We start from the raw sequence: 144179 nt of genomic DNA on the forward strand, positions 1-144179 counted from the left end.
AGAATCAGGGGTGCCCCCCTTGGGACCCAGGGGAGGGGGGTGGGGAAGGGTTCTAATGGGGCCTAAATTGTACATTTTCATCTTCTTCTTGAGAACTCCATGACCCATTTTCACCAAACTTGGCAGGTAGCATCCCTAGGGGGTTAGGAACTCCATTTGTTAAAATGGGCACCATGACCCACCCAGGGGGCCCCCAGGGGGCCCAAACCCCCCAAAATTAAGGAATCCGCAAAAATCTTCTTCTCTAGAACCAGAAGTGATAGAGCTAGGTTAATACTATGAGTTAGCACATTGATGACTGTAGTTTCAAGTTTGTTCATGGCAGAATCAGGGGTGCCCCCCTTGGGACCCAGGGGGGGGGGGGGGGGTGAGGAGGGGTCCTAATGGGGCCTAAATTGTACATTTTTATCTTCTTCTTGAGAACCCCATGACCCATTTTCACCAAACTTGGCAGGTAGCATCCCTAGGGGGTTAGGATCTCAATTTGTTAAAATGGGCACCATGCCCCACCCAGGGGGCCCCCAGGGGGGGCCCAAACCCCCCAAAATTAAGGAATCTGTAAAAATCTTCTTCTCTAGAACCAGAAGTGATAGAGCTAAGTTAATACTATGAGTTAGTACATTGATGACTGTAGTTTCAAGTTTGTTCATGGCAGAATCAGGGGTGCCCCCCTTGGGACCCAGGGGAGGGGGGTGGGGAAGGGTTCTAATGGGGCCTAAATTGTACATTTTCATCTTCTTGAGAACTCCATGACCCATTTTCATCAAACTTGGCAGGTAGCATCCCTAGGGGGTTAGGAACTCAATTTGTTAAAATGGGCACCATGCCCCACCCAGGGGGCCCCCAGGGGGGCCCAAACCCCCCAAAATTAAAGAATCTGTAAAAATCTTCTTCTCTAGAACCAGAAGTGATAGAGCTAAGTTAATACTATGAGTTAGTACATTGATGACTGTAGTTTCAAGTTTGTTCATGGCAGAATCAGGGGTGCCCCCCTTGGGACCCAGGGGAGGGGGGTGGGGAAGGGTTCTAATGGGGCCTAAATTGTACATTTTCATCTTCTTCTTGAGAACTCCATGACCCATTTTCACCAAACTTGGCAGGTAGCATCCCTAGGGGGTTAGGAACTCCATTTGTTAAAATGGGCACCATGACCCACCCAGGGGGCCCCCAGGGGGCCCAAACCCCCCAAAATTAAGGAATCCGCAAAAATCTTCTTCTCTAGAACCAGAAGTGATAGAGCTAGGTTAATACTATGAGTTAGCACATTGATGACTGTAGTTTCAAGTTTGTTCATGGCAGAATCAGGGGTGCCCCCCTTGGGACCCAGGGGGGGGGGGGGGGGGGGGGGGGTGAGGAGGGGTCCTAATGGGGCCTAAATTGTACATTTTTATCTTCTTCTTGAGAACCCCATGACCCATTTTCACCAAACTTGGCAGGTAGCATCCCTAGGGGGTTAGGATCTCAATTTGTTAAAATGGGCACCATGCCCCACCCAGGGGGCCCCCAGGGGGCCCAAACCCCCCAAATGAAGGAATCTTTAAGAATCTTCTCTAGAATCAGAAGTTATAGAGCTGAGATAATACTATGAGTGAGTACATTAATGACTGTAGTTTCAAGTTTGTTCATAGGAGATCCAGGGGTGCCCCTCTTGGGGGTAGGGGGGGGGGGGGGTGGTTGGAAGGGTCCAAATGGGGGCCTGAATTGTACATTTTCATCTTCTTCCTGAAAACCTCATGATGGATTTTTGTCAAACTTGGCAGGTAGCATCCCTAGGTGGTCAGGATCTCAATTTATCAAACTGGGCACCATGCCCCACCCAGAGGGCCCCAGGGGGCCCCAATTCCCCCAAATTAAGGAATCTTGAAAAAATTGGGCCCTTATTGTACATTTTCATCTTCCACTTGAGAATGCCTCGTCAAATTTTGGTAGAGCTGTGAATAATTTAGATTAGTGACTGCGTAAAAGGTGAACTTGCGATACTCAGGTGAGCGCTAGACCCGCGGGTCTCTTGTTTCATTAGTGGTTTCATGGAATCCCGTAGAGTTAAAAGCTCAGTTCTTATCTCCACCAATACTATACTATCCCTTTAACTTGGCAGTGAACGGCAACTGCTATAAGACGTAGCTTCAGGAGCTCCCAAAATAAGCAAGAATGTTTCTAGAAATATAAATGCTCGTTACAAGTTGGAATAATCCATTGTATATTAATAAATATGGGTTATTCATTTGAATACAGGCGAACCCTGTTATAATGAGATACTCTTTCTATTAAAGAAGATGCACCCTGGTACATTGTATTGAATCCTTGAAGTGTGCATTTTATAAAGTCAATTTTTCTCCATTCTTTCAATTTTGTTTAATATCCAGAGCAAGTAAGAGAATAATGGCAGTTTTACCTGTAAAATCCTCTTATATGTACTAATGAAATCTTGTGTTTCTGAAATTAGCTCTCTACTATACAGAGTGATTGTGCCATAGACATGCATGTTAAAAAAATCCTTACGGGCAGAATATTTTCGCAATAATGAAATCTTGTATCCGTGTCCTTGGTATAAATGGGTTCGCCTGTAGTGGTGCAGTCAAGTGCACAAGGTCCCTGTTGTCTCTCGATCCCTACATTGTAGAATGTTGATTCCTACATACATGTAGCATACTTGATGACGAAAATAATTTCCCTGAAAGAGCTCTTGTACATGTAGTTAGTGAAAATGACCACATCTCAAACCTTCCACACTCGGTTTTGCTATTGTAAACCAATACATAAAATGAACACTTATTCACGCTTTGTCAACGTTGCATAATCATTTATATTCAATATACTCCAATATATTATGAAACTTTTACTTCACATCAATTTATACATGCACTTGTATGTGTATGAAGTACTGTATTGACACAAGCCATGATGGCATAAAAGAAAGGAGAGATTCAGGTTTTCACACAATATATGTAAATAAAAACAACAACGCTAATATGATCACAGTTGTCCAATGCCCATTAAAATATTGAAGAGTATCTGTGCATTTACAGGTCAAATCCTGAACATGGCACACAATGCTACAATCAACCTCTTGCATGCTGGCTTCACTGGGACAAAGTACCAAAATGTGAGCAATCTTTGTCAAGATTGCTTGTATTAAAGAAAAGGCTTTGCTCTTCACTCAACTCGGTTTAAAGAGGAATTTACCCCAAATATACAAGTACATGTGGTGGATTGAGTGAATGCAGCAATATTAGTAGAACACATCAGTGAAAGTTGGAGGAAAATCAGACAATCCATTCAAAAGTTTTGAATTTTCTAGGTTTTGGTGATGAGACTGCTGGATCAGAAGATTTTACTACATATCGTCTGTTGAGAATGAGAAAGGCGTTAAGTTGTCTCGAACACTGAGTTTATAGTGGCAACTTAACGCCCTTATGATTCTCAACCAACGATATAATGACATCATACATGAACTACGATATAGAGAAAATAAAATGAAAATTCAACATATTTTCACTTTTCTAGCATAATGAAAGAGCACAAGGCTTACCTCTTTCAGAAAAAAAGAGGGAATAGTACATGTATTACCCTTGACAATGTCAGTAACAAGTCCAGGGAATGTGTACTTTCATAATTATGAAGTATTTTGTGGAATTTTCCTTACATTTTCTTTAAATAGTAGTTCATATGTGATGTTTTGGTTTAGTGGTGTGTATCACTCAGGAGTGAGTATTTACGCCAAAATGATGTCATTATCTGCAGTATTCTTCTCATCCAGCGGTCTCATCACCGAAATTTCAAAAATTCGTAACTTTTGAATGGATTGTCCAATTTTCCTCAAATTTTCACAGATGTGTTTTACTAATATTGCTGCATTCCCTCAATCCATATGCATATTTGGGGGAAAATTCCCCTTTAACTTTTGAATAAAATAATTATATTTTGTACATGAATTACAATGCAGGTTATAATGAATGTCTTGACTCTTCAGTTTCTCGTACACTTGGTATGTTGTACAATGTATAAGTTTAAGCGATTCCTCTAAGGGAAATTTCGCATCATACTTGGCAAATAAAGATGTACACGTACACAATGTTGGACTTCATACACTGAACTATTACAGAATAGATACGGTGGACTCTTACAACTATACTCCCATAGACAAAGATACACTTTAATGTCCTTTGGAAATTCTGTCGTATCACTCTGCAAAACAACAATACAAAGAGACTTGGAACTATCACACATGAAAAAGAAATAACTTTGTTGTAGCTAAGATTTTGACATGACAGTCTTCAAAATATGAGCACCACTGTATACAAAAACTAAAAAGTCACCCACACAGGGGACTATCCAACATTATGAGTACAGTACTAGGTTGTTTTATGTTAAGATGGTCTCAATCTACATCTGCCTTTCACAGTAAAGCCTTTTGAATGATTCTAAATACTTTACAGGCCTACAAATATGCACACTGCATGTAATAGTCCAACATTGTTGAAGTCCTTTTTAAAGTCCTTTTTGATGTTTAATATCCTTTTAACACTTTAAAGACAAGTCCCTAGAATACTCCGACAGATATCTATGGGTTAACAATTCTCTTCTGTTACACACCTGCAATGACATGTCTGTATGCTGTATACAATCGTAATTGTAGGAATACCAAAAAGGATGACCTGTCCAATGTTGTACAGGACATGTTAGGGAGGCACAAGATTTGGGTAAAAATAAACATTTCTACATACAAGTTACATGTACAATATTGTAATGAACAAATGCCAAAGACACACTACGTGTACCTGGTAAAACATCTGCCCTCAATCACACACACAAAGCAATTGTCACATCACTTTTACACTTACAGCTGCTACTGATTGTTCCAGAAGTCTTGATACATTATACAACTGTGATATACATGTATTTTACCCCGATACCACATAAATCGCATCACTACACTTTCTCATACTTCTGCAATTCCCCCATACTTTGTACAAAAAAAAGCATTAATACTGCATTTCTACATCGTCATCATAAAGATATCTATACAAAGTTTGTATATAAAACATTGTCAAACGTCTATGCTCACTTCGCATGCCCCCACTGATGGTCAAACATTTCACGCTAATTGCACTTCAGGCATATTTTATACGTTGCAGTCAACAAGCAGGCTTATCCAAGACCAGTACGGACCTTTCCAACTCATCTGCATGACCTCATTTTAGGAGAATATAGAAAATAGCAACATGTGCTGTCATGGTTAAAAAAAACCAACAAACTCAAAATCCAAACCAAAAAAATTGTAAAGTGCCATTGCTTGACTGACCTTGGCAATCAATGTGAGAAACTGCTATTGATAATAAAAGGGGATGGCACATCATTCAGTCAAAGTTTGACAAGGAAATAAGTTCTTTAACTACCAGGTACCTTTAATATCTAAAATTCATATTCTTGAATGAAATCTATAGACTGCAAGTAAACACATCAATGACTCATATCCCTCGTTTTAAAAAAAGACAAAGTAGCTTTTGACTGCATTTTGTCTAATAAATATTTTACACTTGACAACGAGCTCTTTTGCCACGGATTTGGCAAGATGTTTGAAAATAAGAGAACAGTCCATCTCAAGTACAGGGCAAGAGGTACAAGGTATCTCCAATTACTTATCATCTTTGAAAATTACTTGAAAATACAGTAGTTATTTTCATGAGTTATCAGGCAATATTATCAGAATGTAAACATCTCAAAAATCCACACCTGGGGGGCGTTTCATCAACGAGTTCGTCGGAGTTTTCACCGACGAATTTGCTATCAGCCAATCAGACGCAAGGATTTATACTGACAACTGTCAAAAGCTAATGAAATCCTTGGTCTGATTGGCTGATAGCAAATTTGTCGGTGAAAACTCCGACGAACTCGTTGATGAAACGCCCCCCTGGAGACTTCAGTATTCCACTCTTGAAGAATACAACCACCACTGGATTAAAACCTCTGAATATCTACATTGTATTCACTCCTGACGGCAGTGCTTAACAATGTAAACGTGATGTAAGCATAATTACCATTTCATGAATGGATGCCAACAACAAATGGCTGTCCCAACTGATTAAGTATAACCATCAAAAGTGATGCTTCTGAATTTGTATTTATCATACTTGCGTATTATATGTAGTGGACTGATACAAAGTGCAGTCACCTTGAACAGTATAAGGGCGAGCATCTTACATTTGGCTTGTGCGTATTTTCATAATTTTGTTGTGGCAGTATTTTGAGATTGTGAAAGTGACATCCTGCTTGGAAGATATTTTGTGATGAAAATGAAACATTTTAATGGAGAGAGAGATGTCATAAATATGTGGTCTTATACAGTACTATGCAGAGAACTTCAGATGATATTGCCTTCCTAGTCTGAGATACATCAGGGGGGTGTTTCATCAACGTTTGTCAGCGCTGACAACTTGAATCACCATAGTAACAGTCAGTGACCAGAGCATCTCAGCCAATCAAAACCAAGGATTTTGCTGAAATTGTCAGCGCTGACAGTTGTCAGCACTGACAAACGTTGATAAAACACCCCCCTGAAATTAAGTTATCAGAGAGTAATGCCACTAAAAGTGTCGAGGTAATTCAAAATTACTTAATCCCCAGGAACCCCTGATTGACCACCACTGACATTAAATGAGGTAATATAGACCATCAAAACGGCATTACGCACATTTTACTACATGCAAACTATCATTTACTATACCAGGAGGGCCTACTTTACGACTGTCACAGCAAAACAAAATAACATGGATGATTGTCCAGGCATGTACAATGCACATATGGATATTTGTCATTTAGGCATGAAATGAACTGTTCTTGTTGACACATACACACTTTTTTATGCGGTGTTGCATCCAAAAAGTGATTAGTGACCAAATGGTGATTAAATCTGAAACAGATGACCAGTACTCAGGATGATGAATACGCACTCCATCTACATGTATCTACCAGGAACTCTAACTTCTGCAAATTTATGACAGGCCCACTCTTTTATGATACCTGCATTTTGAAGAACAAACATTTCCCAAAGGTCAGTTTGACGCTGAACATTCGACCCTTGACCACCATAAACACATCATATGTAATTACTATGTGCATCATTCAGCAACTCAGAGAGAGAGAGTGTGTGTGTGTACACATGCCCAGTGTGACAGACACTGAGACAAGATAGCAGTAGTTGCAGTAGTATTAGGAATATACAGACAGACTGTAAGCAGTCTCAGAGAGCACAGTAAAGATATATAATGCCCTTACTAAGGTTTGAACATTTACATGCTTCACAGTTGTGACACCTGTTACACACTGTAATGCATGGAAGACTATCACGATTACTACCTTTATCAAAATCTTAGGTACCAATGGTATGTTTGCTGGCAACAATTTATAATTCTATACGTATATAATCAAGTATGTCATACTCATAACATTTCAATGTGTCTGTAATAGACACATATATTAAAATATCTTTTCCATTTCAGTATTGTTAATGCTCAAAATATGTCAGTACCATATCACATCAACTTTAGTAACTCTATGATCACATCAACAATACAAGGATCTACACACCAAGTACACTGTATTATGTATTGTGCTCCTGTCACACACAAGCATCTTACTAATCTACACAGGTGGGATAGTGAAGGACTGAAGGTATAGTACAATGTATGATTAAACTTCTGACACTCCATTCAAAGTGGATGGCACATCAATACACAGTAGTCCGAGTAGACAACATGTAAGCCATGGCATGCACAGTACACTTACGGAAGCTGAAGGAATGAATCTGAAGGAATACATGTACACTAAATGATGAGTAAGCAAAAGAACTTTTCACTGTATTTGATGACCATGAACCAGGAGAACTTGGCAGTCAACTATGGCCAACATTGAGAAATGAATGTTCACCAAGCCACTAGAGTACTTCTTTGGTAGTCATTTAGAAATCACTGGGCATACTACACCTCGGGATATTATGACATTCACCAACTGGAAAGTTTTGGAAAAGCATGTGCAATGTTCAGTCAAGCAGATTTATCAATACCTCACAGCATTACCAACTACAAATCAATGACCTCATAGGTATTAAGGTCATTCTCGTCTGTCAAATAAAACCAGTACCATATATAGGAGATTATAGAAACAAATTAAGAGTAAGTTCTGAGCTTAAACTTTAGTTTCTCTTGAAAATACTGCTTAATACTTCTGATTTTTTACTATTTTTTTAGAGAGTTGAATATATACTAGTGTTCATGCCTGTGTGGAATAGCCCACTTTATCCATGTCTACCTAACAATGAAAGAAGCACAGAATGCTACAGCTCTCAAGACTTGCATCAAATGTAGCATCTTTTAAACATCAACATTTGCATCATTAGAGAAACCAGTTGTTCCATTGCTAATATGACTACATGTATCACTTTCCAAGCATCTTTCATAAGCTGTTACAAAATTCCACAAACACAGTTTATAATTACCTTTGGTCTCCATTGAACAATCATTGAATGTCTCATTTTAAATTCAGTCTACACGCTCCTACACTTTTGGATAGGCCCTACCTAGAAAAACTCAGGCTGGTAAAGTGTTGAGATGTCACCATCCAGATAGGAGGTGACAACAGTCTGTAGACTTGGTAATCTGTCACGGAGTTTGTCTACCGCTGCCATGGGGACGCTGCACTGAGACAGGTCAAGGAACTTGAGGTGCCGGCAGTGCTCTCCCATGATCTCCAGGCTCTTCACCGTGATTGGACACTGAGGAATGGAGAGAGATGACAGCCGTGACGATCCGCATGCCACTGTGCACACCCCAACATCAGTGACCTGATGACACTTGCTGACATTGAGAGTCCGGAGGTAGGGGTTCTTATTTGCAATGCTGACAAGGCTCCTGTCAGTGATATTGCTGCACATGCTAAGGTTCAGCACCTGGAGACGTGGGAACGATATACTCTCTTGGATGCAACGATCTGTGAGATGGTCACAGGCACTGAGATTAAGTTCCTCCAGCGTCTTGATAGCATCAATGCCAACTCTTGTGGTGGATCTGAGGAACTCCTGCATATCCTCTTCAGAGATAGTCAAGATGACCTCCTCAAAGTTGGGAGGCTTGAAGAAACCCATGTTGCTATGGGTGCGTGTGTAGCGGTCACTGCTGTGCTTTGAAGCTTCATCAGGCGCGCTGATGGCTGGGCAATCTTTCTCCAGTCCCAGGATGCCAAAGTCAGAGATACGCTTGCACCAGCTGAGATCAAGGCGTCTGAGGTGGTGGAGCTGAGCAGAGATGCGCTGGATGCTGAGATCAGTAATGGCAAGTGATGAGCTCAGGTTGAGCACCTCGAGATCAGGTGCAGCATCACAGATGCACGTAATGACATCATCATCCACCTGAGGGCATCCTTGGAGGTTGAGGGATCTTAGGTGAGAGAAGGTTGCCCCTTGTAGACCCTTAAGCATCTGTGAACCCTTCAAATTGAGATTGTTAGCCAGACTTAGATGCTTCAGTTTGTTGAGGTTTGTTGTCATTAGCTCAAAGGTGTCCTGGGGTATTGACTCCAGCTTGTTGAGGACAAGTTTTTCCAAGGATACCAGTTTACTTGTGACTGCCTTGATTGCTGGAATTCCTATTGACCGACAAGATACCACTGTAAGCTCCTTCATGGTGGGTTGCATTCTAGCTATACTAATTATACCCTCATCTGTCAAGTTAGTACAACGTCGTAAGACTAGGTGCTCCAGGCACAGGTCTTTAACATTTGCAAGTGAGGTCAGAGCTTCACTTGTTATAGAAGTGAGACTAAAGTCCAGGACTCTGAGGTTTGCAGCATGCCTTGAAATAAATGCAAGCACATTGGAGAAAGTGAGGACTGTAACAGAGTCCTCACCCCTTCCCCCTTTCCGAAATGGATCCGTTTCAAATGCAATATTGCAGCCAGCAAGAGACAAATCTTGCAGACGTGGTGTTGTTGCAACAAACTTGTTGAATAATGCGTCTGAGAGGAACCTGATGGATCCTAACTTCAGCTTCTTCAACTTTTGGAATGCTGACCTGGCTACCTCTTGCTCCGCCTCCTTTTGCAGTAACGTCCCCGACATGAAGAGACTGTTGCAGCAACTGATGTCCAGTGATGAAAGATTGTGGCAGTGGGCGATCATACCCAAGAACATTTTTGGTGTGATGTCACATCCTTTCAGGCAGAGAGATCGAAGATGAGGACCGAGATGTCTGCCAACTTCCTTCAGCAGGAAGTCTGCATTGCTGCCCTCCACGTACGTGATGACGAGGTTTGGACTCTTCCGCTGACCCAGGTCTGGGAGATGCTTCCCTGCAGAGGCTGATGCCCGTAGTGTGATCACAGTGTGTTTGTGCAGCGCTGGGTCGAGGGATGCTCGGAACCAGTCCTTGCAGACCACAGCTGCTTCCTCCCGGTCCTCATGGCACAAAAACCGGAAGATGTGGGCGATCAACTAAACAAATATGCAAAGAAAAGAAGAGATAAACACCACTATCAAGAAAAATGAAAATCAATAAACAGAGAATACAATGTACCTAATGCCCCCAACTCTTATTGTGTCACTATGGCCTTTGGGTTGGACTGAGCCACATTGCTGCACCTGATTGGGCTTTCTACCTGTACAACAAGGTCAAGTTGGTATGGATGGCTGAATGCTGATCACAATGTTTGGCAAGTTAACTTAGGGCCTAAGCACACGAAGGGTTAAACGATAAAGAATTTCAGTACTACATTACAAATAATGCTGAAATAGCTGTGTTTTCTCTCCTCTCCCAGCAACCCCCCCCCCCAAAAAAAAAAAAAAAAATGAATGAATTTGATAAATAAATAAAAATCCTGCACATAAATCAATGGATGTAGGAAAATAATCATAAAATCCTAAGAACATTATAATTTCTCAGTGACATATTGTTTGCTCATTCTTAGAGAATTTCCTCAACATCCTGGCATGACATTATATTATGTGAAAATATACTCCTTTTTTAAGGAAAAAAAAAAAGGTGTGCAAATCCATTCAACAACTGGATGACCAACTATGACTAAAATATCTAAACAGCTTCCTCTAAACAAACATGATGCATCATTTGTTTGGGTTTCTATCATCAGACCAGACAGCAGTTAAGCTATACAGCAGAAACACTATTTATGACTCAGAGTTGAAGACTGAATGGGGTTTACTGACTGTGTAGTAGTACAAGTAGGTAGGTTAGTCTCAGCCTCAGACCTGGTTATCTTACTAAATACTTCTACTTTGCATTGCATATTAGTTGATACATCAAACAATATTGGCAATTTTATCCCCCCCTCCAAATATAAGGGCTGATGAAGGTTTACTTCTTGCCCATTTCCTTAAGAAAGACAAGGGTGAAAGATTCAATTGCACTTGCATTGAACATGCATATATATGCCTGCCTATACCACATTGCATATAATGACCAGCACAATTTGTATCCTCACTGCCTGAGTAATACCACAACTTTATCAGACAGTAGTGGTTTACAGTTTACAGGAATGACTCCTGACTAAAGTTAGAAACCACTTTGACACAGTCGGATGAGTTAGAAACGATAGAAAGTTAAGTAAGTACATCATGTAACTGATACATGCATATACCATCATAATCTGAATGACACACACCGACTGTGGAAGTGTCTAGTATCAAGAGAAGGCTGCTGACGCTCAATGACTCTCATCAAGAGAGCTACTTGCACAAAACTTCTGTCATTAGAATGAAAGAAATAGTCTTGCTGCATTGTCAAAATATCATGTACAAATACAGTACAATATAGTTGTGTATTTCATTTGATATATCAAATGAAATACACAAATTGATTTTGCTGTACAATAGGACAATTTGCCTCATTAGAAGTGAGCTTTGATTACTACACCAAATTAATTTTACATTAATACATATCAGAGAAGTTGGTCCAATTACAGCATGTGGTCCAATTACAGCATGTGCTAATAATGATATGAATGATTATTGAACAACAGTAATATGATATCTATCAACTTTGTTTCCATTTTGTTAATACACAAACTTGAGATTTCTATACATGTAACATGTGTCCATGTGTCCATGGCAAAATTGATGATCCAATCTCTTGATACATACATCTTGTGATCCACCTGACTTATAAATAAATACACTCTATCTGTTACGGTACTGAGTTCCTAAGGCTTTCATGTATCAGCTTCATGACTTTTTTTTTCCATTTGCTCCTTGTTTTGTCACAAATGTACACACTAGTAGTTATGTACACGTACATGTATGATGTACTGTATGCCTGGCTGTTTTAATGTGTATGTACACAGGTGGACCAGATTAATGGAGAACATTCTATGTGGTATAGATATAGTACATACAGGCTGACCAGATCAGTGGAGAATTTTCTAGGTGGTATACAATGTAACTACACAAGTACATGCATGTAAGAGGAAATACATTATAACTCACTCAATCTAGAATGATTTCACCCTTTCCAGAATTTTCTGGGAAGTGCTTACATATTTGGCTGAGTGAGGCACTGTCCCTGTAGCCCAATGTGATTGGTAGTTATTCTTGGCAATGATGTTTTGTACATAGATAGGCAGTGAGTCATCCAGGATTCCTGGAACTTGGACTGGCTAGTAGGTTGGAGAGAGTTATAGAATGTGCTAGAAAGGGGTGAACAGATAGTATATAAGCTAGAGAAATTCTGCAGTAGGCAGAGTACCCAACACCTCTGCTCTGAGAGTTACGTCACTTCTGGCTCTGAAGCGACTTGTTATAGTCAGTCCTGTGTTACCTGCTGACCTGTTATGTTTGTGGAGATAAGGCCTGGGAGACATTTTGCCTGCAGATAATTAATTTGCCTACATTGGAGATAGACTCCATATTTTTCTGTCAGTGGACATTGCTACGGAAAAGCTGTGACGGGCTGGATTCCTAGCTGGACAATATAAAGTGAATCATTATTCAACGCATCGACTGGACGTGGTCGTTGAATTCTGCATATTTCGCTGGGAATATTACACTGTGGATCTACTGTGGACATCTATGTACCCTGGAATTATAACGCGGACTATTGTAACCTGTGCCTCTGGATTTTAAATACGTCGCAGGAATCATTCATCGGTGCATCGCGGATCATTCATTTGTGCATCGAACATCGTATCTGGACACTATCAGGGAACTGTAGCGACTTTGTGATAGTTTGGATGCATGTAAGTGATTCCATTACCGATTTGTAATTGTTTCTATTGATCATTGTTGTACTGATATGACGCCGATTACCAGTCTGTACCCACAATATTACTGTTAATAAACCACCTGAACATCAGTTGATTGTTTCTTTTGTGCGATCATTCTCGGAGTGATTTTGGTCGTAACAAAATTGGGGGCTTGTCCGGGAAGTGAATTTAAAACCAAAAGTTAGAATTTGGAACGTTCCGGAATCCAGAATATTGGTACAGACAAAATACCAGTTGAGTTGATTGTTCAATTGTATACATGTATTGTGTGTAATACATTGTGACAATGTCAATCAGTACAATGGATGTTCAGGCATTTGTTCAGAGGACAGATTTGTCCCTCAAAGATTTGCAAAGGTTACGCAAATGTGATTTGACCGCTGTTGCACAGCATTTAAATGTTGATGTTCCACAAGGTGCTAGAAAGGCAGAGATTCTTGACTTAGTAGCTGGTCACATGGAGCTCAAAGAAGAAATTGAAACTTCAGATCAAGCTCACATTTCAGATCAAACACGGCTTGAGCTAGCTAGATTGGAAATAGAGAAAGAGAAGATGAGATCGGAAAGAGAGCAAAAGGCTAGGGAAATGGAAATGCTGGAAAGGGAAAAACAAAGAGAAATGGAAATGAAGAAATTCGAAATGGAGCAGCAAATGAAATTGCGTGAGATGGAATTGACTCATGCACACGCTGTTGGAAATCGTGAAAGGGCTCCTTCTGATTTTGATTTGGCAAAGAACATTCGATTGGTGCCCAAGTTTGAAGAAAACAGAGTTGATGCATATTTTGTGTCATTTGAGAAGGTGGCTAACAGTTTGAACTGGCCACAGGAATTTTGGCCCTTGCTCCTTCAAAGTGTGTTTGTCGGCAAAGCAGCCGATGTGTACTCATCTCTCTCTGAAGAGCAATCACGTGACTATGCTACAGTCAAGAAAGCAGTGTTGAATGCTTATGAGTTGGTGCCAGAGGCATATAGACACAAGTTCAGAAATTCGTACCGCAGACCAGGCCAAACACATGTTGAGTTTGCTCGTGAAAAAGAAATGACGTTTGATAGGTGGTACAGATCCCTGAAAGTGGATCAGGACTTTGATAACCTACGTGAGGTTGTTCTCTTGGAAGAATTCAAAAAGAGTGTTGCTTTCAGTGTGAGGTCACATTTGGATGATCACAAAGTGACAAGTTTGCATAAAGCAGCCTTGATGGCTGATGAGTATGAGCTGACCCACAGAAATGACAACAGACCACCTTTCAGGAATTTCTCTGGAAATAAGAGAGACAAAAATCAGTCGAGCAATCCAAAGAATGCTGGTCCTGAAAAAGGCCCGAGTTCTGAAACTTCATCGACACCAAAGCCTCAATCTGACAAAGGGTCCGGTACAAGTGCAAATGTCATTAAATGTTTTCACTGTAACAAGACAGGGCATGTAAAGTCACAGTGTTGGAAGTTGCAAAACAAAACAAAGAAGGACTTGGGATTTGTTATGTCAAAAAGTGTCCTACCCGAAAACAGTGTCCCGTTCAGTGAAACACAGGCCATTGAAAGTCAATCTCCCAAATTCAAAGATAGGATGAAGCGGGTGGATGAGAGCTATCGTAGCTTTTTGTTTGATGGTGAGGTAACCCCATGTACTTCTGGTGAGGCAGGTAAACCAGTAGTCATCCTGCGGGATACGGGGGCCTCTCAGTCGTTGATGGTGGATGGTGGTATGACTTTTCCACCAGATAGTGCAGTGAATGCAAAAGTCTTGATTCAGACTGTTGATGGCAGTTATATGTCAGTACCACTGTATAGAGTGGATTTGAAGTGTGACCTAGTTTCTGGTCCTGTTACTGTTGGAGTTGTTCCTGAGTTGCCCATGGCAGGCATTGACTTCTTGTTGGGGAATGACTTGGCTGGGGACAAGGTGGTTGCGTCTCCAGTTGTTTCAGATAAGCCAGTGGTGGTTGCTGAAACTGAGCAGTTGCAGGAGGAGTTTCCTGGGATTTTCCCAGATTGTGTTGTGACTAGGTCTCAGGCTCGTAGAGCTGTTCAAGATGATGCGGATTCTGTTGATGTGGAGGAGAATTCCGGTGTTTGGTTGGCAGAAACCTTTTTCAAGGATTTGAATGATGGGGTTGCTGTATTAGGCTCCGAGGCTAACAGTGATGGGCTGTTTAGCAAGTCTTCCTTGGTTGAAGCACAGCAGGCAGACTCTGAGTTGAAAGGCTTGTCTCAGACGGCGTGTTCTGAGGCTGAGGCTGAAAAGGTCCCTGAGTGCTATTATGTCAAAGATGGCATTTTGATGAGGAAGTGGAGACCTCCCCATAGGCCAGCTGATGAGGATTGGACGGTGGTCCGTCAAGTTGTTGTCCCTCCTAGTTACCGCGGTGAGATCTTGAGGATTGCTCACGAGTTACCTGTTGGCGGCCATTTAGGCGTCAGAAAGACAAAGGATCGGATCATGAGGCATTTTTATTGGCCAGGGTTGAATGTGGATGTGGCTGAGTTTTGCAAGACTTGTCACACATGTCAGGTGGCTGGTAAACCACAGCATTCAGTGAAGCCGGCACCATTGATTCCGATACCTGCGTTTGAAGAACCATTCAGTCGGGTTCTAGTTGACTGTGTTGGACCTTTGCCTAGGACTAGGTCGGGTCACAAGTACCTCTTGACAATCATGGATATGTCTACACGGTTTCCAGAGGCTATCCCATTGAGAAATATCACTGCTAAGACTGTGGTAGATGCTCTAGTGCAGTTTTTCACTAGGTATGGGTTGCCCAAGGAAGTGCAGTCTGACCAAGGGTCAAATTTCATGTCAGGCATATTTCAAGAGGTGATGTATCGTTTGGGTGTGAAGCAGCTGAAGTCGTCAGCTTATCATCTCCAATCCCAAGGTGCGTTGGAGCGCTACCACCAGACCCTAAAGACAATGATTAGGGCATTTTGTGAGGAGTATCCCGAGGATTGGGATAAGGGCATCCCTTTCCTGCTGTTTGCAACGAGGGACTCCCCAAACGAGTCGACGGGTTTCAGCCCATTTGAGTTGGTGTACGGTCATGAAGTCAGGGGCCCACTGAAGCTCATCAAAGAGAAATTCATGACGGAGGATGATGAGGTCCACCTACTTGACTACGTGTCAAAGTTTCGTGAAAGGCTTTCAAAGGCTTGTGAGGTAGCTAGGGAACACTTGAAAGTGTCACAAGACTCTATGAAGAGAAAGGCAGACAAAAATGCCAAAGCCCGAACTTTCAACCCAGGTGACAAAGTTCTTGTACTGCTGCCCATACAAGGTGAACCACTGAAAGCCAAGTTCAGTGGCCCATACAGTGTCAAAAAGAAACTCAATGATGTGAACTATGTGATCAGTACGCCAGACAGACGAAAAGATCAGAGGGTGTGTCACATAAACATGCTGAAAGAGTACTATGAGAGAAAGGCTAGTCAGCCGGTAGGCGTAGCTCAGGTGGTAGTAGAAGAAGTAGATGAAGAGGGAGAAGCTCAAGATGAGAATGGAAGTGAGCCCTCTAGTGCCAGGTTGTCTAACTCAGAGATGTTAGGGAAAGTAGATGAGGCACTGAACTACCTACCTGAAAATCAGAGGAAAGATGTGACTAGTCTGTTACATGAGTACAAAGAACTGTGTAAAGACAAACCAGGCTGCACCCCTCTGGCTGTACATGATGTTGATGTAGGAGATGCTGACCCTATCAAGCAAAACCCTTACAGACTAAACCCAAGCAAATTGCAAAAAGTAAGGGAAGAGGTTCAATACATGCTAGACAATTACATAATAGAACCGAGTAAAAGCAGTTGGAGCTCCCCAATCGTCATGGTGCCCAAACCGGATGGGTCTCAAAGATTCTGTATAGATTACCGAAAGGTAAATGCCGTGACGAAAACAGATTCTTTCCCCATTCCCAGACTAGAAGACTGCATTGACAGAGTCGGAAATTCTGCCTATGTCAGCAAAATAGACCTTCTGAAGGGATACTGGCAAGTGCCCTTGACCGACAAAGCCAGAGAGATTTCTGCCTTTGCTACACCAGATGGCTTGTTCCAATGCAAAGTAATGCCATTCGGCATGAAAAATGCTCCAGCCACCTTCCAACGGCTGACAAACAAAATCATTGCCGGACTTGACAACTGTGTAGTATACATTGATGACATCCTAGTGTACAGTGACACGTGGGAGGAGCACATTACACACTTGCGGCAACTTTTTGATCGACTCAAGGAGGCCGGATTGGTGATTAATCTGGCAAAGAGTGAATTTGCAAAGGCCAAAGTGGTGTATCTCGGGCATGTAGTCGGTCAGGGACAAGTATTGCCAAGAGAAGCCAAGGTAGAGGCTATACTAGGCTTTCCCATCCCCCAATCCAAGAAGGAGTTGCTCAGATTTCTGGGCATGGCTGGTTTCTACAGGAAATTTGTAGCGAATTTCAGCACTGTAGTCACCCCCCTAACAAACCTGCTGAAGGGCAAGGCGAAGTACACGTGGACTGATGAGTGTCAAAGAGCCTTCGAGAAACTAAAGGCAGTCCTTGCTAATGAGCCTGTTTTGGCAGCTCCTGACTTCGCAAAGCCATTCAAGGTGGCAATAGATGCTAGCGATGTAGGAGTGGGAGCGGTTTTGCTCCAAGAAGATGAAGAAGGCACTGAACGACCAGTTAGCTACTTCTCCAAAAAATTGAACACATACCAGAAGAAGTACTCCACAATTGAGAAGGAGGCTCTCAGTCTCATCCTTGCCCTCCAGCAATACGAAGTGTACTTGACAAATAGCAAAGGGGAGATCACGGTCTATACTGACCACAACCCCTTGGTCTTTTTAGACCGGTTCAAAATGAAGAACAACAGGTTGTTCAGATGGAGCATGATGACGCAGCCATATGCACTCAAAATCAAACATGTGGCAGGCAAAAACAATGTAATTGCCGACGCTCTGTCAAGAGTGTAACATGAAGAGAGTATCAAAGGTGAAAAGTTTTCACCGCATATTATTTCCAGTGTATGTGTTTAGCATATTCATTAATGTGTGCAAAACAGTTTGATATGATTATATAAGCTCCGAGAATCCAAGCAATATCATTGTAAATAGTATCCATGAAAAGAGAACATGGAATTAATACAGCTATCCAAAAGGCATGTGATAGTATGTGATTATTGTTGCTTGACTTGGACTTTACCTCACATTCGTTGCAAATAACAATGAGAAATTGTGAAGGTAAAAGAAACCCTTGCTACAGCAAGGCTTTCTTTTTCCCATGGGGGATGGTGTCACAAATGTACACACTAGTAGTTATGTACACGTACATGTATGATGTACTGTATGCCTGGCTGTTTTAATGTGTATGTACACAGGTGGACCAGATTAATGGAGAACATTCTATGTGGTATAGATATAGTACATACAGGCTGACCAGATCAGTGGAGAATTTTCTAGGTGGTATACAATGTAACTACACAAGTACATGCATGTAAGAGGAAATACATTATAACTCACTCAATCTAGAATGATTTCACCCTTTCCAGAATTTTCTGGGAAGTGCTTACATATTTGGCTGAGTGAGGCACTGTCCCTGTAGCCCAATGTGATTGGTAGTTATTCTTGGCAATGATGTTTTGTACATAGATAGGCAGTGAGTCATCCAGGATTCCTGGAACTTGGACTGGCTAGTAGGTTGGAGAGAGTTATAGAATGTGCTAGAAAGGGGTGAACAGATAGTATATAAGCTAGAGAAATTCTGCAGTAGGCAGAGTACCCAACACCTCTGCTCTGAGAGTTACGTCACTTCTGGCTCTGAAGCGACTTGTTATAGTCAGTCCTGTGTTACCTGCTGACCTGTTATGTTTGTGGAGATAAGGCCTGGGAGACATTTTGCCTGCAGATAATTAATTTGCCTACATTGGAGATAGACTCCATATTTTTCTGTCAGTGGACATTGCTACGGAAAAGCTGTGACGGGCTGGATTCCTAGCTGGACAATATAAAGTGAATCATTATTCAACGCATCGACTGGACGTGGTCGTTGAATTCTGCATATTTCGCTGGGAATATTATACTGTGGATCTACTGTGGACATCTATGTACCCTGGAATTATAACGCGGACTATTGTAACCTGTGCCTCTGGATTTTAAATACGTCGCAGGAATCATTCATCGGTGCATCGCGGATCATTCATTTGTGCATCGAACATCGTATCTGGACACTATCAGGGAACTGTAGCGACTTTGTGATAGTTTGGATGCATGTAAGTGATTCCATTACCGATTTGTAATTGTTTCTATTGATCATTGTTGTACTGATATGACGCCGATTACCAGTCTGTACCCACAATATTACTGTTAATAAACCACCTGAACATCAGTTGATTGTTTCTTTTGTGCGATCATTCTCGGAGTGATTTTGGTCGTAACAGTTTCAATTCAGAACACCCAGTTATTACTGCTAAAGTGCTAGAAAGTTTGCACTCTAGCTCTACACAGTTCTTGCATCATTGCCTAAATTATAAAAGGTTATCTTTCTTTGATGAAACAAACTATTAGGCAGAAAGCTGCACTACTGTGCTTGCATTGGGACAGATGAAAGGGGAAGAAAGCAAGAACAGAAACATCAAATTCAGAGTTTTCAAAATGACCAGTGCAGTCCAAGTTAGTAATCACTCTGATCAATACCATCCGTGAACCATAAACTGAGATGTAGATGCATGCAGGGAGCAATCCTTGTTCCATGGACAGGACCCATAGAACTAGACTTCTAACATTGTTATTTAATGTTAGTAATTCTACAAGCCTAGTGTATTTGTAGTTGTACTACGTTTTATTCATCAATAATAATAGTTAGGAACGTTGAACGTTCCATGCAGTGCAGTGGAATTAACCACCCACATACAGATAGCTAGCTTTATATTCCACATACTAAACGAAGGCCCTATACGCACAGATCTGCAGTTTTTAGTGTTTCTGCCTTTGGACTTGGAGTCTAGTGTAAAGTTCTAGAGTCTATCTAGCTGTGTTGTTCGCCCCCTTCCCGTCTTGTTTCCGACAGTTAAAGGGTGTGTACAGTTCTAGTTGAGGTGAGGATTTAGCTTTTAACGTTTTGTGAGATATATATTTAGAAACCACTCTATGAGATGTCAAGGAGCATGCAATTCTAAGACTAAGGGGTATCAAAAGTTTTTTTGATGAAAATCGGTTTTGAAATGGCTGAGATATCCAAAAACAAGGTGAAACAAAGAGATCCTAATAAAAGGCGTGGCCTGTGGCCTTTTATTATTATCACTTTTTTGGATATCTCAGCCATTCGAAAACGAATTTTCATCAAATAAATGTTGAATCCTTCTTAAAATTACATGCTCTTTCATATTTCATATTAGAGCAGAGCTACCAAGTCTCAACATTCTGAGTGAGACTCAAGCATTTAGGGGTTGTTTCACGATCTCACGCATGGCACCCATTTTTCTCACGCATCGGGCAAAGTCTGCAATTTGGGCCCATAACAAGGAGCATAGCTCAAAGGATTAAAGTGATAGTTACAATTGAAGGTATATTTTCCTTTAGTCTTTCAATATAAGTAAAAAATAGTAACTTCAGTATGCACCTGACCGCACCATTATAAGAGCTAAAAATTGGAAAAGCTCCCTACCATGGGAGGCCACGGGGGGGGGGGGGGGGGGGGGGGGGGACCCCTCCCACATCCTCTTGCGCGCACATACGCTCGCCGAGATGCCGAGTCATGAAAATCTCACTCATGAAAATTTTTTGAACTATGTATGGCATCCCTGTGAGGTTTTTCATTATCTCACTTTTAATACTGACTTAAGAATGTTCAAAACATGAGTCCCCACCTCAACTAGTATAATCACGATTATATCTTAAAATCAAAATAACTTGAGATGTGGAATTAAACGGGAATATAGATGTGGAATGTTAAGAAAATAATCAACTTTTGGTTTCAGGCAATGAGACAAACTCACTTCCTCAGCGATCTGAATGCGTACGCTATCGATCTTTCCTCAGCTGCGCTTCGGAAAGATAGCTGGTCTACATCCAGATCGCCTCGTAAGTGATCATTTACAGTGATAGCTTGTCCCATCACCTTCACCATCGTTGATTACTTGCTATGTCCAAGTACATGCGGGTACTGGTATTCGGATTCTAGCAAGATGAAGCACTAGATCATACATTACTACGCTACGGACGCGACGCCGGTACGACGCCGGAGCTCCTGGCCAACTGACACATGCATTCTATGGTTCTAGCACTAGCAGAGCAAAGGCTCCTTCACCGCAGAAATGATGGAACTATTTCCTCAATCGCACGCCATGCTAGTAGAATTTTCTTACAACATACTTACCTCGTCAGGTAAATGGTGGGCCATACTAGAAGTAGTATGCAATCACTGTCATGTCATTATGAAATAAAACGAGAAGGCGGGCAGGATGATGTTTATCGGATATAGATACGAGTGATGCCAAATTCCCCAAAGTGCCTCGTATGTTCTGCATGCTATATACGTACAAGTACCGCGACTGACTACTGAATGAGGTCAGCGTATACCGAACGTTGAGTAAACATTGCATAAATTTTGTCACGCGCACGATTGCTCAGCGCATGCCTGCACGAGGATTATAAACTTCTCGGGCGAAATAAGAACTCTATTTCCGTGGCCAAGTTTACAAGGGAGGTTACCTCTCTGACCAGTACAATGTATCAATATGTGATAGAGAAAATCGTTGAGATTTTTCTTTATAACTTTATTTACTAGTAGTTTAGATATATTTTCCTCTGTGTGCAAACGATAGATTTCAGTTGTACTGTGATATTACGTATGGAGTTTCTTTTAAACAACAGCTAGACAAAACACACACAGCGTCATCTCGATTGGGAGGAATGTATACTTTAATAGTATTCAATCATTGAGTACTATACTTACAAGTATTCATTTTGTTCTATTGCATATGATTGACTATAATAATCTTATGTATTTGATATGGATAGCAGGAGGAAGAATGCAATATATCATTAAAAAAAAAAAACCCAAAAAAGTATACTCCTCCCTGAGAGTGTGATGGGGTATTGGGCAAGATGATTTCACATCTTTCTTTGTTTTCGACATTTTGTTCGAAAAAAAGAAAGAGAGTATAATCATGTCGGCCAATGTGAGATTCTTTTTTTTTTTGTATATAAATTGCATGAAATGATTGATGAAGAGAGAGTTTTCTTGGATTTTGTTTAGATATATGATGTAATCTTATTTCATGTACAATGTATTGTGAATGTATGGCAGGAGGAGTAAAACACGGTATATTGCTCAGGTTAGTGATATATATTGCTCAGGTTAGTGATATATTTTTACGGGCCTGAATATACTAATATAAACAAAGAAGTATTTTGGTGTGGAATATCCGGAAACCTTTCTTATAATAGTGACCATAGTCGTGCCGCAAATAAAGATAACTTGATTGATATATATATACTGCCCGAGCCTGGCGGAAACACACGACCTAATGAATATATTACAAAAATGTATATGAAGAGTTTGTTTGCAAAAACCGATAAGTCCATATTTGCCAAATGGAGATATTAGCGATTGAAGGTCAAGAAAAATAAAGAGAATAACAAGAAAATTTTTGCTTCTTTCAAAAATGTACCTTCATATGTAGTGACCAATATATTATTTAAAAGGGGTTTTTTTTTGGTACTTTATGACAGAGACCGTATACTTCAAAATCTTCAAAAATGGACTTATTAGTTTTTGCGAACAAACTCTTCATTGTATGCTGCAGGGTCTATATCAATGTTAACAGTTATGAGACCTGATGCGCTCTGTTACGGTTTCTCTCTCTCTCTCTCTCTCTCTCTCTTTGCATGAACTTAGCCTTGCATGGTTTCCTTGCCTCCCAAGAAAAAAAAAAAGGAAAAAAAGAAACCGTTCCCATATCGAACATGCGTATATATGGTGTTACAGACAAATTCAATCACTACATTTAATGTATACCTTATATAGTGTAGCATAATATTTATACCAATATATTGTGTAATATTTGGCCTATATTACTTAAGTAAGCCTTCTACTTTGTTCTTCATTACGCATGGATTGTGCTGTGAATTGTTTGAATTGCTTTTGCTTAATACCAAAATCATTTTCCTTCTCTGAATTCAATTTCAAATCCAATTTCAAATCAAATAATAGATCGGACGTTTGTTTCCTTCAATAACATACCATAAAATCAATGACAAGTTGTAAGCCTATACATTGATGGGGGCGCGTCAACAAAAAGCACAGCGAGCAAAGCAGACACACGGGCAATAAAAGCAATAAAAGTATACGTGTAGTGCAGATAAACAACAACGCAATTACAAAAGCAAACACACTGCAAAAAACAAACTGTGCAGGATTAACTATATTGGGAAACACAATTTTGGGCCATACCAATTATAAAAACCGGATTTTCATCGTATTACAGTTAGGTGCCCATCAAGTATCAGTTGAGTGAACCACCTGTTGTTAAAGACCTCTACTATGTAAAAGATTTTATAATCATTGACATATATATATATATATATATATATATATATATATATATACAGGGCTCGACACTAACGGTGGCCCGGTGGCCCGGGGCCACCAAAAATGAAAGTCGGGCCACCAAATTTCAAAAAAGGGCAAATTTGGTGGCCCGCCTCGGGCCACCAAATTTTTTTGAAAAGTATGTCAATAAATTCGTAACTTTTTGCGCCAGAAATTAGCAGTTAAATTTGTTCAAAGGATGGATGAAAAGGACTGAATGAATGCCTGAGAGTGAGTGTTGCAAGTTTGTTGAAGTTTATTTATAAGTACTCTTTAAAAAAAAAATCGAGTGAAAATATTCACTCTTAAAAGAGTGAATACAAAAAAGAGTGAATTTCGAGTGAAATTGGAGTGAATTTTGAGTGAAAATGTTCATTTTCACTCATTTTGGAGTGACGTCAGGGATCACTCCAAAATCTTCGAGTGATCCCTGACGTCACTCCAAAATGAGTGAAAATGTGCATTTTCACTCAAAATTCACTCCAATTTCACTCGAAATTCACTCTTTTTTGTATTCACTCTTTTTAGAGTGAAAATTTTCACTCGATTTTTTTTAGAGAGTAGATATGTCCAACTTCTAATTCCTACTATCATAAATCTTAAATATTTGACTCATTAAAAAAAAAGGACTTTTAATGTTTTTTTTTTTTTTCGGGACACCAAGTTTTTCTCTCGGGCCACCAAAAATTTGAAATTTAGGATTTTGGTGGCCCCATCGGGCCACCAAACAAAAAAGTTAGTGTCGAGCCATGATATATATATATATATATATATATATATATATATATATATATATATATATATTGTGTGTGTGTATAATATGAAGAGTTTGTTTGCAAAAACCGAGAAGTCCGTATTTGCCAAATGGAGATATTTGCGATTAAAGGTCAAGAAAAATAAAAAGTAAATTTTTGCTTCTTTTGACCATAACTTCAAAAATGTACCTTTATATGTGGTGACCAATATATCATTTAAAAGGTATTGTTTTGTACTTTATGACAGAGACTGTACTTCAAAATCTTCAAAAATGGACTAATCGGTTTTTGCGAACAAACATTTCATATTATGTGTGTATGACTATCTATTAATTTATTCAACAGTTTGGGGTTGGGGGTATTGACAATATTATGTAGGCCTGTACATGTAATTTGCTATGACAATTGTTTTTTTCATGTCTAGAAGTAATTGTTTCATTCTTTTTCAGATGCCTGATAACCTGTAGACTAGACCTGCATGCATTATGTTGTCCGATTCATTTGTCTCTGAAACAAAGTGTTTTGCGGTTTGTTTAGTTGTGTGCTTGACTAATTTGTTTGTTTTGTGCAATTACGCAGTTCTTTACTGGTAAAGTAGCCATTATTTTTGTAAAAAGTAAAGTGCGCCAGCTGTCGGTTAGCGCGTTAAACAAAAATCCCTCAAGAGTCGTAGTCTATCACATCGAATCACATGCGAGTTGGCGAGGTATAAAGAAGCTACGCTAAAACCTGTAACCCCGAACGTGGATATAGATGCGACTGACGCGTTGTCTCCTACAAATCAAGCCAGGCCCAACATTAACAAGCAAGCAAGATGTCAAGTTACGTTGGTGCAAGAATTAAGTTAAAAACAAAGGAGGGAATTTATGAAGGGACCTTGCATTCTATGGATGCAGTTTCAAAGAAACTTTCCCTCGAGAAAGGTAAGTGTGAGTCTATTTGAGCATGATGAGCTATGAGTATGTTGCTAGCTAGCACACAGCCCTGTCGCTGAACACAAGTGTCGTGCTGGCGCACGAGCACGGGGACTGGTCGGGCTAGTTGCTAGCATGTAAAGTAGTGGGTACAGTACCTATAATCGATAATGGTTTCACCCCGTTTTAGCTTTTCACCTCGGTCCCAAATCATTGTTAATTATGTTGTGCAATACGTTGTAAGCTACGTGACAATATGAAGTGAAAAATTCATATAAACATAGAGGTCTATTATTGAAAAACTCTCTGATTGTGGTCAGTACTTGAGTAGGTTTCCGGCTTTATTTCGTTTCTCATTTGCTTAACCAGAGTGTACTGTAGTGTAGTCTGTAGTGTAAAACCAGAAATAGACGGAGTGGACATTCCGATTCGATATGTTCTATTAGCACATGATTTTTTTATTTTTGCGAATTGGAGCTGAGGGCCTTTTTTCCCCCCGCAAATTGTTACTGGCATTCGATACAGACATAACATACCTTGCCTTTAAGTGTAGGCCTAGCCCTAGATAAGAACTTTTGTGTACATTTTAGTTTCACGAATCTTGGCTCCTTATTATGAAACTCATGAAAATTTCAGATTTTTTAGTATTAGTAGAAACCCTAGGTATTATTTAATTTTACTTTCTTTCACTGACTTCAGACTCTACAGACTGCACTTTACTGGCTTGCTTATTAATGGTTGGGACTGTAATTACAATGCTAACCCTACTGTAGTGCTGGTTTGCAATGTCAAGCAGTATGGGATAATTGATGGGACTATAATCGACTACTTGACAAATGTAGCCCACTTTGGCAAAAACAAGTGTTAATAGAAAGCGAACTGTTTTCATCATTAGACATGATAAGCAGGAAAGTCTATTATTATGCTCAATTTCTAATTTCTGTAATCATGGATATTGTATGGACGTACATGTACTACAAATTTTGACAGCGTTGGCAGGCTTCTTTTCAAATTGCTCTTAAATTACATGTACATTGTATATTGTATGTCATGCTTTCTTTAAAGGTCCTGTTTACCTTTGGGAGCAGTGATTTAAAAAATGTTTTAGATATCACATTTGATGCATATGTGTAGGTCTGTTATATATCACAAAACATCCTACCATGTAAAATTTTTGCAATAAAGCCTGAAATTTAAGGAGATATAGCAGTATCTTTCTCAATAAAACCGTAACTGTAGACGGATTAGTCTGGAAACATTTTTATCATAACTATTGTTCACAATTTGTGTATTTAACAATAAAAGCATCAATTATATACAGATTTAAATTTTTACAGTGGTTGTTGCTATCCCTAACTCACATTTTAGGACTAATTTAATGCTCTAATGCTGGGTTTTTTGTTTCATCTGCAAATGGTAAATTATGCCTATGATATGATATTTTGGAGGTTCCTCTACAAACAGTTGTATCTATTCTGATATACATTTATTAATACACTTCAATTGCTGTTTATGATATGATCTTTCTTTACTTCAGCGAGAGCACTGCCGTCTGGTCAAAGATTTCTTGGATTGCTAAATTTCTATGGCCAAGAGATAGAAGATTGTGAGTATCAAAACAATTCTGCAATGATTACTTGCTAAAAAATGATCACTCAGACTGCAAGCTACTCTCATGCTAACCTGATGGGATGAAAGGGAAAGGGTGTTTATTGTGTGCCATTTCAGATTAAAGAAAAGAAATAACAAGTGGAATATGCTAATAGAATAGATGCAGCTGTACACAGCAAAGCAAGAAGATGACATTTTATTTTTGCTCTCTCTGCATGTCTGTCTGTTCTTCCATCTCTTCTTTTTCTTACTCTTGCAACTAAACTATGGCATTTAAATGACAAGGTCAGGGATTTTCACTATCAGTTTGCATGTGGCAAATTCAAAATGTGTTCTTTCAAAACATCTGTTAAACAGAGAAGAGAACCAATAAGAACACAGAAATAAATAAAGAAAAAAATCTTGATGTGTACAGTGGTATTTAGTCTGCTATGTAATGGCCATTAAGGCTTGCTATTATATCGTAGGAAGTTTATTGTCCAGTATCACATTCAGTGAAGAAACTCATACAGTTGAACCTCTCGTATCCGGACAAGTCGGACCGGGGCTCATCCGGATAAGGGATTTGGCCGGATATGGGAGACTCAATGCTTTATACATGTACATATACATACACATGTACTGATGTAGCCCATTGTAGTACCACATGTAGTAATGGGTATACTGCAACCTTTTCATTGTTACACTCAGTAACAGACCCCAAAATAGAGGTTCGTGTTTGCAAGAATGAAATCATTTTCTTTTATAAATTCTTGGGATGATTTACTTAAATAATTATTAAGAAATGTATCAAGTATATGTAATTCATGTGTGTTTGTGTAGGAGTTCTCAAGGAGTTGGGAGTCCCCCTTTCCTACCGTAATTATTTAAAAAAAAATCACGGCGAGATTGCATCCGTATAATAGAGAGATCCGGATAAAGGGAGGCCGGATAAGGGAGGTCCAACTGTACTTGTATCTATCACAGGAAATATGTTTTTACTGTTGTTTATGTTTGTTTGTGTGGATATGTTGTCTTGTCTTGAGTTCCTGTACAAACCATGACACTTTTATTTTGTTTTCCTTCTCCCTTAAAATTTTCAGTGGAGGTGATAGAAGAAAGTCTGACAGCTTCAGAACCTCCAGTTGAGGCAGCTCCCAGACAACCAGAATTTGAAATTGATGGCCAACATTCACCAGAAATATTTGATGATTATGCTACTCAGGTAAAGCAAAGAAAGTCTGCATGTAGTTCATGCGTTGCATTGTAAACAATTTAGATTTATGTACAGGCATTTCTATAAACATAAATAATGAAAATATCCTTAGACTTGTAATGACAACTTAAGCAACTTTTGTATGTGCAATGTATCACTGAAACTGTCATCCTGACAGTGTGTTCAATATTGATGTAGTATAATAGCATTTAGTCAGCTTGGATGAAGGTACACAAAGAAGTTATACATCTTCTGTTTCATTTTCTTTTCCAGAATGATGTCTGTGACAAATTTCCCATTAAAAGATGAGATTCTGTAGAAGGAGGCTGAGTGCAGATCAGCTTTAGTAAAAGCATTGAGTAGAAGAAAGCACTCTGTTATGATGCTTCTGGGCTGCTGATGATGATAAGTCAGGGCCAGAAAGTTTATGTTGCATGCTAAAAGTGGAAACTACAAGCTTTCCATGGATCTTAAGTACTTCTCTTGTACTTAACATGGACGTCTGTTATTTCTATTTTAAAAAGTTTTCATCAAATTTCAGTTTGACAGCAAAGACAGAAAATGTTTGGATGCCAATGATAGTGTGATTATGAAAAGCCACATGTAACTCAATTAGCATACAAGAGACACAAAAGAAGAAACAGTACATGTACCAGTGGCGGATCCAGGGGGACCTGCGCCCCCTTTATATTTTGTTAAAACAAAAGAATTTAAAAAAAAAATGGGTGGGGGGGGGGGGGGAGTGTGTGCGCCCCCTTTAATTTTGTAAAGGCACCCCCTCTTTATGGAATTCCTGGATCCACCCCTGTGTACATTAGCATGGTGTCAGTGCTTATTGCTCAATGGGTATTGTGCATTGCAGGCTGAGCCACCAAGGAATGAATGGGATGTTGACCTGCAGCCAATGTACAGCCAAGAAGTGACCGTCCCTTTTGCTGGTGGTCCATCAGTAAGGTAAAGCTCTGCTCTTTGCATTACAACCGCTTGGGTTCTTGTATTTCAAGGATGTCTTTACCTGCAGGTAATAAGTACCTAGATGTCATACCAGGAATAGTGCTCTAATACCATCAACTTACACCCAATACTTCACCATTCTAAAGTAATAGACATACATCATTACATCAACAGAAGTCAAAGTTACTCATATGCAATCTGTTTTCCTGTGTCCTTGTAGATATGTGTGTTAAATGTGTTACTTACCCAATGCTGATTTTATGTGTGTGCAATATGAATCAGCAACAATACATGAAAATTATGATTGGTATGACAATAATCCATAGATGGCAGTGATTTTACATTGTATTGTCTGATAACATGACAAATTAAGAATTGATATTAGTGTCCATATATTAAATTGATTGTACTATAATCTGCTTTAAAATACCAGTGCAGTGTGTATAAAGCCATCTACATTCATTCAGGATCATGGTGATTACATCACAGCCATATAATAAATCCTTTGTTTGTTTGTTTGTTTTTTTCAGTCAACAGGTCAATGCCACAGCTGATATTCCTGAAGGGATTTGCAATGGGGTTGAAAATGTGGAACTTGGTGAAAAATATGCCACCCTGGAGACAAAATCTGGTAATCAAACATTGAGATCACCACCAATTAAATCCCAAGGTATGAAGCTTGTAGTAAGGGGGTGTTTGTATTGATTTTTTTTTCTCTTACCAATGAACTCTTTCCTAATTTATAATTCAGTTGCTTAGACTCTGAAACTGCTTCATGCATGTGTGCACTGTAACATTAATGTGAATATATCATATTCATTTGAAGATTGGATGCAAAATTCAGTCAAGCAAAAACAGTGCAGAAAGTCAAAAGGGAGTGCCCATTCTTAACTAAGTATATAATATTTGTCTGGAAAAAAAAGTGTTGTTGTTTGTGAGTACAGTCAAACACAACTTTATAACTTCTTGGATCAACTAGGATCAATATCAACATGTGTTCCTCTCTGAGCTGTATTGCATACTTCAAATGTTGCATTTGTTTATCTTAAATGTAATATGTACTCTATGAACTCGGTTTCTCTTAGTTGAATTGTGTACACATATTCCACCATGGTTCTCCCTTCTTTCATCTTTCTTGTAAGAATGTGCATTGATCTTAATCATTTCCTTATGTCTTGTCATCTTTGAAGTTGTCACTGTTTAAATAACCAGTTATTGATGCTCTTAATTTGTATTTCTCAAAGTATCTTGCAAACATATGCTATCATCATCAATGATTCATCATCTCTTTAACAATTTATCATAGTTTCATAAAGAATTCAGTGTTAATGCGAAATCTTGCATGGATGTAGAGTATCAATTTATGAATTTCTGTGTATGTTTATATTTGTTAATTCATTTATTCATCCATTCGTTCATTCGTTCGTTCGTTCGTTCGTTCATTCATTCATTCATTCATTCATTCATTCATTCACATTTCTATTATCTGTGTATTTGCAGATCTCCAAAGAGGAAAAGGCCAGTCGTTCACTCTAATTAATAAGATTGACAACCTGTATGCCCTTGCAGTAAGTGTAATTTGCTTGATCTACTAGCATTATTTGTGTTGACTTTTGTGAATTAAATGATGCTTCACATATAGCTTCTTCCCCTCCATATCTACTTTATTATATCTACTATATTATTTTCAAATTAGTCTTCATCAATGAAGATATTATAGTATTTTTGACACGCGTATCATTTAAGCACCCATTAATTAACTTTCCAATCCATTTTATCAAGGGTTTCTAATTGTGCCAGAAGAGCCTTTTCTTTTTTAATTCTCTATTTTCAGAGTATGCAGGTCATTTGTAGAAATGGAGTTCTTGGGAAGATAGATTATGACAGTGAATTGATTTATAGAAACACACTCTTCTCGAGTCCTTGTCAAGTTTACATGCATCCATTCAAGTATCAACTTCTCTATTTTATGGACAAAATTATATTTTTCGTACAATTCTGTCTGAAAATGACATATTTGAAACACTGTCTGATCATAATCACCCTTGTGTCTTGACAATGATATCGTAATATTGCCAGACCCTCTTGTGGAGCAGGCTACCTTTGCAACAACAAAAAACAGAAAGATAGCATACATGAGATTTCATTCATAAGTATTGTTGTGTTATTTTATTCTATCTAGGTAGGAGACATGGACCGACAGGCAGCCATTGGGCTGGCTTTGAAAGGAGTCCAAATTGGGCGGAGAGGGAAGCTCTCTCTGATTCTGGTAACAAACTCCATTTATTTCCTCTAAACCACAGAATTTCTATTTTGTTTGTGTTTGTGTGTGTGTGTGGGGGGGGGGGGGGGATGGGGAGTAATGGAGGATCAACAATGACTGATACAAGTTATTCCTTAAAGACATGAATTTCATCATCACAGATCTAATTCATAACTATGACTTACTTTCAAATAACAAGAATTTGAATTTGTATTTCCATCCTATTTGTCTACCTTCTATGTCTTTAGAATTGTTTCATCTTAGTGAACAAACTTCTGTCATTTGTGTTTTACTTTTTTATACCCCCGCCAAACGAAGTTTGAAGGGGTATATAGGAATCAGCGGACGGTCGGGCGGTCGGGCGGTTGGGCGGTCGGTTGGGCGGTTGGGCGGTCGGGCGGTCGGTCGGGCGGTCGGGCGGTCGGGCGGTCGGTCCGTTGCAAATCTTGCGTCGCGAACTACTTCCTCAGTTTTCAACCGATTCCCATAAAACTTGGCACAGATGTGTGCCTTGGGTTGTAGATGTGCAAGACGTATTTTTTGACAGTACCCAAAAGTACGTTGCCATGTTAACGGCTATTATGGGCAAAAATGAGTACAAATCTTGCGTCGCGAACTCCTCCCACAGTTTTAGATCAATTTTTATGAAATTAGGTACAGATGTTCATCTGAATATGTTAATGTGCAAGACACATATTTCCGCAGTGGCAAAAAGTGCGTTGCCATGGTAATGGCATGTTATTGGTAAAATATAGGGCAAAATGCTTCATGGCAAAACTGCTTCATCAGTGTTCTTCCAATCCTTATGGAATTCATATTGAATGTTTGTCTTAGGATATAGGTCAGCATGACACATTTCTTGACAGTGACAAAAAGTATGTTGCCATGGTAACAGCTCACATATTATGAGCCAAAATGATGGAAAATTTTGTGTTGCAAACTACTTCCTCAGTTTTTGCCCAATTTCCATGAAACTTGGTACAGATGTGTGCCTTTGGTTGTAGATGTGCAAGACGCATTTTTCGACAGTACCCGAAAGTACGTTGCCATGGTAACGGCATATTAATGGCAGAAGATCAAGGAAAGATCTTGCGGATTTAACTACTTCCTCAGTTTTTTGACCAAAGCTTATGAAATGTTGTTTTGACCAAAGCTTATGAAATGTTGTTTTGACCAAAGCTTATGAAATGTTGTTTGGCGGGGGTATAACCAGTCGCTGTAGCGACATTTCTAGTTTTTAATGGTGTGGACATCCATATGTAAGTGTAGAAACCCTGTTAATAAAAGCCATACTTAATCAAATGTCTCCAATCAACAATACATTTTTCAGCACACAAATGTTATTGATAATTATGGATATGAAGAAATTTTGGTGTAGCAATGCAGACATTCATAGGCCAGCTATAATGTTGTTATGTCATAATTCACCATGATGATTTTGGCATCAACATTCCGGTTACTTTTTATTACATCACTTTTGCTCTTGTTAGTCTTTTATTTAGATATCTAATATTTGTTTATATATATATATATATGTATTTGTAAACCACGAATAAGATGTACATTTTCCATATTTTACATATTACAATGTTACTGTATGTCCCTCCTTTTTGTTATTGTTCTTGGAGTAATTGCCAATTTCTGTTAACTCCTAGGTCCAGTGCGGGGAGACAGTCTATATGTTTGATGCCCTTGCTCTTGGCCCCGCTCTCTTCACCCAAAGCTTCATAGACATCCTGGAAGCAACACATATCACAAAAGTAAGATTTTATTAAATTTTTGTGGCCCTACCTGTGGCAAATTGGGGACACTACTCAACATTATGGTGACTGTCAAAGAACTATAAGGATATTGGCAGTGGAGCTTCAACTTAACACTCCTTGTTGCATCATATTGTATTGATGAATATGTGGGTAAACATCAAAATTAAGGGCTAGAATTTTAGAAAAAAAATAAAGACAATATTTCATGGCATGACATTGTAAAGCAAATTCAAGACCTTAGAAATAGCCCTGAACAACTAAAAAGAAGAAAAGTAAAAAAGCAATCAAGCAAACAAACAAATAAACAACAAAAATCACTCTTGTACACTTAGCTCTAAATCAAGCATCAGGAAAATCTGGCATGAGTGAAATTCAAGGCAATTTTGGTTTCTACTTCATTTCAAAGAGTGTGCTTACATATCTTATGAAATGTGACAGAATTGCATGTGAACCCCAGGTATTTGAAGTGCTAGCATGCATAACCTAATTCACAAAAGCTCACAAAAGCTTGCAAAAGAACCACCCCAGCAGAAAAAAAAAGTACAATAGCTCAGGGAATGCATCAAATTTCTCTTTATTCCAGGGTAACATGTTACAAAGCAGTCACCAGGGTGTAGCTTAACCCATTCCTTACGGGAACCTGGTATACCAGGTTCTGGTGGGGGCAACTGATATACAGGAACCTGGTATACAAGGTTCCCAAGATGAAGACAAGAGTGCCTGCATTTGTGACCTAAAGTCATGTTTATTTGTGTTATACTGCCAAGAAAATGGGTTTGATAAAAAGATCAGAGTTTATTCTACCAGCACCTGTTCTCTTTCTGTGGGAAAACTGCGTAAATCACAGTATTATTTACCTTTTTCCAATTTAGTTTGCACAATTGTTCTGCTATAAAACTCTTATGAACATACACAGCAATCAAGGCTGATCTGAGTAGATTTTTGCGTTCGCTGACCTCATTCAGGTGCCTGGTATTGTGTAGAACAAAAGAGATTGTGAGCCCATCAGGGCACACTCTATTCATCCCTGGCCCTGCACCAGATCGATACTCTCATTGTTCGATGGTCCATGTACATTGTACTTGACCATGGAAAGGGGATACATATACCGCTTGACTGCTTTTGCACAGGTGGATTATCAACCTGTCCCTTCCCTGTTGAAGGGCAAAAGAGTCTCGTTTGGGGGCATTAACAGCCTTGGAGAATTGCAGGAGGCACTGGTTAAGAACTCAGAGATTTTCTCACAAACCAAGCTACACTGACCATTCAAGACAGGATAGGTGTTTTGTTCCATTGTCAAGTGTACAAACATAAACTTCCTGCCCTGTTTTTGAATGAGTAGGGAAGGGTAAGGATTACTGCCAACAAAGGCCTAAGAAATGCTCCGGCCTTTTCAATGAATAGGGAAGGGTGAGAATGTATACAATGTTCTTGAAGTAGAGTAGACCTACAACGGGAAATAAGGTGAACTGCACATGTGGTACAGGCGTGGAGGGAAAATACAGGAATGACAAATGTACAGTATAGTGCTACATGACATGTAAGTGTGGATAATAAATACTATACTGAAGGGGGAAGTCCACCCTGAAAATTACTGTGTTTGAATAGAAATAGAAGAATTAGAGGAACAAAACTTATATTTTGAGCAAAGTCTGGTCAACACTGATCAAAAGTTCTGATTTTTTGAAGTTTTGATCCATCAAATACAAATTTGCAATTTCGTGATGTCATACACGAGCTCACCCCCTATTTTCTCTGTACTGTAAATGATGAAGTTTTCATTTTTCCAGTCAACTTAATTTCCAGTTGTAGATGCACCCCATATACAACCATTGTAAATTTTATTTTATGCAACCTCTGCATGAAAAAATAAATTCCTTCATTAATAATGAAAAGAGAAGAGATTTTATGGAATTTGATGCACAAGGCAAATGGATGGTGGGATTGCCTGCTACATCAAAGTGTCATCAATTTCTCTTTGATTGGCCACACCTTCAGAATTTCATAACTTTCTTGAAATTCAGAATTATCAGAATTTGGTCAAACTTTCACTATCCCCTTTTGTTTCTGGTTCTTTCCAATCAAACTTATTTTTCTGGGGAGGACTTTTCCTGTAATTACTATCCATGACACATGAAATAGGATGAATATGATTTACATAATGAATTCATCACAACTAATGTGTAGCATTCCTGCAGATGTAAATTCAAAACAGATTGAAGCAATGTCCAAGTGTGTTTTCTTTGTGTCTACATCTTAAATGAACTCTGGAAGCTGAATGAAAGTGTTTTGTACTGTAGACTGATGTACAATAATCACATGTGTCTATGTGTGACCTATGTGTCTTTTCTCACAGGTCATCCACGATAGCAGGTTTGTCTCCGACTTCCTGTATCACCAGTACGGCATTCTGCTCAACTCTGTTTTTGACACACAGGTAAAATGCAACGTTTTTTTATTTCTTTCATATTTGCTGTGTCAGGTCATATGAAAGACTTCCATCCTACCATTCCGTATTTACAGATATACATCAGTTGGGATACTCATATTGTTTGATATTTTATCCACATATCCTCTTGTCTCATCAGCATATCGTTAACTTAGTACTGTCACATGGGGGAAAATACACTTGCAGATTCATCAACGTAGTGTTTGGCATGCAGTGCAGTCTTGCACATAGACATGAATATGTGGGAGTTCCATACACATGTAAGTTTGATTATGTTATCTGTGTTAATTTGTGTGTAAGCACATAATGACAAGCCCCATAGAGATTATTTTTCTTTCAATATCATTCCTTGCAACCTAGAGCCAGTGGAGAGACAAAAACAATATTACTTAGGTAATATCCTCTCCTCCCCCCCCCCAAAAAAAAAAAAGATGCCTAGAGAAAATGTGTCTGTCTTCATTATTGCCATCTTCTTTTCTTCTACCCCTTGTCTCTCCCCTGCCCCTCCACCTCCAACACTGTCTTTGATAACATCCATAGCCATCCATAAACGAATTATAGTCGTAGTACTGTTTGAATGTTTGTGAATCATGCATGTAATTATCCAAAACTTTAAGTGTATAAGTGGGTAAAATAAATAAGTCAGCTATTATCCAGTCAATCAATTACCGTATACACCACATATTGAGCAAGTCTATTTTTTTCATAAATCGGGACTTCCAGACAATTTCATGAGTGGTTAAATTTGCAGTTGTGGAGTACAGTGATGAATGGAGAAATGTTTGCATGCATATCACATTCATGTTGGAATCAGAGTTGATATCTGTGTGTGTTGTTGAATCCGTTTCAGAAGCACCTGATTCGTGAAATTTTCCAAAAATAAAAACCCTGCAAAATATATGGTGTTTTCAGTAATCATTCAATCAAGCACATCAATTAACGTGGCCCCACTGCTTCGTCTTGTCTGAATTTGCACAGGTTGGAGACATCCTGATACAGAGAAGGCAGAACATGGGACATTTCCCGACGAGGGTTAGGGGAACGACGCAGTGTATTCTGGAATACCTCGACGTGTCAATACAAGACATAGCCCTGCATTGCGAGGGCACTAGCCATATCTCAGTAAGTCTATTCTAATTGTCAGTATATTTATCTGTCTTACCAACCGAGATTCCAAACTACAGTCCTACATGTATGTGTGCAATAGAGTTTCTGTATATGAAACTCAATGGCATAATATTTACAGACAGGTATATGCCTCAACTCACTGTATGTATGTACCAGGTATTTTGCAAGTATGATATTTGTGTGAACCGGAAGTCGTAAAATAATCTCAAGTTTGAGTTAAATTATTTGTTGATAACCATGGCAAGAGGATAACAGATTAGTGGACTCACCAAATGAGCAGAAAAAATCCATGTCAAAGTGTATGGTGTGTACAGCAATTACATGGTGGGATGGGGGTAATATTGACATTCTTATGTGTTTGGTTAAAAATGATCATGTGATGTAGATTGGTGGTTGTGCATTTTTACTTGGGGCTCCTCGTAATGCGGCGGACCTGTAAACTCCTCTGTTTTCTGCAGGAAAACGAGGCGTCCTGGATGCAGCGCCCTCTACCATCCATTAATTGTCGGTGCGCTGTGCTGGATGTCGTTCACCTGCTCCCTCTGCACGCAGCCATCACGGAGGAGCTGATGGCAGAGTTCACCTGTGCCATTGACATCTACCTCTCTGTGGAGCGAGACCGGCTAGAGATGGATGCCAGACAGGTAGGTGGAAGCAGGGATGTTTTATAGATAGAGGGAGTAGAAACTAATTGCTCTCCTGTGATGTTGTGCTTGACACCACTGAGATGCACTCGACTGCAAGTGGTACCCTGGTGCTTTGACTAAGGAGCTCGTCAGTAATCAAGGACTAGCACTCTCACAGCAGAAAAGACCTTATCTGCTGCAGTTCGCTGTCTCTTTCAATGTGCTGGCAACATTGAATGTGTGTGCTTTGACTTTGGTACAGTGAACCAAATGCATTGTGTCAAAAAAGGAACTGATTTTCATTTCATACCTATGGCGCATTCTGAGAAGAACAGAAAAAGATCTGTATTGTTTCCTAAATTGTTCTTAAATTTCAGAATGTCATTCATTTTTTTCTTTCTTTTTTTTTGGGTGAAAATACAGTTTGTAATTTTATGAAATGTGAAACTTTTTCTTCCTTTCCAAATTTTGTCTTGGAGATAGAGCGATGCCAAGCATGGGATGAAAGTGTAGAGAAATGTTAAACATCCCATAATTGCAATGCTTCTGAACCCAATCATGTTTGTATTACTCTTTCTGTAATCACCTCTCTAGTCAGGTGTATTTTAAAATTCATGATCATTTTGGAATATGATATCTATGAACTTTCAAAGGTTCCTAGCTTTCAACTATTGGCTGTAGTCTAGCTATTTATTTGGGATTGTTATCAGTAAGCTTACATTGCTTCACTCACCTTGGTGTTGATCTTCACTTTCTAGTTATAGTATTACTGTAAAAGTGGATATTTTCACACAACAAATTGTTCGCGCTCGGCCGGGTGAGAAGAGTTTCGCTTGTTTTTAATTCCGCGGAATCAAGACATCAACTACTGGAACACATGACCAGCACAAATAATCGCATGCTTTTATTTTTGCATTAGTTTCTGGTTGCGCGAAATGCACGAAAATTTCAACACCGCAAAAATTTCCACTTTTACAGTAGGCCTATCTATGTGTGAGATGTTCACACATAGATATTACCACAGCCAGAAAATGAAGATCACCACCAATGTTAATGAAGCAAAGGACGTGCCATTTTCAAGCGTGTAGTTGATGGATTGTTGTGATCAATATTGATTGAAAAGAGCATATCAGTACAATTGCCCCCAGTTAAATTGTGGTTTGTTAATAGTTATAGGGTTAGAGTAAAGATTAGAGTAAAAGTAATAGGGTTAGGGTTAGAATTTTGGTTAGGGTCAGGATAAGGTTCACAGTTAGGATTAGGGTTAGGGTTACGGTCAGAGGAAGGGTCTGGGGTAATTGTCCAGGGGGTAATTTTCCTAGAACTGGAAAGAGATTCACATATTTAAACCAATTAATGATGAGCTGATTCTGCTATAACACACGTTTCCCATGGACTCCTGCCTTAGTATGCTCTGGACTAGTCTTCAATGGGTTAACTCTCCTTATTTCAGGTGCCAAAGAGGGCTGCACATGTGCCAAGAGAGCTCATTAATGGCCTCCATCAGAAGGTTTCTCAGCGGACTCCATCTAGTGTCAAAACCCCACCAGTAGGCTTGGCTCCACCTCCTCCTCGGTGGCCACAGGGAGGAGATGCTACCAGCGCAGGACCACCTCTCCAGAGTGCCCAGCAAGACGGGTTGCCTAGGAGCAGATCAAAGCCAAAGGAGCCCTCGTCAGCCCCCCAGCCCCGCCAAGGGGAAAATGCCGGTGGTCGGGGCCTGCCCAGGCAGTACGCTGCATCAAGGGACAAAGGTGCAGTACCAGTCCAGATGATTAGCCAAGGAATGATTGGTGAGTGGTCATTGCAATCCAATTCATTCTTCTTCTTTGTTTTTCTTTGATTTTAACAAAATCATACAAAAAGTTAATGTACAACAGGGATAAACATACATCGTTTGTCGGCAGTTCGAGCTGTTAAACATTTAAAAGAAAAAAAATAAAAACAAGTGCCCAACTTCGCTTCAAAGTGTTCTGTTATGGATTTTAAACAAATACAAGAAATAAGCTGATCAAAGGAATGTTCTACATTTTAAAATTTGCATCCATAGGTAAGTTGCTGCACTGTAGGTCTGTTTGTTTGATTGTTTGTTTGTTTCATTTATACATGGGTTAAAATACTTGCACTCAGCCTTTAGGCTGTTTTCAGGCAAGTCCATATGATACAAAGAAAAACATACAGTGGTACAATCAACGTATAAGATAATACAGTGGAAACTCGATATAACGAGATGGTTGTGACCGAGTCATTTTCCTCGTTATAGCCGATATCTCGTTATATCAGTAGGCATAAAAGAAGGCATAACATAAAGACATTAATTTGCCCATGTGGGACTACCCATCATATTTCAATAAATACTGATAACTTGATAGTGTGTGAGGGAATTACTCACCTTTATGGGTAAGAAGATGTTTTTCGCCAAGGAAATCCAATCAAGAATGTGTTTCTTATTAATTGTCGATGTTTGAATTTGTAAATTTATATAGCTTGCGGTTGTATCAAGATCGTCTGTGGATTGGTATGTGGTTATCGTATGGGTGTGTGTTGTGTGGACTGTGGAAAGCTTGAATATGGTCTGCACAATGCTGTGTGTGTATGTGACATATTCTGTATGTACATTATGACTGTGTGTGTGTGAAGATGGGGAATTCCCTACGTAGAAGGCCAATCACAGCATCAGATTGCTTCACACCTGCTTAACGTCATGATGGTGTCATGTATAGGCCTACATATGGCCGTCCCACCGCATTTTCTGTATGTATCAGTGTGCGCGCACACACACACTTACACGTACAACATGCAGTGCTAGCTGGAGTGCACTGAAGAAAATCAGGGGATGTGTGTACAAGACAGTTTTTGGCGCATCAAGCTTTACAATCTCGGAAGATGATAGCACAGGCGAAGTAAAGCTTTACCGAAGGCATTTTGCTTTACCTCGCTATAGCAGGTTTGATTGACTATGTTTTTCTTTGTTTGGAAGTTACAAAATTTATCTCGTTATAGCAGTTATTTCGTTATAGCCGATCTCGCTATAAGAGTAGCATTTTACATAGACTTGTGTGGAAAGAAATTTGGGACCGGGAAAATTTCCTCATTATAACCGGTATCTCGTTATAGCAGTGTTCGTTATACCGAGTTTCCCCTGTACTGTACATGCACAATCATTACAATAAAACAAAAAGATGAGAGAAAAAATAGAAAGATATATACACGACACTCTTTGGCAGAATCTAATACAAAAAACAGTAAATTGCAGAGAGAAAATATCTGGGGAAAGAAGGGAAATCAAAACAGAAATTATACTCCCAAAAAAAATCATAAATCAAGTAAGAAACGGAATTGATATCCTTCAGAAATTGTGCTAACCTGATACATGTTCTCTTGGCTTCCGATAATTGGTTGAATGATTGAGCTGCTATGTATGAATAGCGCAACTTTTACAGGAAATTGGTTTTTGGCTTTGGTAACAATACTTTAAATGCCGAGTTCCTGAGATTGTAATTAGATACTTTAATGTTAAGTTGATAGGTCAAAAAATCAGCTAGGAGGTTATTTAAGACTTTGTGTATCAATTCACATTTCATCAGCAGCAGTGTTGGACAAATATAAAAAGGGTTTGCTGTGAATTCTGAATCCTATATTGCACTCTGTACTCACTGGTACTCAGCATCTGATTTTTCTTCTGTTTGGGGTAGGTAGTGTAAGATATCTTTTGCCGGTGTACCATTTTTTTTCGCCCTGTCATGCTTTATGCACACATTTTTCAAGGTCTAAACAAGCCCAATATTGATGAGAAATATCTGACTTTTCAATATTGTTTTACAGTCGTTGTAGGCACAGGAGAAGCATTCTTGGTAGTTTCACCTGGCATTCTCTGCATCACATCAAAGCACACAAAAATAAAGATACAAAGCCTAAAGGGAATATCATGTGGTTACCATCACCAATTATATTTCGTGCCATATGCAGTGATGGTACCATTCAATGTGTAATGTGTGAGTTCCAATCATACAGAATTATTGTTTATTGACTTCTTGCCACACAGCAAAGCCAGTGAGGACCTTGCCACCACAACCACCATTGATGCAAACAGGAGACTCCTGTCTGACAGGAAATGATGGGGAAGGGGAGGAGGATGAGGAGGTGCTGAGCGACAGCTCGGAGGGATCCGACGACAACGTCTTTGACACCACTGATCAGCACATGTGGCAACACAGGTATGCTCTGGCTCCTGCAGCAAGGACAATCTGTGATGCCTCACCCAAATCCAGGAGTCCCTTACCCCATCAGACTGTTCACTCCTCTCAGGAGTCCTCTACAAGTGATGTCTCAAAGGAGACTCGTAGTCCCTTCAGAAGCAGTCCAAAACCATCCAAAGTCCAGGGTGTCATGCATGGACCAAGGGGCAATATAAAGACCAGGATTTCTCCTTCACAATCTGCTGAGGCAGCGTCTACTAGTAAACCTCGAGGGCACAACAGCTCCAGAGAACAAGGTCCGGAAGGGGTTGCCTACAGTTCTGATGATTTGCATGGAACTGGGAGTAACTCTGTGAATTTGCGCAATGACACTGGGTCTCAGCTCGCTTCATGTGGGAACAAGGCAAACACTGCAGAGAGTGGGACCAAGGAGCAGTCAAAGCTGAAACAACAGGATTGTAGCGATAAAAACCTTGGACATGCAGCACAGGAGGTGAGTTCGTCTCGCAGCTCCTATGCTGACATCGCCTCAGGAAGGAAGAAATCGGTGGAGGAGGAAAAACTTGACACGAAAAGAACACTCAGGGCCATTGGGAAGGCCTTGGCATCAGGGAGGAAGTTTGCATGGGAGACAAACAGCAATGACAGGGAGGAAGAGGATGACTTCGACACTGATGATAGCACAACCACTGGAAGTGGGGGGCTGGGCAGTCCCATGCAAGGAACAGGAGGCAAAGGTATGGTCTTTGCCTATTGCAGTACTGACTTGTGACACACTAATTAATGCTTTACATGTCACGGTTACCGCAGCTGGTAATATTACTCCAGACTGATGTAGGATGTGCATTCGTTCACACCACTTTAGCCAATATGAACAAACCTTCGGGTCTAGCTTTGGTCAGAGAAAATCTGAGATGATCATGTTTTCCTGCCTTTGAAGAAAAGATAGAACCAGAATAGCAGCAAACTGATTGATCTTTTTTTTTTTTTTTGGCTAATTTTGGAAGCATATGTTGCACAATTGATACTATGATGTTGGTAATTATTCTATCTTTCATGCTAACACAACACTTATATTGACAACTATTTCACAGTAAAACTATCATTCATGCTGGTGAACGAGTATATTTGTGAGGCGTATGGTAATATAGAAGCAATTAAGATTATGTTGGCACTATATGCTTAATATATGGTGCACAAAATAGTCATTGTATGGCATCATGATTACAGTGATGAATCAGGAGTAATGCAAACAATGAACAGCCACATTCCATTATTAATCCAAAATGTTGTACATGCTGTCATGAATTATAACAAAAACTTCTGTTTGAGAAGGATATTTGGTATCATCCTGTGGTACTTCCGTACTTTGCATTTCGACAGCTGGGGACAGGAAAAGTGACAGAAGCACTCCAGCAAGGGGTTTAGACAACTTATCTCCCAGCCCCTCCAGAACAATGGGGCGTGGACGAGCATCCATCATCAGTGACTACTCACCCACCGTAATGGCCAGACCCTCGCAGGTGAGCCGGCAATTCATCTGCGCTACTCTATTCTGTACAATGTGCTGCTACATAAAGCTGCAAAATTATCAGTGCAGGAGAATCCTGTTATCTAATGAGGACGTACACACCACAACTTTGATGATATCGACTTTCTCGCTACATGTATCGACTTTCTCGCTACATCAGGGTATAAAAGTAAAGAAGTATAAAGACTGGGACCTGTGAAATTACCTTGTTGTATTAAGGATTCACTGTGCTATAACATTCTGCTGATTCTCCTGCTACTGTATCTTTTGTTTGCTAATGACAGAGGATCCTAATAATGGGGACCTATAAACCTTAAAAAACTATGACAACTACCTTGTGATGTCAGGTGTATCTCTAAATCAGTGTACAAAGTCAAAGAAATCTGAAGAGCTGGGACAAGAAATCACATTGTCTCCAGAGGGTTTTGTTATATCTGAACTCTTTACATGGAGGTTCCACTGTACTTCATAATGCTCTATACTTCATAGTGTTAGAGGCTTTGTGCTTTGGAGTCTTCTAGGCATACATGTATGAGTAGTTTCTTATTGCTGTGATATGTATAAGGATTTATTGATGGCATAAGGATTTTATATAAGGAGAAATGATAACATTGGTGTAATTCTGATATTTTTCACAGCTCCAACAAAGAGCCAACGGATTCACTGGATACGGGCGAGGCCACACGGTGCGGATAGATTTCCCCAGCGCTGAGGAGATGGAATCTGCTCCGGATCGTGTTCCTATTCCGGCTGGCAGCACCTTCCTTTCACAGAGGGCCATTTGATCCATCAAGTCATTCCCCTCACAAACCATGTGTATGTTTTTTTTTAAGCCCATTGCAGACGAGTCCCCGAGTATACTCGGGCAGGTGTCTATGGGAAATGGGTGTTGTAGCAAAATCAGCCCATCCTCAACGGGTTAACTGATACCTCAACTGAAATACCCAGCATATCTGAACAAGATCTAACCACCAATTGATTTGTTTTGTGTTAAGTTTTTTTTTGTTGTTGTAAAAACAAACAAACACACTTCTGTTCCTGTTTATGACCAATTTAAGTTTTGTTTCATGTACATGAAGGGGCCCTTGTGCACTTGTTTCCATTGGCCTTGGGTGCCTAAAGACGCCTGTTGAGAAGAGAACACGCCACATCAACTTACCTCCTAGGTCCAATGTGAATGGATTAGAATGAAGTAGAAGTATTCACTGGATATCCTTGTATGTACCATCATTGCTCCAATTGTCTTCCAGTACTACTGTATATGGCAAATATTTCGCGGGTTTTTTTTTATTTTCTTGAATTTCGCGAGTTGGGTGCTTTCCACGAATTTAAAAAGGTGAGAAAATGTAAACTCTGATCCTGACATGAATGTGACGTGCACACATGCATTTCTGCATTCAGTACTGTACTCCACAATTGTTAATCACACCACTCGCGAAATTGTCGAAAAGTCCCGATCCGCGAAAAATTAAGCTTGCTAGATATACATGTATGCCCTGTTCCTGACATCAGATATGATACATTGTTCACTGATTGGCCATTTCTTAGCTAAGATCTGACAATAGGATTCCAATAAGCCAGCAAGTGTCTTTTTGACCTCTTTTATAATGGTCAATCTTTAACAGGATTGAAATTCTCTCACAAAGACAGTTTGTATTCTTAATGATCATCCACAGCATATTTGATGATATCAGGAGAATGTGAAGAAAATGTGAACTCACTGCGAAAGTTTGTCCGAGTGTCAGTACAGTACTCTCCGCATAATCGGGTAGGCTCCGGCAGAGCGTTTCATACCCGATTAAGCGGAGTACCCGATTAACAGAAGAACACGTCTCATTCACAATTGACACACACAATTTTTATGTACACGTATATGCATTGTACACTGCACCATACACCTACACTGTATGCTTAACACGCATGCTTGCACGGCACATTATACATACCTTACGCTTGCTCAGTCACGAGCAATAATTTACACTCTTTTTATGAACAATACATAGGGCCTATGTCTTCAGAAAACTTTGTCGTTTGACTCAGGCGTTTTCCATAATGAACACGTCTCTTTGCGTGCACTACAATAACGTAGAACGTCGGGTTACTTTTCGAGAAGTGACTGAGGAAAAGCAAAATTATGAAGCTGGTGCATGGCCTGATTTTCGTGGTAAACTTCTCGTATTGTGAATGTTGTTGTGGAGCAAGGGTGGAGCGCAAGTGTTTCAACTCTTGTCTGTCTATGCAGTTGTGAGTGCCAGCCACATGTATAGTGTTCATTTACATGTGTCAAGTCAGTACTGGTACATGTTTTTTCATGTTTAATCACTCCCCAAATGATCAGTCTTCTTTGCAAATTAAGAAGAGAATGCGATTAGCCGTGGAAAATGTGACATTCATGATTTCTTAAAGTGTAAAATCTGCGATAAAATGTGGATAGAAATTACATAAGAAGAAAATTATTTACCCATTTATGCGGAGAGGCAACCCGATTATTAGGTAATTTTAATGTGCATTGGAAATGATTTTGACATTGCTACCCAATTAAACGGAGTACCCGTTTAAGCAATAGGCGATTACGCGGAGAGTACTGTAGTAAAAATGAAAGTGAAATTTGTGAGACGCGCAATAAAATGTAATGACTGTTTCAGTGTTAGAACATCGGACAAAAATCATCAGGCTGACACCTTGAAAAAAGTCATCACAGTAATTATGTGGTGAGGATACTTCTACTTTTGTGCTCACATGCAAAGGAAAAAAGAGGTTTTGTTTGTGTGTAGATTCCACCTTGACTTGCTTTTAATCATTGTTGCTTGCGTCAGGAAACTAGAACCTAGCAAGTATTTTGTCACTGCCTTTGATGTATTTGTTGTAAAGACGGCAGAGCTCTTCTCTGCTCTGTGCACTCCCATTGATATTTTTTTTTTTCTGCAGTTTCACCACTGCATAATATTCAATCTCGGCTTAAAAAGTGATTTGATACCTACTGCAGTATCATGTTGTACTATTATAGTGGGGTTTTTTTCTTCTTTCTCTGAAAATTTTGAAATTTTGTATGTTTCATAGAAACATCATGAAATTCACACAAATTTCCAGGTCGTAGATTCGTGGATATCTGAGGATATGATAGTTGGTCTTTGGGACTTCGTCATGTAGCAATTGGTGATGTTGTATGAGCCTATGGCATGCTTTCGTTGGTTGCCTTAAACTAGGGAATAGCATCAGGGTAGATAGAAGAAATGGCCTTCAGTGTCAGGGAGTCTGTGCTCCGTGTGCAACTTGATTTAAGATACAGATACTAGTAGAGTTAAAGACCAAGAGCATACAGTACATACTTTTTATGTCAAGTCACTTATTGACAGTTTGTGATTTTGGCTAGTATTCCTAACATAAATGTACTTAGGTACTTTGCGGACGTCCCAAATGAAACGGTAGCATGCCGCTGGGGGCCGTAGATTGAAGACGCTCTTGAGGCATCTGTAGACCCATGGGTGATTTGAGATAATGGGTGATTTCAAGTTCAGTGCTAGTGCTAGTGCTAGTGCTAGCCCCCGAATAAGAGCCTTAAATCAAGCTCCAACACCGACGGTCAGATTAATGAGGTGATACCGATCAAAATTATCAATCACCAGCGCTAGGTGTTGAAATCACAGCACCGCGAGCTCCGCGGGAATTGTGTGACGAAAAAAGTGACGGCGTGTAATTACAGTCAAATATTAAAAGATACAGCCAAAACTGCTTATTTTTAGACACATAGTGAGGAAGACGGATTAAAATGCCACAATTTCATCTATTCCCCAAAATACAACTATCTTAATTTTGCTCCTGGGCTCAGATTTATATAGCCATGTCTGGAGTGTTCGTCTTCTTTACTTGGGCGACCACTGCATTAGCATAGACTTTGCACATTAAACGTGCATCTATTACGGAAGTGATTACAGGTCTCGCACGGCAACGCTGACACCAGCACCGAACTTGAAATGATGAAAATGATAATCCCTAGGGGCTAGTGTTAGTCAATGGCGAAAAAGCACGTAAATCGCCAATACAAACGGCGGAGCTCAGTTCAGCAGACGACATTCAACACCAAGCCCAGCACCAGCAACCGGATATACGTCATAATTTTGAGGTCAACTCCCAACACTGACGTGATTTCAAGTTCGGTTTTATCGCCAGTGCTAGTGCTGAGATAGCACTAGCACTAGCACCGAACTTGAAATCACCCAATGTGTCTGTCATTGTCTGATAAAACCTCAATGATAGAGCACTCCAAGCTATGTTGACTGCATTATATGATGCTCCTGCTCTAAACATTGGACTAAAGAACACATACGCTCTTATTCAAATTTATGAATTTCTTTCATCAAGATGTTTTTAATGCAGCTGATTGACGAATTGCCCCACATGGACGTAAATAAGCACTGAGTTGATCAGTGTTTTAGTAGTAGTCATGATAAAAGAAATCATGGGCCTAAGTTCTCGGGCAGGATTCAAACCAACAACCTCCTGATCTCGGGACAGGTGTCATCTCCACTAGACCACCGAGCTTCTGCCTGACAGCAAGTACTGGTTCTAATCCTTATGCAGTGGGTACTGTGTAATTGTCAAATTCGTGAAATTCTTCCATCGAGATGTTTTTAATGCAACTGATTGACAAAATCAGTTGATCAGTTGCACATACAAACTTCTCAATTTCATGCAGGTCCAAAAGTAGTGTAACATGGGACATGGAACCAACTTGACATTGCACAGGAGCAGGCTCTCAAGTGATACCTTTAGGTCACATGACTAGACATGTGACTTCTTGATACTTCAAGAAGAATATTCTAAATTTTCAATTTAGAATATAAAGAAAATTCCCCAAGAAAGTACACATTCCTTGCCCTTGTTACTGACATACGTTGTTTATCATTTATCATATCTTCTGAAAGAGGTACAAAGCCAAATACTGTCTCATTCATCATGCTGGAAAAAGAAAAGACAGTATGTTGAATTCTCTATTCATATATTTTTTATATCCTTGTACTACAGTGACATCACAAATTGTTGTAGTTTGTAATCCAGTGACGGCGATACCGAAACTTTATCTAGTCATAACTTTTGGACAGATTGTCCAATTTTCATCAAACTTTGCTGGTGTGTTCTATTGATACTTTTGCATTCACTCAATTCACATCTAAATTTGTGGCTCATTTTCTTTGTCATTTGACTGATATAAAAAAACAGTTGTAAAGATTTTCAGGATTCAGTTGTTTTCATATCACAGACACCTCAGTTGCAGTCACTTGTGTAAATCAGTTGAGGCACTTATTCTCAACTTATTCCAGTGTCTTCTTGTACGTGAAAGGAATCAGAAAGGGAACATTGAAGGAAATGGCATCACAGGATACACTAAACTTTCATGTGCAGTACAGTATTTTATTTACTGTCCTTGTTTTAGGGTCGTATTGATAGTTTTGAAGTAACACAGCCCAGTGTTTATTACTGCACTTTGGATCATGAAATGTAGAAGCAGAAAGTCTTCAGATTTTGAGTACTAAATCTACAGCAGGAAAAAAAAAAGTGAATTTCATCATTAAGAAACAGAGTCAGAACAGTACTTTGTGTATGAAATGGATGAGTTTAGCTGGGTATATGCTTTGGAAACAGATATGAACATTCAGTGCAACTGGACTTTTGTAGTTTGCCGTTCCTAGTCAGTCCTGTTTTTCAGCGATTCACTTCTGCAGGAGGATTCCTTCATGTTTTCTTTTTCAGAAATTGTAAACACTTGTAAGCGAGTATTCTGCTGTGTCTTTTTGACTAGGCACTTTTCAACCTCAATAACCAAGTACTGTGTATTTATCATTTCGATAAACGACTGTGTTTTGGTTTAAGTATACGTGTACTGATATCTTGCTATATCCCAACTAGTTGTTATGAGGTGCCACTATATTCCATCTCCATAATACAGATAACCCTTGTTATAACAAGCTGTTTGGGCCCACTTAAATTGTTTTCCTCACATCAGGCATCTTTTCATCTCAGTGCCATGAGCATCATTTTGATGGACTTCAGACAAGAGGCCAGTATTATTTTATCATATTAGTGATAAAAACAAAACCTGCAAAATTACCTCATTGTATCAGGTACTATCTCGCTATATCCAACCTCGTCATAACAAGGATCCACTGTACGTATACAGAATATTGATCCCACATTTTAAGTTTGCTCATATAAAGTTCCAGTGGGCATTTTTTTTTTTATTTCTATATTTCTACATTTATTTTGTACGTATGTATTTATTTATTAATTAATTAATTTATTTATTATTGAATATTATTGTTATTATTATTACTATTTTTTTTTTTTTTTGGGGGGGGGGGGGTATTTCATCCGTCCATCATCAGTTCTGCGTAACCCAAAGTGTTGTATATTACTGTAACTTCAGAAATGCATAAAGAGACCAGTGAGATGTTATGTACCTGTACTATTTTCAAGGTAATTAACTACATGTATTGTTTGAATTTCATACAGGTCAGGAGTGAATTATGACTGGTCAAGGCATAGTGGAGGCTGAAACTGTGTGCTTTGTTTGGAAAGCATTGAAGTGTTACATGTTGTGTTATACAGTGTACAGTCTTTGTACATGTAAGAGCAATAAACTGCACATTGAAGTATTTATAAAATTTGATTTCATGCTGTCTGTGTTTGCCGTTTATGGTTGATGTGGGATTCTTTTTGTTTTTGATTGAATAAAGACCTTGTGTATGTGTGTGTGGGTTTATGGACCACAATTTGGTACTTAATGGTTTGTTTTTTTATTCTGACATAAAGGATGCATTGGCAGGAATTAGAAATGTAGTTTAAATCTGTAGTTCTTTCTGTTTTTGATTGAATAAAGACATTGTGTGTGTGGGTTTGTGGACCACAGTTTGGTACTTAATGGTTTGTTTTTTTTATTCTGCCATAAAGGATGGATTGGCAGGAATTTAGAAATGTAGTTTGAATCTGTAGTGCCTGAAATGTTCAAACTTCAACTGCAGAAGTGTGCACAGATGCCAATACATGTATATCTCCAGTGAAGAAAGCATGCTACCCGTGTATGTGCTCTACATACAATGTACCCCTATTTTTGTATACGTCCATTGGATATATTCAAACCATTGAGTTACCTTTGTGAATTCAAACTGCAATGTCTTGCTGTTCTCTGTCCATCCCATAGCATGTTAACCGAAAATTGCTAAATGATTGATATATTCAAGTATATACATTGTATTGTATATACAAAGTATAAATAGGCAAATATATATATATATATATATATATATATGTCTATATGTCTATATATATATATATATATATATATATATATATATATATATATATATATATACACATATATATATATAGACACATTTGGCCCAGGTATGAAAGCAACATGAGGTTTACATACTGTAACATGCACTGATTGGCTTTTGGGAAAAATCCCCAAAGGTCAACTGTTAAATGTAACTGAACTCAAGTTTTCCTAAAACTTTTTGAGCCATTCAGATGTACAGTCAACCTGCTTATCAATGTCAACCTCTCATAGTCAAATAATTGCCTAAGTCGAAGGTCTTTTCAAGTCCTCTTCTCTTTATGTTCTATTGATTTTAATACCTCATAAGATGCACTTTCTCTAAGTTGAAGATATTTCTTCAGTCATAATAGATTTGACTTGAATAGGCAAGGTTGACTGTACATTTGTAAATGTGTGTTAGCTGTTAATGTCCAATACACTGTACTGCCCAATCCTTTAAACTGAACTTGCATGTACATGTATGTACTCATGCCACATGCATCACCCTAATCCCTGAAAAAACTAGACCCGTTTCAGACTGGTACTACATTCTATGTACAGCTGTACTGGTAAACTACTGGTTCTTGTGAGGGAGCTGCTGCTAATTATATTATAAGTACCAAACTAATGAAGACATCCACTTTTTGGGTACGGTTATAACTGCTGACATGTTTTCACAGAATTGTCTACACAAGGAGATATTTGCACTCACACATACACAGTGGCGTATCTAGGGAAAACGGCGCCCGGGGCAAGCGCGAAAATTGCGCCCCTAATTTCTGAAAAAGTGTTCAACCCCAACCTCATCCCGGTATCGTAGGGACTTTAAACAAAGTCCACATGATATGCTTTTTCAAGCACTTGAAAGGAGTATTTTGAGGGTGATATAAATGTAATGAATTTTGATAAATTTTGGCGAGCGAGCGCAGCGAGCGAGCCGAAAATTTTTATGTTTCAGCTTACAAAACATGGAATTCTCGTAATTTTTTGCGAGATCAAATCTTACAATTCTAATCAAGATATAGTGACGGCCTTATAGATAACGATTTATACCAACAAACTGAGGACTTATAATACTCTAAACTAGTACGAGCGAGTGAGCCGAAATTTGCATATTTCCGCATCATCATTACGTTTCGTTCTTATCTTTTTTGATTTGTTTTTTTTTAATGCGCCCCCCCCCCCCCCCCCCCCCCCCCCGTCCACGTATGTTCAAATCCGTTGGCGTCCTCTTTTGATCCAATCGGCGATCGCTTTAGAACGAATGAAATTGCAGCCACTGCTCCGTGTAACAATTTTCCTGCTGAATGTAGAATGACATGTGTGAACACAATAGACATTGTCATTTTGTCCGCGTCATCGTCACATTTTGTTCTTACCTTCTTCTCTTTCTTTTTTTTTTTTTTTTGGATAAATTTTGGCGAGTGTTTGGCGAGCGAGCGCAGCGAGCGAGCCGAAAATGTTTGTACTTCATCTTACAAAACATGTAATTCTTGTCATTTTTTTTTGCGTAGTGATATAGATATAGTGACGGCCTTATAGATAACAATTTATACAACAAACTGTAGACTTAAAAAAATACTCTAAATTGTACGAGCGAGTGAGCCAATATTTGCATATTTCCGCGTCATCATTACGTTTTGTTCTTATCTTGCTTGATTTTTTTTCTGCCCCCCCCCCCCGTATGTTCGAAACCGTTGGCGCCTTCTTTTGATCCAATTGACGAGAGCTTCAAAATGAAAGAAATTGCAGCCGCTGCTCCGTGAAACATATTGCCTGCAAGATATAAAATGACATGTGTGAACACAATAGACATTGTCATTTTTACCGCGTCATCATCACGTTTTGTTCGTACCTTCTTTGTGTATATAAAGTTTGGTGAGCGAGCGCAGCGAGCGAGCCGAAAATTTTTGTATTTCAGCTGACAGAACATGGAATTCTTGTGTGAACAGTAAACATTGTCATTATGTCCGTGTCGTCATGTTTTGTTTTTATCTTCTTTGATTTGGTTTTCTGCCCCCCCCCCCCACCATTCTCCCTCCCCCCCCCCCCCCCGTGAGTTTTTTTCCTTCTTTTTCTTCTTTTCTTTCTTTCTTCTTCTTCGTTTTTTTTTTCTTTTTTTCTTCTTCTTCTTCGTTTTTTTTTTTTTTTTTTTTGCGCCCCCAAGGAGTGGCGCCCGGGGCACGTGCCCCCCTTGCCCCCCCCCACCCTAGATACGCCACTGCACATACACACACATCCAGTAGCTCATCTGACATTTTTGAAGTATAAATTACACACACTCTACTATGTGTAATATAAAAGAGGCACTAAAATCATTTAGATACTGTACAAGTAAATTTTATTCATCATGATGTAAAAGATACACATAAAAAAAATTTCCCTCGTACATGAAAATTACTAGCAGGGGAACCTCATTCACACGAGGACTCAAAATCATGACAATTTCAATATACATGTACCATGTTTCTCACTATATCAGTGAACAAAATTAAAGAAACTGAAAGAATTAGAACTACAAATAGAAAATGGTTTCATTATATATGGCCTCTTTATAATGAGATTCACCAGAAACTGGTTGTGGGCAAACTTGAAAAAAAAAAACAACAAACAAACCCAACCAACAACAACAAAAATCTTGACATAACGGAGACAAAAAAAAACCAAAAAAAAAAAAAAACAAGTACATGTATGCACTTCTGGTACCAACAAATACCATGCACCATATAGGTGAACTCTGTTATTAATATAATGAACACAGATGCAACAATATCTTGTTATTTTCTTTATCTACTTTGTCCATTTTAAAAAGATTTCATAACATCAATGTCCTTGCAGTCCAAACAAGTTGTATATCTTGCTATATCGAGAGTTTGCCTGCACATGTACCAGTTTTTCACAAGTACATTCCTATGCCGCAATTCATGGACAGGTAATGTACACATGTATAATGTATGTACATACAACAATTGTTTTGAGAAGAATAGAAACCAAAGCCAGAAATATTCTATCATTTTGGAGACATATATAACAACAACATGGCATCATATAATTGGAAGCCACATCTAGGGAAGTAGCTCTCTTCTGCCTACCTCCTTTGATAGTGACTTTTGAAGTGAAATCTATGCGAGCTGAGCTTAGGTAATGCATAGAGTACCACATCAATTAAAACAAATGAGTAGTGTGACTCAAATATGGAATTTTTAAGATCCACAATTTTATGAATCATTGATATTGTCCTGGCCACTATTGTATATGAAATTTACAGAAAAAGTGGTGTATGTGTGGTTTTTTTTTAATACATGTAGTTGTGTTTACTGCATATCTTGGACTTCCTTTTCACATCATTCATAAACATCCATCATGTTCTTAGTCCAATTTTACTGTTGTTTAAAAGTTACCGGTAAACTTAAAGGGACTGTACAGTACTGGTTGAGGTGGGGATTAATGCTTTGCACATTCCTAAGTGAGATAATGGGAAACCTCTTATGAAATATGAAAGAGCATGTAATTTTAAGAAGGGTTCAACGTTTATTTGATGAAAATTGGTTTTCAAATGGCTGAGATATCCAAAAAAAAGTGTTAATAATAAAAGGCGACATGCCATAACTTTATTAGGATCTCTTTGTCTCACTTTGTTTTTGGATATCTCAGCCATTTCAAAACCGATTTTCATCAAATAACCTTTTGATACCCCGTGGAATTGCACGCTTTAACATGGAATGACATTTCACGTTTACTTGGATTGAGGGTTGCAGCTGTCAATATCCAGCAAGCAGAAAATGCCCCTAGCACAAACTATTTTTTTCCCCTGCTGGTATACTTGGAGCATCGTCCAGTCACCAAAGGAAAAACAAAAAACAAAAAAACCCTCAATTTACATGTGTATGTCACACTACAGGGACATGTCGCAAAAGATTGTTGGTCACATTTACCCAGTTAACCCAATTCAGCTTTTTGCAAAAAGGGTCTCTTGAAAGAACCCAATGAGAATTTGAAAATAACTGCTCTTCCTATGAAGCAAAGGGCAACAAAGACTGAAGAGTGTCTTAAACTGAAGTATCACAGCTTGCTTTACCAATGACACAACAGAACTTCTTGGTCACTTGCATGCATTGTAAACTACACGTGTACTGTAACATTCTTAGTTTTTCTTACTCCAGGTAATGAAAAAAAAAAAAAGACACAGTACAAACTATATCTCGGATTTAGTACGTCTGAATTACCATCTTCATTACTACCGTTATCACCATAAGAAAAAAAAGCTTGATTACTGACAATGGACATTACAAAATAGATTACAAAGAAGAAACATGTTGCATCTATCAAAATGTCACCTACTATTGGAACCATTAGCTTAATACAGCATGTACATGTAGGTAACCCCTTCAAGCTACACTGTACACATGTAGTTATTCCTCCAAACTTCATTATACGTTATCTGGAGACAGCGCTTGGTAAAAAAAAAATATAATACCATCAATCTTGCATAAGTCAAAGTAACATTAAACATTGAATATGTTACATGATGTATATTTGACAATTGATGTATATAAAATCAAAATACAGTCAATTCCTGTTATGATAAAGCCCTCGAGACCTGCAGTTTTCTTTCATTATATCGAAATACCGTTATAAAACAAACGTAAACAAAAAAATATATACTGTAAAACGAGGAATTTTCGCGTGCACTTTAATTTCGCGAATTTCGCGAGCGCCAAAATTTGCGAAATTAAAATGCACGCGAAAGCTTTTGTCTACACTACATGCATTGAATGCCAGTAGCAATTCGCGAAAATTTCATGCCACGAAAAAGGCTGTCAGCTCCAATTCGCGAAAATTTCATGTCGCGAATATATCATGTTTTACAGTGTATAGAGCTGATGAAGTTGGGGCCTAAATTTTCACTTTGTTGTAAGCAGAATTTTAACGGGAGTGCACTGTATACTAAATCTGTGTTCTCAGATCAGGGCAAATCAAGTAGTGAGCTGAGCCTAGAGTCAGTCACTAAATTTTTGCCTACCTGTATTCAACAAATTAGCTTGATCTACGATATCCTTTGCAGGAGATGCAATTATTCCTTGAACTTCAACACAATTTCTTTAGATGATGAAGGCATTTCTGAACTGACAACCAAAGTGTTGTGATATGTTCACTGCATAAGAGGTCAAACTACATTGTCATTTTCAGTTCACCATCCAAAACTTTCCTTGCCAGTGGGGGCTGTTACCATTACCACCTTAGTATGCAACTCAGCTGAATTTCAGAAGACAACTTCATCAAAATTGGCAAACACTCCCCCCCACCCCCCCCCCCCCCCCCCCCACCATGAATATGTGAGACATAAGGAAAACAGTGCACTGATGCTTGTTCTGTTCAAAACCAATGTCTCAGCCATTTCTGCGGGTAAATAGAAATTAAGTTTTCGGTTTTAGGGAAAAGGAGTGCAAATGTTGAGAAAATGTCATGCATTGTATGATATACAATGTAACATTGACAGCAACAAAGCTGCAATAATGGCATTCAACTTAGATAGCAGGTACAAATGAGCCCCCAAGTGAGGGTTGAAGGAGTTCATAATTCCCTATTCTACCCCCTTTCTCTGCCAAAGCTTGAACCAATCTGTGTACGTCCCACTTTCGACTAACTGTCATATATCTGTCATCACCCTTTCCCCTAGACTTTGTCTTCAACCCCAGCTTGAGAGCCATGCCATGGACAACTTTTCTTTCATTTATACTGAAATCTTTGCTGAAAACCAAATCCTCATCGTTTGTTGAGCTGGCATAGGCTTGAAGGAACTGCCACGTTTTCCCGTTATCAAGCTGCTTTGTGTCTGGGTCCTTCAGCTGTGCTAGGTCAAAGCCAAGTCCTGCTTTGGATGACGAATCGTTGCCTGTTGCCTTGACAGGGACGGCGATTCCCTCCCCCGTCTTGCCTAGCCCCCCTTCACCTTTCCAGCCCATCATCTTCAGCAGCTTGTGGCCAACATTGGACTCTGCTATTGAGGTCTCCTGGTTAGAATCATCTGTCAACTGACTGCGGCCCACAGCCTCCCCATCAGTGGCCGAAGTTTTTCGAAGGGTAACATGCGTCATTTCTAAGGCCCGTAGGGCATTGTGGGCAGCAAGATGCTTGGCCTCCCGCGCATTGAGTGCCAAACCAGCTCCAACACGGCGGGAGGAGATGTACACTGTGCACAGAACTGCTGTGGAATTTTTAGGCCTGGGATACTCTTCTGTCTGGAAGTCAGCGTGTAATTTAGAAACACTTACTGAGTTCATGATCTTACAAATTGGGTTTTCAATGGGAGGTTGGTTGGATTCTTCTTCTATTGTTTCATAGAGAAAAAAACCTGGTATTCTTGGAGCAGGAGCAATAACACGATTGAGATCATTTGTTCGAACATCATAGGGCAACTGTTCCAAGATCGATGAAGCGGAAATGATGTTAGACTCTGTTTGAAGAGTTTCAGACTGAGGTTCTGTTGTTGAAGCCTCACATGCCTTGACTCCCTCAGGGAACTGATTTGAGTAGGAAGGGTTATACCAAATTTTACTGCTGCATCCTAGCACGGGGTCAAGTGGCAAACCTTCTTGAATCACAATGGTGTGGTTCTCTATCAAAGAATGCGCGAAAGAGTTCAGCAAATTTTGCTTTGCTGCCTTCTTTGAGCTACTATGACACACACCACAAAGAACACTGCAGATAACGAGTTTGGCCTGCCATTGCCCACTTGTGTCCTCTGTCAGCATGTAGTCAAATGCGTACTTTGTGCCTGATGAATAGAGCAGATTGAGAAGCAATTGCCTAAGCTGGTCATCGCTAGTCTGTAGGCCTTTGCACTTAGCCTTAAATGCACCACAGAAGCTGCCAAGCTTGTCATACTCCTCCTTAGTCACAATTGCTGACTTGCTCCTGGGAGGATAAATTGTGAAGAGGGGAGTTCCTCCATCTATGCACTCAATGCTTCCGGTTATGTCCTTTGCTGTTAGCCTGCCAGGTGTCTGGTTTTGGGTGCTGCCTTGCTGCAAGCGGGACTCCTCACTTTGGGAAGCACTTACAGAGGATGTGGTTGTATCCCCAGCCAGGTGCTGTCTTTTGCTTCTAGGCTCGGTAGATTCTCCTTTAATTCTCTTCGACCCTTGGTTCCCAACTCTGTCCTTTTCCTGGCAACTTGAGCCTCTTGCCGGACCAATAGTTGAGGAGGTGTCCCCCACTCCAGCAGCCATGTCCCGCACACGGTCCATAAGTTCTGGGCAATATCTTTGGAGAAATGAGACACAGCATCTTGGATTCAGTCTCAATTTTCCTGTATCAATGTAACAGGTTCATGAATTCACAAATTCAGGTCTTTGTGAAATGCAGCCATTTGATCTGCCATGAACACCTCCCCTTTCTATCTATTGTGCTCTACAAGTTCTACTTTTAAGCAGATCCAAATGAACATGCCTGACAGGAAATCCATGTAATTTGTGAGAATTGGCTTTTTGCTGGAGAGGCCTATCATGCACAGTTGCTAATAGACATCTTTGAGACAGTGGGCTACTGGAATGAATGATCTGTAAGCTCTGGATTAGTGTTTGACCTGGATGCCTGCAGCCAGTTCTCTTACCCTGTCCATCAAATCGGGATGATATCTGTACAAAAATCAAATGTATGAAAACAAGAGTTGCATTGGGAGCTGAATGATGACATATAATCTGTAAAATCTTGGTAATTATACTGATAATAATATTCATCACAGGAATCTGTATCTGTTGAGGAATACCCTTTTAAACTAATATAGCACTGGACATGAATTGACATACATTGTAGACTATCTTGCAAAGTTCTGTGTGCTACTGGTACAATCAATGAAACCTAAAATTGTGCCTGTGAATGTTTATGTAAAAACTTATGAATCAATTATCTTCCTAGCTGTGACAAGTGCGAGGCAGATCCAGTTCGGCACATAACCATTTGACTTCACATATTTTTGACCGATGGCATCAAATATGGCCTATGGGTTCAAACTCAAAAAGGGAACACAACAATTGTGACTCCAACTGGCTGCAATCTACGATCTACATTTGTATTGAACTTCCCTGATTATACACAGCATAAGGACAGTTTTATTTTATATTTTACTAGTGTATGATTCAGACATCAGTGCAGTGCAAGGACAACCTGACATAGCACATAGGCCTGCCTGATTATGCTAATGAAATCAAGATGTTGATTGTACTTGTAGTTGTAGACTGGTCTTTATTGTATTAAATTGGGCATAGATTTGTCTACTCATGAAATAGGCCCCAACACTACACTGCCTGCCTGTACAGTACCGCAGCTTTTCTGTTATACACTGTACTCGTGAATTCAGCCCCTATGTAAGTAGCTAGCCCAACCAGATCGCAGATGCCATGCGAAGCATGTTGTATACTAAATGATTGCACAACGACAACAAGGCTGTGTATAGAGCCATCTATCTACTCTACATGTAGTTTACTGTTTGGCAGTGCAGTGGTGGGGCTTTCTTCCACATTATAGACCCTCATACTGTAAAACGAGGAATGTTCGCGTGCATTTTAATTTCGCAAATTTTGCGAGCGCAAAGATTCGCGAAATTAAAATGCACGCAAAAATTCTTGTCTACACAGTACACTATATGTATTGAATACTAGTGGCATTTCGCGAAAATTTCATGCCGCAAAAAAAGCCGTCGGCTCCAATTCGCGAAAAATTCATGCCGCGAATATATCATGTTTTACAGTACTTGAATGTGACCCCACCAAATTACATATACATTTATGCGTGGTTGATACAGCGGCGCAGCGCGGCAGAGTCAGAGAGGGCCAATTTCTGCTGGACATCCTTTTCTTTTTCTTTCTCCCTTTGGCCTTTCATTCTCGAAAAGGCTTCCAAAATGTCCCTTGGCTAATTTAATCATAGATAGATTCTACAACCCTAAGAAACGCGAAACGACCAAACGGGGTGCTGTGTGTATTCGTACGGGTGTTAGGGTCGCCGTGCATTGCAGTTACGGTAATGGGGCTGTACCCCGTACGGCGTACCCGTGGGCGCGGGCGTCGCGGGGGAACTACCTGTTGCATGCAGTTACGGTGGGGCTTATCTATTTCACGATTTTGCCTTAAAGGACAAGTTCACCTTCATATACATGTGGATTGAGTGAAGGCAACAATGTTAGCAGAACACATCAGTGAAAGTTTGGGGAAAATCTGACAATCCGTTCAAAAGTTATGAATTTTTAAAATATCTGTGCAATCACTGCTGGAGGAGAAGACTACTACAGTGTATGATGTCACATGCGTACAACGATACATTATAAGGAAAATAAAAAGAGAATTTCACAAAACTTGACTTTTTGAATAAGGTGCACATTTCCTCGACTTGTTACTGACTTATGTTAGGGGTAATATTATTCCCCTTGACTTCTGAAAGAGAGAAGTCCAGTGTTCTTTTATTATGTGAGAAAAGTGAGAATATCTTGAATTTTCTTTATACTTTCTTTATATAGAAGGTTTCTAGTTGTTTGTACTCATATGACATCACAAGCTATAGATTCTAGTAGTCTTCTCATCTAGCCGTGACTGAGCATAAACTTCAAACATTCTGCCAAACATTCATAACTTTTGAACGGATTGTCCGATTTTCCTCAAACCCTCATTGATGTGTTCTAGTTCTTCTACTAATATTGCTGCATTCACTCAACCCACATGTCTATGAAGGTGAACTTGTCCTTTAAGTTAGAGGGGCATTCATCTGTAATTCCCACTGACTTAAAAAAAAAACCAAAACATGTCTATACTTACTTGCAGCCATCAAATGTCATGTTAGCCCAAACCATGGAGAGTGAAATTAACTGCATCTCCTCAGGGTAGTCATCCCAGTTCCTCATTATGAAAGTCTTGCGTGCTTTCCAGTGGTTATCAGGCTCATTGATGAGTCGAAATGTTTCGACATATTTGTCGTCTGCCATTGTGGTTTTTAGCGAGTAGTGAGTACAAGTGAATATGATTTGAAACTTTACGCTCTGTTGAAAAATAGAGCACTGTAGTAACTAGTAAGGTTCAAGTCAAGTACAGGAGCAATTCAACTAGAAATACAGAGAATTATAGATTGCTCGAGTGTAAATATGACAAAGAGTTCTCAAACGCCACCAGGGTCAAACACGCTATCCCGTGTCGCCGATACGTAGTGAATGCGCACATATGCATGGGGAACCGTAATAGTGAATGTAGTTGTTTCCTACATACGGCTCTATAAACACATGCACATACATACATAGGCCTATATTTGTTGTGCATATAAATATTAATATCAAAATTATATATATATTTTAATATATGAATGAAAGATGATACATTGTATAAAATTTGAAATAATAAATAACAGTGTGGTATCAACCAAAGAGCTTAAACCGGCAACGCACAATAAGTATCAGGTGAGCCATTATCTCACATGGTTGTCTGATCTATCGATGGGCTCGCGCTCATCATGGCAAGCCGATCTAATTCTTAAAAAGATTTTTTGATATCACGAATTCCATTTCGTGATATTAAAAATTCGAATTTCTGATATCACAAATTCAAATTTTGATATCACAAATTCAAATTTTGATATCACAAATACCCATTGGTTTATCACGTAAAACCAATTTTTGACATCACGAAATCGAAATAGTGATATATCACAAATGCAATTTGAGATATCACAAATTCACATTCTTGATACTTGTATTATGAAGAAATACATTAAATTTTTTGTGATATCACTACAACAAATTCCAAATTGTGATATCATTAATTTACATGGAATATCAGCCCTTATCTTTCGTAAAAAAATCATTTGATTTCGAGCATTAGTTAGAAAACCACCCTGAATTCGAGCGTTAGTTGAGCGCAGCTTGCGCTGATATTCAACAGTGAATTCGAACGTTAGTTGAGCGCAGAAATACTAGGAGAGTTCGAGCGTTAGTTTTGTGCTGAAAAACAACTGTGATTTCGAGCGTTAGTTGAGCTCAGAAATACACAGGGAATTCGAGCTTTAAGTTCAGCACAGAAAACTAATGGGAATTCGATCGGTAGTTGAGCGCAGAAATAAAGAGGGAATTTGAACGTTAGTTTTGCGCGAGAATTCAACTGTGAATTAGGCCTAAAGTGATAGTTTAGCGAAGAAATACAAAGGGAATTCGAGCGTTAGTTTTGCGCTGAAATTCATCTGTGAATTCGAGTGTTAGTTGAGCACAGACATAGGGCCTATAAACACAGGGAATTCCAGCTTTAGTTTTGCGCTGAAATGTAACGGTGAATTCGAGCGTTAGTTGAGCGCAGAAATAGGGGCCTACACAGGGAATTCGAGCGTATAGTTTTGCGCTGAAATTCAACTTTGAATTCGAGCGTTACAGTTAAGCGCAGAAATAGGCCTACACTGTGAATTCGTTAGTTTAGCGCAGAAATTCCGATAGAATTCAGATGTTGTCTTTACATAGAATATTTAGCAAAAAAAAAAAAAAAAGAAACTGAATGAAAAATTTTGGCATCCCGTCTTTCATTTAAAGTGATTGGAAGTAGTTTTAGAAGAATCGATAAAAATAAATCGTTTAAATTCCATTGTTGATAATGTTGTCAATATACTTCAAAGTCACATATATAGGCCTATTGTCATTTCTTTTTCTCAGCATTTCTCGCCACTGATTTGGCAGAGACTGGTTGACTTAGGCCCTACAACTTTTGTTTGCGTTTCTCTCAACTCTGTGACTGACATACTCTCTCCCGGCCTTTCCCGTCTGTAACTCCTCCAAGTTAATAAGAGAAATTTTTCATTGCGCAGATTAAGAAAATTGAAGTCCTTTGTAGGCCTACTCTCTAAAAAAAATCGAGTGAAAATATTCACTCTCAAAAGAGTGATCCAAAAAAGAGTGAATTTAGAGTGAAATTGGAGTGAATTTTGAGTGAAAATATTTAGGCCCTATTTTCATTCATTTTAGAGTGACCTCAGGATCACTTGAAGATTTTGGAGTGATCCCTGACGTCACTCTAAAAAGAGTGAAAATGAACATTTTCACTCGAAATTCACTCAATGCAATTTCACTCTAAATTCACTCTTTTTTTGTATTCACTCTTTTAAGAGGGGGAGCTAGAAAAAAATCCAAGTATTGCACCAAAAGTTTGCAGCAGATCGCTGAATTTCAGGTCTGAAAATGTAAAATCACCTTCGTGTAAGAGGAGAAAATATCCCTTTTGTATATACACCCCCGTGAGCCTGCCTTTTCTGTTTGATTGCTTAACAGACAACATTCATGAAATCAATTGTAACAATAAATTTATACAAGAAGTTTATTCATATGCTACCACTTTATAGGCAAATTATTCAATAATAATCCACACCAAAATATCCTGCTATCCCTTAAACAAGTGGGGCCGTTGCAAGTCGATAAAAGACGGAAAACATGCATCAAATTGCACCATTCACAACATAAAAATGCAAAAAGTTCTCACCGTGGGAGGGGTAACACCCCGTTCCCTAAGCTCTCTCGGACTCGGTCGCTTCGCTCCCTGGCATAGTAACCACCGCCCTCCCAACATGCCCAATGTCACAAGGTCATTATCCAGGCTACGCCGGTACGTGTAAGCGGGGGGTTCAAGACTTTATAGGCAAATTGTTCAATAATAATCCACATCAAAATATCCTGCTACCTTAAAAAAGTGGGGCCGTTTTCAAGGCGATAAAAGACGGAAAACATGCATCAAATTGCACCATTTACAACATAAAAATGCAAAAAGTTCTCCTCCCCCCCCCCTTCCCTCCGCTCGCTCGGGCTCGGTCGCTTGGCTCCCTCGCATAAAGTAGGCCTAACCGCCGCCCTCCCAAAATCTATGAGATCATTATCCAGGCTACGCCGGTGCGTCTAAGCGGGGGGGGGGGGGGGGGGGGGGGGGGGGGGGGGGGGGGGGGGGGGTATCAAGGTCAACCCCCCCCCCCCCCGGGTTGCGCAGCCCCCCCCAAACTGAAAAACGTTCCGCGGTCCCTGTGATGGCCCGTTTTTTTTTAAGACGGCACAGAATGGGGCATGGCGCGTGTTAAACCTATGGGAAAAACGTTGGGTTAGGGTTTTTGGTTATGGTTATGGTTAGGGTTAGGGTTAGGGTTGGGGTTAGGGTTAGGGTTAGGGTTAGGGTTTGATGGTTAGGGTTAGGATTAGGATTAGGGTTAGGTTTAGGGATAGGGTCCCCGATAGATTTTTAGTTTCCCCAATCTGTGCCGTCTAAAAAAAAACACGCGGCCCGTTCAGGCATATCGCAGTTCATGACCCTTGCATGCAAGTTGCTGTGTACGAGGGATCGGATGTGATATCCTATCCCTGCTGAGCTGATAGGCTAGGCGGGTAACCTCCCTGGTACGGTAGACGCCGACATTGCTGTACGGATATTGATTGTGGGACTCTTCAGGACTTTTGAGGGTAGAGCTGCCTGAGGGGGACAATACTGCAATGGCTTCATCGACAGGGAGATCTGGTATGTTCAGCATGTTCAAACTCTGACACCTGTCATGTCGACTGAGCCGAATATTTTCACCAAGAGGGTTGTGTGGTCGCAATAGATTTAGAGGACATGACCGCCTTTGCTTAGTGTATATAGTGTGCATGCTTCGAAGAACCATGCTTTTGTCGAACCTAATTTTACGCCATTGATTGGCGGCAATGTTCGGATTCAGTCAGCTTCGTTTCTGGCATGTGTCTCCATGGTTCAAACGTGCGTGAGTGAAGTATCATTTCTAACAGTGTACAGTGGCGGATCCAGGAATTCTGTAAAGGGGAGGCGCCTTTGCAAAATTAAAGGGGGCGCATTTTTCTTTTTATTTCTTTTGTTTTAAACAAAAATAAAGAGGGGGCGCGCGACCGGTGCGCCCCCTCTGGATCCGCCACTGGTGTATACTACTTTGTAGTCCGGGTAGCGAGTCCGGGTACACATAGTATATTAATGTAGTGCACATGGTGGCTTGGGGGGAGGGGGGAGGAGGAGGAGGGTGAAGTGCAGAATAGGTTTGATTGGTCAGGACTCAAAGTTCGCCTGGTAACATCTACTATCATGACACCAATGTGTACGTGAGCGAGTATAGCGAGCCAAAAGTACACCCTGACCGTCGGCCTGTTACAGGGGCGGATCAAGGAATTCCGTATTAAGGGAGGTCAGGTCAGGTCACACCCGTAGCAGTTCTGCCGTTGGGGCACCGAGATGTCCTTACTCCTTGCTTCCTTATCCTCCGCCATTCTCACACAGATTTCCACCGGTTTCTCCGCCCATCTCCTCACATCATCCACCCAATTCCTTCTTGGTCTTCCTTGAGCTCGTCGCCCATCCACCCGACCATGCATTACCATATGCGCTAGTGTGCCTGGCCGTCGAGTGACATGTCCGAACCATTGCATCTTCCTTCTCTTCATTGTGTCCAGCAGTGGTTCATAATCCCCAACTTTCCCCCTGATCTCTTCCAGCACTGATGCATTGGTGCGGTGATCGTGCCAACGTATTCCGAGTAATCGACGGAAACATCTCATCTCGAAAGCGGCTATTTTCTTCTCTAGATTTTGCTTAGCGTCCATTACTCGCATCCATTATAATATAGGGCTATCGAGGTCACCAGTGCCTTCATCAGCTCAATCTTTGTTTTCTCTCTCACCTCTCTGCTTCTCCGGACATGGTTCAACTTGGCCAACTGAGCAGTCGCCATGGCCATTCGTGTCTTTATTTCTGTTGTTGAAGTGGCCTCCTCATTCATCATGGCGCCCAAGTATTTGAATTGGTGGACTTCCTCTAGCGCATGCCCGTCCCCCCATATCTCCTAGCTGTGCTTCGTCATCTTGTTTATTCTGTTTGAAGTCGTCATTATCTTACTTTTCTTGTGACTAATTTCCATGCCGTATCGGCGGGCAGCAGTGTCTAGCCGCGTAGTCAGCTCTGCTAGCTCTTCCCTATTTCCAGCAACAAGGTCAATGTCATCAGCGAATCTCAGATTGCTGATTGGCCTTCCCGCGATTGCGACTGTGCCCTCAAAATCTTCGAGTGCTTCCATCATGATCTGTTCCAGAAAGAGGTTGAAGAGGGTTGGCGAGAGAATGCATCCCTGCCTGACACCAACGTTGGTTTGGAGCCATTCCAGAGTCCTACTGTCATACATTACTGCATTAGTGGCATTTTCATACAGCGACTAACAAAGTTGGATCAGTTTTGGACTAATGTTATATTTCCGCATTGTGTACCATAGTGCCTTCCTCCATACCCTGTCGAAGGCTTTCTTGAAGTCGACAAAGTTATGGTGTATTTCTTGCTGATGGTCTCTGAACTTTTCGCACAGAAGGCTTCTTTTTGCAACATACGATAGCAATAAGTAAGAAATCCTTTCCAACGGGAGACATTGAGCCTGGGCGGGAGGAATTAAATCTCAAACGGGAGAACGGGAGATTTGGCAAAAATGGGTTTTCGGCGGGAGATCTCCCGTCGAAAACGGGAGAGTTGGAGTCTCTGCCATTGTGCACTAACCCCCTCTGGATCCGCCATTGTGTTTTTATCATTTTTATGTGCATCCTGCCGGGGCACATTGGCTATGATATTTAGTCGTCTTAATAAGAGCAGCGTATAGAGAAACTGAAACATGTTAGCATGCCTATTACTTACTAGTAATTGGTAGGGCCTACTTAGATATTCTGTAATCTGAAATATCAAAAGTGTCGTTTTGAGGACTGAATAACTCGCCCCCCCCCCACACGCACACTTTACAGCATGTATACCCAAAAACAAAAACAAAACAACAACAAACACACAAACTAACAAACACACACACACACACACACACACACACTTGCAACAAACATACAAGCAAAGCAAAACAGTAAGGGGATGTGTTCGACTTTTCACTTGGATATTTCTTTTGAAATATGTGTTTGTGTGTTTTTTCTCCATAGGGCCTAACATTTCTCCCTCTGTCTTTAGGCTCCTGATGTTTGAAAAGGGGCTATGAAAATGATATTTTGAAAGTCATAGAAGAGTTGAAAATTGTGCTGGTGAACAGGACGTGGCGTTCACAAACATTATCATGAGATTTCTTTTATTTTTATTTTATTTTTTTGTGGAGGGGGTGCGGCCTTTAAACGGGTTTTTAGATCCCATCTGCATGCCCATGCACAAAGATATTCAGATAGCGTATAGGCCTATAGGGGAAAGAATGGTCAAACACATCACCGAACTGAGCGGGCTCGTTATGTTTCTGTGTTAAACTACAACAAAATGCCCCGAGATGATTTTTCCCCCCTGGTTACAGCATAGGGTTTGGTTGGAACTATAAAGGCCCTTGGTAACTTTCTTCAGAATCCCCCCAGTTTTCTTGAAATTTAATGGTAATCCAAATATTTTGGAGCGTAGGTCCGTTAGACATTACCCCGTGGGTCGGGTAAAACGGACTTCGGTGTATTCGATTGGCCTCGGTTTCTGTCATAGAGGGTTTTCAGTTTTCTTCAAGGTCCTTATAGAGTTTGTAATGAAACAGCCGTGGACAATATTGTATTTCGATGTTTAAAAAAGGAATTCATTAAAAGATATTCGCAACTGGAAAATGTCGATTTTATTGTGGGGTACAATCTTTATATTTTTGCAGAAACAAAATGAAAGTAGACAACCATAGTAAAGAGGACGTCATTATTGCTATGAAACGACTTTAAAATTTAATCCTTCACACCATGAAGCTACAAACCACTGTAGCTTCATGATCTCACTCTAAAAATGAAAACGTGCACGTAGACATGACAGGGCCGGCGCACTGTTTTCAAAAGTGTGGGGGCCGACTTCCGGGTTTCATGAGCTACCAAGCAAAAAAAAAAAAACAAAAAAAAAAAAACAAAAAACAAAACAAAACAAAAAACAAAAAACACAAAAAAAAGGTCCTCAGCTCATTCCCTCCCCTCCCATTTTAGTGCCACTTACGTACTTCCGGGTTTAAAAAAGACCGTGGGGACCCAAAGTGATGAGACCTTATGTATTCCTTTGTATGGTGCACAAAAAGTGTGGGGGTCCGAGCCCCCACGGCCCCCACGGCTGCGCCGCCCCTGCATGAATGGTTCGGTGTAAAAATGGCAGAGGTAAAAATGGCAGGGGTAAAAATGGCAGAGGTAAAAATGGCAGAGGTAAAAATGGCAGGATAAAAAATGGCAGGGGTAAAAATGGCAGGGGTAAAAATGGCAGAGGTAAAAATGGCAGGGGTAAAAATGGCAGAGGTAAAAATGTCAGGGGTAAAAATGGCAGAGGTAAAAATGGCAGAGGTAGAAATGGCAGAGGTAAAAATGGCAGAGGTAAAAATGGCAGGGGTAAAAATGGCAGGGGTAAAAATGGCAGAGGTAAAAATAGCAGAGGTAAAAATGGCAGAGGTAAAAATGGCAGGGGTACAAATGGCAGAGGTAAAAATGGCAGGGGTAAAAATGGCAGAGGTAGAAACGGAAGAGGTAAAAATGGCAGAGGTAATAATGGCAGAGGTAAAAATGGCAGAAGTACAATGTCAGAAGTATAATGAGAGCGATTTCGTGAGATATAAACGTATGAAGAGGTTTTGAATGATAACCTAGCCAGAGCAAACTGTATTTATCGAATTTTCAAATCCAAATTGCAGGTTTGAAGAATATTGAATGAATTATGTTTTAAAGAGATTAGAGCACTCTCAGCATTCTGGGTTTGATTCAAGTGCAGTGGCGTGATCTGTCTGTGTGCAGAGAAATAATAAAACCGCTAAGAGCCTAGTAGTCCTATGGGAAATTATTTTATTATTCAGTATTGTTATTATTATCATTATTATCATTATTATTATTATTATTATTACTGTTATTATTACCTATCATTATAAGGGGGTTCCAACAATGCTGCAAAGCCCTTAAACAGTTTAATCCTACGTTGTTTCGCCCAATGAAGTTATCACACACACACACACACACACACACACACACACACACACAAACCCATTTTTGGTATAAACATATACGCAGATATACATACTCTCACATACACACTCTTACACAAACGAATTCCGCTCACGTCCAGGCTAGTATATTGTCATTATTTTTCATTTCTTGAACTGTTTAGTGTAAAGGAGTGAAGGAGACATAGTCGAAGCAAACCGCTAATTTTTCACCTGTTCAATATTATTTTCTCACATTTAGGTTTCGTAGGAGCCTATTTATCTCACAAGGCCTGATCACGGCATAATGTAGAAATAAAAATACAAAACGCAAAAAACAAACTACAGCAGATGTATCGGCAGACATAAGTAAGCTCTTGCAAAATATCTTATTACATTGTTCAAGTATTATACGGCGCAAAAACAAATAAGCTTTTGCAAAATATTTTATTACATTGTTCAAGTATCACATGGCGCAAAAACAAATAAGCTTTTGCAAAATATTTTATTACATTGTTCAAGTATCACATGGCGCAAAAACAAAAATCTCGAAATTTCTCCCAGTGGTAACGGAAACCAAATGGAAACAGTAAAAGATCCGTGCCAAAAATATCATTTTTCATACCTGCATGTCTGTTATCAAGCAATTTTATTTTCAGTAGTTTGCACGCTTTTAAAAATACTTATTAAGATAGTATAGGACCTACGAGATCTAAAGTGAGTTTGATATTTTACTGACAAGATACCTGTAGAGCTGTATAGTGGTTGATATGTCCATTTTCAGGTGTACCGAGGCTCATCTTTTTACTGATATAATTGGATTGTTGACTGGCCGAGCGTTTTTCAAGTTACATGAGTGTCCCATATTTCTCCCCGTGTCCCATTTCTCCCCGGTCTCCCCGTGCTTTATTTCAGGAGAAGAAGGCACGAAAAGCGCGTATTGCGAGAAAGGTGTCAGAAACATGAAGGAAAAAAATCTCTGTCACTTTTACCTCGTCCTCTCACATTTTTTTCAACGACTAAATTTTTATCAGTGGCATTTTTACCTCTAGCATTTTGACCACTGACATTTCGACCACTGACAACTTTACCTCTGACATTTTTACCACATAATTATTTACCTCTGCCATTTTTACCGCTGCCATTTTTACCTCTGCCGTTTTTACCTCTGCCATTTTTACCCCTACCATTTTTACCTCTGCCATTTTTACCTCTGCCATTTTTACCCCTGCCATTTTTACCTCTGCCATATTTACCTCTGCCATTTTTACCTGTTCCATTTTTACCTCTTCCATTTTTACCCCTGCCATTTTTACCTCTGCCATTTTTATCTCTGCCATTTTTACCTCTGCCATTTTTACCTCTGCCATTTTTACCCCTGCCATTTTTACCACTGCCATTTTTACCTCTGCCATTTTTATCTCTGCCATTTTTACCTCTACCATTTTTACCCCTGCCATTTTTACCCCTGCCATTTTTACCCCTGCCATTTTTACCTCTGCCATTTTTACCCCTGCCATTTTTACCCAGCTGCCATTTTTACCACTGCCATTTTTACCTCTGCCATTTCTATCTCTGCCATTTTTACCTCTGCCATTTTTACCTCTGCCATTTTTACCCCTGCCATTTTTACCCCTGCCATTTTTACCCCTGCCATTTTTACCACTGCCATTTTTACCTCTGCCATTTCTACCTCTGCCATTTTTACCCCTGCCATTTTTACCTCTGCCATTTTTACCCCTGCCATTTTTACCTCTGCCATTTTTACCACTGCCATTTTTACCTCTGCCATTTTACCTCTGCCATTTTTACCTCTGCCATTTTTACCCTTGCCATTTTTACCTCTGCCATTTTTACCTCTGCCACTTTTACCCCTGCCATTTTTACCTCTGCCATTTTTACCTCTGCCATTTTTACCTGGCACCGCATGGATACAACATTTATAGTGTGGCATTTAAAGGTTGGAAGAGTGACAATATTTGAAATGTTAGATTTACCATTTCATTTTGAGAGCTGTCACGGATGTAAATGCGTGGTGAAATAGGGTTGGCACATTATTTCACGTTGATCATATAAATGTCTACAAGAGTGAGTTTTGTACTTCCATTCTGGCCCAGCATTCGGGCGAAGTTCCGTCTTGCACGACAACGACCTTCGGGAAATACTGCAGTGACAGAGCTGAAACAGATTAAAAAACTAGAAATGTCGCTCCTAAGCATGATTCTCGTAATAGATCTATAGTACATGGTGGACAATGTGTGATAAATTTTCACAAAATTGGCAAAATATCAAAATGACATGTTTGTCACAAATGTATTGAATGTTCACCTTCCTTGACCTATGTTTAATTGGATGAATAGGAGAGCATGTATTTGGTGATTTGAGAACTTTAACTTGACTTTGACCCTTTCATAAGTTTAGGCACTGAGTAATTTTCAAGGTATGGAGAAAAAGTGCAAATTTCTGTATTAAACAGTAAATTGTTATCAATTTCATCTAGCCTTTGATTTATAAGAGAATCACTGTTAGGCAGAACATAAGTTTCAAGATAACTTGAGCCAGAACTTGAGCCACTTCCGAGGTATGGAGAAAGAAGTAAGTTCAGCACTTTTACTTGATCTTTGACCTTCTTGGTAAAAAAAAAAAAAATCCCTGAGAATCTCTATTGGGTTCTACATGCATACATCAAGTTAAAAAAAAGTAATCCTGCTGGCATTGCATAAATATAAGGAAAATAGTAAAATTTGGAAGTATTGCCCTTGACCTTTGACCCCTGATCTTTGACCCCATGAACCCCAAATTCCCTAGATAACAACTGCCAGTCAGTACATGCATATAGTGTTCCATGAAGATACCTTGAACAATTTCCAAGATACAGAGAAAAAAGTGAAATTTTTAACATTTTACTTGACCTTTGACCTTTGACCTTTTGACCTCATGACCCCAAACTTTCACCGGAGAATCTTAATTGGGTAATACATGTATACACTAAGTTTCAAGAAAATATCTTCAAGCATTTCATAGATATGGGGGAAATAATGAAATTGTATAAATAAGCATTTGACCTTGACCTTTTGACCTTTGACCTTGAGCATGTGCACCCAAAAGTTGATAGGCACAACTTCACCCCCTAATACGCCAAGTTTCATCAGGATACCTCAAAATGTTTTTTAGTTACGCTGTCCACAAAATTCATTACGGACGGACGGAAGAACGGACGGACGGACAACCCGAAAACATATGCCTCCGGCACCACTTCATGGCGGAGGCATAAAAACAACAACAAACGAATTCATATTGTATGTATAGGCTATAGCACTTAACGCATACATGCGTAATGAGAAAATGAATAATTAAAAAATGATGCTGAAAATCGTAAGAGTCAGAACGGTGAATCATTTAAAAAATAGTGTACAGAGACCATGAATGGGTGCGCTCATGAGTCCAACACACACGAGTCATACTGCCCATACGAATATCAGCCCACGAGTCACGATCATACAGCGCACGAGTCAATACATCCCACGAGCTCGACACTTTGTAGGCATATACTGTAAGATCCATAAGTCCAATTCCAGGAAGACTCACGAGTTTGACACTAAAGCAAAAAAACAAACAAACAAACAAACAAACAACAAAAACAACAACAAAACAACAAAAACAAAACAAACAAAAACAAACAAAAACACGAGACCACATTACATTGGTGACGGAGCTTTTTTTGATACACAGTGTTGAACTCGTAGGCCTCGTTTGCGGGGGGGGGGGGGGGGCGTTGTTTCATCAACGTTTGTCAGCGCTGATAATTTCAGCAAAATCCTTGGTTTTGATTGGCTGAGATGCTCTGGTCACTGACTGTTACTATGGTGATTCAAGTTGCCAGCGCTGACAAACGTTGATGAAACATGCCCCAGGTGTGCTGACTCATCTGCCTTTTTTGTCTACACTAAAATGTAGTGTCGGACTCGTGGACCTTATTTGCCTTGTGTCGAGCTCACGGGCTGTATGACTCATGGATCTTTTTTACTGTGGAACTCGTGGGTTGTATGACTCTTCGATGTCGGGCTCGTAAAAACAGATGACCCCCAAAATAACATCGAGTTTTATTATGTAAAAACCTTTCATGCCCTTTATTGCATTTTAAGTCTGTTGTATGTAGAAAAGACAATGCAATCTCAGCCACATAACATGCATGCACAGTGGCGGATCTAGGGGGTGGAGGGGTTTCGGTGGTTTAACCCCCCCCCCCCCCCCCCCCTCCCTTGGGCTGCCTTAAATTCATTATGTCCAGACTCACTCCATATAGTTAATAACCAAAGAAAAATGAAGAAAGTTTTTTGCGAGATACCAAGAAAACACTTATGAAATAGTACAGAGCATACCATTTTAAGAGGAATTCAAAGTTTATTTGATGAAAATTGGGTTTGGAATGACTGAAACATCAAAAAAAAAAAAAGTCGCTGGGTACCTACTGAGTCAGACCATGGAGCTACAGTAACTCCATGGTCAGACCAGGGAGGTGGCCACCTCCCTGGTCAGACCGTGCTGGTTTGGCCATCCGCACAAAGTGACCTCTCGCATAAAAGCAGACTATGACCGATCGAGTTGTATTGTTGAGCCCTTTCCCTCTCCCCGTCCATGCGTATCGTCATTGGCAATGGATCACGAGCTGTACATGTGCAAACACTGAGATCTGTGGGTGTTCCGCTCAACTTCAAGTTAAGAACCCACTGCTGAATATAGAGGGACCTTACATAATGTAACGGTCACCACTCGCATTGGTCATCAGTAGAACACTATACGCGCAAGATTTGTCGGATTGTGCATCTTTATAGGATACTTAGTACCGTCTTTAATAGCGAAACGAGGATACCACGCCTTGGCTCACGCCTTACTTTGGCAGAATACGATGCTATCTTCTGCAGCAAGTGAGTAGAGCCAAAGAGCTCCTTGATATAGTATGGCTTCAGAGTAAGTACACTAGTAGTAAAAATGGTGCGTGCTACTATCTTCAGAAGAGCACCAGAATATAAAGTTTGGCGTTATAAAACTGGTTAGACGCCGCGCCGTTAGCTAATACGTTTTGTCACCGATACATTGATTAAAGCAAACTTGCTAATGATCCAAACACGTGTTTGGGATGCATTTTCACTTGCTATAAGAAGGTGCGTCATTGGCTAGATTTTCATCTCATTTCCTCTGCAGGTATGAATGATTTCGCCCACTTGTAAAGACAATATCGTTACTATTCTGGCGAGCCTTGGGGTGGAATTATCATATATTAGGGTTGTGTAAACGTTCTCAAGACATGGACATGAATATGATACATAAAATGACTGAAAAACCTATAGTAGCGCTCCTCAGATCCAGAGCTACTTCTTTAAAAGTAAATTGTATTGATGTTTTCTTGTGTAATCACTGATCCTATTATAGAGCAAGCTTCCCAAATAGTTTCAACAATGTAGCTCGCAATTTCATGCTAAGATTGCGCCTTTTTAGGTGCGATTTATGCTACTGAGCTTATGAGCCCAATATATTAGTTGAAAACAAGTGTCGTTACGGCAGCCCTGTCTGATATACAAGTGCTCGCACAGTATACGCATGCGTTCGTGCGAGTGTACAAGCAGACGACAGGTGCACCTGTGTGCACAACACTAACTGATACAGCTGTATTAATTATCTATCTCGACAAGTTCACCTTCATAGACAACGTGGATTGAGTGAATGCAGCAGTGAGTAGAACACAGGTTTGAGGAAAATAATATTGGACAATCCGTTCAGAAGTTATGAATTTTTCAAGTTTCTGCTCAGTCACTGCTAGATGAGAAGACTGCTACAGCTTGCAATGTCACAGTATATAGCACGATAGAAGAAAGTACGAAGAAAATTCGACATATTTTCACTTTTCTTGCATAGTAGAAGAACACCTGACTTGCCTCTTTCAGAAGGCAGGGGGAATTATATTACCCTGAACATACGTCAGTTACAAGTTGAGGAAATGTGCGCTTTTTTCATTAAAACAATCTTTATGTTTTTCTAATATCGTTCTACGCATGGGGGTGACATCATACACTACATGTAGTAGTCTTCTCATCCAGCAGTGATTGTACAGATACTTTAAGAATTCGTAACTTTTGAACGGATCGTCCGATTTTAATCGAACTTTCACTGATGTGTTCCACTAATACTGCTGCATTCACTCAATCCACATGACTGTATATGAAGTTGGACTTTTCCTTTAATCCATTCTTGCCATTTATTTCAATCAGACAAGGAAAGCGATCGAATCGGGTCTTCTTTGATCGAATAGTCATTAAAGGACCTTTTAGTTTTTTAAGGGCTTTTTTTTTCTCATGCTGGGTGTATTGTTGATTTTTCAACAATTATAAGTAGGCCTACATCCATCTCATTTCACGGCAGATGCGCTCAAGGGCAAGGTTGTCGTAATAACGGGAGCCTCAAGTGGGATCGGTGTTGGTATCGCAAAGGAGGTAGCGCGAGCCGGAGCATCGGTCTGCCTGGCTGCCAGGCGGGAGGACAAACTGGCAGAAGTGAAGGAGAGCCTTGACCAGGATGGAGGCCACAAGACCATCATTGTTAAGACTGATGTCACCGTCAGGCAACAGGTGTGACGTCATTAACGACTTTCAGAGTGATCTAATCTGTCTTCTCTCTTCCTCCTACTCCTTCTTCGTGTTCTTCTATCGCTTTGTCTGTGGTATTTCTCTCTTCTTCTCTGTCATCTATGTACATGTAGTTTCTGTTGATTCTTTATTTCCGTTTCCCACCATCTTTTCTAGGTTCCAATTTGTAGCTTTTCTTTTTCTCTCCTATGAGTTTCCTCGCTACTTGTTTATTCACCCACCATATTTTTTTTTTTGACTTGACAGCTGAATACTGGTGAAGTATGAGTTGGCATACAGTGTGCTAGACAAAGATGACAATGAAAATACCCTGTTCGAAAAGGGAGGGAAAATCCAATATGGCATGTTGTGGTGCACTAAAAAATATCCAAACAATCACGACATTATTCAGCTGTAGACATACGAAGCAGCTCTTCTGTCATCCATTGTATTCACCATTGTAATCTGACCCAAATTACGGGCATTCATCCTCGAGTTCAGTTACGTTCAGACGGTGACCCTTTAACCTAGAGGATAAGCTATCTTTGAAGATAAGTTCTGGCCCCTTATACGACGCGCTTTCACACGACGAAGCTTGCCCTTGGGGGGTAACTTGTCTTAGAGGATAAGCCCCTGCCCACGCAAGTAAGAGGATAAGCCCCAGTCCCACTCGATGATAAAATTTCCTATAGTATGGAAGAAAGTTCGCTATGACCCCAGTATGAGAGGCACTGTCCATGATTTCTTATTCGGGAGGTTGACCTGGAAGCTAAAGAGTTCGCGCTTATCTACACGTTCGTTGATCATTGTGTCTACACGATGGTTACTATGAGTGAGGGTCCTCGTGGATATCTCATGGCTCTTATCTTCAAGTTAACTTCAAGTAAGCTTAATATCGAGTGCGTCTACACGAGCTTATCCTCAAAGACAAATCTTCGAGGTTACGAATCACCGTCTGAACGCAACTACTGTTTCAACAAGAAAGAGACTGAATATTATAGGACATCATTACCTGTCTTGCCCCGCTGTTTTCCCGTCATCTTGAGAAGAAAAAAAAATGAAGCAGTATTTCACACGTCAATGTCTGTTTTCTGTACGAGATGCAATATTTTTTTTTTATCGGTAAAGTCCAAGCTTTGGCTGCTTTTTTCTGGACAATACATATATGGTATACCTCAATTCATAGGAGAGTGTTAAGAAGTTATATCTCTCTATTTGAACATATTGTAATATATGAAGATCCATTTTACCTGTAGCAATGCCGCGTTTTAAATTTGACAGAAAAATAAATTTTGCTTTGGAATGGGTGAAAACTATCGATAGCATGCCCTTCGGGGCAGGGTGAATGGTATGGTGCAGATCAACATATTCATCATAATGCTGGTCCAACGCCATATCAAAATAGTTGCAAACATCCAAATACATTGCAGTACAGGTATATAATATCGTTGTATCACAAAAATGCTATGGCTCGGTTTATACAAGAGGTTTAATCTTTCTCATGCTCTAATGTATTGCTTTGTTCTATTCAAGCACTTTTCTTGTTCGTTTATGGCGACTTTCCTCTGTTTTTGTCGACATCACTCCCGGTTAATAGAGCCACATTAAAAAGAGAGCAATCATGTTGTGGTCTACAGGTGAAGGATCTCATAAAGACAGCGGAAGAACAGCTGGGACCAGTTGATGTACTTGTCAACAATGCCGGGATAGGCTACATGGAACTCATGAAGAACCTGCACGAAGATAACTGGGAACGGACTGTAGACATCAACTGCAAGGTGTGTAAACTGATTAAATACATACTTACCTTTTGCGCGTTTCACTCTTATTTGTTATTGTTTTGTTTTTCTTAGAACGATGAGGACAATGACTCCCTCAAAAGGGGAGCTCTGGTGCATTTCTGATTCAGACCAAAGTCTTCCCTTCCATCTATGAATCCACCATAGCCTAAATCCGAGGCGTCAGTATAAACAGAATATATAGTTGTATGACGTCGACTCTGAAAGACGAAAGCTATTCAAACGTTCTACGCTAAAAATGTCACTTTCTCGCGAGCCTTTTGCGTAATCTTGATAGGAGCCTTCCAATTGGCTGGTGTTGACACATTTAAAACACTCTCTGGATCGTAATTGTATCAACGGTCCCATGACGGAGTGCATGGAACCGGTACTATGGTCTTTGCATTTCTTGTCAAATTCAGTAATAGAGAAATATCGGATTTGAATTCCTCTTTTCCCGCGCTCTCGACTCCGCTCTCGTGATTCGCTTTTCGTCGTCGGAATCCTCGGCCAGGAGAATTCTTCGTGTTCTTGTGTACGGTCAGCCGTCCAGACTCAAAGCTGTCAGCCATCTTGATCAAGTTCTGTCTCTGGTCAATAAATCTGAATACCTTCGTTTATCCGCTGATTTGCTTCTGCTCTTGCCGTCTCTCCTTCTCCTTCTAGGATGATGTCGGCCTCTTTTAGCTTTCTGGCCAGCATTACGTTGACTTTGTATTGTTCTTCGCGTTTCCACGCTCCCGAAATCTGTATTCGTCTTTGCTCATCTCCTCTATCTTAGCTATAATTTGTACGTCGCTAAGCTCTCGCTGATTGTAATATATCTTCTGCTGAAATGAGCCCATCTTGGATGTTATCGTGGCGTCCAGTTGATAGAGTGAACTCCCCTGGCTCTCCCGAATCCTTTTGTCTATGATTTGGTTGGCGTCGGCCGGATCCATGTCTGTACGTGTTGAAGGCGGTTATTTTTTTTCTACAACAAAAACAAAAACTCATGGGCATACATACTCAAGCAGGATTCGGACCTATGACCTCCTGATCACCGGACATTCATCTTATCCGCTAGACCATGGAGCTTCCGCCCGACTTCTTCTTTTGTCATGCCTTCGGTTTGAATATATTTGCATTATCGTGCATAACAATACCCAATAATGCTATAGAAAAATAATTCTTCTTACAAAATGTTCATCAGTGGTATAGAGCGCTACACGGAAAAAAAAGACAGATATAAGTAACTTTACATTAGAGATTTCATGACAAGAACACGATGTAACACACCGAGACAAAGTAAAATCGGCCATTGAATTCGCAATTTGAGAATGGACAATGTGTATACTGTACTAGATCTTGAATGATACGCCCCCTCAAAAATGAATACAATAAAATTATAAGAAATAACGAGAAGAAAGCCCGGTAAGGTAATTATTTTGTTTAGTACTTTGTTCTACTCAGCTACTACTGTATAAGAGCAGTTACGCGGGTGAGCATTGTTCTTTCATACCATTTGAATTCATATTTCCTCCCCACTAGATTTTATAATCAGGAGAGGGTGCAATAATGAGAAATTGTTGTGGTGATTATTTCTCTGATGCCTTGAAATAAACTTGTCTGATTCATGAACAACCAGTTTTATCATTATATCTAATTGGATGCAAGGAAAAAAATCAGTGAGCGCAACTCTACTTTGGACCAATCGAGAATGTTGTTGTTTTATCAGAATTGGAAGAGATAAAAATTCACATTTTGATTTCGGTTTCCTCCCACACCGAACAGGGGGTTCTGAATGGCATAGGTGCCGTGCTCCCTGGAATGATGGCACGAAAGAAAGGACACATCGTGAATATATCATCAGATGCCGGGAGAGTGGTAAGCAGGCGACTTATCAAACATCTATACGTCATCAACATAATATTTACAACTTGCATAGACGTTAGCATAATTATATAGGCGGAAACGACCGTGCGCAAAGCTGATCAATTATTTGCTGTGTGAACAACAATTGAAATATTGCTGCCCTGCCACTAAGTTTGTGAAAAAAAAATTCCATGAAACAAACCTCTGCCAAGTGCATTCTGTAATAAAACACTCACATTGCAATGTTTCCATTTTAATGTCTTCTTTGTCCGTGGCAGCATCAAAGCTTACCCGATGTTTCTCAGGACGTCACGGACCGACTGATAACATACACCAGACGAGTTGGATGACACATTTTGACGAGAAGGAGCTAGCTTAAATAGATGTCGATAATTTTGCCTTGAAACTAAACAGAATAGTGTAGTTCTACATTGTCGAAATGATCCGTTGTCACGTATTAAGGGTAAGCATTTAATCTCAAGACGGCGCCGCTGTCGTAGATCTTCCATTTATGAAATCATTCCAAGTTATTCTCATTTTGCGTTGAACGAGATTATTAATTGTCAGTGGTGGTAATTTTCTTGCAAAAAAACATCATGCATCTTTTGATAATGGTTATTGTTATTATTTCATTTATCATTGTTATTGCGTAATCGATGGCGCATTCCACCACAGGCCTTCCCGGGTTTGGCTGTCTACACAGGCACCAAATTCTTCGTTGAGGGCGTCTCTCGGTCTCTTCGCATGGAGGTCAAAGACCACGGGATTAGGATCACCTGTATACAGCCAGGTGACGTCACTTCCAATTTTGGTGCTGACAGCGTAGACGAAGAGGTAACTTTAAAACCTGTCCAATGCGCTAATGTGTCTTAACCCTCAAAGGGCGAGGGGAGGGGGTTGAATTAACCTCCCTCGACATTTTTCGCGACTGTTCTGCCGCGCAAACTTTTTGACCGCGCCGCTCGCTGACTTTTTATTTTCAAGTCTCGCACATCTTATGACACCATTTTCACGAAAATTGGACATTAATATTACCGTTACGACGCTGCACGACCTTTTATACAATATGCTTGTCAGACCGAAAGGCCATGTCAAGACCGTTGACGTCGATAAGATAAAAGGAGATGATGAGTGACTCTGTTTGGGTGTATAGATCTATATACGTCGTAGAACATGACCGGTGCGGTTTTATAGGCACAAGAACCAGTGGCCCGTTGCATAAAACTCCAACCGGATTTTTTTCCGGTTGAAATCACAAAATTCCGGTTGGAAGCTCCCAACCAGAGTTTTCATGCAACGGATTTTACATTCTTAGGTTAGCAACCTTAAAAAATTCAGGTTGGGCAAATCCCAACCTGAATTTTTTAAGGTTGCTAAAAGAGTTTTATGCAACGGGACCCAGGAATTCAAGACGATATTGTTCGATGGCGTGTGACAATGTACGCCATCTTCGTTACAAAGATTGACGATGTGGAGTTGATTAGATTAACGTCAATCACTGGACTGCGTGTGGTCTCTTTTGAACAGTTTCAGTAGTCTTTCACAATTTGCTCACATGTGCTTACTTCCCGAATCAATATGGACGACCTGAGAGGTTAGCATTACTTCGGCCAATTATTAGACAAACTCACCGTACGCATCTGGTGCGTTCGTGCGTTCGGAACCTGCTCTGGCAGTTGCATCCATACAGTGCCGTATAGCGCCCTCTTGAATGTCGGGTCTGTGTGTGCCTTTAATTATATCACTGTAAAAGTGAAGTTCACTTGCACTATAGCTTGAACATATTAAGACAATTTTCTGAAGGCTTATAGTATTTGATTCGCCAGGCTAGCAGGGACTGTGCTTTGATATCCTTGGCCATTTTCTGTTGAATTGTAACATGTGAAGATAAACTTAAACATATTCAACTAGGTTCATCCTCTCAATCCAAGGTACATTTTACATACATTTTAAGTATTATGTTGGATTGTCATTTTCATGAGTACATTTGATAACTTCTTCACATTTCTCTTACAGTGCTTAAAGAAACTCCCATAAAACCCACTCTTGAACAACATCACAAATTCAACAATGTGGAAGTGTTTTTAGTTAGGATAATGGTTTTATGAGTTTGTCCATGTATATAATAAGTATCGATTAATCTATGTAAGTACATGTTCTATCCGTATAAAAATCACTGTCATGGCTCTTCCTTTCCCGTTACCCCAGGCCGCAGAAATATTCAAGGATGTGGACCCGAATAAGTATCTGAAGCCGGAGGATGTAGGAAGAGCCGTCGTGTACGCCGTGTCACAGCCGCAGTGGGTAGGGATCAACGAGATTCTGATCGAACCGACCCAGCTACCCAACGTCTAGCAGGGACGCTCTAAATTCGCGGCATCTCAGATTTCTTTCACTTACGCCATTACCACCGCCAAAGGTGCGCGCATGCGTGAAAGTACTAGTACATGACGCGCTGCATAATTGCTCATCCAGAGTGACCAAAATGTTGAGACCGTTTTGAGTCTCATCATTTTGCTCACCATGGAGGGGCGATGCAGCGGGATGATATACCATTTGCTGAAATATTTGTTATGCAAAACTGTTCAAAACGGGCATAACGTGTGTACTTTATAGGCTACACTGTTTAATCTTTATACATGTATCGATGTCTTTTTGTTTGCATGATTGTAGTATGGATTCCTCTGGCATTCAGGGTATTATTATGTACATATACATGTACATGTACTTCATAAACATGACAACAACACAAAAATGAAGGACTGACCTGACAAATCAGAATCTGTCGAAGGCTATGATGCAGGAGAATGTGATTCTGCATTGATTGAAAGTGATCCACAAGGCAGAACATAGACCATAGATATCCTTCATTAATGAAATCCTGTTCATTGATTGGCCAACATAGCGTCGTGTGACCAAACATAACACTGTAATGATAATGATGAATCCGATGCTGAAGACAAAATGCCGATGGATAAAAACATACTACATTGCATGTCGTCACGTTATATTCATGGTATAGTGCAATGTACCATGATTATTACGTCACAGATATATGATCGATTAATGGTTTCTCATCAATAGTGTATGAAATTGCTATCGGAAAATCGGCCACATAGACCACTGTCTAGGATATAATCACGTCCACTGCCTATTATACACTTATCGTCTGCGCAGTAATCTGTAAACAATTTTGTTTTAAGAAGTTTACGACATGTAGTTTTTATAGATTCGTTGGAGGGATATAAAACAAATATGTCATTTGCTATCCAGAGACACTATAGTGAAATCATTGATTCCTTGATGACAGAAATTGCACTCTTTTTGGGGGGAGGGCTGTGCACTTCAGAAAATAGTGCTATTATTGCCACCTCGGAGGCCGCTATTTCAACTGTCTTAGCACCTCGTAGTGCATGACGTGTTTTTATATAAAAAAGAAATGTATTGTTATAGATACATTGAATGAATTACATATATGCAGTATCTCCATGGCAGACCTAAAGCTCAACAGCACTTTGATATTCATTTGTCAAGTTTTTACACATGTACATGTATGAAGTCTACACGCAGGGTATAGAGAACATACTGCATACATGTAATTTGACTAAACGGTAACAAATATATATGCATGCTATCAGAAAATGTTTGACGTAAAATGCATTTTAGTTTTTTATTTTGACTACCAAACCATGCATTTTTAGCATTTGCTAGCCTTAAATATGGTGATGGTATCGCGGAGGAGGGACGTAGATTACCTACATGTATGCATATCAACATACATAATGTTATAAGTAGAGATATTCTCGTTTACTTGCGTTTTTCGTTTCGTCAGTATTGCCAACACATTTGGAGTTATGAAGCATTCTTCGGTTATCATATATGTATGCATATTATAGCGATATAAATTAATATTAGAGAGAGAGAGAGATAAAGAGAGAGAGAGAATTTCCTGAAAGTTGACAAGTCGATGGTTTACATCGGTTCAAACTGTGCTTTGTACTTTCATTCAGAGACTATCATGAGAAGCTCAACTATGAGATACATGTATAGGTCAATGGATTTGCCGATACATCTGCATATATATGCATATATATGTATGATTATATATGCATACATATATATACATATATATATACAAAATACACTGTATACATACACACACACACATTTGTATATATATATATATAAATACACATGTGTGTGTGTGTGTGTGTATGTATATTTTGTACATGCCTGTCTTTGTTGAACAGAACGAGACACTCTTGTATGTTCTTCGTGGGGTCATCCTATAAAAGTATTGACGGCAATAGTGACAAGTCGATGGCCAAAGTAACATTTTATCTCAGGTATCTGCTTAGTGCCTCATTCCATTTTCAATTGTGTACCACCTCCGCACAAACTTTGATGGACATTCTGAATTCTTGCCGCACAGGGTTGTTACACATTTATATAAGGTATTCAGAAGACAATATTGATTTTCAGCCACAAAATGACTTGATTAATAGTTCAAGGTTAAATACAGTGTATTAAAGTTTGCATATTTTGATGAATGATGATGTTACATATTAGACGCATGTATCTCTGTCTTTTTCTCTCCCTCTCTCACACTCTCACGCCCCCACACACTCTTTATCACTCATTCTCCAGATATGAATTATATATACAACTGTATATATATATATATATATATATATATATATATATATATGCCTGTATACATTCATCATATGAAATTAGTGTGAAACTTTTATCTCAATACACACTCATACCTCAGGAATTTTCAGCTGTCGACTCTACTGCCCTCATCATCGGACATTATTCGCCTTCACCATGATCACGTGACGGTCGATAAGCTTGTCGTAGACTTGAGAGCGAAAGTTTTACACCAATTTTAGATGAAGCTATAGGACATTGGCTGGGGGAATATAGAAGAAGATCACCGTAAAATTATCATACAGTAGTTATTATTGCTCGTATATGACAATCAAACCACTGTCGATGGTGCTGTGCACATACGACTGTGGCAAATTGTATATTCATCTAAATTGGTGGTAGCTGGGAACTTCTTTAAAAGAGTCAAGTTATATGATGCATCATTATCTACGAACAGGGTTGTACTATATACTACGTGTACATTGTATGTTACTGGTACATATATTTGGAGTGGTGTATCATCCGTAAGGTGAGTATAGAGGAATATCAGTACCCCACCAGTGCGGGATTTTTACATTTATTGTCTGTACTCGGCCGATTGTTATTTTACAACATTGGCAATCATTCATACTTCGTTCTACTTTTCAGTTCGCCCTGTGTCCAACTGTTGTACACTCGGGGGTTTCCATGTGACTTTTACAAATTGTGATTTACAATACACGTTTCACAAGATCAAAATAAAGAAATGAAAACGCTGGAAACGACATGTTTTGTGCAGTTGCCTTATACTGTGGATGTGATTTTTGAAGTCGCAAGAGTTCGTTTATTTGCACATAGCTAGCAGCGTGCGTGTGTTATGTCTGCCTCAGTGGCGGATCGGGGGGGGGGGGGGCGGCGCCGGGCCTGCCCTTCTTTATTTTTTTATTTATTTTATTTGTGATTAAAAAAGAAATGTGCTGATTAGCTGATGAAACCCGGACGTGGCACGAGAAAACAAAAAACTTTACTTGTACACATAATAGGGGTAGATTCTCACCAACCCGATAAATATTGTTTTGACCATTTTTTATCGCCAAACATTGTCGAAATCTGGCAAATTTCGTGGTGTTACACAGCTTGATGTGACAGTGCCGTGCAATTTTTTAACTTGACGTCCTATTGGGCATTCTTTGAGGAGTTATATGTAAAAAGTAGAATGTTAAACCCGTCTTATCTCATGATGATAAAGGATCCCTCAAGCATTCTTGAATCCAGACAATAAGTGGGATTCATTATTTTGTGAAATCAGCCGACATTTTGGTTCGATTCGATCACAATTTTTCTGTTTGCACAGCAGACAAAAAAGGAAGAAGAACAAACCAACGCTGGCTTAGATATTTGCAGGCCTATATTTACAGCAGCTGTACAACCAAGCTATAAGAAAAAGATTATTTCCTATGAAGGAGACTAGCGGGGAAAAGAAATAAAGACAGAAGAAGTTACAATAGAGAGAAAAAAAGTTCGGAAATTTGTGAAGAAAATGCATTCATTACAGTAATTTTGTTCACATCATATACGAAATCGGTTGATTGTTTATGGCCAATTTTCCCAATTCTCTTGTCGATGCCAAAAATAATCATCTTACGGGATTGCGATTGAATGTAGAGGTGCGTAAAGGGGTACTCTTCAATCAGAAAGCAACGATCGTTCAATCAGTTACCTAGTTACATAATGAATGTGAGCTAGCATGGGGGAGAATGTAATGTGCAGGATTGTTTGCCGTTTGTTGGTATACTCACAATATAATCATCTCCACAGTATGGAGGCTTGTCTGTTTTTACTTCTTTCTTTCTTTCTTTCTTTCTTTCTTTCTTTCTTTTTTTTTCTTTCTTTCTTTTTTTTCTTTCTTTCTTTCTTTTTTTTTTCTTTCTTTCTTTCTTTCTTTCTTTCTTTCTTTCTTTCTTTCTTTCTTTTCGGTTTGTTTCTGGAAAAGAATGGGTTGAAAAAAAGTTCCGCATGAATATAGGTACGGCTTTTCGTCACTGCTTTTTTCTTTCATACGACACGATGTAAGTACAACTGCAGTTGTTCATTACTCTGACATACTGATTGGTTATTTTAAGTAGCCCGTGGTTGGAAGAGTAAGTGAACAGTCAGTAGGTATAAAACGTAAATGCTGTATGGAAATCCGATTATAAGTAATTTCTGTTTTTTCCCCGAATGTAATTATATACATCTCTTTCACAGGTATGTGTCCCATTCACTCGTATAGCACCAAAATGATAACAGGTGCTCATTTCATTTGCTTTGCAGAAGGCACTAATGATCTTTTATAACTATTTCCCATATCATCAGTAGATTAAAGATGTGGTAGTGGCAGGAGAGGAGGGCGCCTCCTCCAACTGAATTACGAGAAAATATAAATGCAATTTCACTTGATAGTCGTCACATTATTACACTGTGGGAAATAATCAGGTTAACAGATTTCCTTGTATACTGGACAGCATGCTCTACCCTTTCAACGTTCATTGCCCGACATAGTTCTGCGGGTTTTAAGCTAGACACAAGTCATAATGTACATGATGTAAACGTCATGATAAACGTGTGTATGCTTTGTGTGTGTGTGCGTGAGGGGGAAGGGAGGGGAGGGAAGACAGCGATCATACATAGTAGCAATGCAGAATTTACTGTCTATCATTATATATTCAATTCATAATGCAGTATCAGCGCATGCGCTTTTTTGTAGGCGTGTTTGTCCGTCCGTGATGTTACTCATTTGTGTACACGGGAAACTTCTAAATCCAGCGTAAAGTTTATGGCGATTTCAGAGTATAGTTGGCAGTAGGTTTACTGAGTTGAACTGAGTGTAATAATAATAATAATAATGACATTTTTATAGCGCATATAACAAATGAATGTTCCCTATGCGCTTTACAATCTCATCACAAAACATACTGTAATTAACAATTCACTTTCAATACACACATACATGTACAAAGAAAGAAGAAAATATCAATTCACAAATAGATAAGTCTTCAAAGAAGATTTGAATGAGCCCAGTGAAGCTGACTGACGGATATGTTGTGGTAGTGAATTCCACAATCTTGGGGCAACAACTGAAAAAGACCTGTCACCATAAAACTTTGTATTGACTTTAGGTATGCGGAGAAGGGATTGGTGTTGTGATCTCCGACTACGTGTGGGGACAGGTGAGGTGATCAATTCCTTAAGATATTGTGTACTGTCGTACTGGCACGTAGTACATGACATGACCCACTAAAATAATCATGAATATTGATATGTTTACGCAATGCCTCTACAAAGGCATTCGTGTCACGTACTCGGCACAGTATGTGGACAAAATTCTATTTTTATTTTTATTTTTTTGCTGTTGTATTTTGCGTGGCGAGTGGAATTCTAAATCTTGTTCGTCAAAATGAATGAACCCACAACAGATTAAACGCGTAGCCTATTTCCGGGTAGCTAGATTGAAGATCGCTAGATGGGAATACCACTTATGAGCTTCCATGGAGCTTTCATTAATATTCCTGGGGTTTGTGTTAGATTTTCATCTGAGAGAGTGGACATAATAGTTTAATGTCCGATATGGAGTTTGATGAACATAGGCAAGGAAGGGCTGAAGTGTGGCAGCGTGCGAGAGAAGATAAATGGCATTTATCACTGGTGTTGAGTTTGTTCTGCTTGTTTATGCTTTATCGATATATTTTTGTTATTCTCTGTAGGTTTGGAGTGAGTGGGTGCTCCAGTTTCTGCTTTCATGTTGTTTTCCACTTTGTTAATTTTTCATGTGTCACATATCGTTTCTTATATTTATTAGTTCAGCCCCATCCTGTGCGAAATAGGGCACAAGACGGCAGGTCGTTAGAGTACATTATTTCACTAATGTTTAGATGGGTGTCCTTCAAAGTTGTTTTCTTCCGTCTCTCGCCTTTCTCTCTCTCTCTCTCTCTATACCGTTTGGTATTATATATATATATATATATATATATATATATATATATATATGTGTGTGTGTGTGTGTGTGTGTGTGTATGTATATCCGTATGTCTATATAATTATGTCTGTTATCATGTTGCTTGCCTTTACTCTTACGTCATCCTTCGTATTGTCATTTTATTACTCATCTGGCTTACTTCCTCGTAATTGCTTTGTTTTTTGTTTTACCAAGGACGCATATAATATGATACATGTTCTTTTTTCTCCCATATTGCATTCCGCCAATTTTCTGTTAATGTAAGTGTTTCATTATTTTTTTTTCTTGCATGTATGATCCGTATCCTGATGGTGCATTATCCAATACCCTCTTATCCGTCATTGATATTAACTTCCCTGTCTAGTAGGCTTCCCCCCTCCCCGCTTTCTTGTCACCACATAATTATTTTGTTACGACTCCCCCCCCCCCCCCCCATCCTGTATCCATTGCCCAGTGCGGTGACTATTCTTTATAGTGCTGGACATAACGGAAAAAAAAGTTAAGATGAACATTTTATACAGTACACCATCTAACTAGTAGTTTGGAATTTTGGTTAAAGGTACTGTTTACCACTGGCGGCAGTGATTTTAAAAAATGTTCATGTTATCACATTTGATGCATATGTGTATGTTAGTTGTATCACAAAACGTCCTACCATATAAAGATTTTGCAATAAAGCCTAAAATATAGGGAGATATCACAGTTTTTCTTAATAAACCATAACTGTAGACGGTCTATACCAGAAACAATTTTATCATAACTATCGTTCACATTTTGTTTTAAGCATACTAGACATTGATTGTACTGACTCATATTTTTATATTGGTTGTTTCTATCCCTAACTGATTTTTTGAACTATTTTTAAGCGCTAAAGCTGGGTTTTTGTTTCACCTGCAAATGGTAAATATTGCCTTTTACTCTACTATAACAGTTAGTTGTATAATAATCGGTTCATGATAAAATTACTTCCATTCTCTTTTGCAATTCATAATCCAAATACCGATGGTGCAATCTTCATTCTACCTCATATTCTCTAAAATGACCTTGACGAAAGGCCTTCTATATTCTTTAATTTAGAGTTTTCTTTTATACATGGTTCTACGCATCTGATGTCACAAACTGTAGCAGTCTTCTCATCGAGGGATGGCTGCACTGAAACTTCAAAAAAAATATTTTTTTTTTGAACGCATGGTCCGATTTTTCCCTCAAACTTTCTCTCTTAAAAAAAAATAGAGTGAAAATATTCACTCTTGAAGGAGTGAATACAAAAAAAAGAGTGAATTTAGAGTGAAATTGGAGTGAATTTTGAGTGAAAATGTTCATTTTCAGTCGTTTTGGAGTGACCTCAGGGATCACTCCAAAATCTTCGAGTGATCCTGAGATCACTTCAAAATGAGTGAAAATGAACAATTTCACTCAAAATTCACTCCAATTTCACTCTAAATTCACTCTTTTTTGTATTCACTCCTTCAAGAGTGAATATTTTCACTCATTTTTTTAGAGAGTTCACTGATACTGATATTGCAGCATTTACTCAATCCATATGTTCATCAAGATGGACTTGTCTTATAATACTCTAAGACAAAAGAGGTAAATAAAACACCATAACTCATCTTTTTTTCCCCTCGGTTCTAAGTAAGTCTTGGATTCAAAACACTCACGATATTGATATTAAACTAATCAATTCTGATGATATCCACCACACTTTTAATGAGCGTTTTGATTCTTTTTTTTTTTTTTTTTTGTCCTCAATCACCATCATGATTTATGCATGCATATTCACTCAAAATGCAGCTATAGTAGCCAGTGGCGTATCTATAGGGAAAACGGCGCCCGGGGCAAGCGCGAAAATTGCGCCCCCTAATTTCTGAAAAAGTGTTCAACCCCAACCCCATCCCGGTAGGGATTTTAAACAAAGTCCACATGATATGCTTTTTCAAGCACTCAAAAGGTGTCTTTTGAGGGCGATTTAAATGTAATGAATTTTGATAAATTTTGGCGAGCGAGAGCAGCGAGCGAGCCGAAAATTTTTGTATTTCAGCTTACAAAACATGGAATTCTTGTCATTTTTTGCTTATCAAATCTTACAATTCTGATCAAGATATAGTGACGGCCTTACAGATAACGATTTATACCAACAAACTGAGGACTTTAAAAAATACTCTAAATTAGTAGGGCCTACGCGCGAGTAAGCCGAAATTTACATATTTCCGCGTCATCATCATGTTTTGTTCTTATCTCCTTTTTTTTGTGATAAATTTTGGCAATCGAGCGCAGCGAGCGAGCCGAAAATTTTTGTGTTTCAGCTTACAAAACATGGAATTCTTGTCATTTTCTGCTTATTAAATCTTACAATTCTAATCAAGATATAGTGACGACCTTATAGATAACGATTTATACCAACAAACTGAGGACTTGAAAAAATACTCTAAATTCAAAAGTACGAACGAGTGAGCCGAAATTTGTATATTTCCGCGTCATCATTACGTTTTATTTTCATCTTGTTTGATTTGTTTTCTTGCGCCCCCCCCCCCCCATGTTCGAAACCAATGGCGCCTTCAATTGGCGATCGCTTCAGAACGAAAGAAATTGCGGCCGCTGCTCCGTGAAACATTTGCCTACGAAATATAAAATGACATGTGTGAACACAAATTGACATTGTCATTTTGTCCACGTCATCGCGTTTTGTTCTTACCTTTTTATGCCTCCGCGCCACGAAGTGGTGCCGGAGGCATTATGTTTTCGGGTTGTCCGTCCGTCCGTCCTTCCGTCCGTCTGTCCGTCCTTCCGTCCGTCCGTCCGTCCGTAATGAATTTTGTGGACAAGGTAACTATCAAAACCTGTTGAGGTATCCTAATGAAACTTGGCATGTATGTGTATTAGGGGATGAAGTTGTGCCTATCAACTTTTGGGTGCACATGCTGAAAGTCAAAGGTCAAAAGGTCAAGGTCAAATACATAAAATGTCACTATTTCCACCATATCTATTGAATGTCAGAAGATATTTTCTTGAAACTTAGTGTATACATGTATTACTTAATTAAGATTCTCTGGTGAAAGTTTGGGTCATGAGGTCAAAGGTCAAAGGTCAAAAGGTCAGGGTCAAATACATAAAATTTCACTATTTCCACCATATCTATTGAAGGCCTGAAGATATTTTCTTGAAACTTAGTGTATACATGTATTACCAAATTAAGATTCTCTGGTGAAAGTTTGGGTCGTGAGGTCAAAGATCAAAGGTCAAAAGGTCAAGTAAAAATATCAAAACTTCTTTTTTTTTCTCCGTACCTTGGAAAATTGTTCAAGGTATCTTCATGGAACATAGTATATACATGTACTGACTGGAAGTGATTATCTAGAGAATGTAGGGTTCATGGGGTCAAAGGTCAGGGGTCAAAGGTCAAGTGCAACACTTCAAGATTTTACTATTTCCCTCATATTTATGCAATGCTAGCAGGGTTATTTTTTTTACACTTGGTGTATGCATGTGTAACCTAATAAAAATTCTCTGGAAAGTTTTTTTTTCTTCTTTTTTTTTGCCTCAAAGGTCAAAAGGTCAAAGATCAAGTGAAAGTGCTGAACTAACTTTTTCCTCCATATCTCGGAAGTGGTTCAAGTTCTCTTGAAACTTAGTACATATTATGCATGTTCTACACTGCAAAAAGTCCGGTGTTGAATAGTGAACACCGAGCTGGTGTTAAATTTTCGGTGCTCATTTATGGTGTTAAATTAACACATCCGGGTGTCATTTCCAAATTCTAAACTGTTTTTTGAAGAGTTTCTTAGTAACTGCACTTCTTGTTGATTTTTAATTTAAACAAGACGATCAAGAATTTTACATTAAAATACTAGATTTTTGAAAAAATGTGAAAATAAATTTACACCACAGTAACACCAGCTGGTGTGGTCTCTTATTGAAGCTGGACGGGTGTTAAACCATTGATATTGACACCAACAAATATCAAATCAACACCATGTGGTGTCATTTTTTGAATTAACACCAGTACAGTGTCAAAATAACACCAGGTACAGTGTCAAATTAACACCACGAAGTGTCAGGTGAACACTTTTCAACACCATCACAGTGCATTTTCAACACCTGTGGGTGTGGTCCTCTATTGAAGTTTGATCTGTGTTAGATTTAACACCCGTGGTGTTAAATCTAACACCGATGTTTTTACAGTGTACCTGAAAGTGAATATCTTATAAATTTTAGGGTCAAGGGCCAGATGAAAATGGTAACAATTTACTATTCAATTCAGAAATTGAACTTTTTCTCCACACCTGTACCTTGAAAATTACTCAATGCCTAAATGTATGAATGGGTCAAAGTCAAGTTAAAGTCCTTAAATCCCTAGATACCTAGATACGTGCTCTCCTATTCATCCAATTAAACCTAGGTCAAGGAAGGTAAACATTCAACACATTTGCGACAAACTTGTCATTTCAATATTTTGCCAATTTTGTGAAAATGTAATCACACATTGTCCACATGTACTATCTACACCTATTAGGAAAATCATGCATTATGGCGGAGGCATACCAGTCGCCAAAGCGACATTTCTAGTTTTATATATACATTTTGGCGAGCAAGCGCAGCGAGCGAGCGGAACATTTTTGTATTTCAGTTTACAGAGCATGGAATTCTTGTGTGAACACAATAAACATTGTCATTTTGTCTGCGTCATCATGCTTTCTTTTTATCTTGTTTGATTTGGTTTTCTGCCCCCCCCCCCATTTCCGGGCGAGTTTTTTCGCCTTCTTCTCCTTCTCCTTCTTCTTCTTCTTCTTCTTTCTTTTTTCTTCTTCTTCTTATTTGTTTCTTTTTTCTTTCTTTTTTCTTCTTCTTCGTTTTTTTTTTGCGCCCCCAAGGAATGGTGCCCGGGGCACTTGCCCCCTTGCCCCCCCCCCCCCCCATAGATACGCCACTGATAGTAGCAAAACAAACCCGAAATGATGTCGATTGCTTAAACTGAGTACCGAGTGAATCATCGATTACGTCATTAACCCTCCTGTCTTTTCTTTAATTATAGTCCATCAGCCCATTGTGCTCTATATGCGTCATTCTCAGTCTAAATTTAGGAGGAAATCAATCAAACTTGAGTTTATAAAGAATACGTAAGCGACGTCAATGAATCGTAACACAGAGTTTAGCATTCGGCAGAATAGTAAAAGATGGATAATGAAGTGTGTAGCTGTTATAACCATCAACCATTATAATTATCCTGTCATCATTCAGCGCTTAATTCGATGTGATACTAGCCGTCACAGGCAAAACGCCCAGAATTCTGAATCCCGAATCGTTGTTCCACACGACACTAAAGACAGCATCAAGAGTATGAATGAATAACGCTCCTTGATTGTGTAATGATAGTGATTATATGGAATCTTTGTATACGTCATTTGAGTTATTTTGAGATCTACATTAGTCCCTGGAGTATTGATACTCTGTTTTAGTCTATATCCATGTGCAATGATTGCATAGTCAGTCACGGGTTACATTATTCTAAACTCAAGTAAGTTGTTTCTTTTTTTAACCATTTCTTATGTAGACGGTTACCCCCCCCCCCCAAAAAAAAAAAATATATATATATAATATATTATAATGATAAATAAAAAACAAACAGATTTGCCTTTATTACTTTCACATAGGCCAAAGATTGGGTATTCATTTGGAACAAACTGGCTTCAAAGAAATTTGAATGCATTTCATCACTGTGACGATATCAATAGTGATGAAGCTTTGAGCAAGTGAAGAATCTTTAGGTCGTTTGTTTTTCCAAGATGGAAAGATCAGACTCCTAATTCTCTCTTTTATTCAAAATCTATTTTTGACCATGACTCAATGGTAGCTATAGGTGGACGGTCGCCAAACAAACATAAGTATTTATCATCAGCAGCTGCAGTGGGCGAAGTTTCTCGCAAACTTCAAATTGACTTGCACGTGAAGTGCGTTGTATGCTACACAACTCGAAAAGCTCTTCAAAGGTTTGACACATTATTCGCCCGCGATGTCTTGCACTGTAATTGGGCCATGTCATTTAACTGCAGTACGTCGTTAAGGGCTCAGGAAGTACGTCGGATTCTACTTTGCCTATCTTCGCCATCTAGGTTAACGACTTACACTTGCTTTCATTCATATCTGATCAAAGGAAAAAAATGATAGCCATCAGCCACCGCGAATTATATATTTCGTCTGTTTTGATGATTACGCTCCTTACATTTTGACGCTGAGATTATACCCGCTCATCAGTGCGTTGATGCATCTTCCTGCAGTGACCATAGCTGTTCTTCAGATTGTAGCAATTTCGTTTCATGCTTGAGGTGTAGGACCAAATACCTCTCCAGGGAAAATCTATGACCGTTACGTGCGATAGTCGCCAGGCAGTTTATTTCACTTTGTTTCTTCACATAATATTCTGTCGTTAATACAAAATCAAATTCCTGTTTAAACAACATAACGTAAGTGATAAATATAGATTATAACTGATAAAACGTTAGGACATAATTTTAACGTATTGATACTGGAAAATGCAGATTCGTTTATGTGCAACACAAGAGTTGTATTGTATACCATTCAGATTACACACCCTTTCATGATTAAAACTTGGCAGTGGAAGGCAAATGGATATATCTTGCTCATGCCCACTAAGTGAAAGTTTTGCTCGCTCCGCAATAACCTGAATGACGACACACATTTGCTCAAAAGGGTTATATACCAACAGCCTCTCGTATAATGCCCTCTTTGCGTCTGCTCCAGTTTCAAATATGGGGGACGAGAAAATTTACAGCGCTCTGCGAAAATAAGGGCAAGGTATATGGACAGATCGATGCAAGAGCAATCTGGCAAGAGCAAAGCTTTACGAAACCAAACTGAAAGCATCGTTTCGGTGCATAATTTATATGACAGTAAAAACACGAACGATAAAGCTGGTATCTCACTGAGCGGCGAACGTTTGCGAACGTAGCGAATTTGAGATTCGCCAACTTTTCTGACGAATGTTTGCGAAAAATCAGGATTCGCTTCTGCCATTAGCGACAGTTATAGCGACTTATAGCGATGTTTAGCGACAATTAGCAACACTTGAGCGAATGTTTGCGAAAGTGTTTGCGAAGCACAGGTGGCGACTATTAGCGACTGTTAGCAAATGTTAGCGACAGTTCTGCAAAATAATGTTAGCGACAGTTTTGCAAATATTAGCAACTGTTTGCAAATCCCTTGCGACAATTTGCGAATGTTTTGGGACCTGAAAAAGTACCTGCAGGCGATTATATATGGTCAGACCCATAAAACGAACGTACAGCCTTCCACTGCATTCAGATCTCTTGTGACCACCGTTCAAGATGGATTTCCAGAATATGGAAATGAATTTCTGCCAAGAAGAGGCTCAACGTGCTGCTATCCTTGAAGAGTTGCTTTGTCTGGCTGCTGCTTCAGCTATCGTGCAGCTTAAGAGAAAGAAGATGAAGAAAAACAAGAAAGGAAGAAGAAAAGAAAGACTGTTTGGTTTAGAGAGTGATTGTTGCAGGGGACAGACTTTGGTCAATACTATGAAAAACTTTTGCAGCAATTACATGATGGAGATGTCAAGGGCTTCAAGAACGTTCTTAGAGTGGAACCTTGCCTGTTTCAGGAGCTTTTATAGGAACCATATGGTTACTTGTTCGCTAGCAGTGGGGAATCAAATAAAAATGTTAGCGACACCGTACTACGACCTTTTGCGAATTCTTACGAGTGTTTTGCGAATGTTTGCAACTGTTAGCGAAAATACAAATTCGCAAAGAAATTTTGAACATGTTCAAAATTTCTTTGCGACAGTTCATCTTCAAAAAAAAAAAACCCACCATAATTCTATTTAAGTTATCATAATAATAAATTCATTAATTTACTATTAACGAACTTTTTGCAACCCTTTACGAACCCTGGCGAAATCCCAAATTCGCTACGTTCGCAAACGTTCGCTGCTCAGTGAGATACCCCCTTTACACACAAAGTGAGATGGCGGAGATTCATGCATCTCATAATATATAGATGTCTTTCATCGTTTGATTAATGTGTGTAGGGCGGAGGAGGGGTTGCGCAATAAATGGAAGGAACAAGCATTTTGTTTCGTTGTTGCTTTAATAATAGTGACTGGAGCAATGCGAATGAACCGCAGTGCTCCGTCACATGGTGTTTATAGTGAAAGAAAATGTATGTATGAGAGTGTTTTGTTGTATTCATCCTTAAAGCTATAGCCATGTTCAAGACGTATTTCTAGTCGGAGTAAGAATTTTTGGCTCGGCAATTAAAGTCAAAATTAATGCATATCTTACCACGACCCTTGTGTCCACACGACGGTCGTGGGAAGAAACTTCGACCAATTGTGCGAGGGTCGGTGTAACTTCCGGAAGTGGAGGGGCCGCGCACGTCGACCATGCGATTGTATTTTACCAGTGGCATTTGTCTTCTCCATTCTTGTTGATGGAAATTTTGGCAAGAGCGGCAGCTTCTTCGTCGCGATCGATTAGGTTCGAATTGCACTACACGCGCACGTGTACTCGCAAAATGTCAGCATTGCGATTTGACCCAGGAAGTTTTAACTAGGTCGTAAGGTATGTAAGTTGATAGATACTCCGAAGGCTTGTCCGCACGGGCAATTTACTCCTACCGGCTAGTCGTGGTAGCGAGCGATACTCCTGAGCAAACTCAGGAGTATCTCGTTCGGAGGAAGAGGTCGTGGTAAGTTCCTCCGATCGGAGGAAGTTACCACGACCTTGTTCAGACGGGCACAACTCCGACCTATCCTCCGAAGTTACTCCGACCAAGCTTCCTCCGACCCTTCCTCCGAAGTTACTCCGACCAAAACTGCCTCCGTCTGAACACAGCTTATGTTCGAGGGCAGTTATGATCGGAGTAACTTCGGAGGAAGGGTCGGAGGAAGCTTGGTCGAAGTAACTTCGGAGGAAAGGTCGGAGTAATGCCCGTCTGAACAAGGTCGTGGTAACTTCTTCCTCCGACCAAGATACTCCTGAGTTTTCTCGGGAGTATCTCGCTACCACGACTAGCCGGTCGGAGTAACTTGCCCGTGCGGACACGCCCTCGGAGTATCTCTGAACTTACATACCATAACGACCTAGGTAAAACTTCCGGGGTCAAATCGCAATGTTGACATTTTGCGAGTACATGTGTGCGTATAGTGCAATTCTAACGTAGTCGATCGCGACGAAGAAACTAGCGCTCAGAAATTTCCATCAACAAGAATCGAGAAGATAAATGCCGCTGGTAAAAAAAAAAAAAAACAATTGTATGGTCGACGTGCGCGGCGCTACCACTTCCGGAAGTTACACCGACCCTCCACGGTGATCCCCTCGAATGTCGTGGTAAAGTGGTCGGAGTTTCTTCCCACGACCGTCGTGTGGACACAGGGTCGTGGTAAGATAAGTATAAATTTGAATTCTAATTGCTGCGCCATAAAATTTTACTCCAACTAAAAATATGTCTGAATATGGCTTTCGAGACTATAAAAGACAGACAAACAAACAACAGTCAAGCATCCATGCAGTGTAGCTATAAAAGTGGAACGCCGAGGAGATATATCCAGCATGACTTTTCCACTCAATCGCCACACTTTACTGTCTTGGTGTGAGTGTTAACTCACGTTTTCGGTGCTTTTGCTCATTTTTGTAAAAGGTGCAGTTTACCATTGGGAGCAGTGTTTTAAAAACTGTTCGAGATGTCACATTTGATGCATATGTGTAGGTCAGTTGTATCGCAACACATCTTACCATAATTATGAACATTTCGTCATAAAGTATAACATATAGGGAGATATCATTATTTTCCCCACTAAACTGTAGACGGTTCGGTCTAGAAACATCTTTATCATAACCATCATTCACATTTTGTATATTTAACCATACGTAACATTGATTATACTGATTCAAATTTTTACATTGGTTGTTTCTATCCCTAACTCACATTTTAGAACTATTTTCAAGCTTTAAAGCTGGGATTTTATTTTATCTACAAATTGTGAATAATGCCTTAAAAAAACTTTAAACGAAGCCAAATAATCAAGTGTCTATTGGGATTTTATTGTCAGAAACTTCGAATATATCATAAACAAAAAATATAAAAACATGTGTGTAATATATATATATATATATATATATATATGTGTGTGTGTGTGTGTGTGTGTGTGTGTGTGTGTGTGTGTGTGTGTGTGTAGGTAGGTAGGTAGGTAGGCCTATATGTATATCTATAAACATGTGTTGTGTATCACGTATATCATGCATGCCATGTGTGGCAGTAGCTTTCGGTTGCTTGTGAATGAACGCTACGTAGGCGTATACATCAACTTTAAAATCGCCAAACTAGTTAGTGATTATGATCTTGCAGAGCATTGGTTTCATCTGTCTACTCCCACTCCCGTTAAATCAAAGACCGATTTATTCTCACGGAGGATAATAGTTATGTGAAAGCTGATTGTTCATTGTAATCAAAGTGAAGATATTGTGAAATAATGAACGGCAACTTCATTAAAAAAAGATGACAGAGTCAGAGCGATGAAGGTACTGACTGGAGATTAAAAAAAAACAATAATGTTAAAGGGATGTACAGTATTGGTGGAGGCGAGGATTAGGCTCTTAACGTTTTGTGAGATACAAAAAAAAAACACTTGTGAAATAGTACAGAGCATACCATTCAAAGACGAATTCAAAGTTTATTTGATGAAAATCGGTTTTGGAATGGCTGAGACGTCCAAAAACAAAGTAAAATAAAGCGATCATGATAAAAGGCGGGCTCCACCTATTAGGATTGCTTTATTTTGCGTATATCTCGGCCATTTCAAAACCAATTTTCATCAAATAAACGTTGAATTCCTCTTGGAATTACATGCTCTTTCATATCTTATAAGAGATTTCTCATTATCTCACCCAAAAATGTTAGAAACCTGAAGTTAGGTCTCAACCAAAACTATACGATCCTTTTAAGAGTATGAAACTATCAAATTCCCCCGCAAATTCCGTAACCTCATTTTTGATCGACTTGACTTTTGTGATTTCTTTCACTGTTTTAAGTGTTGCGGTATACTGGATTAATAAAAGCGAACTATAGAAGTGTGCGGAGTTTCACTGTATCGCCGAACTAAAAAGAATACATCTACGAGTATACTACGCATTGTAAACAGAGTGAGAGAGACTAATAAACAATCAGTGGAAATATAAAATCCGAAATTTTCATCATTATTCGGTCTCGAAGATTTCCCAGTTTCGTTCTTTTTGGTATGTTTTTAATGCCTCCGGCGGAGGCGCTATGTTTCCGGGTTGTCCGTCTGTCCGTCCGTCTGTGGGTATTGTGGACAGCGTAACTAAATCACTGTTTGAGGTATCAAAGTGAGACTTGGCATATGCATGTATGAGTGTAAGACGAAGCTGTTCCTGTTGGCTTTTGGCTGCACACGCTCAGGGACAAAGGTCATAGATTGAGATGAAATATTTACATTATTCGCCATATTTCCTCCATATTTTTACAATGTCTGAAGGTATTTTCGTACAACTTAGTATACATAATTACCAGGTAAAGATTCTCTAAGCAAATGGAGTCAGAGGTCAAAGTTGTAAGGTCAAGCAAAAATACTGAAATTGTAACACTTTTCTCCATATCTTGCAAACGAAAGTTTAGTACATGCACACATGTACTGCCTGACAATGATTCTCTTGGGAGGTTTTGGGTCATGAGGTCGAAGGTCAAGTGTCAACGGTCAGGTTAAAATGACAAATTGCACCTTTCTCCATACAGAGATGTACCTTAGAAATAAGTATTAATATATCCACTTAATTAAGCTTGTATAGGGTCCACTGAACAATGATTATAACGAATGACTATAACGAATGTACTATTAGCCCTGATTTTCCGCCATATTAGTCTAATATAAACATTCATGTTTCACAAATATTATAAATTTTGCAACGCCAACCATATCAGATCGTTCTTCTTTATTGATGTTGTACTCTTAGTTGTGACAACATCCAATTCACCCATGTATGCAGTGAGGAAAGATTAGTAAGACAAATATTCCGCATCATGAAATGCATGGAAAAACTCTTTGTTTCGTTTTGCTAAAATATTGACATGCATGATATGAGACCGTTTGAATTCCTCCCCCGCCCCCACCAAAAAATAAATAAATAGATAAAGGGAGAAAAAATGGATTTGCAATACGCATATCTATTTTGGTCCACGAGCATTACAAGCCCCCCACGAGAAGTTTGTACCCTCCCCCCCCCCCCCCCCCCCTCTCTCTCTCTCTCTCTCTTAATGATTCCCTCTCTTCGTCACATCGAGATAAGCAACTTGGGATCATGGGAAACAAGAATATTCGAAGGAATGGAAAACTAAGAAGAAGAGAAGCAACATTAAAGACATTAGCATGGCGGACTGGTCGCAGGCAGTGAAGTCAGGTTAGCGTTCTTTACAATGATTATACATTATCCACCCAGTATACAGACACAAGCGGCATCAATGGCATTTGTAGAGACCTGCGCTCCGAAAGGTCATCTGATGTAAGCGAGATAAATTTCCCAACTAAGATTTTTTTTTTTCTTCTTCTTCTTCTTCTTCTCCTCCTCCTTCTTCAGGCCAATATGAAAATCAAATTACTAATGGGTTGACGATAAATCCAAGTATTTTTTTTCTCATACCGAGTTCATTCGAGGTTGTTTGGAATGACAGATGGACCCCTAGGGCCAAAACCACGTTCTATAATAATTCCAATAGTAGGAGCATTAGATGCTTCAGTGTATTTCAATTTTGAATGAGAATGCTGCGACACTTTTTTTTTCTCGCAGAATTGTCAGAAAATTGGGAGCATCTTTGTCCTGGGCTGCTGACAGATTTTCTCCCTAACTCTTCGTAATTCTTGGCAACATGCTTTCATTAGAAAGTCAGCAGTATTTTGAAAAAAGAAAGAAAGAAAAGAACAATGACGTCATTGGTTGAGCGGGTCCAAAATATCCGCGTGATCTTTAAGTCAAATCCAATCACTTCTTTGTATTTCATCCAAACAATGAATCTATCTATAAAGCGACCTATATGATCTTGAATGAACTGAACCGAAATGTTCTTTTTTAGTAGGACAAACAAAAATCTGTATGTCTACTCATTTGAGAGAAAAAAGCTAATGTTCATTTTCAGAAGACAAAATTTGATGACAAGTAATACACATTAAATGTGGAAAAATGGAAGACGGAGCGAATGAATGCAAAAGCAGTCATTTGCATGCTGTCATCGGGGGCAACATTAAAGACTCTTCCCCGCTGGTATGACTTAATATTTTCCATGCCCAATGGAGTTTGACTTGAAATGTGACACGCGATATCCAGATGCTCGTGTCATTATCTATATTATAGAAAAAAGAGAAAAAAAAAAGAAGGGAAAGGGGAGGCGTGCGAACATGCATGGCTGTATATAACTGCTTTGCGTTACCTTTTTTTTTCTTTTTAAATAATGCACATATGCGTGTCTGCGTATTGCATAATGATGCGTGATGATGCGTCTGGCAGATCAAGGAACTTCCTCTGCTTTTGATTATTGATTAAAGTCATAACGGAGGATCCAGAGATGCCACGGAAAACCTATAGCCACCCTTATAGACCAGATGATGGCCAGCTGCTATTATACTGACGAAAAAGATTGTCTCTGTCATTCTGCAGCCCCGTACATTTTGTTTAAAGGAGACCTCCGGGTGATTTTCATAACTTTCCGGGCAAGTCTTGCGTGTGACTTGCGAAGAACAATTTTTTTTTTCTACCTGGAGGTTGCTTAGTTATAACAACCTATACAGGATAATTCGACATGAAAAATTTCTCTTCCTTCTAACACCCCCCCCCCCAAAAAAAAAAACACAAACAAACAAACAAACAAACAAAAAAGCAAATATCATGTGAGAAAGGAAGACTTTGTGAAACTTTTGTGCAACTTTTGTGCAACTTTTGTGCAACTTTTTGACTTAGTGAAACTTTTGTGCACAAGGTAGACTTGTAGTGGCATATAGAGAGAGTGATATTGAAAATTCCATTGCTTTCTTACCTTTCTATCCATTTTTGGTCCGATTTTAGCATAATACATTTTTGTTTGAAAAACTAGTACATTGTATTAGTCATATGAACTTTGCATAGGAGTGGAGTCGCGCGTTAAAGATCGCCTGGGAAAGCTATCCAGTCTGGCGCCAGACGCAGACTTAAAGGTGGTTTTTTTAGTCCTATCACTTTCCCGAACATTCGCACTATCACGTGAACGAGCCGCAGCTTGATAAAACCACATGTCGGAGGCCTTCGTTTTACATAATGGATTATTATATGTCCTATGACAGTGGCGGATCCTGCCAGAGGAGGAACACCAGGCGCGCGCTCCTCTTTATTTTTTGTTAAAACAAAAGAAATAAAGAGAAAAAAAATGGGAGGGGGGCCGCCCCCTCCCCCCTTTAATTTAGTAAAGGCGCCTTCCCTTTACGGAATTCCTGGATGCGCCCCTGTATCATGATATCTATATACGCAATCTCTGCGCTGGTTATGCTATCTAGGTAGGCCTATAAATGTTGGTTTTTGAGAATGATAACAACCCTTCGCTCCATGTAGGTCCTACATACTTCCAGAGGATTTGCTTGCACTGATCTAGCTGGCTGGTACACAGTCCTCCATGCGCAAACCGGGGCACAAACACACACACGTTCGTAACAACGTGCATCCTTACATTGTACTCAGAGGGGAGAGCAAAACACTCTTTCCCCATCATGATCATAGTAGATTGTGGAAACCTGTGGTTTAAGTATAAATGTTATCACAATGTTGTACACACACCTTCCCATTTGTTTGCTAACGTCTATGCAAAAATGAGAATGAGCTGTTCAGTCATGCATGAGTGAGCACACATTACATACAAAATGGTAACTTTCCAAAAGTCACAAGAGTAATCTTTTTATTGGGAGGGGGGAGGTCTGTGAATCATTCTATTTCTGGTGTATGTTTAATTGCAATAGTAGGTTGTTTGATCATCCATCATTTGACCCTCACATAATTCATCCTGACACTTTTAACATTTTCATTTCTTTCTTCTTCTTCTTCTTCTTCTTCTTTTTTTAGGTAAACACAACTTTTTTGGGGAAATTGCTTTTTGTTTTGTTTGTTTCATTTTCCATCTGAGAAGATGGCTGGATAGCCCATATTCAGCTGCACTATATAGCTGGTCTAAGGTACAGTTCAACCCTCCTGGAACTGCAGTATCCATTCAGTTCGTCGACGGAATTGACATCAGATATTGTTACCAACATGTACAACAGCACATGTTGTGTGAATTAAAATAAGAGAGAGAGAGAGCCGCTGTGTTGTGATTGATTGAGCACACTGCGAAGATGGAGCAAGAAAATGCTAAATATGCTAAACTGTAATGTTAATTTGGCATATAAGGGGGTCAAAGGATGAAAGATAACACACATAACAACAGCACTTAAGCAGTCATCAGAAACAGAATGTATCACAGACCCCCCAAATTAGCTTTTGTGACTTGTGAAAAGTGACCGTTTTGTGTATTCAACGTGTGCTCACTCATGCATGACTCAACAGATCACTCTTATATTCACACAGAACATAGCCAACAAATGTAAAAACTTTCTTGCCATATTATTTTGCTCCAAACTACTTCGTTCAAAAGTAACGCTATCTTTATCAAAGGGGAAGTTACCTTTTTAGTTGTGGGTATTTTCCGTCAAACCATGCAATGGAAATGGAGTGTCTAATGGAAGTGATTTGAGAATCAAACACAACACGTAATAACCTTTCGTCGCTTTACAATTTACACTATTTTCCTCCCTCACATCCGCCCGTCCTCCATCATTCCTATCAATGTCGATAAAAAGCAACGTAGGCGTCATATAATCACCATTATTTGATGGAAATGAAGATAAATTTGAACTTTGAACTTTGAACCTTATCAAGTCCTTAATCTTGTTTACTAGGAATGATATAACTTAAAATGCATCAAACTAGAACGTGTCACGAAAAAGAAATCAATGGTACCTAATTGTCGTCAGGACTTCATTGATTATTTCCGCTATTATCAGACTGCGCAAGAAGTGCATGAAGTTATGAAGAAGTTAATGCATACATTATACATGAAGGGGAGGAAACAACTAACAAGGTATGCAATTAAATTTGAATTTGCATTTTTATCGAACGTTTCGACCCCCTCTCGAGGTACAAGAGTATAAACAAAGAATATAGATAACAGCATGACAAACAAAAAGTGAATTCCAGTAAATACAATTCTTGTAGATTACACATAATGACACAAAGGATATACAAGATAGTAGTGTATACGAGAATACAAACATGAGTAAACAGGTAAATAACAGTATTTTACAAATTTAATAAAGAAGGTTGCTTCACTAACCTACCGCTACTTGTACATGTATAGGTCCAACTCTTTTTTGTACCATCTATGATGCTTGAACAATTCTTTTTTCAGAATTTTTAGAAACTTGGGGCATGATGAGACAAGTAAATTTTGCAAAGTTTTTCATCTGAAATTTACTTCTGGTATCAAAAAGCTCTGTCATATGCAAGGCACTTGGAAACCTAATTTTGATTAACTTTTTGGGCAGATACAAACGTCTCTCCCTTTGAAAATAAGGGCAAACAAATATATAATGAAACTCATCACCTGTAAGAAGACAAGCATGAATTATAACAGAACATTGCTCATTTGACGGCTGACAGGGACAAGCTATTCATTTTCTGCTTGTGACCAACGTATTCCATGTGATACAGAATAGAAAAGGCAGAATGTTAAAGGCATAATTTACCATTTGCAGAAGGAACAAAAACACAGCATTAGTGCTTTAAAATAGTTCTAAAATGTGAGTTAGGGATAGAAACAACCACTGCAAAAAAATCGAATCTGATTAATAGATTTTAAGTATTGTTAAATACACAAAATGTGAACACTAGTTATGATAAAAATGTTTCTAGATTAATAACCGTCTACAGTTATGGTTTATGAGAAAAATGCTGATATCTCCTTATATTTAAGGCTTTATTGCAAAAAAATTATATGGTAGGATGTTTTGTGATACAACAGACCTACACACATGCATCAAATGTGATATCTTGAACATTTTTTTTAAATCACTGCTCCCAAAGTAAACAGGACCTTTAACTGCAGCAGTTTTAGAAAAACACAACAACACAAGCTCGAGAAATTGATGGGAAAGCAAAAATAAATATTGCAATATTTCACACGCCCATTCAAATGAAAAGAGTTCTAAAATAATTTCGTGGGTAAGTTATTTCAAATCCAAACAGACAACGCTACTTTGGGGAGGGTAGCGTGGTCGAGAAGGTACTTGAAAATCTGTAAGTGGTCACCGGAGACTGAAAATGGCGTAGTCCAGGCTACAGGTGGATAGATCTTGACCTGTTTGGTGAATAAGTGACCGTATTTGCCCTACTTCAGACCGCTGGATTTCAGCTATGTTTAGCATACTGTTTGACATGATGGTGGGATATCATTACATTTGTCAATCATGATTCAAACAGTCCCATTTGCAAATGCAAAGTTCGTCTGGGGTGAACTCGGTATTTTTTGTTCTTTCTTTTTTGTTTTTGTTTTTATTTTTTCCGCGTGACAAGATGAATAGATAATCCATATTCGGCTTCCACTGGCTGGCCTACAACGGGGGTCCAGTTGTATGCAACTATCACTTCAAACAAAAATTGATTTTCTTATCATGATTAGTCTCGCCCTCTGCGTTAATTAAAATTATATTCATCTTATCAAACAAGGTTTTCTTACGGAATACAGTTATTATCTATGTACACTGTATTATTTGTTCTTAATTCCTGGCATACTTTGTCACTACCATCTCGTTTTACTTTATCATTAGCACGATTAGGCTATTTACAGGGTGATTCGTCTTTTCTGGACTTCGCCTGTCAAATAGTATAACCACATGGTGGTCCGTACGTCTTTATCACGATTACACCAATTCCGAACATAACATAGGAAGACTCTGCTCTTCCTCTCTTACCTCTCCAACTTTCCTTTCTCTTTCCTCCTTTCTTCTCTCTCCAGTCCTTCTCAGGACTTTTGACATGGTGAACTGTTAAAGGAATTTAATAGTTTTGGCTGAGCTGGGGCTTCAGGTTTCCAACTTTTTTGTGAGATAATTAGAAACCTCTTATGAAATATGAAAATATCAAAAAACAAAGAGGTCCTAATAAAAGGTGGGACCCATCACTTATTAGGTCCACTTTGTTTTTACTTTGTTTTTGTGTATCTCAGTCATTTCGAAACCGACTTTCATCAAATAAATTTTGAATACCTCTCAGAATATTGTATGCTCTTTGATATCTCCTAAGTGGTTTCTAATCATCTGGCAAAAATGTGAAATCTAATTCCACCCATCTCAAACAAAACTATATCATCCCTTTAACCACTCCTTTCGTTATATCACCTCATATTATTATTGTTAACGACCATTATGAAATAAAATTCAGAAAAAAAGATATCTGCACACAAACAATAGTATCGACGCTGGTGGCACGGGTCTTGGAAATTTTCAATGGCGCCATCTTGTGTCTGAATCGTATCTTTAAGTCGGTCTAGGAGGATGTGATTCCTGTCAAGTGTCAATTCATCTATTTTTTGTTGATTTATGGCAAAAAAAACTTTGATTCTACTGAAAATTTTCCGTCTCATAAGTGGCATTCTTAATTACGGCCTCTACTCTTCTACAGTTAATTGCATGTCACCTTGTGTATTTGTTTGGGTGAGAGTGTGCGTATGGTATGTCTGTATCTCTCTCTTATTGGGGTGGGGTGATTGTATTTTGTACGAAATTGTTACTTCTTATGTGAAAAAAACACACCACACACCTACGGTACATAATGGCAGAATCCTCTCCCAGCACACTACTCTAATCATATGCATCATAAAAGGGCAGTGATTCTATTTTTTTAAAGACAGGCAACCCTAATGGAAGAGCAGCTAGTGCAAGTTATTGGAACGAATTGTGCGGATACACTATGATGCCTCACATTGTGTGATTTTGACTGAGCTATATCGCGCGCCGTTGCTTTCCCATGCAAGATGAAGATCGTGGGCTGTTGTATCGCAGATCTCCTCTCATCATACTCTGCGCCATCTGACAATCTTCTGCGATGCGACACCGTATCGCAAGAAATCGCACAATGTGCGATGGGCGTTAGTGTGACAAACGATGAGACTTTGTGATCTATCGCTGTGTTCAGTAGTCACAAGTTCTGAAATTTTTATGTTTTCTTCTTTTTTCAAAATAATGTTCCTGTGTTTGGGGGTGGGGGATATAATGTCAGTGATGATCAAAGTAAAATTTCAAAAAATATCAAGGCGAGAATTCACCTGCAGATTTTGTCTGACACCGTGCGTAAGTGTATGGAAAAAACTTATGGACTCGCAAGACGCAGTTCATGCGTTCGAATCCTGACGCCACCGGACGAAATCATTCAGTATTCTAAATGGGTACCTTGAAGTTCTGGCAGTGGGTATAATAAGAATTCTAATTGGAGGAACCTTCCATTGTGGAAGAACAGTGCCGAGACTGAAGAGGCCATTCTTGGAAAAAAAAAATAGACCACATATCTATTTATCATCATGAAATGCTGTGATTTGGTATTTCTCTGATGAAAGGATTGATATGACACAGCTTCTCATCTAGATTTTTGCTCTCTAAACACGGACCAGGAGTAATGGGACTAATGGATCTTATTACTCTGTCCGAAGTGACGACCAAGTCAGATTTCTGGCATTGCCTGATGTAAAGGTGTTGACAGCAACAATTAGAGATATACGTGGAAAGTGTGCCGAGTAGAAGGTATACCCGACCTATCACTCGACTTGTGTGCGTTGACTATGAAAAACCTTTGACGTTTTTACCGCCAGCGCTCTTGAAGCAAAGTTTTCCTCTGAAAGGCACAGTGATGCCAAAAGCAAGATTATGAGAGATTCACTTAGAATCAGTCTTTGTAACGCATAAGATTAAATATCAGAGTATAGCGAAACGTTCTTGTTAGTTCCGTTGTTCTGCAACTTTCAATTGGCCTCTTTCGACTGTTTTTCATTACCAGTTGATGCTATCGGTGTACGATAATAGTGTTTGATGTTGTCTGTTTTTAGACTTGTACGGTCCTGAAAATGAAACACTAGATAAAATGCTCATTAATGCTGCATGGACGCCCCAGTGCTCACGCTCCAACGCTCACGCCGGGTTGATTATTTTGAGTAACGAGATTGGTACAATACGATTGGTATCATACGATGTCATACAAAGTACCGTATGTCCCAAAAAAATTAAAACGGAACCCTCCACAATGATAACTTTAAAGATAGTAAATCAATCCAAATACAATTTCAGAGTATGAAAATATAACTTGTTACCCACGTCTTGCAGAAAACCCCATCCGATTTCCTTCAGTAGTCAAAGAGAAATGAGGATTTTTGTAGAGCATGTCAGGAATCCCTTCCCTCCAAGTCCTGTCCATTGTGTTCACATATTGATATGCAGTTCCAAGAGCATCCAAGTGCTAAACTTGGAAGAATTACATCCACGACATGCTTCACAGTGATTCATATTTCTCTGTGACACTTAACCAAACTGAATGGGGTTTTCTGCAAAATATAGGTAAGATGTTATATTTTTAGACCCTGAAAGAGCATTCAGACAGTTTAATCAAATTGGAAGTTATCAATGCAAAATCCGATTGTATTTTTTTTGGGACATACTGTATAATCATCAACTGATCAGTGTGCTCTCCCTCTCTGTCTGTCTGTCTGTCTCTCTCTCTCTGTATATTTTAGATGTTCATGAACCAGCGGACAGTTTCATATACGCTTAGACTTATTTGTATTGCATTTAACACATACATGTACTACCAAGCTAAGCTTTGCATTGATATAAACATCTGTGGAATTGTACTTGTCTGAGCCAAGTAAAAATCGGACACCCTTATAGAGTGTACGTAAACTAATTCGATTGCACTTTCAGAAGCTCGGGGCTGGTTCGATGAAGGATTCAGATGTATGTAGGCTAATGTTTTTCCTGCCTGTCTGGCCTGGCACTCTTCAATACTCTTTCTCTCCAAACGAAGGAAACGAAATGGACTTCTGCCATGGGGTAACACACTCTTGAAACCTCCTAAGATTAAATAATTCGTAACATCATCGCAAAAACAACAACAACAACAACAATCCCAAACAAACAAACAAAACAAAACAAAAACAAACAATAAAACAAAACAAAACAACACAGCACAACGACCACTAGGATAATGATGCACTGCTTAACCCTTTCTCTGCCAATGAGCCAAATGTGCACAAATTTCGCAAACAAACTAAAGGCCAGGAAATTAATATGGCACATTACAGCGGGTAAATTCTTTCCCAACCTATAATCCCGTCTTTTTATAGACTTAACTTAATGTTTCAATTTCAATTATAAAAATGGAATGTATCAGCTATTGTTTTAATGTACTAACGTTACTTTATGTAACACTTGCCTTGGTATATAGGCAAATGAATTACTTACGAGATTGTATACCGGACACTTTCATATACCTCTTAAATTGCATGCATTTTTGCATAGATAATCAAGGGGTTTGACTTCTAGGACTTCCTATACCTTCTGAAAATATACATTTCGTTCAACATTTCACGACCAAAACCCCGACCTCTTATTCGGGATTTCATTATTTGCATCATACCACACCTCCATAAGGTTTTGTTTCTAGAAAGTAACCCGTTACGCATAATCTGCTTTTTGTTTCGTGTGAGAATAAGCTGCGAATGAATGTGGTAAAATTTAAAGAATGGAATTCCAAACATAGTCGCACTGATGATTAATGACAATATCTTTACATGAGTCACTTTTTAAGGAAAGATTTGGAAGGTTTGAAAACACAACATCTTAAAGAGCCGGGCGGGGAGGTGGGGGGGGGGGGGGGGGGATTGGGCTGGTGGGGGTGAGGGGAGAGAGGGGTGTAGAGAGGGAGGGACAGAGACGGGCATCGAAATTCACACGAAACGAAGCCTCGCTTTGCTCATTGCCGCGATGAGTGAGAGAGTAATTTGTTTATGGAGATAATTCATCCGCATTCTATTGCATCCGCCCAAGAAATTGGATGTATGCGATCCGACGTGTTGGCGAATTCGTCTGGGGGGAAACGTACTTGTAGCTCCGAAGAGGCGTACCGATTAAGGCACAGGCATGTACCTGAAATAATCAAGCTGAAATTACTCTGTCGATTAAAAGCATTAGGTGCGATTATTGTAGAGGCAATTATCTTTTTTTCTGTCTCTTTCTAGTGATAGTAAAAAAAAGGCAACCAAAATATGTATGTGTATATATGTGTGAAATGGCAATAAAATGGTCCATCCTGCCGGAAAGGCGCATTAAAGTCTTTTGCACGCCACTACCTTACCTTCCCATAAAGGTTTGTGGACACTGTTTGACTCATTGGCAAAGAAACAAATGACCAAACAAGCTTAGTAATCGCGCATTCTTAATCAGCGACTTGGATGCTACATTGATGCTAAAGTTTATGTATAATTGTTGTATGTATATATATATATATATATATATATATATATATATATATATATATATATATATATATCATATATATATATATATATATATATATATATATATATATTGTGTGTGTGTGTGTGTTTGTGTGTGCGTGTGTGTGTGTGAGTGAGTGTATGTATTATAAATATAGTCAAATAGAATCATGACGTGAGAGTGTTATGTACACATAGTGCAGATATTTCTTTTTTTTTTAGCATGAATCTGTATAATTCCTTCCCTTGTATGCATAGACGTCGGATTTTTGTGATCAGTCAGAGTTAGTGAGTTCAGTTCAGGGCAGTTCAGTTTCATTTCTGCACTTCGTTGCCAGTACAATGTAGACAACTTTACAAAATTTCGGCATAATCACAATCATATTATGAATCATTTGCGTAAATATTACGCAGTATTACAATCGTATGAAAAACGTACAAAGTAAAAATATGATTAATGCAATGAAACATAGAAGGTATATCCTTACAGAGGGAACACTTCGAATAAAGTTCTCAGAATATAATCGGAAAAGTAGGGGGACCGCTTCACTGGCAGAGCTCACACGGAAGGAAGCCCCGGGTAATGTTGCAACTTAAAATAAACTACCATACATTATAAATCTTGCTGCCTACTGAGTGAATAGCAGTGCAGAGAGTTTGCGGTGAAGTGAGGAGAAGAATACTATAGCCTATAGCTGCTTTCATTTTTGGAGTCTTTCTTTTTTTGAATAGTATTTATAAAGAATGATACAGGAATCATTATTTTTATGATTCCTGTATCACTGAACTGTTGAACGAAATTTAAACAAAAACGAACAAATTGTAGACAAAATTGATATAATCATAAATAAATTGATGAATGTATAATATGTAGGCATTCACCTAGGTTTTTTTACACCTCTTAACTTTGTCCTCTTTCATGTTTTTGTCAAAAGCAGCACTTTGCAGATGCTTCACTTTTTCAAGAAGCCAGGATTTTCTTCCAGCTGAGAGTCAAGAAAGAGGACAGAGAACCCTTAAACCTATCGAAAGCGACCTGTTCCCTCTCGTCCCCTCCTAACATGAGAACACTCCATCTTTAGGTACACCAACGTGCGTCCATAGGTTCGTTGTACTGTAGCTCTAAAGGTTACCAATTTTTGTACCTACATTAAACTTATTATTCCTCCATGTGTCGGCTTCTTGACGATAGAGGCCGACTAATGCTCGCAGTATGGAGGAGGATCACCGGAAAGGAATAGACAAGAGATAATCGCTGACGTTTTTCTGTTCCCTGAACAAAAAGTTCTTCCTTCTTAAATTTCCTGCTGGTTCACCTTAATAAAATACACCATTCTCGATCAAGGACCATCGGTTCGCCTAGAGAAGGGTATTACTATGTGAAATTGTCACGTGACAAAGAACATCGTGACCTCGGGCCTGAAGAACGGGTTCATCGAGGGACATACATGTACTCTTTTTGTGAGCGTGTGTGTGTGTGTGTGTTTCTATTTTGTTTTGTTTTGCTCTTTTTTTTTTTTGGCAAGGCGAGACAAAAAACACCCTAACCCGTGACTATCCTGAAGAATGTGCACTGTGTCGACTCCTGAGGTCTTTTGAAATTCTTTTATCATCCCCTTCAGCTTTGAGAGTGCATGGGTTACTCAGTATACCCCCCCCCCCCCCCCCCGCTGGTTTCATTTTTGTTCTCCTTCAAACCCCGTGAAATTATCTTTGGAATTCATGTCTTAAGCTAATGAAGGTAGATGTTAACTGCTGCAGTGTGTATATTGAGTAAGACTGATCGAATCCAACAAAGATCACATCTGTGAATAAAAATCAATTCATTTTTCGAATAAACTGTGCTGTAAAGCATATTTAGATTAGCGACTGTTACTATTGTTGAATTTTCAAAAACCTCAAGAAAATAATACACACGTACGTACAATAAATACACTGAGGCTGTCCACAACGCTGCACTCTTAATCATACGCTGGTTCTTTAAAAATGCACACGTATTCCACAACAAAATCAGTATGAAACAATTATTGTTTGTGAAGTCACCGCGGGACAACGATGTAAAGAAAACACAAAGAAAATGCAAAATATTTTTATTTTGTCTAGCATAATGAAAGAGCACTCGATTGAAACCTCTTTAAGAAAGCTGGGTTAATGATGTAACCTTTAATGTCAGTAACAAGTCTAGGGAATGTGTATATTCCATAAAAGAACTAAATTGCGTGGAAGTTCTATTTCATTTTCTTTATACCGTTTTCCGTAGTGACGTCACAAACTGTTGTAGTCGTCTCATCTAGCGATGGCAGCACCGAAATTTCAAAAATTTCTAACTTTTCAACGGATTGTCCGATTTTCCTCAAACTTCATCGATATGTCCACTAATATTTAAGCATTTACGCAATCCACATGATATTAGCGTTTCTTCCCCCTTTGAAAGGATGGGGTACTTTGTTATCAAGTAACGCCGTTATGCGAGACCCGACTGATGCACTGAATAAATATTGGATATCTGGGGGAATCTCTATGCTTCCCCCCCCCCCAAAAAAAAAAAGGGTGCCGGAGGGATTATGTTTCTCAGTTGCCCGCCATGAGCTCTAGACCTCGTTCTACGTTGTCGTCCGTGGGCAGAACTAGACCTGACAAGAGATGTTTCGTCTCACCGCCCTGACCTGACCTGACTAACTTTGTAGAGCTAGGAGCAATCGTTCAAAGAGGCAGAAAGGAGGGAATGAAATTCTGTGGATATGCATACTCTACAATCAGGAAAGACACACACGTAAAAAAGAGAAGGGGGGGGGGGGTACGAGGAATTTGTTTCTTTTCTCCAATTTCTGTTTTCATTCGTTGCTTTACATTCCACTTGAATACTTGAATAAACAAAATGACTGTGCAAAACATGATATTTCCTGTCAAAGACTACGCGCGAATCATTCTACTTGAATATTCAGGTATGTATAGATATCAACATAGCAACAATGAAAAAATGAAGAGTTTGTTTGCAAAAACCGATAATTCCATATTTGCCAAATGGAGATATTTACGATTTAAGGTCAAGAAAAATAAAGAGAATAATAAGAAATTATTTGCTTCTTTTGACCATAACTTCAAAAATATGCCTTTATATGGTAGTGACCAATATATCATTTAAAAGGTATTATTTTGTACTTTATGACAGAGATCGTACTTCAAAATCTTCAAAAATGGACTTATCGGTTTTTGCAAACAAACCCTTCAAATATACCCATATATAATCACATGTATATATATATATATATATATATATATATATATACATATATATATAATATATTATATATATATACATATATATATAATATATTATATATATATATATATATATATATATATATATATATTAATTTATTTATTTATTGCCTCATTCTCATCCCACTATTCTACTATTCTTTGAACAATATCTCTCTGAGAAGGCGAATAAGATAATTGTAATATAGAATTCAATTCTAATATCTTTGCCATCTCTTCCAACATGAATGTGTTTCCACTGTCATGACTGTACATTTTTCAGCTCCTCCAGACTTTCAATCACTGACTGCCATAACACTCTTACATGACCACAATCCCAAAATAAATGTGAATATGATTCTGGGTTCTCCTTTTATAATGAACAGTAATTACTATCAACAAACTCAAATTTCAAAAAAGTTCTCTTATGTATATTACTCCATTAAGTAATTTGTACTGAAATTCCCTATTTTTTGTTAACAGTGTGAAAAATCTGGGTCTTATGAAAATATTTGAGAGCTCCTCTTTGGAAAAATCGAAATGATTGTGAGCCTCTCGAAGACACACACACGCGCGCGCACACACACACACACACACACACACCTACACGCACGCACACACACACACACACGCACGCACGCACGCACACAGGTAACACACATAGCCATGCACCCAGAGAACATACGCACACGTGAATAAACACACCCACACAGCCACAGAAACCATTAAAATGAATGCACGCATGGGGGTGCACCGTATCAGAGGCAGTATCCAACAGGTGCACATCCAGGGGCCCTGAGCTTTCTGTTACTGTTGGAAAACTGGGACACTTTAGTAAGGTAAGCTTCGCGGGAGATCTTCAGAGTGAACATGACCCTATCACTCGCCATCAGGTGACATGGCAGGGAATCTGACCTACGAGTTGACTCTCAGTAGGGCCCTATCTGAGAAAGTTTGTCTGTCATTTCTCTTTAATTTTCTCCTTTTTTGTTAACTCTCTTTGGACAATAACTTTATAAAGCCACATGACAATTTACATCGGTAAAGTACCAGTGGCAATGATGGTGTTAAACGAGCGCCAAAGACAGCAGGAGAAATGACGACAGCCTAATCTCGCACCTCGACAGGTATTCCAGCTCTTTTATGCCTGGCGTGCAAGAGTATTGATACTCACATGCATTAAGCGGCAAACTCCAGGTTATGGGGGGGGGGGGGGGGGGGAGGGACTTGGCATGTAAATGGCTCTGCCCCACACTCTGGATGGATCTTAGCAACAGGTCGGGGGACAACTATTCCACGACAGCGATCCTACTGCCTCCTATCCCACGATGACTGCAAACGTCAACGATCCCAGAGGAGAGGTGCAATGTGGAAAAGTGACTTTACGTGACTAGGTCGCTCTTAATCTCGGTTTCAGCAGAGAAAAAGGCAGGAATATGGTAACGGAAAGGTCTTTCATGAGCTCATGCATTTTCGTAAAGACAAACATTATTTCCACGCAGCTGTCACCCTACAACCCCTCAAGAACAAAAATAATGTACATAATGCATTAGCCGGCAAGGAAATCGGGAGTTTTCCATGAATATACTACAAACAGTAGTTCACAAATACAATTAAGTACCAGATATGTTTGTTTGTTTGTTTTTTGTTGTTGCTTTTTTTTTGGGGGGGGGGGGGGGGGAGGGTGTGATTTAACCATTTCAAAACGCCAGCATTTCAAGTGACCATTTCCAGTAGTTAAGAGGTGTTTCCCTCCAGCTACTGATCTTTTGCATCACAAAAACAGGACATTTGCTGTTTGGTTATTTGACCAAACCTATCATCTTTATTTCAACCTTTGACTATAATAGTAATGCGCTGCAATAATCTGAATCATGTCGAATTTGTTGGCTTGTGATAATTCACAACAAGATATTAGAAATCGTCGGTAAACATTTTTTTTTTCAAATGAATTTCAAATGATTTTTTTTTTTCAAATTCACCTGCCTTCGCAATGGGAAAATCTTGTGCAATTCCAATCGCGAGACACCGGTGTGGCACTCAAGTTTCTAGAGCGCAGGTATAAAACTCTTTCAGCGGTGTGTCCTTTCCCTTGTTAATCCCCACTTGTGGCACAGTTTTACCGCAAACCATCACTTTCCACTCTCATCACTCATGAAAGGCTAATGAGTGTTGATCCACAGGTGATCAAACGTATATTGTTTTTCGAGGAATGCCTGTGAGGTTGACGGGTGGGGAAGAAGAGAAATCGGAGAAAACGGGCTTAGTATCAGAAGACTTTTGGTATAACCATGTGTTCAGTGAAATGGCGTTGACGTTTTAACTCGCCTTCTTACAGTTTTTTTTTTTCCTTCATAGGATCACTTTACTTTGATTGAGAGATGTGAGTGATCATGAATAAAGTAGGTCGTCACTAGAGCTGTCCAACACACACACGCTCACACACACACACGCACTCACACACACACACACGCACACACACACACACACACACACACACACACACACACACGCATGCACACTGTTTTACACTGTTTTTTATGGCCCTACTTTACCTTCTCCTCCAACTCTGCTTCGCTCTCCGTCTGTCTCTATACATGCCATGTTTGTTTGCAGAAGTAATCATGTCTGACAATTATTATTTTCTGGTTGTTGTTGGGTTTTTTTTTTTTTCAAACCTGTCCGCGCCTCAGGGCCATTATATATATATTTTTTTTCTGTAACTCTTGAAACCTCAATCAATCGAATCTGACTAAACCATCTTACTTTTTCTATCTCAAGCGATGTTTCGTGTTATTGTCGAATGATGAGCAAGGTACTTCTCCAATGTCTTCCCATCAACGCCTTTTTAAATTATTCTACCTGATCAATATCAAATTTCTCTTAGTACACAATGCCACGTAATTACCGTCTCCCACTAACTTGTCGCATGTTTGTTTTAAATCTGTACTTACACATCGTATACTTTGTGACTTCTCCCCCACTTTTTGCGTTCGTTTGTAGTGATTGTTTTGTGGGTTTTTTTTAGTTGCATTCTCTTCATTGTATGATTTCTATGTTTTGTTATCATTTCACAGCCTTGCTGAAAAACAGCTTATAGCTGATAGCAAGCTTTTTACCGTTATTGAATAAACAAACTCAACTCAACTCAAACCCCCTTTTTAATTATTTCTGCTGTTGGCTCCGTCATGATTGCATCATTTGGCATTCTCTTCGAGTTTTCTAATGATATATTACCTTGTGAAACGGACAGTATCTGCGTCAGCTCTTCAAGACGTTTAACCTTTCAGTTTATTTCGCACTTGTTTCGCTTTAGTGAATCGTTTTTCCTAGGAATGCTCGACATTTCACATTTCAATCACGTTCCACAATTTATGGCTCCAGCTCTTCGTTCTCCGTATGATATATCTGAAATATGTGAGTATCGAAGATAGGATGGCTTGTGTTATATAGATTTTTTTTTCATATCCAGAAATATGATGCATTTGATTCAAAATAAACGAAATGAGTAACTGCAACGAAAAATTCCGTTATCTTACTTTGATGTGAACTTTTATAGAACTATATCATTTTCCCTCAGGCAATGTAAGTTCCTGGAAAAATAAAATCGTAAACAAATATCTGTGGAGGAGATTTCTGGCTCTGACGTGAAATGAATCTCCCAAAATATAAATGCCGTTTTGATTTGAATTCATTGTTGCTAAAGTGTGAATGCACTTCATCTTTAAAAAACCCAACTACATCATGTTTCTTTTCTCGCACATCTTTATCATGAACTCGAGACACTACTATTGGACGTTTTCACTTGTACGTGATTCAAGAACATCCGATCTATATGTTCATTCTTTCCCTCGCTGCTGCTTCTTGAATTAGTTGTGTTTTGACAATCTGCTGCAAACTGTTTTAAAAATATTAATGTTAGATCGTATAATTTCGCTAATAAATAATATCTTTTCGCCTTTTGTATGTGTCCAACAAGCAAACCAACGCGAGTACCACATCCATTCTCTCTAAATGATATCACGTACAGTTCGGAGGAATGAACTAGATTCGATAGAATAAACAGAATACAACACAATATAGGATCTCAATATTGCAGTATTAAATTGGAGTTTATTAAATCCTCTGTGATGTATTGCAATACATTGTACTATCGACCAAAATGTATTGCATTGTACACGGGCATCATTTTTCTTTTCACGATTAATTCAATCTATAGGCAGTGTTGCCTGGTCGAAATAAAATCGGTCGGTCACAAATCGCGAGCTAGTATTGAAGATGAAAATTAGTCATAGATACAAAGCAACCGCCAAGTTGATTTCATATTCTATTGTATTCTATATGCTTTGAATTTTTCAGTGCAATAGAGTAATTGTCATAGTCACAGACAGAAATTGGGGACTAGAAAAAGTTGTATGTGTTTTATCAATGTCGTTCACAGAGTAGAAACGGACACATCCAATAAACAGGTAAAAGTCAGCAGAGAAACGGTGTTGTGATATATATATATATATATATATATATATATATATATATGTGAAGAAACAAATTGGTAATGAATTTTTGGCCAATAAGCATGAGTTTATTCGACTAAGTCGAATAAACTCATGTTTTATTTGCCAAAAATGCATTACCAGTTTGTTTCTTCATTTCTTCGTGGAGCCAATACGTGAAATCTCGATATATACATATATATATATATACATATATATATATATATATATATATATATATATATATATATATATATATATATATTATAATGGGCGGGTGATGCGCACTATAGCATCCCATATTCCTGTTTGCTCGCATACAGTTCTTCACGAGAATGATTATTTTTCTTTATTGGAATTCAATTCCGATCTTAATCGTTTGTTGCTACTCGTCTTCGAAAAATAATGTAGCATATACGTAGGTCTACGTGTGACGTTTCTTTTAAGTGGTAGTAGCAAAAGAAGTATTACGTAAGGCAGGTGGGCACTCTTCGAGCCAGCCTACGCCGGGGGCGTATTCTTGGTTTCTTTTCCTTTTGTTCTCCGTCAGCTTCGCTCGCCTCTTCACAGGAACAAGCGCCAAATAATAATTGTGCATGCATGCCCTTGTATGATATTGGCACTTAGGGAGTATCTTCTGTTTAAACACTACACGCACTGTTCGGCATTTCACAAAAGAGACAAGCTCCAAGATTTTCCATAAAATTCGACTTTTGAGAGGATTGATTTGACCAGGAATACATCTGTGTGTACTTCACCACTCAGACATGTACGTCAGCAATTAATAGGATGACTAAATCAGTTACTAAATAAGTAATACTCGCGCGATGCTGATTTGGTTCACTGCAAGGCAACATTGACACAATAGTTTAGCGGAAAGAGTCTGGTCGCATCAAACACTGATGCCACGTAGAGACTAGTCAGTGATGGATGAGCAATACTAATAGCTTCCAAAAGGTTGCACGTGTGTTTTCTAAAATCCGTCATTATGCCCTTTGTTTATTCTGAAGGAATATGTGTCTCCCTATGCATGTCCCCATGGCGGTGTGTTAAAAGGGCAAATCCATGTTCAAGATGACCTTGATGCGCAGACAAATAACAACAAAAAACGACCCAGAAAGCAATGAATTGTCGATAAAATCGCAAACAGAAATAACTATGTGACTTGTCCGACTCTGTCGGAGATGACATCAATTTTTTTAAAGCTCCCCCCGAAAAACAACAACAAAAAAAAAAAAAAAACGAAAAAAAAAACTTTGAAAACAATTTGTTGTTATAATCATGTGATAGCATCACAGAACAAAATCCATGCAATCGTGTCTGTACACACACAGCTTATTATGCCAACACTGTGTATAGTCTACGGGAGAGCTTGAGTTTATGTATATCCGATAACTCTACAGAGTTCCTATGCGTAAACATTAAAACTTTTCTTTTTTAAGTTTTCATGTTTGCACAATGTGACTCTGGAGGCTCTGTGATGGAGGCATGTTATGATACATCATGACTGGCGTTGGAGAGATCACACTGAGAAGCGATTAGTCTATTTACAGCATTGGAAATCTACTTGAGGAGGTTTCTGGTCGAGGGACTCATAGCTCCCTCGAAATCATTGATTTTAAACCCCTAGCTGGGAACATTCGGTATAATACCCCCAGCAAGTAAATCCATCATTTGCAATATTATATAGGTTAGCAGAGTAGACGTACTTTGAAAATGCTGCATGCCGTAAACTTTAATTTTCGTTGGTAGCCATTGTCGAAGCGTTTCCACCAAGCCTATATACAAAAACACATGCAGCTATCATAAGCACAGTAGGTATTGTAATTACACCCTTGGTTCTGCACTTTACGCAGCTTCGATGACGTTGTGTTTGCGCATTATTGAATTAAATTGAAATGGCGTTGTTTTCAGCAAAAAAACAAAACAAAACAAGTGCAAACAAACAAAAACAAAATAAGACAGTGAAACATGGCGGCCAAGCTGCTGAATGGTGTTCAACACACAAATAGACAAGAGATAGAATATATGAACTGAGAAAACTATATTATCAAAAGAAAAAAAAAAGGAAAACTATGAATAATCCGATAACATTATGATCAGCTCTTACAAACTACCAAATAAAATGACAACATTAAAAAATACTGTCAAATCTAACCCGTACATTGACTGTTAGATGTTTGTTTGTTTGTTTGTTTGTTTTTGTTTCAGATCTGTTGTTTATTCGTTTTGTTTATCTCCCTTTGAGATAACAATATTCGATGGGCATGATGGTAATTGAGTTTCAAGTCATAAAAGTGACATTCACTGTGTTTACTTATGGCGCGTTCCTTAGGAGGGAAAAATACTACCCGAAATTTATTGTATAAAAACTCTCTTCTGATCTCGCTCAACAACGTGATTTTGATTATGAATATTATTGTTCACATAGGCCTTCTCCTGATGAATTTTACAACATTTAAAACGGTGTCTGTAACATCCTCATGTATACTTTCAGATCATCTGATGACATGGACGTCCTAAAAAGAACTTTCAAAATTGCTCGAAAAAATGAATCTGGCCCCATGTTTGTGAACAAACAAATTGTACAAATTCATCATAGTAAGCTACTTCAGTGAATATCTCCATTTCCATTTCAATTCATTTTCAAATTTCTCCATGAAAAATACATCAAATGTAACAAAGTAAAACGACACATAACATCCAGCTAGGATGCACAATAAATTATTGTAAACATGTAGAACACGGTGGTCAATCTATGAAAGTTTAAATCTATAAGTATTAATTGCTATACCAAGTGCAACAAAACGAGACAGTCAACGGCCACACTATATACAGCAAAAACGACAGACATTATCAGTTACGCCCTGCTTGTTCACGTTATACGATATTATCGTTTGGTGTGAAGATTGGACACTCTAGACCTAGTTCTAGATCTAGGTTAGACCCCAGATGAATTCTCTACGGTTTATTTTGGATAAATTTTTGATGCTGAAATCGCTGGCTTTGAGCCATAGTTGGCGTCAGCGCAAGATTGATCAGCGCATTTTCTTGTTTACAATACATGTGCACAATGCGAATGCAAATTGCCAAAGCACGAAATACAACGGGAGCAATGACCTCATTCATGTAATATACCGGATTAATATTGCACGGATGACTGACCAATCAGATTAAAGAATTCACCCATCAGTAAAAAATAACTAGTAATATTACCTCACTGCTTCTCGCTCTCCCTTCCTCTCTCTCTTTGTCAAAAATGTGAATGTTTAAACCATTCTCATGAATATAGGTAAAGAGTTCTCTAAACACTTCCAAAAGTTGCATTTACCTGTGACAGTTGAGAAAGATGACAGCCCGTCGTCGAAACTGTCACAGGTAAATACAACTTTTGGATGCGTTTGGAGAACTCTTTACCTATATTTATCAACCATCCTCATGAACTTTTTTCGCATTCTCAAGAATGCATAGACCATAATGCTATGGCGTTAGCGGTTAGAGTTTCAGCGTGATTTCACCTGACCTTTCTATGCGTGACAAAATGTCATACCGGTAGATATATAATGAGTTTTATCATTCACACTTGCGAATCCACGATCTTTTATTGTAGTTACGATGTTATTCACAGTACAGATGTTTGCTACGATGTAGGCAAATCCCCCTACCCCCCCCCCCAAAAAAAAAAAAAAAAAAATCAACAACATCAACAACACATAAACAAATTTTATTTTGTGTCCGAAGTAGTGATGACAATTACACACATACAGCTCTTGAGGTTATTGATAATCAGGCCATACAATCTTGATGCTTTACTTCACTGTTGTATATACATTTCCCCCTCTCTCTCCCTCCCCCCCCCCCCCTCTAGCTCTCTCCCTCTCTCTCTCTCTCTTTCTATCTCCCTCTCTCTTTTTCTTTCTTGCTTCGTATATCTAAAGTCAAGGCAGTGTTGCCTTCATTCGGTAAACCATGTTAATAGCCGGTTTTAGGCCAAATCGCTACGGGCTGGTGGTGAAATTGGGTATAGTATCAGTCGGGTTTGTAGCACAAAAATATATGCGTAAAGGTTTTTCGACAGGTTTAAAAACGCTGGTCATTCTGCAGACCAAGTGTAACAAGAGCATGAAATTAATCACCCTTCTTCCACGGAATTAAACCAATCGAAATTATGATGGAAGGATAGATAAAGAGAGAAAGGGGGGGGGGATAGACATGATAATGTTTATAGTAAAGACCCCTCGTTTTAATAATGTTGTACTAAAGTAGCATGTGTGTTGTTGTTACTTCTCAACAACAACAACAACAACAACAACAACAACAACAACAACAACAACAACAACAACACCAACAACAACAACAACAAGTAAGAAGTCAGAAGTTATCCAAGCTATAGTATGCCCCAGGCTCTCCACTAACTAATGGAATTTACTTACACGATCACGTGTCCAAGCTAATTGCACGAAAGCCCTAGGACGAAAACCCAATTACCTAGATTGATAGCACCATGCTATACAGTGTTTGTTTGTTGCTTTCTTTTTTAATCCGATGATGTTTTCTTCATGGCATACAAATAGGCCGAACGGCTCCATTGGTAAAATCTCCTCATGAACACTAGCTCATTCACCTGAAGCAGTTTGTGTTGTGTGTTTTTTTTTCATCATATTTCCTTTTGTGGTTTTTGTTCATTTTTTTCTCTTTATATAAAGTGTTACAATCAGCAAGCCTATCAATGGGCAAAACAACACCGGAGACTATTGCTTCTGTTTTGATTTTTAACATCCTTAACTCTCTCTTTCCTCTGCAGAGGTTCTCACACAACCCCCCCCCCAAGAAAAAAAAACAACCAAAAAAAAAAAAAAAAACCAAACCAACAACAACAACAACATTATGCCAGTATTCGGATATTTCAATTGATAGATAAAATTCCCTCGTCCGTAAGGTAGAATTCTCTTCAATCGAGCATACGAAACCTGTTTTTCAGTGGGCAGGTGAGGAGAGTACATTTTGTAGGATGACATTCGTCACACGACTGTGGTTTTATTTGCAAATACTATACGCTCCTAGAACTCGGCAATGTAGTTGATCGGCTTACTGATATCCTCACCCTGCACAGCATCACCAACCCGAGACGACGATGCGTTCGAACTCCTCACCGGCTTCGAAATCGATCGACAACTTTACTCAATCATCGTCTCGCTCTGGGGCGGATTGATAAGATGGTTTGAATTACACCTGGAGAGTTTTTTTTTCCCGTCCACTTCTCCTGGCCTCAATTGTCCGACGAGTTTTGCCAAGGAGGCGCCTCACCATGCCGTCGGGTTGTTCAATGTTTTCTTTGCCTCTTCCTCGACGGAGGAATCGGGCCATTACATTTCGGAGCAGCTGATTTACTGTATATCACGCTAATCCAGGGTGCATTCGAAATCCAACAGAATTTTAAAAGCATATTTTTTTTTTCTCTGTCACAAAGCTTTATATAGGGTAGTCACATCTAGGACGTCCCATCCTCTTGTATTTCTCATTTTCTTCTTCTTCTTCCTCTTCTTCTTCTTCTTTTGTTTACCTGCTTCCATCAGGACAATGCATAAGTATGGTATCAAGAAAATATGGGTCAAACGTCTGTCACGTATGTTCCAATAATCATTTAGTCCGGTTTGCCATACGAGCTTGGAGCAATCATTAAATTCCCTCTCATTCCTTACAATGCTACCGGTATGTCTTAAATTGGCTAACATTGTTACTTTTATATCACTTTTAGCCATGTTCACCATGTTCACATGGTAACAATACCATCGATGATTGGTGTTATTGCTCCTATCAACTAGACGATGCCGTTAATGATATGGTGTTTTTCATCGCCAGTGACAACATCAAAATGCTCTTTGCCATGTTGGCACTTCATGAATTCTGAGACTTTGCAAATCACTAGATATTTGTTTTAATTGTCGATGTTCGTAGGTGCTCGGCAACAGACACTTGGCTGCTGGAAATTACAACTCTAGATCCACGATTTTTACCGTCAGAACAGGAAGAAGGAGAAATAGTTAAAGTGGGAAAGGGAACCAACGGCAGTTACTAAAAAAATAGGTGTTGTTGGGGTGACTGTGAATAATGGTATGTGGAAGAGTTGGAAAAGGAAAGAAAGGGGAGACTTTGTTGCCTATACCTCAGAATGCAACCGTCCATGCTTCACGAATTGCTGCAGATGTTACAATTTACTTATTTTTCATAAATTAATTGAGTGTCTGCTTGATTTGAACCAATGCAATTTAAGGGAAAAACATTCAGTGATCCATAATCAACTTTGGCAAAAAGCAATGTACAGGGCTTGTCAAGTTCGTCGCATAGAAGATATTAATTCGGGTCGCAATCTGCGACATTCGACTTTAGGACAATGTAGAATGATGCAATGGGCATAAAAGTAAACAACAATACAGCGTCTTCGGGATGGATTTGTTTGGTCGGGAAACAGTGGAGGAATGTTTTTGGACTGCAGCAGACATCACCTACAGTGACCACTTGACAAAGGGATAGCTATCAATCTTTGATTATTGTTTTACAACTCTATGGTTGCCGGTCACAAACCTCACGTCAAGGGTCAACAATTTCTGTTGTAGTATGACATTGTGCGCCCTATTTTCTTTGATTCTGCATCGACAAAAACATGTGTTATTGGAAATAAAATTCCATTTGAATTGAATTGAATTGGCAATTATTGCAAAAAAAAAAATACAACTGAAGTGGGGCACTAGCTATTCATGCCTTCTGACAACGTTGACCGTGCTTGTGCGGTATTCATTTTTCATTTATCAGCATTTTATCTGTCATTACATTGCTAACATTGACTCATGTAGCATTCTGGCTTAGAATAATTGTGGCGTGATACGTGAAAGAAAATAGCTGTAAAAGGGTATGCTCATTATTTTATTTCCCACAAATACGCGTGCGAACAATGGACAAAAGGTGAGAGTGAAGCTACGGCTCGCTTTTCTCATAGCGAAGGACAATTATATTATCATCAACTAATTCAAAACTCATACCAGGGGTGATTCAATTTTCTCCATCCCTTTTTCACATGGTTATATTATAATTATCACACAATTAGGGCGATCCAAATAAGAAGGTAATGTGTTCAAAGTTTTCATCCGTGAATAACCTGTGTCATTCCCATCAAAATTGATATTGTCTCGTAATAAGAGATAGGCAATGACTTTAATGGGGAATCGGGTCGTGGTTGCTGCATTGTTGATATTTTTTTTTATTACTGTTCTACAAAAATCAAGGGGAGGGTTTGGGGTTGATGACATCATCTTCAACGTTTCAGATTCCGGGGTTGCGACAAAGAGAGGCGAGGTGACTCAGTGGTTATAGCATATCTGCCTTAAAATCAAAATGGCGCGGGTTCGGGCTGGGGTTCGAATCTCACAGTGGGTCTAGTCGAAGCAAAACACTTTGTCTCTCGCTTAGGACATAAAATGGAGGTCCCGTGTGTCAGAGAGTCACAACTCATGCACGTAGAAAGATCCCGCTTCATTCATTCATTGCAAAGAGAATTAAGGGTGCATAACTCGGTGAAGTGCTCCGTCCCAATAACATAAAACAAACGCATATCCGACCAGCCGTCTTGTCTTGTATACAGATGGAAAATGAAATAAAAACAAAACAGAAACCAATAATATTTTTCGGTAAACCCGCGAAAATTTGATATTTAGTATATTGATATATCATTTTAAGCCATGGTCTGATAAACGTTCCTCCTTTCTATTCGTGTGAGATCACTGTATATTTGATTCAATAATATTTGAGCATCGTGCATAATCAAGCACTCTATCCAGCCTCATCTAAAAACAGTGATATCAAAAACCGCAATTTTGATGAGACTATCCGGTCATCGCCTGACAAGTGTCACATTGACATGTTGGTAAATCGCCGCTAAATTTCCTTTGTTGTTGTTGTTGTTTTTACATGAAATCGATAAGAATAAGCTGCTTGCTGTCTACCAACAACTAGAAACAATGACTTTTATCGGGGAAGAGTTTCATATTCCGCGTTTATTCGACTAAACAGGCGCTTTTATATTTGTGTGTACAAACCATTGGGAGATTTGTTTGATAACGATATATGTCATCATCCCCTCACATTCCAATATTGATGAGAGGTTGATGGAAGCATGTGAAAAATGGAAATTCTAGAACTTTCTCCTTTCTTTTTTTGTGCTTTGAACTTGATGCAACTCGGGGAAACCATGGGTTTAATTTTACTCTGTCTATTGTCATGATTGTTAGTCAATTTGAATATGACGTGGGTCTGCACTTTAACTAACTCTCAAATGTCACTAAAGTTGGAAGCAATGAAAAAGTACACACGGTCATCAACCTCCGTGGGAGAAATGGAGCATCTAACGCACTTATCCAACTCCATAGCTTTATTTTGAGAATTTACTCTAATTGTGCGCCCCAATAAATGCAGCCTTCAACAATTACTATGTTTGCAAACGTTAATATATACAGACGTCTTGGGAAACGGTATAAGTGATCTGATATATTTTCTCTTTTAGATGCGCCGTGTGGGGGGCGACCTCGACTCAAGACTGAACTGAATGGTTATTTTGTTAGGCATATTAATGGTAAAAACAGCTCACAGCTACTGCAGTATTGCTGAGTTCATCTTGATCATATCGAACCATTTCCATTTTCGGCAAAATGCCTGTTCAGCGTTTCGAGTTTTATTCATCTTATGTGACTTTGAAACGCAGGCGTAATGTTGGACAATGTCTTCAAATCTTTATACATGTATTTGAATTCATAGCATCTCCCACCCAGACACCTTCATAATGTGCTTATTTTCATCTCATCAGAATAAGGGATTTCATTGTGTGTGTGTGTGTGTGTGTGTGTGTGTGTGTGGGTGTGTGTGGGTGTGTGTGTGTTTGTGTGTGTCAGGACTCCTTGTATACCTTTCTGGCAATCTGAATCTTTATCCACTTTTTGAAATATCATACGCACATGATTACACACCAACGTATGGATGCATACGCATGGATAGGAATAGCTGTGTATAGTTTTTGATGTGAGGATTGTGTTTTTTGTTTGTATGTGTATATATATGTATATATATGTATATATATATATATATATATATATAATATATATATATGTGTGTGCTGTGTGTGTGTGTGTGCGTGTGTTTCTGTTTGTGAATTTGTAATACATGTAGTATGAATTTGAAAAAAATTCTGAATGTTAAAAAGTTAAAAGAAATGTGATTTAGCAACTCAAGTTAGAAGAATATGGCTGTTTAATTTTGGTTATATTCGCTTCATTGTGAATAATGATGCTGATGTCGAACGAAATTCGAATAAAGACCATCATAAAAAAGTGTTTGTGTGTGTGCGGTGTAGTTTAAGCCTAATAGTTTTATATGCAAGAAACTTCCCCTTGAATGATTAATTCTGTACTGAATTTGATTTGATTTAATTTGATTTGACTTGATATGATTTAATTTGATTTATTCTATGTATGGCATTGTTTCAAAATTACATAAGTTTTCAGCGATGTAATAAAAATTGTATATACAACTATGGCACTATCACATTTTTTTTTCTGGGATGAGTATCATTTCTTGGCTTGAGGGTATTTATTTAAGAGGTTTTTTCCCCCTCTTTGTAATATGCCTTTATACGTCAATGATTTCGATCATTATACTGTCGTATTAGTTTAGAAGAAAGAACATTTTATTATTGAACCATTCAATTACCATTGAATTACCATCATTGTTGTCAATAGGGTCTCTAGAAAGGAATCCTCATCCCATCCCCGAGACTCATTCCCCCTCCCCTCTCCCCTCCCTCATGTTTCGCGCTTCATTCATTCATTCATTCATTCACATTCTCACCTTTTCATCCCTCCTTTCATCTGAACTATAGCTATCCTCTTACCCTTAATGTCTCTCACACCACTCCGATGCGCCACACTATAGAACTACTCTCGCGGTCATCGCATTATTTACTATTCAATACGCATTCTGGGTAAAGTGAGTGCCAGCTACCTCGCTATCAGACGCTTCCTCTTTTTAATTGGCTATTTAAATTGTGCATTAATACTTCCACCACTCGAGGAAATCAGATTAAATTGATGACTTTCTCTTGGCCGAAGATCGTTCCCCGTATACGTGTTTTGTTTTTGCTTTAACTGTAGTTCTTCCTAAGGCAAAACGGGACAACATACAGTTCAAAGGTTTACGCATGCCACGTGACAACGCAAACCCAGGATGATTGGTATGCATGTAACTACGGAAGCCCCATTCGCTGCCACGCAAGGATAAAACTTTCAGTGTATCGATGGAGCTAACTGGCGGCCGCCACTTAATTATCGTTTAGCGATATCGATATCGATAATTATGTGGCGGCCGCCACTTAATTATCGTTTAGCGATATCGATAATTATGAGAAATGTCGGTATCGATAATTATGTGGCGGCCGCCAGATAATTAAGTGGCGACCTGCCAGATAATTATGTGGCGGCCGCCACTTAATTTTCTGGCGGCCGCCACTTAATTATCGTTTAGCGATATCGATAATTATGAGAAATGTCGATATCGATAATTATGTGGCGGCCGCCAGTTAGCTCCACTGAAAGTTTTATCCTGCGTGGCACGAATGGGCTTCTGTATATAACACGATCACGCGCCGACAAAAAAGTATACTTTATGGAGAAGAAAAGTCGACAGGTTGTTCCTCCTTTAGAACTGTTAAATTTGATATATTCTTTTTTTATCTTTTGTGCTTTTTCGTAGTTTATCTCTTTGTTTGCGTATCATTTCTCGAGTGCTGGATACATGGACACGTGCGTGCTATCGTTTAAAGGCATTATTTACTATTTGCAGATGAAACAAAACCCCAGCATTAGTGCTTCAAAATAGTTCTAAAATGTGAGTTTGGGATATAAACAACCTATGTAAAATCTTAATGATTATAATCAATGTTAAGCATTGTCAGATATACAAAATGTGAGCAATAGTTATGATACGATTGTTTCTAGACTAAACCGTCTACAGTTATGGTTTAGTGAAAAAAATAGTAATCTCTCCTTGTATTTCAGGATTTCTGACGAAATTTTTATATGGTAGGATGTTTTGTTTCACAATTGACCTACATATGCATCAAATGTGATAACTCGAACATCTTTTTAAATCACTGCTCCCAACGTTAAACAATACCTTTAAAACCCTCCTGTAAAATAAGCACAATGATACAACTATCCTACTCTGCCCAATCGAGAAACCTTAAAATAATGCTCAAAGGGAAAGTATCATGATTGTATAGCATTCGGTGATAAGATCTTTCACCCTTTGAATAGATGCGACTGTGGTGTTTTCAGTAATGTACTGTAATTTTTTAAAAAAATATTTATTATGTGTCCAGGTGTTTGCACCGTGTAGATCCATTTGTAGAATGGTATAAACGGTCTATCATTAATGTAGTGCTGATAACTGTCGATTTTTCATCACCCTACAAGCCGAAATTTACACGGGCAATGCATGGACTATGCAAATTTCGACTACGTCATTGCACGTATTTTGCGCCAAGAATTGTTATTATGAAAATATTGTCTACATGCGTATACCTTCTCTCAATACCATTGTTGGGTGATGGAGACTTAAAAAAAAAACTGTTCAAATGTCAAAATCAAATAATAAATGCACTCTAACAAGTGCATGTGTAAGGTACACGCACCTCCCTCTTGTTCTAAAGTTAGTTCTAAACTAAATTTATACTAATACGTTCGATTTACATAGTGATACCTTTGCGAATTCGTGCGATGTTCGTTATTCCGAGGGTTCGTTGATCCGAAAATGAAAAAAGTTCGTTTTCCGAAGGTTTGTCATTCGAAAACACATAGTCCGTTTACCTAGGGATGTTTGTTAATCCGAAAGCGAATGCAAAAATAAGTACTAACGAAAAATTATCTCGGTTTCGGATTGAAGAACCTTGGGATTGAAGAACCTTTTTTCATTTTCGGATCAACCAGCTACCAGAATAACGAAAGTGATTTCAATTTTTGATTAACGAACCTTGGAATAGCGAGCATACGGAATAACGAACTGTAACCGCGAATTCGGGCGATTGTGTTTCAATTTCCAATATTCCGCGCCCCGGACATTGCCCAACTGCTCGTCATCAACACCAATTTTCTCAAGACTTAGGTATGTGTTCATCTCATGTCACCCACGCGAAGTGTTCATGTGATAGGTTTAGGCAATATGACTTGTCTCAAATCAAATATCCCCGGAAAACTTCAAAATCTTGACAATGCATAAATCCACCGGACCAACGCATCTCGAACCAGAAGAAAACGTGTGATTTCGAGTGAAAAATGATTCCTTATTCTAAGTGGTTGCAGTTTCCTGACTGGATGAGGTTGCAATTGCAGTATTAATTTTCAGTACTGCGTCATCTTGTTGTTGTTGAAGCCTTCATTCAAATCACCCCATTCACCACTTACAAGCTACAAGAGGCTGATACTAAATTAGAGTCAGCTGGAAAGGAAAGAACTTGCACGTTCGAAACCACATATTGTCTGAATTGACGAGGAGCGCAATCAGCTGCGGCGAAAGGCTCACCACTGCCAATATACATGCACATACTGCCACTACGACTAAAAGCATCAACACCCCACACAAAATTGTGAACGCACAAACAACCCAAACTGAAAGACAAATCCACAAACAAATCGAAGCGAAAAGCTGCCGCATAATTATTATGATGCACCATTTCGTCTGTTGACAAAATCTTGTCAAATGAAAGTTGATAATTTCCTGGTTAACAATAAAGACGATACATTCTAACCTTGTTGCAGGAAAGTATTCATCATTTGCCTTACCAGGACATAACAAATTATTAACGTCATAAATAGGGTTATTTACAGGTAATATGAGTTGCGAGTATAACACTTACAGAATTGGGTATGCCGATGTAATTGGATTCACGTGGGATGTGCAGCGAAACAAAGGAGTATACTAGAAGTTAAGTACCTAACATTTCAGATATACCACTGAACGACAGCTAAATGGCTTGATGATGAATGTTGATGTGGCGAAATTGCAAATTATCGATAAATTGTCCTCCCACAGTTTCGATCCATCCCTACTTTCTTTGCATTTATTCATCCATCATTGCTCGCGCATCTTATCAGAGTCTTCTCCCATTATCTCCTTCTCTCATGGCAGGACTAGAACATATTCACGTAGCCTCATAAACCTTTTTCGTGAGGGAGACTGAAGTTTGTACAGTTGACATAATTTTTAGGTTATGTCTTCTTGTGTCTTTCCCTTCATCATTGAATAAAAGAAAATGCGTTCAACATTGAGAAACTTTATCATGAATGCACATCAATGTACGCTCACATAGAAACACACGTACATCTATCTATCTATCTATATATCTATCTATCATATATATATACACATGTATATATATATATATATACATAAACATATATATTCACATACTATACTATACACATACATTAATACATAATGATGATACCAACATGCAAGATCGAAAGCTATACTTGATGATGAAATAAGAAAGTAGTCAGCTTCCGATTTATATTATGATATACATTGTACCAGCATGATTGGGCTAGAAACATGAGAAATGGTTGAGCAAAGTCGAAGTGTGTTGCAAGCATTATTGTTGTTTTTTTAAGAATCGCATTCTAATCATTTTGCAATATAATAAGACTTACAAAGGCTCGAAATTCAGAAAATTCGGAACAAGAATAAACACATAGAGTATTACAAATACTTCTGAGACGCGTTCACAGACATCGTACGTTAATATACATATAGAGTATTAAATGATTTTAAGAACTTTGGCCTGAAATCACAAAGACTTTTACCAAGTCTCAGTTTGGATTTCGAGAAAAACATAGCACTATTCACGCAATCCTTCATTTCGTTGATAGCGTGGTTAACGCAATTGACAACCACTCTCATTTAATTAGTATTTTTTTGGACTTCTCCAAGACCTTCGATACAATTAATCATAACATTTTACTTTATAAGTTATCTCATTATGGAATACGTGGGAAGGCCTTGGAGTGGTTTAAGAGTTATTTAGGTAATAGGAAACAGTTTGTTACAATTAAAGATAATAATTCAGTTATAAGAGATGTCAAGTGCGGTGTTCCACAGGGTAGTCTTTTAGGGCCGTTGTTATTCATAGTTTATATCAATGATTTTTCTTCTGTTTCTGAAGTACTTTCTTTTATTCATTTTGCAGATGATACCACTGTTATCTTTGCTCACAAAGATGCTGATATTTTAGTCCAAAGAGTTAACACTGAACTGTTAAAAGTTACTACTTGGGTCAGGGCTAACAAATTATCATTGAATGTTCAAAAAACAAAATATATGCTTTTCAGTAACACTGTCGAGGTATTGAATTCTAATATAGTTTTAGATGATTTTAACTTAGAAAGTGTTTCAGACTTTAAATTTCTTGGCATAATTGTTGACAATAAACTCTCTTGGAAAACACATATTGATTATATTTGCAAAATCATTTCACGTAATATAGGTATATTAAACAGATTGAAATTTTATATTCCTCAAAAGTCATTACTTATGTTATACTCCACTTTGATCTTGCCTTATTTGAATTATGGAATTTTAGCTTGGGGAAATACTCACCAGACCCTTTTGAATAGAGTGTTGTTACTGCAGAAAAAGGCCCTCCGTATCATTTGTCATTCTCCTACACGTTCACATACAAATTTACTGTTTGCGTCTAACAAGTTACTAAAAATAAATGAGTTGTTTTTATTCAACTTAGGTCAATTTATGTACATGTTTAACAACAGTTTACTTACGTCTATTTTTGATTCAATGTTCCTAAAAAACCAATCATTTCACTCCTACCCCACTCGACGTTCAAATGAATTTCACTTACCTCCTTTCCGAACAATTTTAGGGAAAAATTATTTTACCCACACTGGTCCAAGCTATTGGAATTCTCTAAACCACGATATCAAAACAGCTCCCTCTTTGTATTCATTTAAACGGAAATTAAAATCTTTTCTTTTGCAATTTTACAATAACATCTGTAATGAATCGGATTAGCTTTATAAGTTCTTTATGCTGATACCCCCTTTGTATAATCCGCATAGTTGCTTTACATTGTCGCTCGTACTGGCTGACCATCACCAAGTTTGTGAATAAAGTTTCGGGTTGAATTAGGATTTTCTTCGAGATTTGCTCTCTATACGCTTATATGAGGGAGTTCTTTCCGTCTTGTCCCGTTTTTGTCTAAATTTTGTTTGCCATCGTCCAACCCCATGTATCGTTATCTCCGTTGTGCTAGTCTTGCTTCCTGTCGTAGCCTGTCTTTTGCGCTTAACTAGCCTCGTCGATGTCCCTTTGTCGCTTCATGTCTGTTTATATGTTAGTGCTGTCATTATGTGTTTTTTTTCCTTTTCTATCTGACTGTGTGGGCTTCCATTTCTATTTTCATTTTGTCTATTTTTATTTTTACTCTGTCAATTGTTTTAAATATTTCTTTTTTTTTCTCTTTTCTTCTTTCTTTACTTTTTCTTTTTCTGTAGTTACAACTATTTTCTGCTGTTGTTGCTTCAGTCATTCTTGTTCTGTTCTGATGCCGATTGCTACCAATATTATCCACTGATTCTTTCTCTCCCGAGGGGCCCACACTCTACAAGCTCCGTCTTTTCAGTGGGTCCCTCCGTTTTTCGCTTTGTGTACGTTGATATTCCACTTTATTTCAATTTACTTCAGACATTGCAATGTATCTTTACTGTAAGTATAATAAGGACTGCTTTACTTTGTTAAATTCACTTTGTTTGTTCTTTTATATGATTCCTATCACTGAAGAAAGAGTGATGTATGTCATGTTATTTTTTTTATTGTCGAAAAACGAAATAAAAAGAAAGACCGACGGAATTTAACCAATGATTAGATTTTCGTCGGTCTTTGTGTAAATCTGGCCTTTGTCTTCGCATTTGCTTCCAAATGGTGTTCCCGTCACCATCTAAATTACATCGAGTAAGGAACCGAATTCGAAGCCAAACTTGATTTCGATGATGAAGGTAGGAAGCAAAGGATGACAGGAGGTTCGGTCAATTTGTACGCCGTACAGCAAGCGGGGTGCCTCCGAAAAAACCAACGCTTATAGCCTCTAGTCAAATTGTCTAAAAGTAAGACACAAAAGAAAACGGAAAGTGAAGAAGACAATAATCTTGAAATATATTGCTATCATTACAGTCACATTCACGAGCAAAAATCAAACAGTGTAATATTGGGAATGAGTAACAATCACTAAATAAAAAACAAAACAAAACACTGCTTCTCTGTTTACCTTTATTTCTTATGTATTTGTTGTTCATTATCTTCCTCTTTCATTCTCACTTTCGCTATCTTAACCCACGCTAATCCATACATCGCAATAACGTGCCTGGGTATTTCACTCGAACACACGTTTTCCCTGGATATGTGAGAAACCTTCATTGAATAACTTTTTGATTCCTTTCCCTACTGATCGGCTCTCAAGGCTTTGGCGTATCGGTCGACTCTTGTCTCATAAAGATGAGTTTAAGTCATGAAGGAGAGTAGGTAACCTACATTCTATTTTCTTCCTAATCCGAACTGAAGTAGGAGGAAAACCTTCACAGCACATGTAATAGATAATCATCTGCGTACTCAAACATCTCGTAATGTTAATTCTGGCAATAGTAGAGTATTCATGAAAGCGGGTTTTAAATGGTGACTGAGGTTGTTAACTTAACCATCAGCATGTCGTGCTTTCGCATCAGGTCAAAGCTGCCCAGTCCCTCGGACCTGGGTCATGAATACTGACTGAGCTGCATTTTTTCAGCATTATGCATCATGATCCCGTGTCTAAGGAAGCCTAACCAGGGAGTGTCACCTCCCTGGCCTAACTCACCACATCCTTCGTTACTACGAGGACATGACAAGTCGTCGTATTTGGACCAAACATGTATGAGTGAAACAACGGGTTACCCGTCAATTTTTTTTTTTTTTTTTTTTTTTTTAACAGAACGGTCGTACTTAAAAGAGACTATTGCTGCATTGCAGCATAGAACATTTCAGGGGCACCACTGGACAGAGTAAACAAGAAAACAAACACTCGTATACGAGATGCATCAATGGAGTGCAAAGCTGCTTTTATTCTTGATTTATTATTTTCTTTTATACTTCCGACCTTAATTATCCTGAGCTCATAAAAGACTACAGTCGCTTGTGACGTGCATGGCATGCATGCTCAAACACTCAGTACACTATTAATGGGTTTACGCGAAGAGCATTCGTTAATGCAGATGACCGTCTGATATTGCGATTCAGTGAAAATCATGACTGGAAGTGACAATTCTTTTTCGGGTGACGATAATTTCTTCTTCAGGCAGAATTCGATTAAGGTTGGTTTTTAGAGGAAACCACAACTAGGCATGATGTGCTTCCAAATATTTTTGTTAGGCCCCGACTTCTTTTCTTGAAATAACAAACAAACAAAAAAAAACACAAACAAACAAACAAACAAATCAAGCTCTAGAATGTGTACTATCATTATTTATACACATCTTGTGCTATTCTGCCTACATACTTGATAGTAATAATGATAATAATAATTAACAGTGCTTATACCGCATAACACATTGTGCATACAATGTGGAGATCTGTCTATGAGCTCCGCTGAGGAGACTTAACTCATTTTTTGTGAGCTCCAATGTGGAGACGTTTTCAATAAATCCTATGTGGAAACGACGTGTTATAATGAACTCCCTCCTGGAGACTTTATAAATTTAAAAATACATCGTCTGATATGTCAATGACATCGTTTGATATCAGTACACTGGCAAATTATTCACGATAGGACCCCATCCTTATTTTCCCTTTTTTCTTAGAAAAAAAATCCACTTTCAGACATCAACTAATAAAATTTACTATTGCAATTTCTCTGTTAACCAATCGCCATTAAGGTAAACAATAATCTCTGCATGGGTACCAGCGATCTGAATTCTTAAATGAAATATAATTTTGATTGACCGTAAATTTCTTCGTGTCTCTGTTTATACTGTATCCGTGAACCGTTGCGCTGTTCTAGAAAATGAGGTGACTTTTGTTACACCAGTGCTGTTGACGTCACAAAAAGTGATGCCTCTGCCATGGTGGAAGTCTTTTCTCACAGCATAGTACATTACGACTTAAAGCCACAAATGATCTCTCTTACCATGTGAAATTTCATTTCATTCAAATTTCACCTCATCAAAATATACCAAGAAACATGTCTGGCGGATGTGATTTGCCAGGATATTCATTTGCTTTGAAATATTTTGAAATCACAGGTGTGAAATAATTTCGATCGTAGTACACGACTATTATTCCTTAAGCGCCCTCCCCATTTAGTATTAGGTATATGGACAGAATGCTACGTAATGATCGATAGTGCCCAAGCAATCGTTTTTTTCCAACAAGATTCACTCTAGCGCGGAATAATGGTTGATAATGCTGTGGCCCCATTTGTCGACTATCGGTAATCGATAATGAACAATAATACGTGGCAACAGCTCTGAGATTGTAGAAATTCCGGCGAACTTTTTTGGGCCTAAAATTTTGCATTTTTGTTGTCACCTAACTGAAATCGAGTTATTGCAGTGTTATTTCACATATTTCTTATTAGCGCATTTGGAGTAATTGGAACAGTACTGCAGGATTATCAGAACTTAGTTCTCACTTTAAAACCCTTGACTGAGAAGGCTACAAATTGACACACGATCCACAAACGACTTCGTGGCAGTTTCCGTCGAAACAAAATCCAACTGTAATTACAGGACGTTTCGTCTGATTGAAAGCATCGATACAGAGTAATTAAAGCGAGACGAGATCGATAGATGTGAAATCGGTCAAATAAATGGAAACTGTTAACGTTGGGTTGCATGATTACGATCTCACCAAATGTACCATTAAAACTCCTGCTAAGTTTAGTCCGATGCTTAGCCTCCAGTGAGTGCTTGCTCCAGATTGTATCAAAGTTACAAAACTTTTTAGTCAGTATTACCCCCCCCCCCTCATTATTTGAACCACTGTAACGTCATCTCTATAGTACTCCGTCGAAGTTTGGGTCAACTATTGTCGTTGATTACGGCAGTTATAGCGAATGTCTTAGAGGTCTTAGGTCTTATACATGTTTTAGATTTTCGTATAAAGGGTGCCTATACTGGTTGTGAAACAATAGTGTGTTTATGAGGAATACATCATTTTGATGGCGTTAACATCCATTCTTACCTGATGGGATCGCGCTATTCCCTAAATGAAACAAGAACAGAAATACACATGTAGAAGTATTTGGTACAAAGGAAACAAAATGACAATAGTTCACATCTAGCCCCTCACACAGTGTACCTGCTAACACGTTCACACACTGTAACTGACATTATTGTGATAATTGCCATTCCAATATTTGCCTGGGGCCGACTTTAAGACATAAGCCGACAGAGATAGAGAGAGAGAGACATCACTGGGGGAAACCCCTTATCCTGGAATGAACTTTTCAGCAGGTTTTCCACTCTATACGGCACTTAATTAACTCGTTGCTGGGGGATGTTTTCTATTGTCAGTCTCAAAACTGCACTCATAGTTTGATTTGTTGATGTTCCTGATGATATGAACGCCTCTTCTACCACGTCCTTTGACATCCTTTTCAGTGAAGCAGCAAGGTGCTGTAAGGCGTTTCAAGTTTCTTTATATGCGAGTACTAATTTGAAATCCTCCACGATCTAGACAGAAGGAACGAGCATTTACTTTTAAGATGGAAGACAAATAGACATTTGGAAAGAGGTCGTATTTCATTCCAAACCTTTGGAACAGAGTGATGAAACGACACTCCTGACAAGTGCCTGTTCAAGCAACTTTCTACACGAAGAAACCAAGCGAATGACGACATCTAGCAGGTAATCGTCAGAGGCATCATTTAGAGTCAACATCGTGACATTTAAGACGAACAACAATGCGGTCAGAGTCTTACTCTCATTTCTCTCCCCCTCTCCGTCACCCCATCTCTCCTTCTGTATTCCTTTCTCTCCCCTCCTTCTCCCCCTCCCCACTCTCTTTCTCTCCTCCTCTATCTCTCTCAAGATAGAAAGAAGAGTTATGGGGGGGGGGGGGGACGTTCTGATAACATGGTCCGAAGAAGCTCAAACACGTAAACATATCTTTTAAAGGAGCGCTGTAATCAAGATAATATAATACGAGCAATGATGAATATAACGACAATGCAAGAGGCAAAATTGCACATTATTTTAATAGCTTGTATAGAGCACCCCCAGAGTCAAATTAGAAAAAGAGAGAGAAAAAAAAACCCCGACAACTGGACTGAATTGTAAACTAAAGTAGGCCAACACCTTGCTTGCAAGGTATGGTATGAACAGCATCACCCTGGACGATATCGAAGGGTCGTACATTGACAATGCTGAATGAGGCCTCAAAATGAAAGTATAAATCTGGAAATGAAACGTGACATTTTTCAGCAAATATGGATAACATCGATATCTTTGATAATGTCAAAAAAAATGTAAGCGATGCTTTGGAAGGACGTTGTGGCTGGCTAGTCATGTCGCTAGTATACAACTTCGGACTGCATTTTGGCCTGCATCTACCTGCGGTGGGAATAGAAATCCGGATACGCAGGAAATGATTCGGTCATTGCTCGCTGTATAACATAATGAAAATCCCCTTCCCCTCTAAGCAGGATGTCTTTGACAATGCAACGGAATCCTCGTGAGGGTACAGGTTCGATGAATAAATAACACTGTGTACTCGGTATGTGACGCGTCGCAATCTATAATTGACACTGCTGCTTTCAGCAAAGTTTTTTCCTTTTCTGAATATTTTTGAAGCTTTTTTTTTTTTTTGGTCAGCTAGGAGAAATGCATTTTACCTCAACATGACAAGTATGTGCCTTGAACCGAACGTTCATGCTTCATGTATTCTCAAATCTAAAGAGACAGTAGATAAAGTTATGCAAAACATACTGATACGTACAGAAGAAACTGAGGAATATTTGCAAAAACTAGAAACCATTCAGAAACATATGATAAGACGAAACAACACTTGTTTGAGTCAAGTTGATTTATTTCATTTCCAACAAACAAATAATTAGAGATACAATGAAACACTCGTATACACAGATGTCAGGAAATCAGTACCACAATGCGATGAACAGAATAACATTGTAAAAGAGATACAGGTAAATTATCAACAGAGATACAAATAACTGTTACGTCACTGTGGTAAATGCATAAACAATATTGCTGGAAATGGAGGGGACTGCTAAAAAGCAGAGCTTGTAGAATGCAGTCCCCTCATAGAGAAACAAATATAATTGCATATATAATTGACTTCAAACAAAGTCAACCGTTTTCGTGTCATTTTCTCCTCAATAAAATGTTTTATATACGATACATCTCTTACAATGATATACAAAAAATATGCATTACTTGTCTTCATAAGTGTATATTGCTAGTTACAGTCGCAGGCTGCCCCTTTTCATGTGGATTGAGATCGCAAAATCATAAGTAAGGGCTTAAATGCATATACTACCTGACTTCAGAGACCGATTAACAACATGATTGATTCAAAGACGCGAAGAGTTCGATAGGATGCATTATTTACCTCCATGACACGTGCAATTGACTGATTGGCAAGGGATGATGGGCTTCCGGTATGGGCCGTGTCCGAGCCGATCCGAATTCCAATTTCCACCAAATGTCATGAGGCTTCGGCGATGTGTTGTTAGGATTGCAAGTGCCGAATCGTCGCCTGAAGAAGACACAGGTATAGATATGGGGCAAGTAGATCAGATCACTGAAAAAAACAAACCTTCCTCATATGAACAGTTAAAATGGATTACAGTCACTTTATTAGACTTTCCATTTTCAGCTGAATGCAGTTACAAAAATTGACCGCAACAGGATTCAGTAGATTCAGCTGAAAAAAAATGCAGTAAGTCTTTGAGTTTCCCCGAATTCTATCGAAGGAGAAAGAATGGGAAGTTTTGGTAACCCCAGTTAAAACGAAAGAACACTCTGACTTTAATAGTCTGAGCGACATCTCGCAACTATCAAGAAAGTTACCGTTCAAGTTAACAGATTTTGAGTGCACGGTTTTGCTGCAAATATTCTATTAAGATCATGGTCAAAGGTTCGTGTGTAAACGCATAAATCTGTTTAACTTGTGTACACAATACAGAAGAGAAGGTCCACATACCTTCCTGGGTTTGTTATGAATTGATATTCTTTATGGACGAAAAGACTTTTGTTGTCTTTTTTTTTCAGAGACAGTGAATGTGTGTACCATCATCAGGAAATGACGCCACCATCATACTATTAAAGACAGCCCTTTCGTTGCCTCATTGAAGATTTTGTTCAAGGACTTACCGCAATGTCATCCTTCATGATCTTTTGCTACTTGTATGCTTACTGCTTTCAGTGGTTTGTAAATTTCTTCATGAAATACACTCTGTTTCAAAGACTACGTGTCTAACCTGGCTGCTGATTAAGCTGCTCGACCCACCGAACACATTCTACGAAAGAATTCGACTCTTTTGGGGTATTTTCAAGGATGCAGAAAACAAGTCAGATCAAAATCAGTTTTAGCTTAATCGGCCAAATAAATATGATAGACTCTACTTTTCATTTGCAAGTTAATTATCTTTTATGACTTTGGTCAACTGAGGGTGACATTTTTTGCCTTTCTTATTTTGACTTGTTAAACTTTTTTTTTTTTGTAAATTGTGACTCAAATCACATTTCGGAGGAATGTATAATCTTTAAAACTATACTCGAGACACATCACTGGTCTCATTTAGTCAGGTTGGAAAAGAAAGGTTTGATGATTACGCCCTCAGCGATCAAGGTCATTGAATGCGTAGTGTCTCTGCCAAAGTTCTTCTGACGATATAAACTGAAAGAGTAGTTGTCTCATGCAATTTAAGGCAATTATACAGCCAAACTGCCTTTATAGCGACCACCTGTCTACAACGGTCACTATTTTCATCTCCCTCAGGTGGCCGCTATATAGACAGTTTTGACTGCAGTATCTTACATGTCTACTAACTGGAGAGAGTTCAAGAACAATAATACGTCCTCACTTGGGTCGAAAGACAGCTTCCAGAGCTCTGTAGACCACCATAATTATGTTAGGGTAAGATATGAATTTTAACCCCATCTGAATTTGGAACAAAGAGCCATCCTTTAACTCTCTTTGTATGCCATTGACAGTCCATAGGCCGGGGAAAGGTGATGAGGAATGCGGGGGGGGGGGGAAGGAAACAGACTCCCTTCTTTTTTTTTCTCCTTTTTTTTTTGGCTCTTAAAGGAAGGGGAGGGGTCAACATTGACCCATGACCTCATCCTCTGCCCGGAGAAATAGAGAGAGAGCCCCCCCCTCTCCACTGATCTCTGTAGTAAATCGTGCCGCCCCCCCCCCCCCCCCACACACATACATACACTGTACACACACACACACACCAAAAAAAAAGGTTCCGCGGCGCCTGAAACTATTCTGCGTACAATGTCAGTCATCGTCTCACGTGCTAGAAACCTGATGACATCGCCGAATTATAATAGGCTATACATGTGCAAAGATTGTTGCGCCTGACATTTTGAATGCAAATCGAGTGTTTGTGTTGAATTAAATGGAGCGTTATTGTGAACACAGTCTTCCTTTTTTCCCTTCCCATTTGTACGTGACATGAATGTTGGAAGATCGTACAGCACTGACGGAATTCGACGATAGCTCCCATCCCTGCTAAATCATCGAATCTCCTACCGGCATCCTTTTCGCTCACGTTCTGTTTGCTCACCAGTTTCACTAGATCACGTGACCTCTGATCATAGCCGTGTTATTTCTATCCCTGTTACAATAATTAAACCTTCTTATCTCCCCACCTCTCCCCCCCAAAAAAAAAAAAAAAAATAGTCGAGACATATTCAAGTTGATTCAAGAAGTTCAAGAACAATAAAAAAAGTAAAATGATAATTTCCCAGAAACCTAACCATCTTGAGAGTATTTTCTTGATTTCAAATGCGTCACACATGAATGTAATGAGTGAAGGGAAACCTAACAAAGTTTTTTTTTTTTATCAATTACCACTTGGTGTTTTGAATGAAATACCTTTTGTTGTGTTTAAACCTAGTGACTTGGGTTAAAACTCTCCAGTGCTCGGACAAACCTGAACAACCCAGTTCAATATGTCATAACCTAAGCTAAATAGGCCATATCCACAGCCAAGACGTCAACAACGCTAAAGAGAATAATGCGATCTGTGCGGTATTAAGTTTCCACGATCGTCAAACATGAAGACTGATTCATAGAGCGTTAGGAAACGCGAGGATGACAGCGAAAACGTGAGCAACTCTACCGATGAGCGGTGTATATAGCTTGGGGAGCCGGTTTAAACGGGTTAAAGCCGTTCCGATTTCCCGTATGTGGGTCACGCAAAAAAAGAAAGCATCCACTGACGGCGGGAGGAGTATACTCGTGAGCTAATGTGCCGTGAAAGTAATGCTTGATAGACGAAACACTCCAAACCCCCGCTTGAATGACGTGACGGCCGCACACTGACAGAATATCGAATTCAAGAAGCTGATGTGAAATTTCAAGTATGCCGCTAAACATCTCGAGAGGAATGATAAGTAAGTGAGTCTTAGTACTTATGTCATTCCATTCTATCATAGTGGGTTGTTAAACATTCAGTAAACGTATGTACTCCTTCATGAATAGATATGTGTATTATGCATATCCTATTGACATCTCTCTCAACTGTGTTCCCAGGTCAACGCACCAAGATTGTCACTCAAATCATTCAAGAAGTCGGGCAGGGGGGGGGGGAGGGATCCGCTATGAACATAACTTAATCGACAAAAAAGCATTAACTGTTCTTGTCTTGTTCTTCAGAGTCTAAATACCAATTCGTGGATAAATCAACCTAAGTATGGACATACAATACAGGCGCACATACCCCTATACTAAAATTAATGTTCTCAGACAGTCCAAAAGTGCAAAATCGACTTAAAATCAAGGGACATGAGAGTTTTGGAATTTGACTCTTTTGTTAAAACTTCATTCGAGCCTATAGACAGGCTGCAAAATATAAAGCGAAAGAGATCATATGCTATAGTGTACTTTAGAAGGATTTTCTATTGAGCCTCTCACAGACTTAGCTACCTCGGCTCTTTAACCAGAGCTCTGATTGATTGATTGATTAAAAGGTCTTTATTCAAATAAAATTCTGAGTCGGCGACTTACAAGTCGAAGTACACAGATTGTACAAAGATTATACAGCAAAATAGACAGAATAATAACATAATCATGATAAATACAAAGAATTACATTACATTCAAACATTCTGTATACACAACTAATACGGTTTTAACGCTACAAATTGTCATACAAGTATAAATACAAAAAGAAAGAAAAAATAAATGCACATTTTATAATGTGAAAGAGCGAGACCTGTACACGCAAGTCTGGATGAGATTATCCTTGTAAAATAAAGCTGAAATAAATAAATTAGATAGATATCTAAACCCGATATTCTATTCATAACACAGTAAAATTCTGTAAGTGTGCAACAATGCTTCATGTAGTAGTCACAACTAGGCATATTTGAAGCACTTTTTCATAAAAATATAGAAAAGGAGACAGAACACATATTTATTTTTGGTGTAATACATTATATTCATTCAAGCCATTTTAATTTCCTCTCTAGCAACTAGAGTAGTACAAAGAAAAGCAGATGGGAATTCTAGTACAAATCCAGATTATATTGAAGCAAACAGAATGGTAAAAGTTTCAGTGAAATTCAGACTTTTGCACATGATGTGTAGAAAGTTACGGAAAACTTGTGTTCACCCATTTTGATTCTTAGAATTGAAATATCATTTGTCCAATGACGAAAGTATTCTCTGAAATTTTCTTTGGGCAACTGCCTTTTTTTTTTGCCCACTACTGCATACTTAAGTAACTGTTCGATGATTCATTATCATATTCAGTTCAATGTTTGTCCTTATTGTCTTCAGTCCTAGAAGATTCCAAGAAATTGAGAGCTGGTAGTTTTATAGTAAAAAAACAAACAAAAACAAAACAAAGCTTTAATACATCGTGACACTACTCTTGACGTCACAACTGCTGTCTTTACACGGTAACCGATACAACCCATCACTGGCCATATCCATAAACGTTCATACAGGCAGTCCGAGTTTAATGCGGAAAGCGAAATATTCATTTCAGGAGTAGATGGAGTTTGGCGCCTAAACGAGGAGAGAGTGCGTTGTGTCAATTTCTTAAACGAAATGGGACGTGGAATTTGTGATTCAAGCACTTTATCGTTATTCATGGCATTTGTG

At 39.0% G+C, this 144179-nt stretch overlaps 4 protein-coding genes across 4 annotated transcripts; 2 read left to right on the forward strand and 2 right to left on the reverse strand.

The window, feature by feature from the left end:
* Positions 1–7898: 7898 nt before the first annotated feature.
* LOC139722250 (uncharacterized) lies at positions 7899–21720 on the reverse strand. The gene is made up of 2 exons (XM_071633559.1): positions 21609–21720; positions 7899–10486 (listed from the first exon to the last, which is right to left on the reverse strand). The coding sequence occupies exons 1-2, from the start codon at positions 21630–21632 to the stop codon at positions 8579–8581; spliced, it is 1932 nt and encodes a 643-aa protein (XP_071489660.1). The 5' UTR covers positions 21633–21720; the 3' UTR covers positions 7899–8578.
* A 3674-nt stretch (positions 21721–25394) lies between these two features.
* On the forward strand, positions 25395–43998 carry LOC139722271 (uncharacterized). The gene is made up of 15 exons (XM_071633580.1): positions 25395–25503; positions 27032–27100; positions 28188–28309; positions 29163–29254; positions 29785–29924; positions 30755–30822; positions 31437–31523; positions 33173–33277; positions 35637–35717; positions 36708–36851; positions 37316–37501; positions 38937–39276; positions 41529–42419; positions 43066–43205; positions 43852–43998. The coding sequence occupies exons 1-15, from the start codon at positions 25395–25397 to the stop codon at positions 43996–43998; spliced, it is 2721 nt and encodes a 906-aa protein (XP_071489681.1).
* A 12058-nt stretch (positions 43999–56056) lies between these two features.
* On the reverse strand, positions 56057–60699 carry LOC139722272 (uncharacterized). Its single transcript, XM_071633581.1, has 2 exons — positions 60341–60699; positions 56057–57794 (listed from the first exon to the last, which is right to left on the reverse strand). The coding sequence occupies exons 1-2, from the start codon at positions 60505–60507 to the stop codon at positions 56057–56059; spliced, it is 1905 nt and encodes a 634-aa protein (XP_071489682.1). The 5' UTR covers positions 60508–60699.
* A 3211-nt stretch (positions 60700–63910) lies between these two features.
* On the forward strand, positions 63911–81078 carry LOC139722251 (uncharacterized). Its single transcript, XM_071633560.1, has 6 exons — positions 63911–64045; positions 74889–75094; positions 76729–76869; positions 78643–78735; positions 79399–79557; positions 80932–81078. Exons 1-6 carry the CDS (start codon positions 64021–64023, stop codon positions 81076–81078), a joined length of 771 nt encoding a protein of 256 aa, XP_071489661.1. The 5' UTR covers positions 63911–64020.
* The last annotated feature ends 63101 nt before the right edge of the window (positions 81079–144179 follow it).

This window comes from Diadema antillarum, unplaced genomic scaffold (genome assembly GCF_040938485.1).
Source record: "Diadema antillarum isolate AM-2024a unplaced genomic scaffold, OU_Dant_1.0 scf00000162, whole genome shotgun sequence".
Classification (NCBI taxonomy): domain Eukaryota; kingdom Metazoa; phylum Echinodermata; class Echinoidea; order Diadematoida; family Diadematidae; genus Diadema; species Diadema antillarum.

What these genes read in the sequence shown, in the direction of transcription:
- LOC139722250 (XM_071633559.1), bottom strand. Translation starts at nt 21,632, where the DNA reads ATGGCCCACCATTTACCTGACGAG. An exon ending in CCCACCATTTACCTGACGAG is followed by an intron (nt 10,487 to 21,608) that starts GTAAGTATGTTG and finishes ATATTTGTTTAG; the next exon opens with TTGATCGCCCACATCTTCCG.
- LOC139722271 (XM_071633580.1), top strand. Translation starts at nt 25,395, where the DNA reads ATGTCAAGTTACGTTGGTGCAAGAATTAAGTTAAAAACAAAGGAGGGA. An exon ending in AGGGCACTAGCCATATCTCA is followed by an intron (nt 36,852 to 37,315) that starts GTAAGTCTATTC and finishes TGTTTTCTGCAG; the next exon opens with GAAAACGAGGCGTCCTGGAT. An exon ending in GATTAGCCAAGGAATGATTG is followed by an intron (nt 39,277 to 41,528) that starts GTGAGTGGTCAT and finishes CTTGCCACACAG; the next exon opens with CAAAGCCAGTGAGGACCTTG.
- LOC139722272 (XM_071633581.1), bottom strand. Translation starts at nt 60,507, where the DNA reads ATGGCAGACGACAAATATGTCGAAACATTTCGACTCATCAATGAGCCT. An exon ending in ATGACATTTGATGGCTGCAA is followed by an intron (nt 57,795 to 60,340) that starts GTAAGTATAGAC and finishes ATTTCTCCAAAG; the next exon opens with ATATTGCCCAGAACTTATGG.
- LOC139722251 (XM_071633560.1), top strand. Translation starts at nt 64,021, where the DNA reads ATGGCTTCATCGACAGGGAGATCTG. An exon ending in CTGTAGACATCAACTGCAAG is followed by an intron (nt 76,870 to 78,642) that starts GTGTGTAAACTG and finishes CACACCGAACAG; the next exon opens with GGGGTTCTGAATGGCATAGG. An exon ending in CTGACAGCGTAGACGAAGAG is followed by an intron (nt 79,558 to 80,931) that starts GTAACTTTAAAA and finishes CCGTTACCCCAG; the next exon opens with GCCGCAGAAATATTCAAGGA.